This window comes from Lichenostomus cassidix, chromosome 2 (genome assembly GCF_008360975.1).
Source record: "Lichenostomus cassidix isolate B80296 chromosome 2, HeHo_3.0, whole genome shotgun sequence".
In the NCBI taxonomy this organism is placed as follows: Eukaryota; Metazoa; Chordata; class Aves; order Passeriformes; family Meliphagidae; genus Lichenostomus; species Lichenostomus cassidix.
The window spans coordinates 49,352,958-49,497,136 of NC_139482.1; the positions used below are offsets into that span (position 1 = coordinate 49,352,958).

General features: G+C 38.9%; 3 protein-coding genes across 8 annotated transcripts in view; 1 reads left to right on the forward strand and 2 right to left on the reverse strand.

Annotated features, from left to right (window-relative positions):
* Positions 1 to 282: 282 nt before the first annotated feature.
* Positions 283 to 50,114, forward strand: EZH2 (enhancer of zeste 2 polycomb repressive complex 2 subunit). 5 transcript variants are annotated; one of them, XM_085051524.1, is made up of 21 exons: positions 283 to 425; positions 1,922 to 1,987; positions 21,268 to 21,391; positions 21,896 to 21,997; positions 24,956 to 25,072; positions 26,448 to 26,586; positions 28,879 to 29,010; positions 29,571 to 29,673; positions 30,244 to 30,407; positions 36,559 to 36,650; positions 37,606 to 37,846; positions 38,280 to 38,449; positions 38,829 to 38,923; positions 44,606 to 44,646; positions 45,786 to 45,911; positions 46,281 to 46,459; positions 47,337 to 47,432; positions 48,062 to 48,143; positions 48,939 to 49,019; positions 49,132 to 49,216; positions 49,772 to 50,114. In XM_085051524.1, the coding sequence occupies exons 2-21, from the start codon at positions 1,950 to 1,952 to the stop codon at positions 49,830 to 49,832; spliced, it is 2,268 nt and encodes a 755-aa protein (XP_084907650.1). In that variant the 5' UTR covers positions 283 to 425; positions 1,922 to 1,949; the 3' UTR covers positions 49,833 to 50,114. The 5 variants fall into 5 exon arrangements, with proteins under 5 accessions (XP_084907650.1, XP_084907648.1, XP_084907653.1 ...); XM_085051522.1 differs by having other exon boundaries at positions 284 to 425; positions 21,896 to 22,024; XM_085051527.1 differs by having other exon boundaries at positions 284 to 425; positions 26,448 to 26,568.
* A 2,000-nt stretch (positions 50,115 to 52,114) lies between these two features.
* Positions 52,115 to 105,970, reverse strand: CUL1 (cullin 1). 2 transcript variants are annotated; one of them, XM_085051520.1, is made up of 22 exons: positions 105,840 to 105,970; positions 88,926 to 89,218; positions 76,899 to 77,073; positions 76,047 to 76,214; positions 74,876 to 74,926; positions 73,791 to 73,881; positions 72,914 to 73,077; positions 69,495 to 69,657; positions 65,762 to 65,892; positions 62,923 to 63,030; positions 62,717 to 62,823; positions 61,530 to 61,578; positions 60,881 to 61,012; positions 60,227 to 60,344; positions 59,176 to 59,252; positions 58,288 to 58,419; positions 57,380 to 57,472; positions 56,157 to 56,204; positions 55,973 to 56,055; positions 54,417 to 54,522; positions 53,539 to 53,652; positions 52,115 to 52,671 (listed from the first exon to the last, which is right to left on the reverse strand). In XM_085051520.1, the coding sequence occupies exons 2-22, from the start codon at positions 89,063 to 89,065 to the stop codon at positions 52,591 to 52,593; spliced, it is 2,331 nt and encodes a 776-aa protein (XP_084907646.1). In that variant the 5' UTR covers positions 89,066 to 89,218; positions 105,840 to 105,970; the 3' UTR covers positions 52,115 to 52,590. The 2 variants fall into 2 exon arrangements, with proteins under 2 accessions (XP_084907646.1, XP_084907647.1); XM_085051521.1 differs by lacking the exon at positions 105,840 to 105,970 and adding an exon at positions 102,729 to 103,049.
* A 31,888-nt stretch (positions 105,971 to 137,858) lies between these two features.
* The window catches only part of CNTNAP2 (contactin associated protein 2), a 716,903-nt gene continuing 710,582 nt past the window's right edge, over positions 137,859 to 144,179 (reverse strand). The window contains exon 24 of the mRNA XM_085049831.1: positions 137,859 to 144,179. This exon is cut by the window's right edge and continues 4,324 nt beyond it. The gene's annotated coding sequence lies outside the window, so the exon portion shown is untranslated.

Here is a 144,179-nt window from a genome sequence, read left to right on the forward strand (position 1 = left end):
CAGCCCCGGGCCCAGCCCCGCCGTGAGGCGCGGGGGGAGCGGGCGCGCGGGGGGCGGGGGGCGGCGGCAGCGGGGGGAGCGCGAGCCCCCCGTCCCCCCGCGCGGGCAGCGCGAGAACAAAGAGTTCTCCCCACCCCTCCCTGCCCCCCCCGCACGTGGGGAGCGACGCCACGCCCCGTCCCCGCCCCTCACCGCGCCCGATTGGCTCGGCGGGGCCCCGGCCGCGTCCGTCCGTCCAATGGGGGCGGCGCTCGGCGCTCGCCAATGAGCGCGATGGCGATTGGGCCGGCGCGTTTGGCGCTCGGTCCGGGAGGGTGAATCCGGCAGCCGGAGGCGGAGGGAGGCAGAGCGGGAGCGCCGAGCGGAGCTGGCGGCGGCACCGGCGGGAGCGGCGGCGGCGCGGAGCCGGGGCGGCGGGGGGGCGGGTGAGTGAGCGGGCGAGCGAGCGACACCTCGCGGGCTCGAGGCGGCGCCGGCGCCGGGAGCGGCTATTTATACCCGGGTCCTTTGTCATGGGGGAGGGGAGGAGGGGAGGGGGCGGCAGGGAGGAAGGGAGGGAGGGAGGGAGGGGAGGATGGGGGCGGCGGCGGCTCCAGAGGAGCAGCCGCCCCCAGCGTCCCCTTCCCGCGGGGCGCCGGCGGGGAGACACGCGTGCTCCCGGCCGGTGACAGCTGGAGGGGGGAGACATGGAGTCTGGAGTGCCCTTTGTCTAAGTTGGCTCCGTCCAGCCCGGCCGGCGGCTCCGATCCCCGCCCGGCGGGGCGCAGCCCCGGGCTGGGGGCGAGCTCGCCGCCACTCCTCTGAAGGGCGGGGGGCGAGACGGAGAACGGGGGGAGACCCGGCGATTCCCTTCCCCTCCTCTCCGCTCCAGCCGGCGGCACGCGGCGGCTCCGGCGCGGGCAGAGGGGGGTGTGTGTGATCCCGGCGCACGCCGGGCAGGGGAAATCCATGTGCCCGCCGTGGGCAGCGCGACACCGAGCTCGTCCCTCTCCTCCCGGGAGGCTGGGACAGGTCCGCCCGGGCTCCCGGAAGCCGGGACGAGCCGGGCGGGGAGGCTGAGCGCGCCCCGGGCGGGCCGGCGGGGCTGGGCTGGCTGGGGGCTCCCGGCCTGGCTTTGGGGCGCTCCGGGCTCGGGGAGGGAGCTCCGCAGGGCTAGCGGGGAACTCAGTCTGGCGGCCGCTCCGCCGAACTTCCCAGTCACGAAGGACACCGTGCGATCCCGATCTTCCAGAGCGCCGCAAGAAAGTTCATAAATAGCTGAAAATTCTGGGGTTTCGGGTCTAGTGTCACCAAACACGGCACTATGGAGCGCCGTCGAAAACCAGGGTGCCTGGGGAGGTGCGAAGGAGGGCACTGGGCTGAGCTGTACCCTGAACAACAAATGTCTCTTTGGATAAAGAAATCGGTGTGTTGTGGCATCAGGCACATGTATTTAACATTACCAGATCTTCATGGCGATTCAAAAATTGCTATTCATACACAAAAGAAAAGGAGTGTGTGCGTAGATACGCGGCAGGAACGGGGCAACAAACTTGTACATTACTCAATATACTTATTTCTAACTTACAAGCACCACACTGACTTTATCAGAGCAAGAGAAAAGCGTTTTGGATTTTTTAAGCTGGAAGTTGTGATTCTTGGTCTTCCTGATAAGAAGCATTTAAGAGTTTAGAGAACGTAATTTAACTATAGCAGGCTAAGTTTGTCTTTGCTTAAGTCTAGCAACTGTAGCTTCAGCTATTGTGAGTTTGGTTCTTACTAATATATATTTCAGTGAAGAGTTTTTACCAGCGCATTTAGTGCAATCTTCACTTCTCAGTGGGCATTTTTCTCTTAAATAGGTTAATATTTTTTTAGGGGTTGGCACATTCAGATTCTTTATGCAATTTATAAAAATGTAAAGGTCGTTCTTTGTCCCCAGTGTCTATATCAAATTGAGAGTCCGGGGAATGTTTATTTGTGGTAACAATAAAGCATCTTCAGAAGGGTGAGTATTACTTGTACATAGTGTACTGTAGTTTCACTAGTGATTATTAAAATATGAATATTTGAAACCTACAAAGTCTTTCAGAAAAAATACTTCCAGTATTTTAGGAGATGTGACCCAAAAGTTTTATGTGATGTGTTGAATGGTTTGAAGTGCTAGTACTTAATGAAGTACTGGATAAAAACCATTACATTTCTGGTTCTGGAGTCTCCTTTTCAAGAAAAAAAAAGAAGAAAAAGGAAAAATATTTTTTTCCTTCCTCCATCTCCATGAGAAACGAAAGTTACAGTTAAAGCTAAACAACCTGTGGAGAAATCTGTGATACTATAATGTTCCATGAGATGCCAACTGCTATTTTTGTCTGGAACTTTGAAAGGATTCAAGACTTTAATTTAGGAGAAAAATTGGGAAAAACTTTCGTGTGTTTTCATAGATTTTTTTAAAATATGTAATTTCACCTTGAATAGTGGCAAACACTGGAAATCTGCACCTTCAAAAAGTCTCAGAATGCCTCTGCTCAGTTTAAAATGAGCTAAAGCAGTGGTGTGTAAACTTAGGCCACAGACTTGAAATTCAAGCTTAGCTTTTTTCTCCCCCCTGCTGTGTTTTTTTCCTTTCTTGCTAAAATTGCCAGCAAGCTGAAATATGGTGATTTCTTTGAAGATATGCTTTCAAATTGGTTTTTGTTTGTTCCGTAACATTGCAACCTTCATAGGTGAAATGTAAATATTCCTGCACTACTTCTTACCTGCAAAAAAACTTTGGCTTAGGGAGAAGGGAATTTTTGTAGTGCATTATGGAATGCATGAGCTGTATTAGATATAGAGAGTGTGCAAGCCCCTTTCTGTAAAGCAGCTTATGTCAGAATAAGCTACATCTAGAATCCAGTAACGACCAACAATGTTCCCAGGAAAGTTGGTGCACTCTAAAATTCCTCTTGCAGTTAGTGAAAAGAAGTGTTCTGTCACCATTCACGAGACAATTCAGCTTCCTTAACTGTATAGATCAGGGATATATTTTAATAAGTTCACAGCTGTAATTTAAATTAGAAGAACAATTTAGATGACAGTTCTATATTCATGTGATTGAACAGTGAGAGTTATTTTTAAAAATGGCTGCAATACTGACAGAAGGCACATTTAATGTCTGCTTTGTTGTGTTTGAGCTAAAGTACTGTGGAAAACTTTAGTGTTGGCTGCAGTCTGGAAGTTCTGTAATTCTACAGTTAGTACTTACAGATGCATCTTAGCTGACTTGAGAGAAAGTATCTGTGAAGCTTTAGGGGGAATAACATTTTCCCCAGCAGGGATGCTGAAAATCTCAGGAACTGAATCTGGCCTTTGCTAAGCAAGGAAATTTACTGAATCGAGAAAGTAATTTTGGCAGTGTTACTTATCCAAGCAAAATTCACTTTTCCAGATTTTTTGAAGAGCGGAGGAAATGGGCTGCATGCTGTAAATGCAATTCTTAATGATTTGATGGACGCATTTGCGTAACACTTACATTAACAAACAAGACCACTGTTAACTGAAGCTGTAGGACAGTAACAGGAGGTTTATTTTAATGTTAAAGCTGCTTCCAGCCTTCTGTTCATTCCATCAGTAAGGTCCGTGGAGAGTTGTGTGGGGCTTGTTGAAGTGGTGTCTGATTGAAGACAGCATCTGTAAATGTATCTATCTATAAATGTATCTACACATTTAACACCTAAGTGTATGACTTGTACAACTGTTCTGGAGAGGCTTAGTCAGTCTTTAAATGGATGAGTTACTCCTGAGCTGACCACAGTTTAAGGAATAGTTTTAGTTAAAGCAGCTATGTCTGCAAGAACAGTGAGGAAAGCTAAAATGTATAAAAGGTACCCAAACCAGTAAAATCTTGTGTAAAATATGTGCAGAAGAGAATCTTCTTCTCGGGTGCTTCACGGGGGGGATGATGAAAACACTTGTTACAAATTAGTCAAATGCTCAGGTTTGTTTTTTATGTCTGAGTATATGCCCAAGGGTTTTGTTGAGCTAAAGATTAAAAGGAAAGCAATGTACAGAATTATTAAGCAGGTATCCTATCTGTTCTCACAGAGATCAGTTAAAGACTTTGGGATGATGCTGTGTATGTCTGTGTATTGATAGATTGTAAACTAAAAATGAATTTTTTTGAGGGATGGTTCTATTGAGCTCCAAGCAAGAAACAGGGAAGTTTTCTAAAACATGCTGCTTTCTGTAACTGATAATGGTAGGCAGTTTGATTGTCACAGTCTTTTTCTAGTTGTACACCTTGATTTCTACTGAGGCAGGTCAGACTGGTTGGTTGTGAATTAAGAGGTGAAATAACAGTAGCAAACTTGGGTAGAGGCAACTCTGAAGAAGAAGAGAGAAAACTATAATTTGCAGATAAAATTGACAAATTAAGTTTCTCTTAAAAATACTAAAAAAGGAAGGAATTCTTAAATATATAATGAATTATTTAGCCACAGGTTTGTAAATTTATTGTAATCTAAAAATATTGAAAGAGGATATCAATTAATATTGATATTAATTGATTGTCTCTTCTGTGTCCAGAAAAAAATGTAAACAAACAACGCTCACCCCCAGATTAGTGTGGATCACACTCTTATTTAAAAAACCTTTTGGCTACCTGGCGGAAAACTGGATATAGGATTTTTCATATATTGTGCCTTTGCCCTGTTTGTGAAAACTACTGTTGACTTGGAATGGTTTATAATGCATTCTGTGCTTCCTATCTAGTGGTAAAATCGGTAGTACTCTTAAGGTAAGAAGGCCATTTGGACATTTAGATAGATACTGCGCGTGATCTGAATGCTGTGGATAAAAATAACAGTGTAATGATGTGAGTGGATCAGCACAGTGTTGTCATTTGCTTGAAAATGTGATGTAGCACTTCCAAGGCTTCTAATTGGAATATATATGATTTCATTAGCAAATGAGGTAAAACTGGTGTCTTACTGTGTGCAAATAAAGACTTCCTTGATACACAATTACAGAATACTTTGGAATTTGCTATTAGTTTTCTTTTTTGGTATATACATATGGTGCTGGCTTAAATAACGTTGTATGTGTAATTATGCAAGCAAAATAGTACAAATTGCAGTCCACATCCTAGGCTTTCTAAAATATGAACTGAAAATAAATCTTTACAGGAGAGTATGATTTCTTAATACTTTAAAATTGTTTTTTGATCTAGAACCAGGCCTTTTTCCCTTGTCAGTTTTTTGTTGTATCTGGCTTTTTTCCATTCTTCCTTTTACACGGTTAGTTCAGTTTTTCCTGCCATGCATTCTCTTTTCACAGCCTGCATGTTCGGTTTAAATCCCAAAGCCATCAGATGTAATTTAAAGAAACAAAGTATTTGAAAAAAAGGAAACTCAAACCTTACAACTCATATATAATTACAATTTTTTAATGTGCGCTGGTTTCCTTTCCATGTTGCTTAGCGTGTGTGGATCTGGCAAGCTTTATATTTTTGGTGTGTAGTCTGATTTCGTTTTTACTAATAAGATAAATTCTAGAGCTGGAATTCATTTGCTGCTTCTGTCAGAAGTTGTATGAATGTGTGTTTTAAATACTTGATTTACCCGTGGAACGGTCCCATGCCAAATGGATTAAAGTCGTTATTATCATCTCTTTTTTAATGTTACAGTATATAACCAGGACAGTGTAAATTCTGTCCTTTGTGATAACTTCTTCCTGTTGTATGTCCACTAGTTTGTGCCATGTTTCTAGTGAGTATTTATTGCCAATGTGTTTAGTGCAAAGCTAAATCCAGTAATTATTAGAAGAAGCGATCAACATATGTTGTTTTAGTCTTAAAGTAGTTTAACCATTGCTGGTGTTCAGTACATGGTTGCCTTGAAACTGGGAGACATAAGGTCCCAAGACCTTACTTAGGCTGTGGAGGAGAACTGCAAATACTAAGGGAGACATTTTGTTTTTCACTGGAGGGTGGTGGGGTTTTTTAGGTTGGCATGTTGGTTTGGGCTTTTTTTTTTTCCTGGATTTTTGTTTGTTTTTTTTTTTTTTTTTAAGATAACTTGTTTCTCATTAGTTTTCTGCATTAAGTCAAGCTTCTGGAAAAGTAGTGTCTGTGTTTTTTTTTTCCTTTATAAGCAACATCTAGTATAATGTGCAGGTGAATTAATCCCCATATAGGGATTAATACAGAATAGGCATGCCATACATTAAGCCCAGTTATTTTGTGAAATTTAAAATGAGCATTTTTAAATAACACTTATGGTTACTTTCATCATTTGAAGCTCATTTTGGAGTTATTTAGGCAAATGGCAAACACCAGTTCAGCTTCAAATTTGCCAGGTTGTTCTTCGGTAAATTCTGCATATATGGAAGTGTAATGTCTTTTGAAGTTTAGGCTATTTGCCGATGCAGGGAAAGAGCATGGAATAACTGTTGAACCTGAATTGTGCATCAGGGTTTTTCTGTATGGAGTGTGTGTTGCTTTTGCAAGTATGGATTGAACAGAATAACCTGTGACCATTTTAATTTTTAGAGTATAAAAGGTGTGTCCACAAAACAAGTTCAGGTGGAATAATCTCTGCTCTTCAAATTCACATCATACATTATTTTGCCTGTGGAGACATGTCGTAAGTGTTCCCAGTAGCAGATTTATCCAGGATTTATTCTCAGATTTATCCAGGATATCAAAAAAAGATAAATTTTTAAGAGATGGAGGTGTTAGGCAACAGAGGTTAATTGGAATGTGCGTGGGAGTCATCTAACTGCTTTGGGTGTCTGTGAATGAGTGTGAAGAGAGAAATTCCGAAGGTATGCATTTGAGCAACTCAAAGGTGAAGCTCCAGTTTTATGCACAGAACTTTGCTTTCTCCTGACAAATAGCCAGGCTTGGTTTGCTGTGAGGAACGTGGGATGGTTTTAATTGTGACTTGTAAAAAAAGTATGATCAAATTTGGGCTTGAAACTTCTTGTTGCTGTGGTGCTGGTTCGAGTTTTAAAATGTTTTATTTGTTTTTTGAGCCAAATAGTCTTACTCATGCATGCAAATGTTTGAAGTATTTATAGATGCAGATATCCAAGTGAAAAGCAAATCGTTGCATTACCTGCTGCATGGTGTTCAGCTCATGTTGCTCAAAGTGAAGTGAGAAGTCAGTTTTAGTTACTGCCAATTTGGTTTAGTCTTTAATATAAAATACTTGGTTATGATCCCCCTGTTCTCTCTTCCTCCTCTCCCCACCGAGGTGGACGAGTACTTGAACTTCTTATTTTTATTTCCAAACCAGTATTTTTCTAAAAGTATCAAATGTTGAAATGTGCTGGAAGAAAGTGGTAATGTAGGGAATTTAGAATTTTTTTTCTTTGAAATGGGTTACTCTTACTCCTTAAGTGGTATTCAGTAATGATTTCATGTCTGTTTTTGTTTCTCTAAATCCTGAAGTAGAGATCACAGATTTTTTTGAAGGGAAGAATAGCTTTGAAAGTTGCAGACTTTCTTATACAGATAGAACACTCCAGTATGGGTATATCTTTTTTCTTTTAAAGACTGCCTGAAAATAAATTATGCTGTGTTACCTTTTGTATTCTATTGTTGTATTTGTTTGAAGAAATTTACTGAAATCTTGTTTTCTTATAAACAGACATAACATTTTTATTTTTCTCTACTGAGAAGAATGAAACTGAGAAGCATCCATACCACTGTTTCTTGATGAGTAAATGTTCTAAATGAAGAGCTCCTACAAAATGAGATAATGTCAAAATAAATCCAAAGGCAGTATGCTATTAGGAAAAAAGAAGTAATCAAACTGATGCCCTCCTTCTTTGTCTTATAGAATATCTGAAATAAGCTTGATTTCCAAAACAGTTCTGGGATTTTGCTGAGGTACATAATGTTTAATCAACCTATAATTAGTTCCAAAAACTTTTAAAATGATTGGGAGGTTTTGTCATGACCCGGTGAGTTCTTGTGGGTTTAAAAAATTATTATTTAAATTTCTGAAGCAGATTGATTAAAATTATTTTAGATGCTAAGGCACACAAATTTGACTGTATTTTCTGAAATACTTCTGGAAGATCAAGAGTTACTTGTAAAATCCGAGCTGCAAAGTTTTTAACATGCTGGCAGATAGAGTAAGGGATGTTGAATACTGGCAGTTGCTTTGCTTTGTTAGTTTCTAATGCAAATAAAATAGAAGATTCACATTTACAAAGAGCAAGAAGATAAATTAAGATTTCTCATGTTTTTTCAGGAAGCAAAATGGAGTGAAGCACCGTTTCTTTCTATTGAATATCCAAGAGCTGCTTGACTCCTCATTCTTTCGTTTCTTTCTTCCTTGTCCTTGGAAGTTTCTAATATCTGCCTGGTCAGTATATACTAATAACAATAGAAACTCCTGAAAAGGATTTTAATGCAACATAGGGTTAAACTATGTATGTGAATGGACTGTTAGGGGAGAAAGCAAGAAATAAAATGCCATAGGAGGCAAACTAATTCTTCTATTTGAAAAAAAAAATCATCAGATGGGAAGCATGATTGAAAAAAAAGTAAGTCCTGTGAGCTCTCGAGCTGACAGGTTTCCCTCCTGTCTTGTGTGTCAGTAAACTGAACTGCTGACTTACTAAGTGAGGAGAGCATTTAAAAAAAAAAGTGGTATGAACTGGGAACATCCAGAAACTGATCTGCAGATGTAGGCATTTAGTACGGTCACAAGGAGCTGAAAATTGAATGCCTAAGGCCACGGGTCAGTGTCTTTAGGTGGGGCCAGAGTGGCTGGATGCTCATTTTCTTCAGTCAGAAGCAGCAAGTTATTTTCAGCCAGAGAACTTCCTTGCTTCTGTCAATGGCTGCAAAAATGCTCCTGCTGTCAAGAGGGAAATGATAGCACAGGTGCAAGTAAAAGTGCTCCTTTTTGTAGCAATGCCAGCATGAAGTAGGGGTGATGCTTGAAAAGCAAAGCTGGCTGGTCCTCCATGCAGTTTTCATCTGGTATGTTTGGGCAGTGATGAGGAACTGTGTTCGAAGAGATTAATTTAACTGTTAAAAACAGACTGGAAACAGTAATTGAAGAAGGAAAGTATGTGTTGTGATGAAGGCAAGCCAAAGCCAGGAGTTAAGTGTGCGGAGGGGAAACAGGTGCTCCTACCAAATCTGGACTGAAGGTTAGAATTCCCAATACCTAAGATAGGAGCATTCCCTAGCAACATCTAGGTGTACAATGCAGGACTGTAGCTGCTGTAAAATACTACATGTAATTATGTTACATATTGGAGCAGAGAGCAATGAGAGTGAATCTTTGGAATGGTGGTTGGCTGCAAGGGCATTGCTTGGGTAGGGGCTGCTCTCTGTTGGCACAGCAGTGTCTGCAGCCCTAAGTGGTGTTTTTCCCTAGTTGTTTTCTATTTAATGACTTCCCCAGTCTTTAAGTTTGTTATGTTTTACAAAGTATATGTTCATACTGAAGCTTTTTATAATACCACAGCACTTGTAGTCCTTCATGAAACTGTAGCAGAACATATATGTAACTCTGTGAGCTGTAAGCTGTGTCACATTTGGTTTATGTTTGCCATTTGCATCAGAAGTTCCTGCAGATGTTGTGTGCAGAAGGGTGCGTCAGCCTTGTCACAGCAAAACTAAAAATCAGCCATTTAGAGGAAATTCTGACACATTGCTTAGCTCAGATTCAAGGTATTGCCTATATTATAATAATTTAATAACCCCTCTAGTGGTAACTAGTTTTAGTTTGGGGAATAATACTGCAAATAAAAATATAGTCATTACAGTTAATAAGTTAGTTTCATCATAGTAGTACTACTACAAATAAGTAGATTTAAGTATGCCATGAAACTGTACCCTTAGTTAGAGTGGCTAGAGATAGCCACTCATACACAGCTGTAAGAGAAAAGGCTGTGCATAGTCATTTTGTATGTGATAGGTCAAGGTAGCACAGCGTGACCAGGTGTGAATTTGCCACAAAATGGGGATTTTTTTTTTTTTCTTTAAGCCTGTTTTGAAATAAGTTGAAATTCTTACTCAAAAGATAAAGAAAACTCCTCATTAGTCTTGAATATATTGAAGTATGAATTGGGAGCTATTAAGTTAAAGAGCTGCTGGGGTAGTAACAAGGCCCAAAAAAACATTGTGTCTGGGAAGAAATAATTGAGGGTGCACATTTTCAAGTTTTGTGGAAGCAAATCATAGACTAGTTGCTTAGTGTGAACATGTGTACCACTTGCTTAGTGATTTCTTCTAGAATATGTTTAAGTTTAGAAATGGGAAAAAAAAAGATGGAAAAAACCCCAAACAAACCAAAAGACAACCAACCATTTCATGCTCCAAGGTAGAGATCAGGCTTCTGATCTTAAGTATGCCAAGTGCAAGCTGAGGCTGTAGTCTCTTAAATGGCAGAAAGTAAAAGGTCTGAAAAGAGTGACACTTCAAAGGCACAAAGGTTGGGGTAAAAGAGAAGCAGAACCCCATTAGGATAAGAAGGCAACTAATTTGACAAAAAGAGCCCTTATATGTGATCTTTTATTTATTTTAAACATAATGTTACATTTAAGCCCGTTAGTTAGACTACTTTCTTAATTAGCAAAGAGCTTTCCAATCTGTCTTTTTTAATTACAGTTTCTAAGAGATAGAGCTGAAAGTTCCAACTGTACTGTTAACCAGACAAGGCATCTTTCAAATGAACCAACACATGGAATAGTAATGGGAAGGAGTGTGTGAACTAGCTAGTTGATGGAGTTGTTACAGGAGACTAATATTTCTACTGATTGTAACAATCTGTGATTGCACACCAAACTGAAAAGTTTAGTCTGATTAAGCTCTTAAGCATTTTAATTCACAAATTGTTGTTACTTTAATAGTAGTGTTTTTTCATTGTGTCTGTAGCAGATTGAAATATTAAGAGTGTTAGGATGCAGCACTGATTGTTTTTATCTTATGAATATTACCTGAAGTTTAAAAGGCAAACAAACTCCATAAGCATAAGCTTTAAAAATAGTGTGGTCCTTGGCTATGAGATGGTGGGCCTGGCTGAGAGATGCATTGACTTCTAGAATAGTTTTAGATCTAGAAGTCATCTGATCCAGTCTCCCACTTGGGCTAGGCCCACACTGAAATTGTGTTTTCTGGACCACCTTTAAAATATTTTCAAGAATGGAGATTCTAACACCTTGCTTAATATATTCCTATACTGAACTCTGCTTAATATATTCCTATACTGGACCACTCTCACTGGCAAGCATTTTCTTCCTATATTGAACTGGAATCCCTTTCTGAGTCTTGTCTGCTGCCTCTTGTATTTTCCTTCTAGAATAGATTAGCATATCTCAGTAAAAGAGCTAGAACAGTGCTCAGATTCTGTGATTGTCTGGGTTTAGCTCTGATTTTTGTAGGGAAGCAGGCTATTCAGGGAATTAATTACATTGTGCAGTGGTTGAAATTCTTGGAGTGACTCGTCCAATTTTGATAAAGCCCAGAAACAGACAAAAGTATGACATGGTCTTGAGAGTGTGTTCAGGAGCTTGGGGAGCTTACATGTGGTATTCTAAAAGAATATTTTAAGAATAAATAAAACACACCTTGAAGCCTTAGACTTGTGCTAATACTTGCTGAGTGGCTGTAGCTGGATGTGGAATGTGTGAGGCAGAACAGAATTGAAGGAACCTACACTAGCTTTTCATTTGTCTTGCACTGGCTATTAATGTAGACAAGTTTGCTGTAATTGTTTGCTACTGACTACATCTTTTCAGAACAATCTTTAGCTGATTGAGAGATAGCAGGAAACAGCTTCTTGAAAGCTACACCAGCAGAAGTAGTTAACACATTAACTGCATTGATTGTGCGAAGTGTGCTGGAAAGAACAAAAAAACTGCATAGCATGAATAATATGTTTTACATGGTGTGGAAGATGAGTGTTCTAGTCTAAGGCAAGTGGATGATATGTTGTAATGGTTTGCTAGCATTGAAGTGGAGAGGTTTTTCTGCTTTCCTTTTACTCTGGTTTCATGGTTCCTCTTCTTCTTGCCAGTTTGGATATTTATGATGCCAGCATGAACAGCTTTGGTCCAGTTAGAAAACTCTGCTTGAGTGCAGAGAAGGTATGATTTGAAGTAACTCATCAACACAATCAAATTTACCCTATTTTTGCTATGGAAACTCTGAGATGCTAAAGTAGTGTAGACAGACAATGAGGAGAGGAAATGAATGCCATTTTAAGATCCCACTTCCTTTCCCTGTTCTAGCTGAGAAATACACCAGGATGTATTTGTCATCAGCTTCCAAAAGCAAACACGTAAGTCAATGTGCTGTTTAGTTTTGGTCGAAATGTTGTTCTTCAAAGTGAAATTCTGTTAGGTAACTGCTGCTATGCTAGTAACCATTGATTACATCAGGGAGGAGAAAATACACTGGCGTTGGATTTAACAGCAGTTCCAATGGAGGCAGAATCTTCAGGTTGTTGGTACATAAACACCCCCAAAAAATTGTCGTGACAGGGTATTTTAAAAGGGATTCTGCTGATTGAAATGTATTTTAGTATTGCAAATAGTAATTGCAGATAAATAGCTGTCACAATAGTCAGAGCTTGCTTGTTATGAGACTGCTCATAATAAAGGCATGCCTATTTATAGCAGCAGACCTTCTGCTTTGGGAGCTGCTGTATTACCTGGGAAGCCTATAGCCCTCATCAGTCTGTGTTGGTGTTAGGGCCGATGCTAAAATGTCTTGGATGTGGTTGTTACCCACGCTGCAGAACAGGCTTTTAATTCTACTTGTAAGCCAGGGATTTTCTGCTGACTTGAGGAGGAAAAATAGGAAATATTCTGAGTTTTCTTGCACACTCATTGCTCCTCAGTTTGGGGTTGGCATTGGTACTCTGAGGCTGGTGATAGTTCTCCTCCTTACATCAAATTAGATAAAGTTAATAGTTTTTTCTTTGATAATAGCTTATGTAAATTTCCATCTCTTCAGTGATCAAGAACACTCTTGCAGAACATATAATCTTGTCAGAGTTGATCATGAATGTTTTGTTAACCTGCATCTGTCCACAACCACTGATGCCTGTCAGAGTGAGGAAGGACGGAATTGTTTGGGGTTACCTGCTTAGATCAGTTAATGAACTGATCTTCTAGATACTACCAAAGAGAACCCAGTATTGGTTAAGCCTTTGCAGGCAAATACAAGCTGCTGGCTTTTATCTGCTCAGAGAGTGGCACAGCTGGCATGGATGGCTTAGTAAATATTTCTTGTTTCTGGTTTTTAAGAATGATTATCTGTACCAGTAAAACTGAGTGTCAGAGGGATGGGTTTGACAAACACTTGTGTTGAAACCTGAGCTGTTGTCCTCTCCAGTTTTAGTTCTTTGCCTTGTGTTTCTGACCCAATGTTGCCCCTCTGTCCCTTGTGTGGATTCAGGAATTCATGGCTTGAACAAACTTGAACAAATCCGTGGCTGCTGAAGAAACTGGCGTGTGGAACTGATTTTGTTGAAAAAAAATGTATTTAAAAACCAAGTATGTTCATTTTCTGGTCTGTTCAGACAGATTTTTTTTTCCTCCTGACCTAGTTTGATTACAGAATCATAAGCACTTAAACAGTCACGGTAGAGAAGGCTGTGTAGAAGTGGAAATGAGTGACCACTGATACAGTGGACAGATGATATCATTTCCAGGTCAAACTGACAACAAATATCATTTGGGGAAGGCAGTTGAACTGATGGTAGCATTTGATGTAAATTCTTTCTCGAAATCTAGACTGCCTTTAAGGATACAGTACTTCAGCATATGGAATAACAACATCATGCAAATTTTAAAGTATATGTTAGTATTTTTAGGTATTTCTTGTTTAAAAATAGGTTGAACACTACTACAAACTTAACACATTTCTGTGATATAAAATAGTAAAAACACACTACAGTTTACTCCCATCTATTTCGCTGATTATGTCTGTAAAAGATTAAATGTTCTGTAGTGTTTCTGTAGTGAAATATTATTAATAAACTATATTAATATATTCTGTGCTGTATTTCAGAGATAGAGATTTTTGTTAGTTAGTCTAGTTTGGTGTTTCAGAGTACCCAAGCTGACAGTGGCCTTGGGAATATTTTTCTTCCCATGGAAATGAGAATGTGGTATTCTACATAGATAAGTTTGAAGGAAAACCATGTTTTGTTTTGCTTTAGAAAATCCAGAAAGCAGAGCGGCAAGTATAAAACTTCTAGTCATATCTTTTTGTGGTTTGCTGTAATAGCCCAGGTAAAAAGCCCTTTGAGGTTCTGTGTCAGTTCCCCCCCCCCCAAACTACAGATTGCATAACTTAATGTGGAAGGACTTAGCAGCTCTGAAATCACAGCAGTGAACACCTTTTCTTACTTAATCCAAAAAAAGAATATTGGTTTTTGATCAGTTTTTTTATTTTTTCCTATGACTCTCTCTGTGCTGTTAACAAAAGTTTGGTATAAATGTAGAAGACAGATCTGGTAGATTAGAGTATTAAATTATAATTAATTTTCAAGTTAGTTTTTTTTAAGTTTGGCAATATATATGTGTTTTATTGTTTTCTTGAGGTTTTTTTTCAGGTGCTTGATAAGTGTAGTAAGAGTCTGCTGGAAATTGCTTACTCTGGAAAGGTTTAGGATAAGTTCATAGACAGTATTATCTTGTTTTGCATTTAGGGTGCATGAAGTAGAATACTAAAAGGAAATTTCTAAGTTTCTAAGCAGTGAAGTTTAGTTAAACATATCTGAAAAATAGTTAGCTGCAGTTGAACAATCATTCTGTTGTATTGTGCTGTGTAAAATTCTGTAACAAAAAGATTATATGAATTCTTTATGAGGTAGTTTGGTAAAGTTAACAACTTTACATCTGAGCTTAATGCATTGGGTTTTGATACTTGAAACGCCTTCTTTTTGGGGGTGTTTGGTTTTTTTTCTGTTTTCTAGCAAGTATTGAAATGTTTTGCAGACTTGTGGAAAATATTGTTAATCCCTTCTGTTGCTAAAATTCTGCTTTTTTGGGTTGAACATGAAAGTTGTCCTAAATTCTGCTGCCCAAGTAAAAACTTTTTATAGTTTGTGGAAAAACGTTCAAGGGTGTGGTGGGGTGTGGTTGGTTGTCTTTGGTTTGGTTTTTTTTCTCTTTAAGTTTTGTAGATGCTTGAAGGAGTTCTATGCTGACTTCAGATAGAGTTTATTATATAATAATTTGTCCATTAGTAAGATTGCATAAGCTCAGGCTGAAAGACTTGTATGCTGTCTGGATCTGATAACAGCTTACAGCTCAAGAGCATGCCTGCCACTCCAGAGCAAACTGATGTATGAAACCAGTGCCTGTTTGTGGTTTCATTGCCCGCCCCAGTTTTTCTCTAGTGTTGGTCTGATTTTCTATAAAATTCTTCCTGCTTTATAGTTGAGCAGAGGAAGCCACAGCTGTGGATGGGATCATGAAACTCATCTGTGTTACAGAAAACAGTTGAGAAAGTGAGCTTTTATTTGTCTTTGGTTGGTTGAATCCAGTTAATGAGCCGTACCGGGGTGAAAATAAAGAGTTGGCAAGGGTGGGATGATGGTACAGTGTCATGGCTGCTGAGGAAGTTACTTTGGTGTGTACCTTCATGATGTAGTATTGACTAAATTAGTAAGAGTATAGTATTTGAAACGACAGCGCCTGAAGCCAGCTCAGCTGTGGGCTTTGAGCTTTCCAGCCAGTGCCAGTGCATCACTGTAGACAGGGCTGTGGGCATGCTGAAGGTGAGCTGGAAGAGAGATCAAGCAGCACTGTGGTATTGTCCACTGAGCAGGGTTCTGCAGTTAAATACGTTCCTTTAGAGCTCCAGCTTCTGAGAAGCGTTTGGCTTTGTGGGAGGTAGAAGCAGTACTCTCCTACCTGCCCTATGCCCCATCTGAAGTATTTTATTCCTTCATTACTCTCCTGTTACTCTAGACATCAAAAAAAACGTGATTGCTTGTTTCATTACTCTATTTGCATCAGCTTTCAAATGCAGTTTCTCCACAGGGTTTTATATTCTCCTCCAACCTCACTGTCCCTCCACCCCCTACACTGAAACCGGTGGTTAAGAGTGCTCTGAAGTGCAGTATTGTAGTAGCATATATTTAAAGTATGTGAATAACCTTATGAGTGTAGATTAAGTCACAAAAAAAGAACTTGGAAATTATACTATACTGCACAAACTATGTTTTAATTCATAAATATCTCCAAACAGGAATTGCGAGTAGTGGGAAGATAATGTAATATTTCTACAGTTTAAATTATTGTGTAATATTAAGCACAATTACAAACTAATAGTGTTCTTTCAAAAGGGCAAGCCTCCTCATTTGTTCTCCCATGCTTTTCACTTGAGAATTTTCATTAATTTATCTTTTTTCCTGAAATTTGGCGCAGTAGCCAGAGGAGCTTAAATATAGTTTTTGACAGCCGTATGACTGTTTGAATAGGCTGCCTAATTTAGAGAATTGTCTGTGTGCTTGTCTGTCACTGATGGATATTGCCAAAATGATCAAAGAAAAATAGGACGTTGTCTTTAAATAAGGCTATTTCTATGTTCTGTAGGCAAAACAGCAGCAATTTGAGCTGAAATTGTACTACTTTTCTTTGTCTCGTGAATCCTAGATGTATTGTACACAATTTGTCTGCTGAAAGTAACTGTTGCCTGATTTAAGCTTACAGGCATGAATTTTCTTAAAAACTTACTGTGGGGCGTGTTCAGAATCATGAAATGCTCAGCAGGGTTTCTTTAATAAACAAATGTATATGCTTTAGGACACTGCAATTTTTTGTTTTTCATTTCCAGCTACACAAGTATGAGTAGAAACCGAAAAGAATAGCTATGTCTTTGTTTCTATTTTCTTGTAGGTTTTTCATGTAAATTAGTGTTTAGGTGGCTTTAGTATGTCTCCTTCCTAATACCCCTTTGTCATTCCCCTTAAGAGGGGTTAGCTTTGTTATTTTTCTTGTATTTGGTGGGGGTCAGTAATAACATTGGTCCTCTTGTTAGTATAACTATATCCTTCTTTGCTGTGGCATTGGGGTGATTGCCCAGTGTGGGATGAGACTGTCCACAGTGTTCCCTCTTCTGCCAAGAGGGTGCAGGGAGTTATGGCAAGGTTTCCTTCCTTAGTGTGATGCCAGGTGAGATCTGTCCAGGTCAGCTCAGGTTTTGCATGGAAGTCACAGTGCACTTTAGGAGTAGAGCTTTCTCTAGAAACAGTATCCCTGCTTTGGAGCTAGGCTTGCTTTCTTTGTATCTGTGATGGGGAGGCAGCACTCCACCGATAAATAACATAGTTTCTTTTTTTTTTCTTTTCTTTTCTTTTTTTGGGATAAAACTTCTCAGGACTTGGCTCTTGGGCATTTAGATTGTTTCTCTGGACCATTTTAATCAAAAGGATTTAAAAAATGGGAAAGAATAAGATTTCAAAACAATACGAACAACTAGCGGGATTCGGAAGGGGAAATGGGGACAAAGAATAGGGACAAGGCCTGGGGCTCTCGGAATCAGACCATTGCACTAAGACAATCCAGTATCATGTTTCATTTATTACATGGAAACTGTTTCAAACTGTGCTGTCTTAAGACAGGCTTAACTATTCTTAGACAGATGGGATTTAGCTTGTGACGCTTCTTCGGCTGCTGTAGGGAATATTCTGAAACTTTATATGAAAAGTTGACTAGTTCTGACAAATTGATCTTAACATTGACTAGCATCTCTGCTCTGCAGTCCTAGCTGTGACTCCCATACAACACAGTTTAAGGAAGATGTACAGGTTTTTGTCTTGTCTAGCAAAGTGGGGACTGTGTAGTCTGTTACAGTTCAGAGCACTTTCACCATTTCTACCGTTTATGTGCACAAGAAAGTGATTTGGAAGAGGTTTGTCTTACACACAGGTAGTAGGCAAGTGGAGCACTAGTAGGCTTGAGACAGCACGTGCAATCCTGAACTTGCCTCAGAGATTGAGTTTATGATGATGTTTTCCTGAAGTCTTTTAATTCTCCAAATTACTTTTGCCTTCAGGGATGGAGGTAGTGTCCACCACCCTACTTTCATAGTTCTGTCTCATTTTTTGCTCCCCAGCACTGGCTGTCCTTGCCTGTGAAGCTTTTTATCCCAGTTTCTCAGGTTTAGCTTTTAAATTTCTAGTTTCATGGACAGCCTTTGAACTGATATGAGAAATCATTTGTAGCATTTGTCTGTAGTCCTAATGTGAAGATGATGGATCAATTGCACTATGAGAATTAACTCTATGAATATGCTCTTCCTGCCCTGCCCCTTGCCGTGGTTTATTTTTATTCTGTGTCTTCTTCTGAGATTTGGGACACAAAACCAATTGTCTCCTACCACAGTACATATGTTAGCAACACCGTAATTCTACTTTGGTTATATTAGACTGCCCAAAACCGTACAAACGTGGTTCACTTGCCTCGAAAAATTGCTGCTCAGAGACCATCAATACATTAATTTTGACAATCTGAAAATTTTTTACAAACATGCATCCAGAGCACTTTCTTTCCTTAGGTACAATTTTTCTATCTATACATATTTTTCTTTTCCACTCAGTGCTTTTTCTCTTAATATGGAATTGCCATTTAAGAAGTAGTTTCTAAGTTGTTCATACATATTTGCCTTAATGTATGATGTACATCCCACTGACTGTTGCATATTAACATTATGGCTTTGTCTAGGAGAACTTTTTCTTGCTGTAACTAGACATAAGCAACAGTGCATTTTTTTTTTTCATTTTCTATTGTGTTATTTGGTGCCTTGACCATTAAGTTGGCTATGATGTACCCCGGATAGCAGCTTGAAACTAGTGCTAGAGGAGAGTGTTCTTATAAGTTGTGTTTGTTTTTGGATGAATTACCTGAGTGTGTGTAAGTTGTGCTGATTTAAAAGGAAGTACAAATTGTACAAAATATTGCTACCATTTTAGTACAACAGGTAACAATGATATTCATTACTGGAAAATTTTAATAGATTGGATTTTTTTTTTGTTTTTTTGGATGGCGATGTATTTTTCTCAGGTCTTAAATCCTTGTTTATGGGGTCTTCTTGGGGCTGTATTTAAGTTGTATGAAAGAAAGATGGGAATTCTGTTGGGTTTGTCTGTTCGTTTTGTTGTTGTTTTTAATCCAATTATGTGTGATTTCTATATAGATCTGCTTTTGATGAGCAGGGCTTATCTGGCAATTTAATTTCAGTTAAGAAAGCTTTTTTTAAGCTGGAGTCATTTGTTATTATCCAGGAAACTAGAATAAGAAGGGCTGTGGTTGATGGAGTATTAAAGTAAGTAAATGTAATCTGTGTTTCAGTTTTATGGGCTATGTTACTTCAGTATTGTCAGCTGAGCTTTCATGTGAGTTCACTGATACTTTTTCCGTGTCTTTTGGCTGAATCATAACTGCAGCAATTTTGACGTTCTGTATTGCTTACAAATTCAGATTGTCTGTTATTTAATGGTACTTATTCTAGTTAATTTCCAATTAATGGATTTTTTCAATATTTTTACTTTGCTTAGTTTAGCATATAATACAGTATATTTTCTATACTTCATAATGCTTTTATGCTGCTCTTTAATCAATATCATAGTGCACTTTGAATCACTGATTGTCTTGTCTATGTTCTAATATGAATGGCCCAGGATTATTTTTTTTTTATTTTTTTTTAACTTTTGTAACCACTGGTGTTGTGGTGAATGAGATACAGGTGGATTTGACTTGCTGTCTTGTGCATGGAAGCAGAGTAGTTGTGTTTGATACTTTATTCTAGATCTACCTGCCCGTTTTGGTTCTCCGTCCTTCCTCTCTGTCTAGTCAGGTGCATTATGTGATTCTTATTTGTGTGTCATTTTTCCTCAGAGGATATTTCCCATGATTTGGGTTGGCAATTCTGCCATTTGTTTGTAGATTATTTTTCATTCTAAGTCTAAAACCCCAACATTTTTTCTTACAAAATACAATTATTAAATCTTATTAAGTCTTGCATGAAAACATGTTCAGGCTCTTATATACTTACTACCTTTTTGTTCACTGTAAATGAATGCATAGTCTTGAGAATAAACAGGTTCTCTATTGATTTCTCCCTGTCATCATCATCATAAAGTCTGATAGAACTCAAATCTGACCTGTACAGAACTGCTGAAAATAGAGCAGTAAGCTTCCAGTCACTTGGATACAGCTGTGCTTATGACTGTCAGGGGAGCTGTAGTGTGGGGCAGGGAAGGTAGCACTGGGCATTGGATTCGACACCTCTGTTCATGTCGGCCTGCCTTGATAATTAGAAGGGCTGGAATTGTTTCTGCTCAAATTGATTATGCTTGTTTGAGAATGTATTAACCTTAGGGAACTGGATGTTTCAGCCTTTCAGTCCTCAATGGCTATTGTGAATGATATTTTGAGTTATTCAGTGAAATATTGTAGGTTTTACAGTGCAGCTCTTGAGAAGAAGCCAGTCTTTGATGTAGTGGTTTAGTTTCAGGATGCTGTCAAAATAGTCGTTGCCAGCATAGTTGTAGCATACGGTCCTTGATTTTGAAAAATATGGAGCAGATTGGCATATTCTAGCAAGACATTTGGATTATAACTTAAAAATACAACTACACTGCCAGCAGTCCTGTAACATAAAAATGAACCATTTGGCACTAGGAGGGTGATCAGTAAAAGTGGAATCAGTGGGCAGTTTGTGGTCTTATAGAATACTTGAGAAAAGAGCCGAGTCTCTTATTCTGGCTGTTTCAAAACTCATTGTCTGAATTTCTACAGTTTTTTCACACTTGAGTGGCTGGGTGGGAGAACTGGGTACTCCTTGGGGTATTTCTTTGTCAACTCCAGAAGTTTATTGTAGAAGTGTCTTAGTGAAGAGAACCCCTCCTGCAAGGAGGAAAAGGTTTGTCTCTCATGAACATAACTCTCCAGAAGTTAATTTACGAGGCTATTTACAAGGATTCCAGTGTGTATCTTTGCAGTGGGAATCTTGATTTGTTCCTCTTCACTCCTTTAGATCCATCAGATACCTTTTTGTGTAGAGGTATTAGAAGTGCAAATGTGAAGGATGCACTGCTTTGCAATTAAAATTACTGTTTTCTGGTACCTATCACTAAGTATGTTTTCCTTTTTTTTTTTCTGTTGGATTGGGATGGTATTGCAAGTGTGTGATTGAAAGGAATTAAAGGAATTGATAAGAAAGATATTAAAGGACTGTTGCTGTCCTACCTAACTTCACTCTAACTTCTTCTGTAAGCGGTGGTGTCAGATTTGATAATACTAAAGTGACATTGTCTCTTGTAGGATAATCATGGGTCAAACCGGAAAAAAATCTGAGAAAGGACCAATTTGTTGGAGAAAACGTGTAAAATCAGAATATATGAGACTGAGGCAGCTGAAGAGGTTCCGACGTGCTGATGAAGTAAAGGTACTTTATCTTTTGGTTCTATTGCTTATAAAATTCTACAAGTGTTGATTTTCTTCTGAGGTATGTGTCCTGTAGTGAACACTTGCTATAACAATTTTATTGAATATTTTGTCAACCTACTGAAAACTTGTTTTAACTCTGTGGTCTCATAAACAGGTATGATACATTTATATGTGATTGGGTTGAGAATGTTAAGTACCAGAGGAGACTGTGGAGAGCTAATGTGGTAACTTCTTTAGCTGCACACTCTTCCAAATTCCATTTAGAATTTATTTCTATGCTAAATGTGTGAGTCTCTAAATGTGAGAACATGGTATGAATTGAGGAGAGGGATAATGAACTATATTGAACCTCACTGACATTTAAACAAAATTTGTATGTTTGAGTTTTGAGCACTTTTTTTTTTTGTTATGACATGTCTGGTTAAATGTTATAATGCCTGAAGATGGTTACAGATGAATTTAAAGTCTTTCATTTATTTATAATGTTGTGGTTAATTTTTAGAGTATGTTTAATTCTAATCGTCAGAAGATACTGGAACGAACTGAAATCTTAAATCAAGAGTGGAAACAACGTAGGATACAGCCTGTTCACATCATGACTTCTGTGAGCTCATTGCGCGGGACCAGGGAGGTTGGTTAACATGTGTTGTGGTAATTCCACTTACAAGGTTGTTAGCACGTTTTTGTTTGTTACTGAAAAGTTGGCTGTTCTTTATATTTTTTTCAGCATGATGTGACTTGGCAGCTCAATGTGTTTTGTATGAGTGTCTTAAAGAATTTATTTATTATGTACTTTGATCATATGACTTTGCTGTAAAACAATAAATATGTAGCAGACTACCTAGATTTGAATGATACAGAAAAGTGAAACTTCTTTCTGATAATGCTTGGATTATACCTCAGCATCCTTTAATGAAACTGTTCTGTCTCTGTGGTACTGAGAGTTTACTCTTGCTCCTATTGGAGTTTTCCCTCACTTGTACAAAGGAGTGGCTACTTTGGTTCTTCCTGAGTTAAAGCACATGAAAGCTGTGAACATACCCACTTGACAGTCTTCTTTATATTAATTAAAGTCATTTAACAACAGAGGTCCTAACAGGAGTTAGTTAGATTGATGAATCCTTATGTTGCACAAGCAGACTGGATGCTAAATTTATGAAAAACACTTCCATATTTGTGGCATAATTTGAGCACCTAAACTTGTTTCCACTGCATTGGTAAGGTTGGGAGGGACCACTGGATGTCATGTAGTGCAACTTTCCTGTTCAAGCAGGGTCATCCTAGAACATGTTACTCAGGATTGTGTCTTGTGTCATGGTAGCTTCAACAGTGATTTAAGTCCACTCCAGCTTTCTATAGTCATCTCAGGTTAATTTACCTTTCTTAGTTGCTCTTTAGGCACTTCTTCAAACTAAACAAATTTGAAAGTGTTTTATCTGTAATAATCTAAAAAGCTAAGCCTTTTCAGTAGGGTGAGAATGAAAAGGCTTTACTGTGAATAGGTTAAAAAAAGCAAACCAAAGTACTTTATCTTCAAGGAAATTTGCAGAGTTTCTTTTCCTAAAAATTTAGTGGAGAATTGGGGAGTGAGAGTGTGTTGCACAGGTGCATTTGTATGCATGCATGTTCAGATGCAAGGAGGTGAGGACCTTTGGGTGTTCTCTTTTAAACATTCTTGAATATGCAATTACTCATGTGCAGCTCTATAGCTATTGTGTGGGATCAGAACTGATAATAATTGAGACAGGTACACATCCAATTTTCACCTTTTTTTTGTTAGTAGAAGATCGTTCCTCACCATTCCTCTTTCTTTTTTCTTTCTTTCTTTTTAAGTGTGGTGTTCACTATTCTTCATGTTCATTTCCTGCCTGTATTGATAGAGCACTCTAATTACTATATTCAATCCAGTGTCTGTCTTGTGAGTCAGAACTCTAATGCCATAATTCATAGTGAGAGAAGTGAGATGAAAATATGGTGGGGACTTTAAAATCTTTTCTCAATGTGCTGAATTTCTTCAGAGTTGCATAAGACACTGGCTAGAAATGGAAAAGTTGTGCGAGAGCCTTCCTGTGTTTGGTGAAGACTGCAGGACGTTGCTGGTGACATAGGTTTTCTCCAGTGGCGAGTCCAGTCAGCACCAGCCAGAGACCGTAACATGTCCTGTGCTGGCCTCCCAGACATAAACCTGAGTTCCATACCAGGACAACAGAGCAGCAGAACTGAGGCTTAGTACCAAACACTGAGTTGTTTTGACGTAGCCCGTTTGTCAGCCTGAGACTTCTAGTTCCAAAGATAAAAGTAATTAGTCCTTTTACTTTTGTGTTTTTCTTTAAAAATACATGAAAAATATGCTAGATTGCTGCTAGCTAGAAGATTAAACATTAACCTGAAATGGGAATAAAGCAGTAGCATAGGACAGTGTCTAGAATATTAATATACACAGCAGAAATCTAATTTCATTTGCTGCAGATTAAAAAGAAAATAAATAAATCTGGCTTGTGTCATTCTGCTGGGGTACTGTCTCTGTATATTGTTTGTTACATTACTTTGTGTATTTCTTTAGAAATGTGAAGCTCTGTTCATCTTTCCCTTCTGGAAAGGAGAAAGATCTTTTGTCTCCACTTCCTTTTTTCCTTTCAGGTAGCTATGATAGCTGTTCTAAACTTTGTTTTACCTACCTCCAAATCTTCTTTTTTGTACTTCCCGTAGCTTTGTATGTTCCTGTCTGCTTTTGCTTGTAACTTTTTCCCCCAGAGTTCTTCATACTGCTGTCCAAATATTTGAGAAAAGTTGATCTGTCTGTTAACTGTTGATTATTAGATGCAATAATAATCTAATTGTTGTCTGTATTTCTATGGATTGTTTATCCTTTGTAGGCAACATAAATCTCTGAATCTCCAAAACAGAAGTCCTGTTGCTGAAAAATTCATTGACATGTCCAGAGTTGCATATAAAGAGTTAATTTACATTTTTCTTTTGCAAGCAGTGAACATAATAAAAAGCTTGAGGATGGGATAAGCAGACAATAATGAGGAAACAAGGCAGGAGTTAAAAAGACATATGGAGGTTTTATTTATATGAGGTGTCTTGCAGGCATTAAAATTTTATTTATCTTTATAACATAAATAATACATGATTTCTGCAGTGCATTGATCTGAAACCAGGGAATTCTGCTGCCTCTCAGATGGCCTGAGTAAATACACTAACATCAGTGTAGCAGCAGCAACAGGTACTAAATCTGTTTTGAGATACCAAACTTAATTTGTATCATAGGTTGAATAGTCTCAGTGAAATACTATTACAGCCACTTATTATTAAGTGGAAAAAGCCCATCATGATCTATTAGCAAAGCTATTGACATAGAAATAATCCTTGAGGTTCTTTTCTTGCTAAAACTGTTTTTTCTATTATGCCTTAAACTGGTGTATTTTTCAAAGGTTGTTACGGCTTATTTTGAGAAACTCTTTGAATTTTGTACATTGTAGAGTGTTCTGTGGTTTATTTTTGTTTAGTTTTTTTTCTGATGTTGCTATGTAAGTGTAACTTCAACTTCTTATTTCAGTGCTCTGTTACCAGTGACATTGATTTTCCAAAGCAAGTCATCCCACTGAAGACACTCAATGCTGTTGCTTCTGTGCCTATAATGTATTCTTGGTCTCCCCTTCAACAGAATTTTATGGTAAGTTTAAACAAGTGTTGGGAGGAGCAAGGTATGGAGAAAAGGGAGGTGTTAATTTTAGAAGTATGCCAGCAAAAATCTACTGCCAATTACCCTCCCTACTGTAGGTATTAGTAATAGGGCAGTAATAATAAGAAACAAGCTCCTGCAAATAAAATAAAGAAAAAGGTAACTTTGCAAACTGAATCTCTGTCCTCAATGTACATAAGTATCTTTAAAATCTTGCTGTAAAGTTTATTGGATTCAGGTGACCTATTGTTTTTTGTGGCCTTTAACAAATGTAGTTGTATTTGAAAGTATCTAGTTAGTGTAGTGAGAAATGTTTTCTGAGAGATATGAATGCTTTTATGTAAGGCATTCGACGAACATATCTGTAGCAGAATAATAATTCATGTGGAATAAAGGGAATTTCATCCTGAAATAGTCTCCCCACATAATGGTCATTCTCCTATCTGAGTATATCCTTTTTTTCAGATTAGCTTCACTGTACACAGAAGCCACAATGTTAGATTTCTGATTAGGTATTTGACTTGAAAAGCTTAGCTTATTGCAAATCTTTGTCACATCATTTTGTATATTACCACCTTTGCTGACTGGTTATTTTGATAATAATTGTTACAAAGTGATTTAAGCAACCATTTTTTTATCAGTATATGTACAGAGTGCTTCCACACATTTTTCTCCTTGCTTTCAATTCATCATTGTTTGGATATTTTGGACTGCTGCAGAATCATGATCAGCAGGAAAGTTTACATTTATTTTCTTAACAATAGCAGGTTCTTTTGTAGTATTGGAAGATGCAGCTGGGTATCAAGGTCCATAAATTCTACTGATAAAACATGGGAGTATTAATGCATTTAGTGTATATGCAGTCAAAAAAAAAAAAGAGACAGTGGAGTTCAGATTAAATTGTCAGGAATATTTCTCTGTTTGCTGTCTAGACAACTTTAATTTAGAGTATTTTTGTAAAATATTTTCTTATCTCTGGCAAAACAATGAAAGGGTGGTTCCCGTTGTGGTTTCCTACATTACTGTAGGAGAGAACCTAGAGATGGTGAATGAATTTACCAAATGCAAGCTTCCCAAAGCCAGGTAACTTAATGAGTTTTCGTTGTAGAAGCTTTGTAGAAACTCTGCTGACCTTAAGATTAGGAGCTAGCGTTAATATTTTGAGCCAGCCACCAAGAATGCAAACAATTATTAAATGTCACTGAGGGTTTTGTTTTACTTTCTTAGCTAATGGTAAATGTGCTAGAGCAGTGAAGCCAGTTAGTTTACTGTGATAGGTAGACTCTTGTAGATTGTGAAAAACAATGCAGAAACGGTCACTTGACAGCACAATTTAAAATTGTTTGATTATAACTGTTGTTCCTAGGTAGAGGATGAAACAGTTTTGCATAACATTCCGTATATGGGAGATGAAGTGCTTGACCAGGATGGTACCTTTATTGAAGAACTGATCAAGAACTATGATGGGAAAGTGCATGGAGACAGAGGTGAGCCCAAACACTCAGGTATACTAATCACTTCTTCCTATATAAATAATTGTTGTTGTGTTGCTTAAGGCCTGATGCTTTATTGTTGCAGTAGTATTGCTAGAATCTCTACATTTGTGTAAATATTGGGTATAACAGACTTCTTTATTTAAATGTATCATTCTGCATTTTCATAAGGCTGCGAAGTTTTAAAGCAGTAGTATGGAGAAATTAAGCACATTAACTTTTTCCCTATACCCATACAGTGATTCTTGGTACTCAGTTTTGTGCACAGAGCTTTGGAATATGTTACTATTATATGTATTATATGTTATTTGGAATATGTGACATATAATGTCTATACATAATGTCTCTACCTGTCCTGCCTAGCAGAAAGTGGCAGGAGAATTATGCAAAACTCTGATAATGACAATATTTCAAATGTGATTCAAAACCTCTAGTAAGTTTGTGGGGTTTTTTCCTTCCTTTCTTTAAAGAACTTGCTAGCTATTTAAAAACCTCCTCTCTAAGTCAGCTTATAGACCAAAGTTGTATCCTTCTGTTGGTACATTACATGTATTTATTCTTAGATGTAGTTTACCTGTTCTCCTGTGTGGGAGCTGGACTACATGCAGTGTAATCTGTCTCTTGCTTTGCTGAAGTCTCAGTGAAGTGGCAACTTTTCACCTGCTCTGTGCCCCCTCAGAACTACCTTACACAAGCCTCAACTTTACAATTGCAAAGGTTTCTCTTGACTACTGTGATTCCCCCTTCACAGGAATAGTACCCACACACTCCACCCCTTAACTCAAACAGAGAGTAGTTTTCTTAAAATGAATTGTAGTCCTGTTAATGCTGAAGTGACTGAGAAAGAGAAAACACATTTTTGAGTTCATCACGTACCATTTATGAAGGTTAAGCCTGTGATTCAATCATAAATGCTACTCAGTCCTACACTAGACTTGTTAATGCCCTCAGGATAGCTAGTGCCTTTGTATTTCATAAGGAACATGGAATGTTTAATGGTATTTGGCCTTCATATATTTTTACAGTATTTCTGATTGCTGATATCCCTGTCAGAAAACTGGCTGTGTCAAAATGATGACATTATTAGTAAATGTCTCTATTAGTGATTTAATTTATTATTAAAGGAGTTTAGCTTTAAAATTATTCCTGTTTGAGCATCTTGAGACCCAAGTTTATGATGCCAATTAATGTTATTATGGGTTCTTCATAATATATAAAGTATATTAAAAGCAGAAAGACTTTTCTTAGTCTCCCAATAACTAGTATTGTGTGACTGTAATTAAATGTAAATACTGTGGGAATCTGTAATCCAGCGGCATTGCCATGTAAAAGTCAGAATTGTAAACTAGCTCTGTAATTGCACTTTTGGGAGATAATTTGTACTAACCTGTGTGTGTATATTTAAGAGTGTTTAAAACATCCAAGTGGTGTTTTCATTGTCTACATAGTAATAAAACTATTATTTTCCATCAAGTTATTTTGACATTCAAACCCAGTCCACGTTCAATAGGACAGTGATAAGCACTACAGTTCCCACACAGTTCATGTGGTGGTTTTTTGTTTGTTTCTTTGTTTGGGTTTTTTCTGGGGGTTTTTTTGGTTTTTTTTTTTTTTTGTAATAGCCTCTGTCAGCACTAACTATGATTTTTCCTTTGTGCAGAAATGCCTTATTGTTTAATCTGTTCTGCCATCTGAATGTCATAGCAGAATATAATCTAATAAGTAGATATATGCATCATTGTATCTTTCAGTTTTCTCTTGAATTTTTTGTATATAACTGTATTTTTTTTTTATCACCCAGCCAGTGGGGTCTATTGTGGGAAATGGATGCTAAGGAACTACCAACCATAAACCTCTCTGGAGATTCCTTAGTTGTCTAAAGATTACTTTATAGACTGTTAGCATGCATTTCCAGACTGACTTAACCCAACTACACTGGAACTGGGATTCTGGCATAAAATCTCTTCAATAATCTTGCTGGTAGTGTTTTTTATCTTACAAGAAAGAGAGATTTATATACGTGTACTGGTAGGTAGTACATACCAGTATAGATACATGTGGGAGTTGTGGAAAAAAATTATTGAAATTTTTCTTCTTTCCTTCCCAGTTGTCAGTCTAGGAAATTAATGAGCATTTTTAACTTGTCTTGAACAGTGGTTCATACACTGCAATTTAAGAGGAAACAAAATTGCCTTCCATAAATGACAGCATTTGCCCTAATTTAATTAAAGTGTAGGGAGGATTAAAAATATTTCATACATACCTTGTGCTTTTTTGTTCACTCCTAATTTTGCTGAATTTCAGAGTGTGGATTTATCAATGATGAAATATTTGTTGAGCTGGTCAATGCACTTGGTCAATATAGTGATGATGAAGATGATGATGATGGAGATGACAATCCTGATGAGAGAGATGACAAGCAAAAAGATCGGGAAGGTAACAGGATGGGTACATCTATCTGCAGACTTTAAAAATTAAAACCACAGCTTTTCATTTTACTACTCAATAAGTGTTCAAACTCATCTTTCTATGTGATAGTTTTCAGGTCTAAAGCAGCATAATTTTTGTAATTTCCTTTGTCATTTAGTTCAAGATTTGTATTGAGAACACTATGAAAGGCATTTTTGCCAATTTTTGTTTATTGGCATACTGAGGCAGTCAGATGCACCAAAAACCAGTCAGGTATCTGTTTAATAAATATTTTGGTACTCATCAGAAAATGATGTATCATTATTCTAAAGCAGGCAGAGTTCTGAATTTCCATCTCCATCTGCTGGTGAAATAATAATTTCCCCAAATTTTACTATTAGAATTCTGTCAGCCGGAAAGATCACTTAACACAGTTAAAATTGTAAGAAATTTAGAAATAAAAACATTTACTTCTTTTTTAAATTAGAATTTTGGCTAACTCCCCCTTTCTCTATACACCTTCTTGAGGTAGCAGAGGAGCAGAAAGATATTTTTTTTGTTTTCCAAATTTTTCGCTTCCTTGACAGAGAAAGAAACCCACCCACCTCGGAGATTTCCTTCTGACAAGATATTTGAAGCCATTTCCTCAATGTTTCCAGACAAGGGTACAGCAGAAGAATTAAAAGAGAAGTAAGAATGTATTTCTTAGGGCATATTGCTGTGTTGCTTTATGAAATAAAAATTCTTATATAAAATAAATCCATTAAATATTTATTTGATTGAATGTTGATTAGGAATGGTCCCCTTTGCAGCTATTTTTGTGGCATTTGTGTAACTACTGCAAGTGACACTTGAAGACATTTGGCTTTTTCTCCCAAGCCAAACAATACAGAAGTGGTTTTTAGCTTTCCTTTTAAACTACTAAAAAGTGGGTGCTTGTGTGTCTCTACTAAGATTTTTTTTTTAACAGTAGCTTTTATTTTACCACCTCAAAAAATAGATTATCCCCTTTTTGGAGTTAGTGAGTAATATGTATGAGATGATGATGATCTGGAAAATGAATGCATTCTTTCCTAGTCACTTTGTATTGATGAATATGATATCAATAACTTGTCATGTCACTAACAGATTGTCCTTTGTAGCTGGCACATATTTCTTAGGTTTTTTTTTAATTTGTCATTTGAAATGCAGAGTGGTACTGGAATAGAAAATACTTAAAAATTATACTTAATAAATTACTTCTGTTACTTTCTTTTAAAGATACAAAGAACTCACTGAGCAGCAGCTTCCTGGAGCTCTTCCTCCTGAATGCACACCAAACATAGATGGACCAAATGCTAAATCTGTTCAGAGGGAGCAAAGCCTGCACTCTTTTCACACACTCTTCTGTAGACGCTGTTTTAAATACGATTGCTTCTTACATCGTAAGTACAGTTCAAGTATGCTTGCGTATATCTTACTTTCTATTTTGCAAGTCAGGAAACTTAAAAGTACCGTAAGATGCAATGCAGAAGGAAGGAAGGAAGGAAGGAAGGAAAAGAAAAAATAATAGCAGGAATATCTGTAAAGTTTATGAAAACAGCTTATTCATGTTGACCTTATTTTGCAGTGAAAACTCTACCTCAAAAAAACCAAATGCACCTATGTGGGTTGTTTGTTATCCTTTTCGCATTTAGGAGTTCATACAGAATTCCTGATTTGGGCTAATCTGTAATATCACTTCTTTTTATACACTCTGCAAGAAAATGGCATTTTCTACTATTGTTTTTGTGTTACACTTTCTCAGTTTGTGCATGGAGAATGGAATGTACATTTCCATAAAAAATCCTGGTTATTCATCAGACTTGCTTCATTTTCCAGCAGGGAGAATGAACATTCATGAACAGTTCTCTCTTTTATTCTGTCATGTTACTTGTACTTGGTTATTTGAAGAATTGTTTCAGAGAGTTGAGTTTTACAAATTGTGATGTCCTTTCCACTGAATTGCTTTCATGTTGCCCCAATTCTTTTGGGCCAACAAGCTAACAAGAGCTCAGCAGTGATGCTGGCTTTCACTTGCAAAGAGTGAAGAGATTCTGAAGTGCTACTTGAGACAATTCTTACTCTGGACAAAGAATTAAATGTAAAGAGGAAACTAACAGCCACATATGAAGTGGTTTCAACTTGTACCAGTATAGTATGGTGCCCTCTATATCAAATTAATTTTCTCTTTTGACTTAACTGTTCATTTGCATGTTCCACTGTGAGTGCGCGTGCATGTTCATTTGGAGATCCTTGTGCTTTGTCAGCAGCTTCTCATCAGCACACACGCAACCTGCCTGTATTTGTACTCCACACTGAAGGCTTTGCACAGTGCTGCTGCTTTTTCGTATCCCTTGGTTGCCTTTCAGTTTGAGGAGGAATTGGAGTTGTTCTCAGATGGTGGGGAGGGGGGAAGCTTTTCATGCTCCTTGTTCTTGTAATACTTGTGCATTTTGGAGTTAGGACTGTTAGTTTCACTTTCTCCTTATATTTCTGTTAAAAATACAAATCAAAAAATAAAAGGAAGCTGTTACTTCTCCATAACATGTAAGAACAGAAAGTTTCTGGAGGTACAGCTGCTGTCTTGTCCGGCCAGCTTCAACACAACGTGTTCTGTGAAGCTGCAGGTCTTGTAGTGTCTTAGCTGCCTGGAGAACTCATTCTGGGAAGTGCTGTGTGCAGAATTGGTCTGTAGGACAGGGAAGTGAAGCTGTGTGCTGATTCTAGGCAATACATTTGTCTGGCCGGGGTTTTAGGAGTTCTTGACACTCTTAGTAGTCTAGTAGAGAGTTTGGGTGCCATTTTAAAAGGATTTTGATTGTTAAATCAACAAAAAAGCATTGTCTGGACATAGTGAGAACAAACTTATCTTAGTGGCACCTCTGAAGACTTTAGATATTTCTGGTGCAGTGAATTTAGGCATTTTTCTCAATGATTTCACGAACTTTTAGGAGTTTTTCAGTGAAGATGGGGGCTCCTCTAAAACATGTATATATTTCATTATTTCTTTAGTCTATGTAGATTTGTCTTTCATGGTTATGTTTGCAGACTGATAGAAGTAGAACTGAAAGGTTTTGCTGACCCCGTGTTCATACCTGCTACTCTGGGGACCCTGGTATTACCAGACCACAGTTTTGAGGCATCAGTTCTGGGAGACTTTTTTTTTTTTTTTTTTTTTAAATGCTGTGAAGAGTGGCTTCACAGTTTTGTACTTTTTGTCATGTGCCAGGTTCAGGCAGTGAGAATGTCCAGAGCCATTTCACTGACTGGTTGAAGGACCTTTGTTTTCCCATTAGCAGCATCCTTTAAGCCAAAAGCACTGTGCCTCCTTTCCCTGTGTTCATAACCTTGAGATGGAAGACAAAGTGTTTATGCTACAAGACTGCCTAAGTTCCTGTTGCTGGTGGTTTTTGATACATCTTTTAAGCAAGTCAGTGTTCTTTCCAAAGTGGTGTATGTCCGAGGCTTCATTTAAACTGTTCCTCATACTTAAAAGTGCCCAAACTTGAAATCATCCCTTCAGGATTCAGGGCCATAGCAGAAAGAGGGATGAATAGCACTTCCACTGTGGAGGCATTCAAGATGTACCTTTGTGTCAGGTGGAGAGTGAAATAGCCAGTTATGACAATGCTCTTTGTGACAGCTTATGCAGCACATGCATTGTCACTGATAATAATGTAGTTGATACTTGATCACTGCAAAGAGATCTCTTGATGTTCACCCTGTGGCCTCAACACTGGACTCTGAATGTAGTAAACTGATGCTTCAGTTGCCATTCCCTGAAAACATACCCAAATTCCGCCACAACAATGACTGCTCACTGCTTTGAATGCATTGCTTCTTTTTGCTTTTGTCTGTAGTTACACCAAGGAAGGAGGATTGTTTTCTGTCTGCGTGTCTGTCTGTCTGCGTGTCTGTTGAGAGCACGGAATTTTTTTTTGTTGAAAACTGAGACAGTCGGTTGTTTGACCTTTTTACTTTCTGAAATTTTAAGGCTGTTGGTCAAAATTCACCAGGCTCATTGCTTGGAATAAGTAACTCATCAAAAAAAACCCCAAAAAGCCTGAAACAAACCTGCTTTAGTTACTGGAAGGCTGCAGTAGCAATTTTCAGTGTCTCTGCAACAATTTTACAATTTAACTTTTACTATATTTCTATAGTTGCCTCTATTTTCTTTTTCAAGCACTTGTCAAGTGCTGTGGGATGATGTCCTAACTTCTGCAGATGATATTTTTGATGAATTACTTTGGTAATGTGGTGGACTACCACATGGGCTACCATTACTTTGGTAATGTGGTGGGCTACCGTGATCAGATTTGTACTTTGAAAGGTTGTAAGTCTCTGGAGAAGGCAGAGAGAATTAAAATAATACAGGAATTCTGTCAGGTCTGGTTTTGCTTTTTGTATTTCCCCCTCTTAGATTCCATTTTTGTTAAGGTTAGCCTTATTTTATGGAGTTTCCAGTCTTTGTTCTAGAACATTTGAGTTAAATATAGGAAAAGTTATTAGATTTTTAACGTGTCAAGTCCCCTTGACGACCTGGCAATCCCTTTATGTGCAGGTGATGACATAACTGAAAAAACTTGTGTACCGACTTCATTTGCTGACAGCAAGGAATTATGCCTAAATGTCTGGACTAACAAAGAATTTAGAAGAAGGAAAAATATCAGGTAGGGAGAATTTCCCAAATAGCTTGACTGTGAAGCAAATGTACATTTCAGGCTAAACTGTTGCCTGTGTACTTTCACATTATGAAAAATGAGAGTTGAGCCCATTGGGGATGACACAGATAATAAATTCAAAGACAGAAAACATGCTCAGTGAAGCTGTTATAAAATGATTTCTCTTAAGGAAATAGTTAAATACAGACTTTTAGGTGTTTAGGAAATTCTATGAAGTCTTCTGTGATTAAAAAAAAAAAATTACTACTGATATTTAAAAATTCACAGTACCACTATGCAAATAGTTTTATTCTTGTCCTGGGTCCTTTCTTTGTAACAAGCCTCCCAAAAAAATACCTCGCAACGGAGGTGATAGATTTTGACTATAATTTTCTTCACTGTACCATGTTGGGTGTTTTTAAATAGTTGAACACAAGATATGATTCTAATTTTAAGTATCAGATGTAGCCTATTTTTGAGGTCTTATGGGTTTAAAAATATTGAAGGTTGATTTGTTTCACTGTATTACAAACTAAACATTTCTTCATTGTCTAAGGGAAAACAATTTTTTAAAAAAGTACTCATTTTAGGACCTCACAGAAATGAACTTGTGAGAGAAATGATTGCATCTGCAAGTGACATGTAAAAAGAATAGCTTTGATTTCTGCACATTGCAGCAGTCTGGTATAGATCATGGCTTGCAAATGTTTTACTGTTCTTTTGCATTGCTGAAGAGTTATTTTCCTTATGGTGTGAAGAGGAGGTAAAACAGTTAAATGGAATAAAACACTGAATGAAATAGTATACTGTGCAAATTTAAAGATGCAGTGTTGAAAAATATGTGGGGGGTTTTCCCCCCCACTCTTGGGTAGATGGCTCCCATCATCTCATTGTTTCTTAAAAGATGGAACAAGGTAGAATAACTTGGCATTAAATTGCATGGTTTCTTTGTTACTGTAACTAAGTGTAACATATTTTACCTACAGAATATATGAATGCTTGAAAGATGTGTGAAACATGAGAAGTGATGTACCAATAAAAGCTTTTAACTGGCATCTAGGGGGAGAAAGAGCACTAATAGCAACAATATGCATAAATTACATTCCTTTACTTGCTTGTAAATAATTTTTACATATCTGTATGAGCATATATAGAAAATTGAAGCTTTTTGATGTTCCCAGATTTATAAAATATAACATATTTGTCTGGAGAAAATGAGGTAATATTTAATTAGTGATATTTTTATATCGTTTATGCCATTATAAGAAAGCCTTGGAAGAGTACATTGCTTTCCTGGGGGGATTTCTGTGTGCTGGCGTCATTAATAGGGGCGCAACATTATAGAATTTATGATTTGATTTTTCAACCCACCCTCCTTTACAGGAGGGAAACATGAAGTGATGCTTCCAAGATGGAACTGGTCACCCTTCCCACTGGTGCCAAAACAAGAGCTTGCAAACAGCTAGTGCTGAATAGTCTCTTCTTTAATTTTAAATTTCCATCCATTCTCCATTTTGGTTCCTTTCAGTTCTGTATGCCACTGTTAACACATTTGGAGGGAAAAAGTATTTGTTGGTATCTATCTGTCTGTCTCTCTCTAAAAAACAAAATAATTTTTCCTTGAACACAGATGACTTGTGCTTACAGAAAACTAATGACAGTATCTCAAAAAGCTCCTGATATAATTTGGAAGCGTGAATACATGAGTTTTGATGAGAGTGTAGTGGCACCGGGCTTCAGAAAAGCTCTGTAAGGGGTGCAGAGAAGTTCCTGAGAGTTCTAGCAAAACCGTGAAGTCAGTCTCTCTGAAAACACCCTGCTGGGAGACAGGGATTGCCCGGGAGGAGAGCTGGCTCAGGCAAAGAGAATGGGTAGGAAGCTCTGCCCTCCTGTTCTCAAGGTGCTCATGTTGCATGTGCAACGTGCCCAGTTCTGCTCTTCTCTGAGTCACTGTTCTGCAGCTTTTACAGAGCTCTATAGAGGCTGTCAGATACAGGACCAGACACTTCCCTGCAAGCTGCAGGCTTAGCTCGCTCATCCATAGTGACTGTGCAATGCTAACTTATTTTTACCCTGCAGCTGGGATACAGGAACTGAATTCTTGTATCTTGTCAGCTTAGCTGGAGAGCTGATAAACTAATAGAGCAAAAATGCTTCTGTGTCCTTTTTGCTGATGAAAATGTAAACTGGGTCTATTACCTTTCCAAAGCATGCAGGGGATCGGATTTTTTGACAAGATAGAAATTTAACAACTGAATCTTACACATTGAAGAGATGATCATTTATAGGAGAAGCCCTGAATAATTCTGTTTACCATTACAGCGAAGTAAAGTCTGTTCTTTTGTTGGAAAAGACTGCACACCAAATCTTCCTTGATATGTGAAACAAATGTGATGATTGTCTTTGGTGATGTAAATGGGTTTAATGGCTTTAAACTGAAAGAGGATAGGTTGACATTTAATGTAAGGAAAACATTCTTCCCTGTGAGGGAAGTGAGACACTGGAACTGGGTGCCCAGAGAAGCTGTGGCTGCCTCATCCCTGGCAGTGTTCAAGGCCAGGTTAGATGGAGCTTTGAGCAGCCTGATCTAGGGGAAGATGTTCCTGCCCATGGCAAGGGGGGATTGGATCTACACGGTCTTTAAGGTTCCTTCCAACCCAAACCATTCTATGATATGTGAAACTTACCTATGTGCTGTCTCTGTGTATTTAAGTGTTAAGTCGTATGTCACTACATGGGGTTTATTTTGTGGGGTTTTTTTTTTCATTTGTTAATATTTTTATTCTGCTTTTAGTAAAGTCTTGGTAACCTTGTGTTTTGGATATTGTTGGAGGTTAGATATTTAATGTATTTTTATATGAAAACTTAAAAATGTGATGTTTTGATTCAACAGCATTCCATGCAACTCCTAATACTTATAAACGAAAGAATACAGAAACAGCATTAGATAATAAGCCTTGTGGACCTCACTGTTACCAACATTTGGTAAGATAATTTTATGTGTCACAATTCACTGAGTGCTAGCTGCAGTATAGCAGGATACACTTTATCTAAGGACATGCTGGATCTAGGATAGTACATCTGCTTGTGGGCCATTTGCAGTCAAGTGTGTTACCTTCAGTGGGTGTGAAAGAAAAAAAAATTAATTTCCAATTGTCTTAAGTAGAAATAATTGTAGATTTTAGCTTGAGATATTTGTAGGGAAGAAATATTACTAGCCCCTGATAATGGTGTTGCTGCTATTGTGTCCAGTCTAGTCAAGGAACTGCAGACTTTGCTCTCTTGGAAATTATATCACAACTTGAAATTATAACGGTTTTTTGGTTTGCCAAAGGCAGATTCCACATCCAGGACTTGTGCTCTTAAGAAACAACAGGATGGAAATGAATAAAGTGAAATTTTTAGTAGTATAATTTCAAATCTCTCTCATAATACCGTTAATTTTTTTAGTATGAGAAACTATGCAATTTTCCCATCTAAAAAACTTGCTATACAATATCATACCCCTTTCCACTAGAAAACAAATTACCAATGCTTGCATTTTAAAAAATGCAGAACACATATTGTTTAAGTGCCACATGCAAGAAGATTTCTTGTATTTTTGCTGGTATTTTCTGTGGGAAATTCTAATTTTTTTCTGTCATCTGGGAAAGTAGGAATTTACTACTGAATTAATTTTCACTTGGCAGCCAAAGTAAAAGGTGAACCAAAATACTGATATGAGTACCTTGTAACTGTAGATATTTTTCATGGTAGCACCAAGAGTATTTATGTTCCTGGTTGGAGTGCCTTTAGCTGGAATTGCCGTGCACGTGGTTATTTTGTAGAACAAAGGGAAGTTGCTCAGTATGCAAGCAAGAAGGGGTTCTGCCGCAAACCGTGACCCATGTGAAAGTGCTTGTCAATTCTTTTGCCGTCAGCTGTGCTGTTTTGTGTTCAGGAAGGCGCAAAGGAGTTTGCGGCTGCCCTGACGGCCGAGCGCATCAAGACGCCGCCGAAGCGCCCCGGCGGGCGCCGCAGGGGGAGGCTGCCCAACAACACCAGCCGGCCCAGCACGCCCACCATCAACGTGCTGGAGTCCAAGGACACGGACAGCGACCGCGAAGCCGGCACTGAAACCGGCGGGGAGAACAACGACAAAGAGGAAGAAGAAAAGAAAGACGAAACATCCAGTTCCTCTGGTAAGGCTGGTCAGTGCTGCTTCATTCAGTGAGCTGTAGTGCTTGAGAGGGTAAAACAAAACCAAAACAACTGAAAACCCAACCCAACAAAAACAACAAATAAGCAAAACAAGTTGAGCCGTGCAATCCCAGAAAACTTGGGCTAGGAATGTATAGAACTGAGTGAAAAGGCAGAGGAATAATATGAGTTTAGTCAAATTGTAAAAAAATGTTCGTATTGTCTCAATTTATGCTTAGGTCATGTCATTCAAACTGTTGTATAATAGCTACTGTTAGCTTCTGTAAGAAGCATTTGAAAAGTTCTGTTTTTTCTGGCACTTAGGAAACAACAACAAAAAAGCTGTGATATTTTTTAACTGCAGCTAATGATTGGACATTTTTAACAGCAATGTGAATTTTGAGATGTAACCTTACTCTTGATTATTTATTACAGAAGCAAATTCTAGGTGTCAAACACCAATAAAGATGAAGCCAAATATTGAGCCTCCAGAGAATGTGGAATGGAGTGGTGCAGAAGCTTCAATGTTTAGAGTTCTTATTGGCACTTACTATGACAACTTCTGTGCAATTGCCAGACTGATTGGGACCAAAACATGCAGACAGGTAAGAAGGGAAGCTACTTGCTAAGAGTGATAGTGCTTTACTTTTAAAACTAAAGTATACAAATACTAGTATTGATTACTAAAAGGGAAAAGTAATTAATTTTCTTGGTTTTCCCAAGAATGCTATGGTCCAGAATTCATACCACAAATACATAACAGTTAGTTTTAAAACTGTTTTAAAATTAAACATATAGGAGGTTAAAATTAGACTATCAGTTCTTAAATGACAAATATAATCAACTTTTAATGTACTGAAAAGAGACTATAACTGGATATAATCTGTAAGTTGTTGGTTGGAGGAAATCATACTAACTTAGAATATGAGCAACTTTGTACTAGTGAGAGATTTATCGTGGATGTGTTATGGTATCTCTTGTTAGGTGTATGAGTTTAGAGTAAAGGAATCTAGTATTATTGCACCAGTCCCTGCTGAAGATGTTGATACTCCTCCCAGAAAGAAGAAAAGGAAACACAGGTAAATCTGTTACTAAATACCCTTAGCATAACAATAAATTGGAGATACAGGGGATCAGAACAGAAAGTATTTTGGAGGAAAAGTTGTGCAACTTTTCTTTTACTTCCAAAACAAAAAGTTGCATCAATAAAACAAAATGGTGTTTTAGTTTCAGACAAAAGTCTTACTGCCTTGGCAAATACAGCCTTCCTCTTCTCTTTCCCTCTCCTTTCTTTCTAAGCTCTTTACCAGCCAGATTCTTGTAGGTTTATTGCTGCAAGTAGTCAGAACTCTGTTTAGATTAGAAATCACCTATGCTTCTTATTGCAACATTCAAGATAGTGTAGCATAATTTCTTTTGCAGCAATAAACATCGAATTTAGAAGTGTTTCAATGGAATTCAGTAATGATTCTATGATATTTTGTAAATGAAACCTTTTGTTTTAATGATGAAGTGTATTCCAGCAAGATTCAGGTAGCAAACTAGTAGGATTGCCTTTTTCTTCTTTAGGAGAGACTATTCCTTTGTAGCACCTCAGTTTCATTAGCACCTAGAACACCAGCTAAAGAATCAGGTTAACAAGTTATCATTTGAAGTGAAGGTGCAATGAAGAAAGAACAAAATGATGCTTTTCTGGAGCCACAAAGATCATATGAAACAATTTCTGTTGAAATTGCAAGCTTGGTGGCTACTGTCTGTCAGTGAAATGCATTTTTCTTTGAGAATTCTGAGGTTTGGAAAATGCAACTCTGCATTGATTATTTTTATTCCCAGAGACAAGAACATAGGAGATAAAAAGCTGATTGAAAATTAGCAAGAACATTTCTTTAGCAAGCAATAAGTACACTTTTTTCCCATGTAATTTCCTATTTCTCCTTTTAACATGCCTTATTTTCCTCCAAGTTTGTCCTTCCAGTTCTTCTCCCATCAATTCTTCTTGCTTCTGTCTTAGCTTGCCTATTTATTATTTCCAGGCCTAGTGAAATTCCTGAACTGGTTCAAAGATCCTGTTGACGTGGAGTAGAATATTTCTGCTTTGTAGCACAGAGGCAGGCAGCGTGAGCTGGGAAAAGATTCAGTGAGCATCTGGAAGAGATTTTGTTCTCAGCAAAAGCTATTGATTTTAATGCTCTTGGCACGCTTTTCAAGTGTTTGGGCATTTGGTGGGTTTGGCTGTTTAAATTTAGGTTATTAACCATGGTGCAAGTTTGGAATATACAGCTGAGAATTAGCTTACTGTCAGATTCACACAAGTTGCTATAAAAATGGTACCACTACATCTACTTCGAAAGAGAAGCTAAAAGGCTCAAATGTATTTTTGCAGCTGAAATGGATTGCATGATTACCAGGCTGACATTGTTTTGGAGGAGTTTTGAGACTTTTTGTAGTTTAGGGTTTTTTTTCCCAAGTAAATAAAAGCACACAGGGGGTTTCTTAACTTTATTTTGTTTTTATTAGTTGCCAGTATAATAGCTTTCATGGTGGCAATTAAGTTTTGAAATGCCCTTCAATTCTTTAAACTCTCATTGAAGGAAGGAGATAGTTTTATAAATTTCATGTCCCAAAATATGTGGCAATCAAGCTGTCTCTATTCTTCTATGGGCAGTAGCTTTTTGAAAAAGGAAAGCAGTTTAGCCTGCCTACATCCTACTGTAATCTGAGCATTCTGAAGATGTCCCACAACCAGCAATTGGGACAACAGTTTGGAAGCCTTTCTCTGTTTCTTACTTTTCTTTTTGTTGAGTGTACTCACTCTTAGAATAAATCCAGTTCTAGAGCCAGGAAGGCCCTTCCTTTCCTTTTGCCCTTTTCCATTGCAGGGCTCTTACCTGTCTGCAGGTTGTCTCTGTGTGTGTGGCAGACAGGCTTTGAGCTAAAGCAGCATCACCAAAGAGAAAAGCAGCAGCAAAAGGCTGCTTTTGCTGGCTTCTTATAACTGATTTGAGGGTAGATTTTCTTGCAAGACTTTGCCTATTTCCCATGTCGTCTTGGTGCCCATATGGGCATACTGAGTAACTAACTGGCAGGACTGCACCCCTCTTAGATAATGAAACATTTTGTCTCCCTCCTTCCTGAGTTATTTTGTTAAGATAGCTGTAACAAAGCTGATCAGTGGGAAAAAAAGACTTTTAATATAGTTGCTTTTTGGAGAACCACAAAGTGTCAGAGCCTGGCCTATGTACCAGATCAACCTGTTACTTTGAGAAAGTCTTGATGAGAGTTGAGTACTTTGCATAGAAGCCAGTAAAAAATCTGAACAAAGAAAGAATTCTGAAAAGCATGGGTGTGTGCTGGAGGGAGAGTATACTTCAGCACTGTTCTTTCTTCCATGTGTATGTTTTTCTTCCATTGCTGGGAGCTGAGTTATATTTGCTTTACCTAATCAGCACTCCTTCCTCTATTTTGGTACTGAGTTTAAGGCCGTGTAAAGCTGCTTCTTTATTGTTTTGGTTTTCCTCTTCTCTCTCAACCCCTATTCAGAGGCCACTTAGTAAATTTTACTTGAAAATATTTTCTTTTTTTTCTCTACTTTCTCATTTTCCTCCTCCTGTCCCTACCTTCTGCTGGACTGCTGTTCACTGCATATGTTTGAACAGCTTATGTAGTTATGCCAAGAGTTCAGGATGCTTTTTTGTACAGATTTAAAGTTTTACTGTTATCAGGCAAAAGGTGCAGCTGAGGCATTGGCACAGATATTCTTGTGTGCCACCTGGTTGGAGGGCTGAGTCCTGGAGGGGTGGGCAGGCTGTGGATCAGATGATTTGGGAGATGGAAGTCTTTGAGTGATGCCATAAAATCAGACACTGCAAAGACCCAACTACGTATTTGACATAATTGGCATGTATTTTGAATTTTCAGTGCTCTTTCTGATAAAGTGTCCCTGTGCAGGGCAAGAAATGCTGGAGTAGCTTCCTCCAGACAGTGTGTTTTTAGTGCCAGCTTGGCTGATGCTGCTACTGCCCAAAACCACTGGCAAAGTCTAGTAGGTTGTTAGGAGAGAAGAACAATATCTTTGACAACTTCTGTCATGATGCTTCTGGAAACACTTGTTTTCTAAGCTGGCTCTCCTGCAGATGTCAGCAACCAGGTGTACAAATCCACTGGCTTGCTTGGAAACCTGCTACAGAGTTTCCAGTTGGCTTTTTTTAATGAAGCTTCAAGTCGTGAGTGGTTTCTCAACTTTGTCTTTTCCTCGCCTCTGCTTCTGGGTGCATGGGACCAGATCTTGCCTTTTGTTTCTGTTTGAGATGGCAGATTACAGGGCAGATACAAAAATGACTCTGCCTTTGGTACGGTGCTTACTCAGGCTTTAGCTTTGTGCACTAACCAGGGGAACTTGCAGTGCTTTGTAGCAGGTTTTGGAAGTTACAATCCAGTGAACGTACTATTTAATTGTGCCAGTCAAAGCTCCTGTCGAGCTGGTCAGTGTTGGCAGCCTGCTTCCTGTTTCCTTGTGTCATTCCCCACAATTCCTGCTGCCACTGTGTGTCTCCAGCCCCTGTCTCTCCCTCCTGTGACACCAGTCTCTCCAGAAGAGGGACAGAGCAGATGCACGCCTTTCCCATTGTGACTGCCACTTGTAGTTTTCTTTCTGCTTTGAGTTGTTACTATTAATGCTTTGTTGATGTGTACGTTTGTGTACAGTTAAAATACTAGGATAGCCTTTACCTTAGGAGAAAAAGTAAAGCTGCTAATTGCTAATGAAAGGTATTTTAAGAAGTCTGGCCACAGAAAGCTTTTAAGGGTTTGGTGTGTTTGTAGGTCCTTATTATCTTGGGGTGACAGACAAGGTTCTGTGAAAGACTTGTTCAAAAATATGGTGTTGTTAGATTTTCTAAATACCAGGCAGACAAGAAAGAAAGCAGTTTGATGTGCATTAGAGTAATTTAACTCAAAATTGCACTCCTTTCAGGTACATGGGAAGTGTCTTCTTGTAGAGTCAATGTCTCATAATTCATAAATATATGTTGGTAGCTTTTTCTTCTACAGTGAGTCACTCTTAATAGGAATGTCATCTACTTATTACAGTGCTCTGTGATGCTGATAGTCTTTGGGTTCCTTCCATCCCCTCAGCCTTTAGTTACTTCGACAAATCTGCCTTTGTGGGTTTCTAACTTGTATGGCCTCCTTCAGTGCTTGTAAGAAAGTTGGTTGTTGAGTTAAATCTCACAGTAAAGCTGTAAAAGGGCAATTTCATAGAGAACCTTATTTATCTGAAGCTGTTGGAGGGCACAGCAGACCATTAGGTTGAAGTAGAAGCTGTTATGCTTTTATGAAAGAAGTAGCAGCTAAAAAGTCCATTTAAGTAGTTACAGCAGGAAATATTTTTTCAGAGTGCAAACTGCTGAATGTTACATTAAATGAAAGGCAGAATAGCTTTCTAGGTGTTCTGTGCTGGGGATTTTTTGTACTTGTGTTCATGAGTGTTCTGGGCTGCTCAGTAAATCTTCAGAGAAAGTGAGGTTGCTCGATGGAACTGGCAATATATGACTTGGCCAGGGAATGAAGCTTCTCCCATATTGTCTTCTTGTTATATGATATACTAAGGAAGTCCAAGAAGCATAAACGTCAAAAATCCTTAATTTTTTATGTGTGTTCACTGAAATACAAGTGGTAACTAAAATGCACATAATGGAAGAAAAAAATAAAACAATTGATTTCTCCTTTGATTTTAAGGCTACTGAAATTAAAAGTCTGGTTTTCCTTTTGGTACCAAGGTCCAGACAGGTGTTTTTGCTTGATTGTATCTGACATGCTCTTTATGCATTAGCTGACATTCCCTGGGCAATGAGCTTGCAATCTGAACTGGATACAAAATAAAGGGATAAGTGTAATTTACAAGAACTTTCAAGTATAGTGAGTTATGTTATGATAACCAAAAGCATGTTACTCTTAAAAAAACACAACAAACCAACAAACCCAAGCAATAAAACCCAACACACAACAAAACCACCACTTCTGGCAAAGGGTGTGCTTGGCTGAGCTACCTGAGAAAGGGGACACTGAATTCCTGTAAGGACCTAAGAGAAAGGAGTGTGGAGTTAAAAGTAGAAGGGAAAAAGGCTTAGTGCAGCACCACCAGCCAAGACAACTGGGGACAAATGTCCAGCCAGAAGGAACACTGAGGTCCCCTCAAAGTGGCTGTGCCAGGCAGACATTGTCTCCTGTTGTCAAATACCTGGAGCTCCTCAGGTGAAGGGTAGGACCTGGCTGTGATCTCTAGGTGATGACCAGAGTGGTGCTGGGGCCAAGTCCTGTGAAGCAAACAGCTGTCCCACTTTCACCCCCCATTTAGGCATGACCCTCCAGATCTGCAATTTCATATCCTTCTTTCTGCTGCTGCTCCTGCCTGCTAGGAACAGCTCCAGCAGCCTGCGCTTGGCAGGGTTTCCTTCAAGGCCATCTGAATTTAAGTGTCTCTAGCCTGGGCTGGGTGGGGACTGCTCATCTGTACAATCCTGGGACTAGAGAAATGGTGTGGGGAGTGGGAGGAGAAGCCTGCAGAGCTCTGATCTTGTCAAGCCCAAGAGACTGGGACAGGGTGGTTCTGCTGCAGCCACCTCTGACTTGTGTGCAGGTGCTCCTGTCTCCAGAAGCTTTCCCATCTCAAGTCAAGTGTGGGTGCAATATACAGCTGCCTTTCCCAGCCCACTGCAGGAGGAGTTCCTGTCAACCTTCTTGTTTGTTTTGTGTTTTTGCAGGTTGTGGGCTGCTCATTGCAGAAAGATACAGCTGAAAAAGGGTTAGCATCTTTCCATTCAATTTATGTCCTGAAATTTTTAAGATTCTACTATTGCTTTTTCTGACTTTGGTTTTTTTGGGGGGGGCCTGGTTGGTTTGGTTTTTTATGTTAGGCTATTATATATGTTCTGTGGGGAGCTAGAAATTATAGGGGAATGAAAAGTAAAAAAAGTAAACTCTCACTACTGATACTGTAGGGACAAAAGCTACTCTTAGCTCTTCCACTTATGGAAATCTCTGTATAATTCAATAAAAAGGGAAGGAGGCTGAGTTTACAGTCTTTCCAGTATGGCCTCACTGAAGTACAGGTAAAAACTGTGTTAAGGATAGGAACTGCAGTAAAAAGTACATTTTTTTTTTTTTTTTTAAACCAGCTTAATTTAGAAATAATTATCTGAAAATTTGTTGAGTGTGGTTGGAACTTTTAGTAACATAAATAATTAATCAGTTTGTCTCTCTCCTTTTTTGTTGCTGATTGCTAACTTGAGCATTTTTACAAATTTACACATTCATGCAAACCCAACACAAGCTCAGGCGTATTAATAGCAAATAAAATTTATATAGCACTAAATTTTCCTAGCTTCTCTATAGGTAAAGCTCTAGACTTTATTCCCTGGTAGTTCCTTTCTTGCCTAGAAGACTTTCTGCATTGTCTGTACTGGAAAATTGACTTGGGAAAGCACAGTGGTATAATAACCAGGGATTACATTGTCAGCATTACTTGTTTGAGAGTTGACTATTGTTCCACATTAAAAATTGCTTTGGGTGTTTAAGCAAATTTACTTTGCTGAGTAATATCAGTGCTATTCCAAAACATGTTCGCACAGGAAATTATACCATTGTAGTTTCGTTTCTCAGTTTTCCACATAAACAGCTTTCAGCTCTGACTACTCAAAGCAGCTGAGCAATGGAAGAATGAGGTACACTAGGAGGGCAGCTAATGGTGTAAAACACCTCACTATTGTTGCAGTTCTGCTTTGCTGTTTTGTGGGTTTTTAACCCCACTCGTGGGTTTGGGTTTTTAGTTCATGTTTGGGCTTTCTTAGGTAAATAACTAAAAGGGAATTTCTGCCTTAGAGTAAGGGAACTGTATATTGTTTGTGACTTTCAGCTTTACAAAATGTTGCTATTTTTATTCAGATGGGTCATCGAATCATGTTTACAACTATCAGCCATGTGATCACCCACGTCAGCCTTGTGATAGCTCATGCCCATGTGTAATTGCTCAAAACTTCTGTGAGAAGTTTTGTCAGTGCAGCTCAGAATGTAAGTAAAACATTTAAAAGTTATCTATAAACTTCTCTCACTGTCCCACCATCGAACTCTGTCCTACCACTCTGTTCATACTGCAGACAGTGGTACAGGAATTGTGTCAAATAGTGTGAACATGTGCTCAGTTTAATCTGGCCCTTGTATTTAGCCATTGTGTGAAGTCAGAAGCAGTCTTCAGACTTATAATTGAGGAAGAGTAATTAAAATCAGGGAAGGAAGGAATTTACAGTACTTCTGAATGTCCTGTGCAGGTATCAAATGATGTGTTGCCAATATTCTGATATGCTGTAATCTGCACAGTCTTAATTTTATGCTGTATTTTTTCATATTTGCTGTTTTCCTTTTCCACACATTCCTTTGTAGGCCAAAATCGTTTTCCTGGGTGTCGTTGTAAAGCACAATGCAACACCAAGCAGTGCCCCTGTTACCTGGCTGTCCGTGAGTGTGATCCTGACCTCTGCCTGACATGTGGAGCAGCTGACCACTGGGACAGCAAAAATGTTTCTTGCAAGAACTGCAGCATTCAGAGGGGATCCAAAAAAGTATGTCCAGAGTTATACAAGTGCATGCCTATTGCCTGGGTTTTGGGGTGTTCTTATATTACCAAACCAGAGAATGGAATTTCTTTGCGTTCCTGCTGTCAATCAGGAAAAGAAAACAAAAGAACCCAAACCAAACAGCAAGGAAGGGAGCTGTCACTTGTTGGCTTGCTCATGTGCTGCTGTTAAACTCTACCTACATCTTGTTGTGTACCAATTAGTGTTTTCTGTGCAGCACTGCAGCAGAGAATCTCCTTTTCCCCATCCAGGGTTTGCTTCTTAACTGGAAATAGGCTGCTCTTTTAAAGTGATACCTCAGCAGTCTTTCCCCAGATCAGCATAAGGAAGTTTATCCCAGAGTCCAGAAGCTGTTTCTTTCTTCAGTTGTTGATTCTAAGGCATAAACTTGTATACAGTCTTCTGAGGACATCTTGAAAGCCCATTCAGTTCTGGCAGATAAATAAATCAATAAATCAGTAAGCCAAAGTTTATTTCTACTCTGGAACATCTTCTCATAAAATAGTTCAGTTGGTTACTGAGCTGATCAGCAGTGGGCTCCTGTCTGAAGACCTTTTGAGGTTGAAGTCTTTAGTAAATGATCTTTTATGTAACAACCTCATTTCAAGGTTAAACTAAAATTTTTAGTAGTTTTCAAATACTTGAGGTAATTTTTCTTTTACATCCATCTTCTGATCCACAAACTCTAATTTTATTGTGGGTTTGATCATTAGAAGAGACTGGATTTGTCTGCTCTCTTGAAGTCCCATCATATACATTTCACTAAGCAATACAATTAAATGCTACAAAACAAAATGGAAAAAAACTTGAACTCAGATCTAAGCCAGGCATGTCTAAACTTTTCGTTTCTTCTGCTCCACAGCACTTACTATTGGCACCTTCAGATGTGGCAGGCTGGGGAATTTTTATCAAAGATCCTGTACAGAAGAATGAATTTATCTCTGAATACTGTGGTGAGGTAAGAATGGAGAACATTGGCTGTGAGCTTAATTGGTGAAGTTAGGCATTGACAGGGAGCAACCATGGGATACCATTGCCTGTAAGTTGGTATCACGTTCAGACAGAGCCATGTGGCTGACTGAGTGTACAGATAGCGCTGTCATAGGCTCAGACCGCAGTAAGCTACACAGTTGAAATACCAAAAAAATTTTGAAATAGGTTCTTGTAAGAAGGAGAGACTGGAATGTCTTTTTTATCTTAGATGGAATTTCAGTTCAGACATGCTTGGAATTTGGTGGCAAATAATTTAGTATAGTGCTGAAAGTCAGCAGGTGCTTTCACTAAGCTATATTCTGTAGCAATAAAGCCCTGAATCAGGTATGCAGTCCTGATTTTGAGAGGAGAAGCAATTCTTGCATTTCTTCTGCTCTGAAAGAGTTTATTTATGCTAAGAGCAAAACATTGATGTTTGGTGAGTGCAGAATGCCTGCTGAAAACAATACTTTGTTTGGGAATACTTTGAATCCCACGGAATAAAAAACTCCCACCTGTCTTTCAGAATGTTTTGACAGAGGGATTTGACATTAGGCTGCTGTGGTTACAAAACAAAGGAGTTCTTCTCTTTTTCACAAGTACTGTTTCTTTCAGATAATTTCTCAGGATGAGGCAGACAGAAGAGGAAAAGTGTACGACAAATACATGTGCAGCTTTCTGTTTAACTTGAATAATGGTATGTATGCATTACTTGCAACCCTTGGCAGCACAAGTAAAGTATGTGTGCTCAGCATTGTGCTCAGCCTTGCTCTTCTGCAGACAGCAGGTAACGAGATTTTTTTCCACACAACTTTCCCTTTCAGTGTGTGGATTCATCCTGTTGGATAGCTAGTGTTTGAGGTTTTTTTTTTTTTTTTCTCTAAATGCTAGTCAACTAGATGTAGTGATGGAGCCTATTACACAAGCAGCTATACAAGAGGAGTAGAAGTAGAACTTCATGGAGTAAATTATGTGCAGACATTAAGTAGACTAAAGAATTTAAAAGGCTTGCCAGGTATTGTCTGAAATAATTTTACTGACTTAAACCAGCAGTAAGTTATGATGGTAATTGTGTCAGGGGGAAAAAGGCACATACAGGTATGTGGTATGTGGCTAGTGCCACTAGAAGAGAAAAATACAGACTGCACTATGTCAACCATAAAATACTAGAATATAGTTGAAACAAGGAAAAAAACCACTGTTTTATGTCAGTGTTGACTTAGCATATCTATGGAGCTTGTCCTTGTAGAATAAAGGTAGAGAAGCTTCAATGAGAAGGTAAGGTGGTGCCACCATGGCAGGAGGTGAAGGGAAAGCACAGTGTGGAGCAGCAGAGTACAGCTATTGTAGGATGATGCACCAGCTCTTCCATGTGGGAAGCTGTGCAGTTATCTTCTCCAGCTGCTAAGATGCAAGCACACTAGGTATTAAAACTGTGTTTGTAGATGACCTATCCATCATTTGTGGGTTTTGTTTTTTCTGTCCCCCCTAGATTTTGTGGTTGATGCAACACGCAAGGGCAACAAAATTAGATTTGCAAACCATTCAGTAAATCCCAACTGCTATGCAAAAGGTAAGTTTTACATTTGCCTGCTTTTCATCAGTGTATGCAATATTGTGAGATACTTCTTTAGTGTGCATTTTATCAGTATTTGTACTAACATACCTTATTTCTTTTAAAACAGTTATGATGGTTAATGGTGATCACAGAATAGGAATATTCGCTAAAAGAGCCATTCAGACTGGTGAAGAACTGTTCTTTGACTACAGGTGGGTAGATGGATTTCACAGATGGGATTAGCTTTCAGTATCTGCCCAGCTCATAGTTAATTACTGTGCCTGCGTGATCCTTGCAACATCAGATCTTGGCAGCTGAGAAGCAGCACTCCCCACATGGGTTTTGTTAAGCCAGATGCCATAGCAAGACTGATTTGAGCAAAGCAGCTGGTTAAGAGCCTGCAAACCTGGAACAGCAGCTTGTACAGAGCAAAGTGTGGTGACAAATGGGAACAGACTTTGGTAGGGTTCCCTAGGTACCAGTTACGGCGTTGACTCCCCCAGCATTCAGAAATAGGCAAGAAGTATTGCATTGCTACAGAGAAGTGCTTGCTAAGCAAGTGTTACTTTCTTCTACAGTCATCTCACTTGACAAAAACTAAGCCGTCCAGTGGCAATACTGTGTAGGTCAACCCTGAGAAATGCAGTTGCTTTCAGTAGTGAATATGAAGTTCAGGACTGTGGAAAAAGTATAGAATATTAGCGGTAACAATGTTCCTTGATACTGTTCTTTTTCATTTGTGATTTTGGTATTTTTTTTAATTTCAGATATAGCCAAGCTGATGCCCTTAAGTATGTGGGCATTGAAAGAGAAATGGAAATCCCTTGACACCAGCTACCTCTTCTTTTAAACAAACAGCTGCCTTATCTTCAGGAATTTCTAGTACTGTGGGCAATTTTAGAAAAATAAAAATGATGCAATTTGAAATTCTGTATTTGCAAAGTACTGTAACAGTAATTTATAGTAACAAATTTTAAAAAAACCCAACTTTTTATTGCCTTCTCACCAGCTGCAAAGTGTTTTGTACCTATGAACTTTTGCAATAATGTGGTGTGGTACATTTTTCAACCTTGAATAAAGGATACTTGAACTTCTTCATTTTTACTGGAACTGAGTTGGAATTTTGTGTCAGCCCGTTGAGGAAGCAATGTGAATTTAACTTGTAACTTCTGAGCGAAGGCAACTCCATCCTTGCCTCCTTCTGTTACTGGTACTTTGGGTCACATTTACAATCAGTGTGAAGATGCAAACAGCACAGGAGATGTCAGTCAGGTGCTTGTGGTGCTAAGTGAGAGAGGTGTGGTCTTGCAGTTTCTCTGCACCCTTGACATGCAGCTGCATCCTTGTTCTCTGGAGTAATGGCTGCAGCCCAGAAACTCCTACAATTGCCAGAATAGCTGTAATTTCTGTGAGAAACTTTCAAGATAAAGCTGTGGTACAAGATGCCCTCACTGTGGCTTCTCTGAAGGACCAAACTGAATGAATACAACAGTAATTACACATACATTAAAAAATTAAGAGATGCAGAAAATAATTATTTAGATTGCAGCTAGATGTCTGTCTGGGTCTTGTACAGGGCTACCACATTTATTTCTTACTGGCCCATGGCTTGTGAACTCTGCAGCCTCCTGTGAGGTAGAATATGATGCTCTGGTCAAACCAGCTGGTGTGGGAGGGCAGGCTCAGGGTAGCATTATTGCCAAACTGATTCCAAGAAATCCTGGCCATGGTGACCATGTACCTTCTGCACTGAGGGGGCTCCAAACCTGGGGCTGAGTTCAGCTCTTCCTGCTTCCACCCTCCCTGTGCAGCAGGCAGCTGCCACATGCCCTCCTGCTTGGTGGTGGCCCAAGCAAGAACTAAGAGTTCATGAGGAAAACAACAGCCCAAGAGTAAAAACCTGATTTTCTCCCAGCGTGGGTAGAGCACAGCTCGTGGTCTGAAGCTGGACACAAAGCACTGCTTTAACTAGCTCAGAGCAAAGTCTGGGCTTTAAAAGGCAGCTCAGAGCAGATGATTTCTGGCTTTCCAACTAAGAAGGGAATTCAGGCTCCTTTTCTGTCATCATACCACATCTTGCTACAAAAATCTGTTAGCCCTGAACTTTCTGCAAGAAGGGTTTACAAAAACAAAACAGCATCTTAAAAAACCATAAAATAAAGAGGCATCACAAGCTCCACTCTTCTAAATTTCCAAAAACAATTTTAGAACTGAGCAGCAAGATGCTTCTATTGCCCATAATGGCAGTCTTTAGCTCTTTCAGAACAGAAATAGCAAGCATACAAAATCTCAAGTGCAGATTACACTTACCCCTCCCTCTTTCCAAATCAGTTTGGATGACATCTAGTACTCCTCCATAATTTATTTTTTTAAATCCAGAGTTAAACTATAACCATTAGTTTCCCTCAAGAGAAAAACATTAGCAACACAACACTTGGCTCCCTTCTTGTGAGAAGAAACACTGAACAAATCATGGATTCTAGAGGGTAAAAATGGCTACAGAAGTTAAGTTCTTTTCACCAGTTACCAAAAGTGAGACCTGAGACAGCATTTTGCTTGTATCATGTGGAAAGCCAATACTCATTTCATAAAATGCTGTGAGAAGAATGGAAGGAGGCCTGGTCAATCAAGGTACGTGTAGCAACATTCAAAAGTGTAATTCCCATCACAGGTTGCATTTAATGGGAATTAATCTTCAGGAACACACTCAATTTTCTGTTCTAATCAAAGAAATGGGCAGCCTAAACCTCCTTTATTCCAGGCAGCATTTATGCAAGTGTGATGCATTTTATAGCATAATGAGCAATATTAAAACCAGCTCCCATTTCAGATGACCACGCACTGCCACATATATTCTGAGTATTTTCTGTTCTGCATATCTTGTGAAATCATCACAAATTTATTTTCAAAGTGCAGACATTTCCTCTTCAAAAAGAAATAACATGCACAGATAATGATAGATGACAATTTCTTCAGAGAACAAAATGTTCTTAAAGCACCAGAAAATGGGGAGGAAAAGCAAAACGAATTTCTAATAGCTTTCATAACCATTATACCTTTTATTTACATTTAGAAAGATAAGTCATGAAACTTAAAACAATAAAACCAAATGCAACTTGTACAGAAATCTTTTAATTTTTTTTTTATTTATCACACATTAAAAAATGAAACACACTATACAAATGGTTTTTCATAGCAGATTACACATGGGTCCATTCAGACTCGCTCTCCAAGTGCTGCCAACATGTATAAGTACTGCCTGGGATGGCAGCTGTTTATCATATAGCCAATGTATTGATTTAAATGCAGTAGCATGCAACCCTTAAATGAGAAGGGTCTGATTCCTTTCTGTTCTTAAATTAGGTTAAATGGCATTGGTGTCCATATTTACATACTTGAAATGTATCAATCCTGAGCAGTTCTGATGTAAATCTGAGACTGGCTGATGGAGTCCTGGTCTCAGTCATTAAAAAGGGAGGTCCAAATGGCAGCAGGGTGGCTGCTATGAAGTTCTGTCGATTTCATTCTTTCCATCACATACCTACTTGCCGAGTGTCACACAGTCAAGTAATTGCTAATAAAAATGTTAAGCCAAGTAACTGTAGGTGTCCTTCTCACCATCTACACGTTCCAAGTACTCCTTCTCAATGAGGATGTCGATGCATTTCTGTGGGAGGAACAGAGGTCAGTGGTGGGACCTGAGCTGAAAAGCCCTCTGGGGTTCCTGCAAACTTTGATTTTGACCCCCAGGGGAGTTCCCTACCAAGCACAGGACAGGAGTAGGCAAAGGCCACAAACCACAGCAGTTCACTCTCCTCTTTCTGACCACATCCAAGCAGAGGACTTTTAATCCACTGAACTGAATTACACTTACTGGATGCCATTCCAGGGGTGTGACTGGGAGATCATCAGTATGCTGAGCAACTTCACAGTAAGACAGCAAATAAAGAATTACACCAAGATGCAGTGAGCTTATGTAAGGTCACTAAAGACAGCAGCTGCAGTGTCACTGCCCAGCTCTGGTGCCAGTTTATGCAACTGCTCACTGCCTGTTCTTTGCCCCACCTGCCCCTTGGTTGTGGATGTAAAACCTGCTGGTGAGCTCACTTAAACAAACTGGTGAAGAAATTAATATACATAAATTAATAATCATTATAATCAATATAATTTTGAGTAAATAATTAAATCCAATGCCTCCTCCCCAGTGTTTTTATTGTAAAAGAAAGCAGGAAACTGTTTTATTAAGCCAGCCCCAAGGCTGACTGTACTCCCATAACTGGGAGGACACCAATGTGAAAAGATGCAATCCTGCTGCTATTTTACCACCACAGCCAACAATGCAAAACATGGGCATTACTCTAAGAGAAATGCAGTATTTCTGGCTAAAATATTTCCTACTTGCAACTCAAAAAATCTGTCTTTGCCCATCCCATCTCCTTAGCTTTCCTTTTTAATTCAGAAGCATGTGTTTTGTCTGTATATATATCCTCCTCACCTCCTGGAATCCAGGTTCAGAGACGTGGTTCTCACATACCTTAATTACAGGAACTCGTGGCTTGAACCTTGAGGACAGCTGTGTTAGCACTTCTCCAAGCAACTGCTGGTGTTTTAGAACCTTCCTCATTTTCATGATTCTCACAATAGCAGCCTGCACAGCAAAGTTGGGAAGGTGTGTTTAGGAGCAAACTACTTGTCCCTCTGGATAAAGCCATTTAACTTCCCTAGATCACATCTGCTTGTGCCGAAGCACCACCACAACAAACTCGAGCAGCAGATGGAGAGAAGCTTGCCCACAAGTGTCAGCTACTCACACAGACTTCAAGAACTCAGATTCTACACAGCACACAGTCATCAGAAGTGAATGACACATGAATTTTTAGAACTGTGCTTAGAGTCAGTCAGTCATAACAGTAGCACCAATGGGTACCAAGAGCCACACAAAACTGCTTGTGTAACAAAAACCCTTCTTTATATATTTAACCTTACTGTGACACTCTCTTAGGGTACATCTATTTCCTTCCAGTGCCTCTTAAGTGGATTCCAAACAAACTGATATAAAACCACTGTTAATTTCATACTACCTGGGTATTACTATTTTTCTTATTATTCAAATTTCATCCGGGACAAGGTCTGGTGAATGTGTGCATCCCTGGAACCCAAACACTCATCAGCACCACATTAGAAAAGATGTGAAGAACACATCCTATCTGTAGAAATGCCTTCCTCCAGTTTCTACTACAGACTCCAATCACCCTTAAGAACATTTTAAACACATTTTTCAACTCTAACACAGTGCACTTCAATGGCATGTTATCTCGTAACAGAAACTAAGAAAATCCTACACTAAGCTTCATTAAATGATTACAAAGTTGTGATTCTGAGTTCATGGCAGCATTCTGCAATAAAACTCACCTGAATCAGTAGTTTCCTATCTTCCTCTATATTTTTGTGTGTAGTTTCTTGCTCCTGCTTCTGTTCAGTCTTCATTGGCACATTGATGTTTACCCTTAATTTTTTGCTGTAAAGAAAAGCATAAGTTAATAACAATTAGCCTGTTTGAAAACCAAAGGAAGACAGAAAAACTCCAAAACCCAACTCCAAAATAAAAGCTGCATCACCATAATTACTTTACAACAAAAGAGGACTTTGGCCCTTCTAAAAACTTTATAGATACTCTTATTCAAGATCAAAAAAAAAAGCCCACAATCAACCAAAGGAACAAAACACCTTCCTGGTGGGTGTCTGTGTATTTCACAACTTACTGAATCCATCCTAGCGATCTGTGCGGTCTAACTAGCCCTGTGCAGTTACACTGCATTCAAAACATTTCTGTGTTTAGTAAGAAGCTTTGAGTCAGTGAAGAGGACAAAGGAAGTCAATGGAAACAGAATCCCCTTTCTGATTTACAGACTGGTTTCTGACCATAACGTGGAGAGATCCATTCATTCTGCAGAACTCAGTTCTGCCTTTCTTTCGCTCCCTGGCACTGATGGCTGTGCTGAGGTGAGCCCACTACCACATGTGGCCATCTCAAGACAAGGTCCTGTGTCACAAGTGGGGAGCAAACCTCAGCATCAGAGCACCAGGGAGCACAGGGCTCTGCTCAGCCTGTTGGCTGCACCGGGGAGAGGATCTGTTATTTATTTAGCACAGTGTTCTCCATCATAAATTGGGAACCAGCAGCTAAACAATGCAGTAACAGTGAGCTGTTTCCATCACTGCATTAATGTAACTGACCATGAATTCTCAAACCTTTAATTATCAGTAAAGGGGAATAGAAAGCAGATAAAAGAGTGAGGTACACGGAAAGGTTTTATAATGTTTCTTTCACTTGAGATCTTATCTTCAGGAAGTACTGGACTCCTCGCTGAATTTATGTGTGTTTATATCTATGCTCTGGTAAGCATGATAAAAAGTACTACACTGCTGTAAACAGCCTAAAATACACAACTGTTTAAGTAATAAAACCTACTGAAAATCATGTTTATTAAGTCTTTAAATCACTGTATACTCTGTGGTTATAAAATGAGTCTGATCTTCTCATGTTAGCAGTAGTGGATGAACATTTATGCCTCTGACCTTTGCTGGTCACTGGACACTACTATAACCTTACAAAATATCACGGATTTTGACAAGTGCATGTGAATCATGTACCTTGGTGAAACAGCAGCACTCGAATCAATTATTAAAGAATTAGACGACAATCAAGGAACAAAAAGGACATGAAAATGTCAGGCCTTGACAGACCTTATGATAAAGTAAGAATCAAAGAGCTGAAATCATACTCATCCCCCTGCAGTCACCAGCCCTCTCCCTTAATGCCGTACACATTGGGTCTACATTTGAATTGGCAGTCGAACCCTGAAGCTTTCATCCCAAGTATATTAGGTTTCACCCAAATTTTGAAAGCAGAGGAGGATGCTACCCATTATATGTAAGTGATGTGTGCTGCTCAAGCTTTTCCTTACTTTTTGTAACCGAGATACAGTTTTATTAAAGTGTCTGGTTTTAACTCCACTTCATCAACATTTGCATTTTCATCTTCCAAAACCTTCAAGAAATAAACAAATAAGCAAATAAATAAATAAATAAATAGTCTTTAACATATTTCACTGTATGTTAAGCAGATCATAAGAAATCAAGAGTACTTACAAGCAATTTTGATTTCAACAGTATCTGTAGAACTTGTGCCAAGATATCCTACAAAATTATAGAAAATATTATCAGTGCAGGGAGACCTTTGCCTAAATTAAAAACTTGAACAAGAATGCACATATTTAGACAAAGAACTAATGAGTGCAGAACACTGCAAAATGACAGGGAAAAAAAAAAGCAGTAAAAACAGTTCACAGAAATGAAACCATGTCCTTTTTGGGTGTTATGGCATATCCGCTGTGTGGTCGGTCCAAGAACATAAAATTCTTAAAAAGACTAATTCCAAACAAGAGATCTTTCCAGCTGCTGCTTTAGGAACTATTTTTCAAGCATATTTATATGCCTAAGAAATAATTTTTCCCAAACCATGCAAATACATATACACCATGGCAAGTTTAAACTTCAGAAAGCAAGCACTGTCTGCTTTCCGATTAATATCTTTTTCTTTTAACAGGGATCTTTTATGTTTGCTGTTGCTGGTTGGTGACCCAGAAGGCTACTGGCAATATTCTGTGCAGGCCTGCAAAGCTGCTCTTTCACCACAGTCTAATAAATGGCAACCCCCTAAGACTTCTGGGTTTGCTGTAAACTATCAGCAACAGTAACTTTTTAGATATGCATTTCTAGAAGTAAAGATTCTACTGAATAGGAAATACCTAACTTTCCACAAGTTGGAGCAGACTTGATTCAAACCTACTACTAAAGGCCAAATAAATGCCAAATAAACTGTGGGCCATAAAGTCTGCTTGGAAAGAAAAAGAGGAAACCTTTTCCACAGCAGAGAGCTAGCCAGTGAACTGCAGATTTACTATGTTCATGTAAAAAAAAGCCTTGAGATGTGAAAGAATGACAGATGCATGGACGAATCATTTAGGGAAAATGCTGTTTTTGCTAGAATGTTGTCTTTTAACATTAAAATGTATGCGCTGGAACACCAAAAACTTCCAACCAGAGCTCAGCAGGAAGCTAGACAATTCACTCCAATCATGAACAGGAATGCATATGCACTAATATTCATCAGAAGGCCAGGCAGCTATGATTACATGAAAGTAAACCAGTGAAGTGAATTGACCAAGAACAGAGCACATCTGTCTCCTTCGGGACAGAAACTGATTCTGACTCCAAGCATGTGTAATCCAAATTTCTTGTGATAGCAGGAAGAGCCCTGAAGACCAAAACACTTGCTCACAAGAGTGTGGTAAAATGTGCAAAGTCACTACCATTTTTATTTGAGTACTGTCTGTCAGCTGCTGCACGGTGTAGGCATCTTCTGTGTTGTACTGCAGTAAAATCGCCATCTGGAATGTGGATGCCTGACAGATCCAAAAACAGAGAACAGAGGGGAGAAATCAGAAAATGAGAACAAACACTTTCTGAATTTCAACAGCCTGAAATTCACCAGTTAAACACAAACACTGGAATATTTGGACAACAGAGAGTACCCAACTGGTGCTAATAAAAAAATAAAAAAATCTAATGTTGCTTATACAATCAGAACTCCCCCTTCTAGCATTATCTAAACATAAACCCCATTATTAGGATCATCTAGCTTGCTGCAGACACTTCATCAAATCTTCTGCTATGGTATCAGAGCATTATCCTTCTACTTGCTAATACAGTTTTAAATTGTTTTTTAAACAATGACCCTTACCCATCTAATCTTTATTAAACCCAACACAGACTACTGGATTCGTCCTCACAACCCTCCCAACTCCAGCAGAAAAATGAAACCAAATTCATAAACAAAGCAGCTACCAGGGGCTTAGCCATGTCTATCACCACAGGGTTAACATATATTGATGACAAGGTCAAAGTCTGACATTATCTTGTTTCTTCTCACTGTTGTCAACTCCCCATCCCATCTACTTTTTGAGAGAAAGCACACAGGAAAGTATAAGCAACATGAAATCCTAGACAAAGAGGTTGTATTTTTCTCACAAAATGCAGTTCAACACCTGTTTAAACCACAGATAATGTGTTTCATTTCCTAAGTCAATTTTGTTTTAAACAGATCTTTAGTATCAGTATAGTAAATAAAATAAACATACAGTAAAGGTTCTACCAGCTGCATCCAATCCTTTGAATACAACCATCACCAAGTGTTTCTATTGGCATGACTTGTCCATACCTGTAATGTGTATCTGTTTTTGAAACAGTTGGTAACCAATTCCCCTTTGGACAGCTGATACAACCATGTTAATTTTCTTCCACTGTGACGACTGGCATAAAATGCAGTAAATCTCTGATAGCTCCGTTCTAACTGTATAAAAACATCCATAATAAATGAATAAAATTATTTACCTTCAGTTACCATTACTAGAACATACTATGGAAGCAAAAGAGAGAGGATCATCAAATCGAAACACCCTAAACCCCTACGTTGTCTGAATAACACAAACAAAACCCCAAACTATTCAAATTCAGCAGACTGGATGAAAATTTCCCTCTGTTACAGGTTTCCCCTCTAAAGAACCATTAACAGTACAAACATAAAAAAGCATTTAAAATCCGTCTATCTTTTTAGGATACATTAAGCATGGCTAGGAAACTGATTTATTTCAACCACCTTCCTTGTCCAGGTAACAACACTAAACTTATTTCTCATGTTAAGTATTCACGTCTTGCGTCTTCTGGCTCAGCAGAAAACTAATGATTATAATATCCAAAGCTTTTACTGGGCAAAGCTGAAGAAATGGTATGAAAAATTTTCTTAAAATAAGTATACCCAGAAAAGCACACTAACAAAGATTTGCTTTAGATGCCGTTGAATACTTTGAAGAAAGATACATTAACCAAGGACTTTTCATGGGAAAGATATGAAAACACAGATGCCACACAGTTCCCTCCTACTACCTTACTCAATTATCTTGTTCCAAATATCCTCAGGCCAAATAGGCAAAAATCAGAGGCACTTGTAGTCCTCTCTGATACACAACAGAAGAAGACACCAGCCTTTTAAAACAAATTTCTCTCATGACCATTCCATGTTCAGATGAACCAAATGCAAGTGCCTCACCTCAGACGGCAGGGCAAATGTGCAGGACTGCTGGAACGGCCACGATCCAGAACTCAGCACTTGGATGCTGAAATCCACTGAAAGAGAGGTGAAGAGGATGAGCTGTATTATCCCCCTTTTTCCCTAACACTCTCTTCAAACAGTCCCAGTTCTAACACAGAAATCGTTCTCGCCTTGTGGTCAAACTAACATGGTAAAAAATCATTAAGCAGTATTTTTTTTTGTAACACCATAAATCAAAGCTATTTATGAAAGATGTCATTGCAGTTGGAGAGCTTTAGATTTACTGTTACAGGCACTCAATTTTCTCTCATTTGGAGAAATTATTACCCTATTCCTATTCCCACAATGGATTTCTTTTTTAACACACACGTGTTTGAAAATTCTAAGTGTTCATCATCACTCTACAGTACACAACTGCAAGAACAGACCTTTCACATCTATACTTACAAGGCATTTTGGTCAAGTCAAGTACAAACAATATAAAAATTAAACAAAATTGAAGCCTGTCTATACACAACTCTAATTGTAATCCAAGAAATAATTACCAGCTCTTGACAGAATTTGGTTTAATGCGCTTCAAATAAAAAGAAAAGCATAAAAAAGCGATAGAGGCATCTAACGACCTGGAACACAACATACTTGTATCCTCAATATTTTCACATAAGTGTGAACTTAAGCCAAATTGTGTTCAAAATCAAAACTGTTTAAAGAAAAACATCTCTCTAATCAAGAATTAAAAAAAAAAAAAAGGAAAAAAAGAAAAAAAAAGAAAAGACAGGATTCAACTTCACTTAGTTATATTCTGAATCTGCAAAATGAACTGCAAAATCGGGAGAAAGCTACTCACAAAAGATATGAAGTGCTATTAGAAGACAAAGAACAGACCTAGAAGACTAATTTAAAAATCCCAGCTATCTTGCTCAGAAGAACACTAAGTCTAACTTGTGGCAGTATGAGTAAGTCAATTATTTGCCTCACACGTTTAGTTCTGTAGAAATAAGAGGAAGCTAAACCATGCAACAGTAACTTAGGTAAAGGTATTACTTACAATCTAATGGTTCTGAATTGGTCAGGTGCTTTTTAAATTGCTCATTCAAATCCTTGCTTACACCAATATCTTGGAACATCCGCTGCAGCTTGGAGGTATACTCAAAACCACAAGCTTGCTGTATTTTAAAAGCACAGACACATCAGCAAGACACATTTTTGACATTGGAGAATGAGAAGAACAAAGTGTTGGAACTTATTTTCTTAACAGAAGATGTACAAATTTCCATATTTCCGTCACTAAAAGTGCTGATCCCCCAGGAATATGAGCTTTAACTGTCATTGAAAACTGAAGAAAATATTTTTAAAAATTAGGCAAAACACAATGAAACAGACTACTCAAAAGGTACTAGATTGTATATTGCTTAATTCTGCATAAATATGGGTTAATGAAATTAAGCAATTTTTCAGTAATCATTCTCTTGAATAATTAAATCCACGTAATTCATTTGGTTAAGAATAATTAAGCTTAGCTCCATCACATAGACATGTACTAGAAGTTCCTAAGATGAAAAAAAAATACAGAAAAAAAGACCTAGGTTGTGTATTTTTCTGTGTATAAAATAAACAGATGAGAGGTCATACATCAATACTTTCCAAAACAGTCTGAAGACCTGCAAGGCAGTAGGTCATGGGGGAGCTGTGGAATACTCACTTTTAATTTGGAGATCATGCTTGCCTCAGCATCATCACTGGCACTGTTCTGATGCACAAGTCTCTTTGCCAGCATTTTAGCATAGAATTTTTGAAACACATCTTTATCCTCAATGTACTTAAAGACAACCATCTGGAAAAGCCAAGATAATTTTTAAGGAAAAAAACATTTAAACATTTGTCTTGAAAAAACTGTAGCAGAAGTTAATTCATTTGTACTTGAATTTTTAAGACTGGGGGGTTTATTTGGCTCTTTTGGGGGAGGGTGGAGGGACTGGTGGTGGTGTGTGTTTCCTTTAAATATGGATACTATTTTAAACAGATGAATTGTATATTCCCCATGTACAGCATTTTATGTATATGTGGATAGATAATGGTACAAAAAGATGTTGTAGAAATTACATATATTTTGTATGTATATACAGGTTAAATAAAAACATAGCTTCAATATAGCCACTTCCTGTAAAGCAGTTTCTAATAAAGTAATTTTTAAAAAGCCACACAGATTATTACTGAAAAGCTGAAATATTAAGCAATTAAATAAAATAATCAAAAATAATATTTTTCTCTTATCTGCCTTGTGTGACAATCAAATATTACTAACTTGCCAAAGCCTACACAGAAGAGAACTGTATTTATAGACATCTTACCACTTGATTGAGTGTATCTTCCAATTCTGCTTCTTCTGGATTCTTTGAGCTGCAATTAAAGAAGTACATTTTTAATGAGTCCCAAACCGGCAGAATTAAACCAACATATGGATGTACACAGAAACTTCAGAAATAAAGGAATGCAGATTTAAGTAGTTCTGAGATCAAAAGCTCTTTAAAGAGGAAACAATGTAATGAAGTGAACACTTCACTGCTCCACCTGTCAGCAATTCTGAAGTTCCCAAATGTCATAGGTTGAAGCCCTGGACCATGACTTGCTTGGACTTCTTGGTAGCCTGATCCTTCTCAGGATTTATGGACTGAAACATGGACCCCTCTCTCGCTGCTGCTAAATGCTATCTTTATGTCTTATCTTAGTACAGTGAGAAGAAACCACCTCCCAGAGCTGGGACTTGACTGAGCGAAAGCTCAGGTAGCACCACGTTGTCTTTCTCCATCTCATGCTCGTCCACCAGGCAAACCCCAAACCTACCCTGCAGACAGACAGTATTTGTAAAGGAGAAAATAACCCCTTGGCTGAAGGAAAGAAGGGATGGCAAAGGGAAAAGTGAGCAAGTTCTCCCATTTTGGGTTTGTTTGGTGGTGGCATTTTTTCCTTCCCCAAAACAATCAGAAATGTTGCCAGGGATAAAATAGACACCAATCCAGTATGAATTGAGCTGATACCAACTCAGTGTATGAGCTGCTGAATCATTTAAAGCCAAATACCTCAAATTAAAATATGAACCACGAAAGGTTAGAAAGTAATTCTTGTCCTTCTCAATTTCTGCCCAGATGGAAGAAGGTATAGAAAAAACAACAGGACGAAAGCAACAGTTTCAATGGAAAAAGGCAATGTGCATCTCTTTACAACATACAACCCAAATTAAAATTTTCAGTGTAAAAAACCCCCACCTAAAATCCCTCCCTCCATTTTACTGAAAAACCAAAACTTTAGATTCCCATAAGGCAAGAAAGGTTTTGTTTATTTACTCCAGTCTTCATTAAGAAGAAAAGTAAACAACATAATCTTTAGGAATGGTCCTACTGACATTTTTGTACCCAGAATCTGCTACAATAATTTCTTGCAAAGTGAAGTTCTGTTTCTGTAGACAGTATAAAACATCATAGGCTAAAACATTTTACAACAAAAGCCAACATGAAATAATTTCTCTTTGAGGACATACCTTTTCTTTAATAAAGAGTCACAGTATCGTGCCAGTAGCTCTGGGGATTTACTGGATGATTGAGCCATTTTCGTCACTGCATTATTATTTATAAATCGACCGCAAGCCTATAAATCACAAAAGACAGTGAAATTTTGGGACACAATTTTTTTTATTTTGCATGGAAACAAAAAAATATTCCAGCATCTGCCAGTACATGCACTTACTTTGTCTAGTGCAGCCACAAAGCCAGCATCGTTGTTGAACGCAGACATGACTAAAGCATTGTATTTCTTGTGGACATCCAACACTGTCTGTACATACATTTTTGGATCCTGAAAAAAAAAAAATAAGGACTTTGCAAACTGTCGATGTTTTGTTTTCTACTTTCTCCAAAATGGAGCTATTCAGTGGCCCAAGAAAATTTGTGTGGGGAAAGTCTACAAAGTATTAGAAATGTTTAAAAGGTAAACTACTACCCAGACTGGTTCAGGTCTCATGTCCAGGACTGACTGATGTTAGCACAAGCTTTCATTTACAGCAACCAGAGTGCAGAGTGTACACATCATACAGTACAAAATACAACAAAATATTTACTCAACCACTGCAAACATTTTCAAAGACTTAAGCTTATTTCAAATCACACCTGAGGGAGCTGGACAATCACAAAATGGCAGTTACTATAGAGGAAAATCTTTTTAGTAAGAATGTAACTGGTGTATATCCAATAGGCACAACTTAGTACAGAGGCCTCATTCATTGGCAGTTCTTAAAAATTACCAGCTTAACACCCAGTGGCAGCCAAATGCCAATAAACAAAGTTTATTGCACTTAGACTGAGTTCTATGTGTAGTTAGTGATCTTTGCATGTCAGTAAAAATGGAGTGGAGTCAGAGTGAGGACAATGATGGGCAAGCAATTCATCACCCACACAGCACAGCTACTTATACAACAGACTAAAAAGGCTAGAAGTCTTCAATTTGGAGATCACAAGGTCTTGTAGGCAAAAAATGGCCAATGGGCTGTGGAATATAGGTCGGGTTTTATCACAATCCTGGAAAACAATTCCTGTTGCCACTAAAAACAGACCTAGACTATGTGGACCACCAATCTAATGCCATGTCTGAGATAAAAAACTGAGATTACTGAGAACTTTGGAGATAAGAAATGCAAGTGGATATAATAGGCATTCAAAAAGTATCTGCTGATTATAAGGACTAAAAATCCAAACCAAACCAAAGGCACATAAAGCAGCAAATCTTCTGACTGAAGAGCAGTCTTGTCAGTACACTTAACAGAGACTAGAGCACAACTCATTCTGCAGTAAAAATCTAAAGTAGGTGAGATGAGTCAGGCTGGTATGACTATTTCTCTGCACTGACTGCAAAGAAAGTGAGAGGCATTTGCTCAGCTGATTATCTGTTTAGACACAGTACAGGTAAATGAAGCGGGGAAGAATCAGTCCCACCTAAGTGTGATAAAAGGCTACCAAGGCAATGATGAACAGCAATACAATGGTGTGAAGGATACTGCAAGAAGAGTCAGGATGGCTCCCAAGAGAAATGGCCAGAGGTATTGCTATGAAGAACAAACGTGTGGTATAAGAAAAGGAATAAAAAAGATGAGGAAACATGAAAGTGTCAGAGGCATGAAGAGTTTTGTAAATGGCTGGAGTCAAAAGAACTAATACATACAAATCTTGGGCCTCCCTTCTCTGAAAGATGAAATAATTCCTGGAGAAATAGCTTTCATTTTTTCTCCAGTAAATTCTTCAAGGCCTAAACAGAAAAAAACCTCGAGAGTGATGACCACCAGGGTGATGTGTCAAGAATGGAGCAGATCTAATGTCAAAATTTAAGGTGACATCTACAGCTGAAGGAATCAGCTGAAGATTCCTAAACTCGCTTCATGATTACTTCATTATTCATTAAAGATCAACACTGATAAAAAGCTACACACTTAAAATTGCGGAAGTGAACAACTGACACTACATCCTTCAATACAGATTACTGCTTTAGCGTGAAGCAATTTCAAGAATTTCTCAGGACAGCAAGAGGTTAAAATGAACTTTATCAAAACTCAAAAGTTAATCACAGAATCATAGAGTATCCTGAATTGGAAGGGACCCACAAGGATCATCGAAGTCCAACTCCTGACCCTGCACAGCAGCATCCTAAGAATCACACTGATGATGTTATCATCAGTGACAATGCCTGAGAGCATTGTCCAAGTACTTCTTGAATTCACTTTAAACAAAATTTACCAGAATCTATATTCTACCCTGATTTTGCTTTGTGCAATGTCTCATTCTTTTCTTCTCCAGAAAACATCATATTGTCTAAAGAGAAGAAGGTCAGCAAAGGTTTAAACAACTTTATGTTGTCAAGATGTAACTCTAATCAATACAAAACTAAGTTTGAAATTACAATTATGGGATAAAAATAAAAAAAGTAGCCTTTCCAAAGATGTGACCTCGTACTTATATTGTGACATTTCCAACCATTTCAGTTCCTTCTTCTTCCATTTCTCATGCTTTTCCAAACAGAATAAAGACATTATAAAATAACTCAAACCAACGGAAGTTTTCTCTAGACAGTCCCATCCAAGTCAGAATTCCTTAACATGATGAAATAAAACACAGTTGACTAGAGATAATGCTTCTTGAAACAGTGGACTTTCAGATGCATTTGTATTGTTAGTGTTGGGTGTTGTATTTGCACAGACAGCTTTCCAAGCAGCATGACATCCTGACAGAGAGTAAAAACTCAGAAGGAAACTCACCTTCTCCCCCACAAAAAAAACAAACCCCCCATCCCAACTCCCCCTGACCCCAAATCAAACAAAAAACCCACACCTAAATCCCCCCAAAATTCCAAGAGTACTAACAAAGGGATCTCAGTTTTGTTTTAAGCCTACCGTCAACATTTGAGAATTGCCTAATCCTTACAGGTTAAATTAGTAAGAGGGAAAACAAGCAAACTGGAAGCTTCATCAGGAAGCATTCACTGTTCTCTAAAGTAAACCTGGCAGCAACCACACACAGACTTGTTTTGACGGGATACTTGCATTTAGTGCAGCCTCTCCGCATTTCTCAATTGCAGCTAGACCCTGATTATGGATGTGGGTTTCCAAAAGTTTTTTCAGCTCTCCAAGGCCATCCTGGATTCGAGATACAAGGTTATACATGCGACCCAAGTCTGTAAAAGACAAAACAAAAAGAAAAAAAAAAGAAAAGCTAACATCTCCCATTTGTAATGGCTATGACTCCAATTTCTCATATACAAGTTGTCAATAGGAGCTAAACATCCACTGTCAACAAAAACACACATGCAATTGCTCCCGTAAAAAGCCCAAGAAAACTAGAGCAAACAATTATATAGTACAGCAAACCTTTGCACTCACCTAGAAAGATAACATAGCTGAAGAGAAAACATTCTGTTATATTAAGGTCTAATTTTTAGTTTCACAATGCAACAAATCTCAAGAACAAAAAAAACACCATTCAAACAGCAGAAAATTTACTTCTGATTTTTAGTTTTCATAGGTTTAAAGCAATGATTTAAAAACAGTGTTAAACCTCTCTTATTTAAATAATATTATGAAGTACTGCTATGAATTAGAGACTTATTAATGTTACTGCTGGCTGTGGTACAAGTACTACATTTTCTAGCAGACCACTGTCCTTCAAATCTTATTCTGAACAGGACAGTTCTCAAGAGATCTAACACTACTTGTAGCCCTTTGTATATAAACACTACTACTTTGGGCAGCACCAGTGGTTAAGAGCTGGAAATTTAAGGCAAAATGTTATGTATTGATATGACCTTAGCAGATAAATTGAAACATTATAAATGAAATTTCCTTCAATAAAACACTGTCAGTAAAAGACATCTCTTTAAAAATAAAAAGTAGAAGTAACTGATTACCAGTAGAAATAATAGTATCTGAAAGAAAAAAAAGGTTCTGAAAAGCATTACAATAGAACTAATAAGGGTAAAAATAAACTGGATGTCATTTCATGTATGTTAACGCTTCATATTAAAATGTCATCAGCTTTCAGCCAAGACTTTCCAAATCAATTAGCAATTTGGAAAGTGTAACACTGAAGAGGGTTTTGGTTTTTATTATTTAGTTTCAACAGGATAGATACTTTGTATTTTCTGAGTGCAGACCTTAAAAAAAAAAAAGCAAACTTTGAATTGGCCATAAACCAGGTACACAAACCTACAAGTCACCTCTTGCAATCTTGCCCTCACTGAACAGGCACTCCAGTGAAACAGTAAACAATCAAATTATTTACTGTAAACTAAAGAGGATATTTCACCTTGTGGAACCCATCTTAAGGCTGACAGTTGCATCTAGCTCTTCTGAAGTGTAAGGACTTCCCTGAGCAGCTTGTAAGCAATTTATTACCCCCACAGAATTATCAGATTAAACAAAACAGAGCAATCAATGAGCTGGTGCTCCACCTAACTCTGAAATACAACACACAGAATTTGATGCCTTTTAATAGTGAAGGGATGACATTTCAATTCAGTTAGGTTTCTGTATAACACTTTCCTTTCCTTAAAAATTTGTCAAGCTTAAAGTTGCGGATTTGAAAACAAAACATGCTTTTTCTCTCTATGAAAACCACTGCAACCCGATGTTAACTTTTGTAAGAACATAAGAATACCCTACAGAATTTTAGACAAAATGTAGGAAAATAATGCCATGCATAGATACAATAAGCTGCTGCTAAATCTACCCACAAAAAGGGTTCACAGGATGGTCTACCAGGATTTCTGTGTTAGGTGAAATAAGGAAGAGATGCTACAAAGCCGCAAGGAAGATTTGCATGGTAATTCTGCCTACATCATTACAGCTTCTCCCAATAAACCTAATTGTTTCCTATAGGTATCATACTGATATGAGTAGGTAACATGATTAATGTGTCCCACAACCTTTATAACCAGTTTATACATTAGTTGCACAATGTGATTAAAAAGTTACAGAACACCAACAGGAGTAAGCCTTTAATATGACAAGCCCTATGTAATATAGTTTGCATGGGAGGACCTCAAAACCAGTGTACTTTCAAGAGCAAAGCAATAAATATTTTAATCAAGAGCAACCTTTTATTGTAAGTTTAGGATAGTCTACCAAACGCTATGTTAGTATATGACAAATTTGAGAATGCACTGATTACAGTGATTAAAAAGTGAATTATCAGACTAATCTTGAAACTTCATGCATCTTAAAAAGGGCCAGGGAACTGCTACAATTTGCATAAGTGAAGCCCGATAACAGAAGAGAAAATATTTTGAAAAAGAAGGAAAAAAAAAAAAATATCAAGCATTTTAAAAAAAGTCTAGCCAATCTTAGAAATAACCTACAAGAAAGTAAACCCAAAGACTCATAACTACACAGGACCCAAGATCCAAGATACTTCTTTTCTTTTTCACCCTGACAAACTTATGGAATTGCATCACTATGGTAAGTGATTGCACTAAGGGCTCACATAACCCATGAGCTTGATTAAGTAGGAGGAAAAAAGAAAACTCTGCAAAGACATCCTGACTTCAGAAAAAACTTTCTTGTTTGTTCTATTGCTATTTCAATTGACAGAAGTCATTTATAAAGTCATTTCACAAATCAACACCCATCAAAATCTCTTCCAATTACAGAGTAAATATTGACAAACATTAACAACATCTGATTCAAATACTGGTACAGATTATTTACATTTGAATCAGCTAACTTCTGACCTACTAATCATGCTGAATTGCCCTTTTTAATTTTGAAGCATCTCTTAGTTATCAACATATTATAGTAATAATTCATAGTTGCTATTTAAAGACTGATATACAATGAGACAGCCATAGTTACAATTTAAAACTCTCAAACGAACAGTATCATCATTAGCAGCTTAACCACAGTATCTTTTACATTCTGCCACTTTCTTAGGAGCAGTATTTCAGCTATACAGCCTTACTCTGACTTGAAATACAGATCTAATTAACTCCCCAACTCAGAAATCAGAATCATCATTCATCCTTATCTGCATGACCCACAGGAATTAGTTCTGGCTGTTATTTTGTGCTCTATATTAACTCCTGAAGAAACTCATACAAACCAACACAACTGACAATTCTTTAAAGATACCTAAACGCTTATTTCAGAGTAAGTGCTGAAGAAGTCTTTATTCTACGTATTCTCTATAACAATATAAACTTCATCCATTAGCAACTCTTAGGAATCATTTTCACAGCTAAAATTAAACTCATTAATTAATGATTTCTACCCTTTCTTTGTGGTCTATATGCAATATTATGTATTTTATATAGTCTATTTTAAAAGCTACTTATTTGCTTCTATTCCTCTTTTAACATTTCCTATCCATACTTCTAAACACTTTGGATTTTAAAATTCTCAGTGGTGACTCAGCAAGATCCATGGAATAAACAGAAACATCTGGAAAGAGTACTGGTCTGTTTTTTGCCTCCCATCTCTCTCACACAAACTTCAGCTTTTGCTGGAAGGATGGCTCAAGTGCTTTTGAAACTCTTCCAGCCACATTAAGAGAAATCAAACTAGTGCTGTCCAGCCTCAATATCTGGGATTGGGATAGGATCCTTGAGGTGTATCAGCAGCCATTCCAATTTCATCAAAACCTGTTTGTCCATCAGTTTAGTGACTATCTTTTCTCTTAATCTATTTCCTGAATGAATGACATTTAAGCAGCACTAGATTTTACATTACTCACAAATCATCAGGGAGGAGAGCTGTAAGCCTAAAGCCAGTGTTTGAACCTCCTTACCTTCATTTTTGTCAGCATCCAACAAATTCTGAAATTCTGTATGAAATATCTCCAGGTGTTTTTCGATAAGTACTTGCTCACACTTTCGTGCTAACTCATCTTGTGTGCTCTCATGGAGATACACCTGAACTCTACGCTGCTCCTCAAGAAGACGAGCTTCGGCCTACAGAACACAGAGATAAACATGAAATCTTCATGCAAGGCAGAATCCAGCAGCAGAAAACAGATGACTGTTCAGTAAATTAATCTAGAAAACAACAACAAGCAAACCTCTCTCTAGTTTGGTGTTATGGACCCCTACTTAAGCAGTTATTTTTCTGGGAATCATAATACACATTTGGAATTGATGCTTATGTTGACAAAAATATTATATACTGTTTAAATGGTGGGGGAGAATCACAGCAAGACTGTTTTCCTGTTGCTTCTGAATAAGAAGTTTACAGATGGAAATCTGCTGTCAGAAGAAGAGAAAGCCACTGACATGAGATGTTGGCAGTTTTAGAATCAGCAAGCTCTCCAGCTACAGAAGCAGTTTTGCTTAAGACAAACATTAATGTATTTCATGGTTCCACAAAACTAAAAGGCAGGAAACTACAATTTAACACTATACCCATGACAAATTTATTTGAATATTCTCATCTACATTCTTACACGGAAAAGCTTCCCAATAAATGACAATCATTTAAATTATACTAGCATTTGATTTGATATGCGAAATGCTACATATGCATATCTTCCTGGTAAACTAAAATTCTAAATGTCACTCAAGGAATAAAACTTATGCCAAAATGTAAAACTGAAATTGTTTACATAACAACTACCTCTATTTTGTTTGCAAAAGTGTTAAGGATTCCAGTTACAAACCATTTGTAACTGCAGCACATTATTAGGGATAAAGTATGTATGTTCTCTTGTCAGCCCAAATTATTTAAATTAACAACGTCACCAAGAAAATGAAATTAGGTGAATTCATTTCCCAAGTATGCCAGAATATCAGATAAGCATAAAAGATCATATTCCAGACAATAAAAAAGGAACAGTTACAGTGCAAGTGCACTCCATCATACACAGAAGGCTTTAAATCATTTCAGCCACTGTTAGCTTCACTCATACTGTAATGATTTTGCACTTAGCTCTTGTGAAATGTGAAATTGTCTCCTAGAGCTACACCAGTACTGATCAAAATACAGGAAATTAAATCAGCAGTTTGAGAAGGGATATAATCTTCAGCTCCAGAGTATTTGCCAGTTTCTTACCAGTAAGGAATAACAACCAAGTTCCTTACTGACAGCAAATAGCAGCAAATCTTTCTTACAAACTTTGAGAACTGGAATCAGACTAGCAGGACTACTTATCCTTTATTTAACCAATTCTGTATTTCTGAAGTTTAGGAAATTCTGCCACTTCTAATGCTGCTTCTTAAAAAATCCTTAGACCTTCATTTTTAATGTTAACAGTCAATTCTCACTTTGAGCACTTTTATGAAAAGAAATATTTACTCTGACTTCATGTTTTCCTTATACTCTAACTATTTTGGTGTTCTTTTAACTCTGTTTTCCTTTTAAAGTCACATTTCAGAAACAAGGGAAAAATAATTAGTTAACATAACAGTATCTTCACTTGTTTCAACTATAGAGATCAAAAGTTCAAGACTATATTTCAAGGGACAGTCTTAAGCAATACTGACCTTTTCCCCTATAGCACATCAGGCTATGCCAGCTTTACTCATGAGTTCTGGCCTGAGAAGATAAATTCACAATGCTTCTAAACTCAGCAGGTCTGCCTATATAACTACATACACAGATCCTGGTCCTAGTTAAGATTTCATTGAGTATTCTACAAGACACAACCCCAGTCCTACTATAACATGGTAACACTGATACCATGCTGGTGTGCGTCAGGGTAGTCCAAGGTTTCTTTCTATTCTGCGATGCTGTTTATCGCCAGACAGTGCTCAAAGTACAGTGCTTCAGTGAGAATGTCAAGTGTACTGACAGCAGAGTACTCCGTTCACAGTTCATGCTTCCAACAGATTACTTGTAAGATCTTAAAACCACTAATGTGTAAGGAGATGCCAAGAGTGCCCAAATGGCTTGTATACATCTCTAAAATATTAATTTGAGCACAGACATAAGGCTACACACTTTCTTGCTGAACACTTTTCCTGCTGTCTCTTAAGATTTTATGTGCTTTCAGCTTCAAGCAATGCAAGTTGCTCTTTTGTGGATTTCTGAAGCCTTGATGATTGTTTGGGGTACTAACAAGTTATTTCTACTTGCCAGTAATCTCTAGTTCTTGAAATAGCAATGACCTTCAGACAGCTTTTTACTGTCCTGTACCAAGGAAGTCTGGATGAGCCAGTCATTCAGGTTCTGAATGACTGAAATTTCCTTACTCTCTCTTCATACATATATTAGGATGAAAGTTAAAATAAAAACTTGAAAGGGAAGTAGCAAAAAATAATTAATTCAACCACAGAAACATAAACATGGGTTGGTCTGGTAATTATTGGGCAACTACTAAAGGCACAATTCCTCTTACTGTGTTATTTCTAGGACTTCCCCTCCTACCTTTTTTCCTTTTTGGGTAATTCATTGGCTTTAGTGCCAAGAGTTAAGAAAGGATATGTTCTGTGGTAAAAAGCATTACACAAAGAATACTGCAGGGAGGGATGTGTATCTGCATATTACATACCCAAAAAGCTCTCATTTTTTAACTAGGCTGAGGGGAATAAATAAGCATCGACTCAGAAAGTGAAGATATATGCTGAGAAAAAATTGATAAAGCAGCACTTGTCCAAGATGGAAGATGACCTATCTATTACCAGGTTAGTAAGACTGACCCAATAACCAGGCTAGAAATAGTCAATGTTTATCCTGCTTGCTCTTAGATGCCCTGTCTGGGATCCCCAAAACCAGAGACAAGTTAAGAATTTAAATCTGGCCTCTGTTAATCAGAAGTACTGTGTAGGGGTTCATGACACTAAAATATTCTGAGAGAATTAAAGCCAATTAATGAAGCATTTCCTTAGCCAGCTTGCTCAGGAAGATATTCCAATAAATGTGTCAACACACTGTTCCTTGTACAGGAATGGTAAACTTGTGGGATTATACCAGAATTACTATTTTGGTGACTTGAAGTCTAATAAAATCTGAATTGATTTTAACTTAATCTTCTGTTTTCCCTATTCAGAAAGTTTCAGACTTTCAGTGTACTCACTGAAATGCAGTGAGACGACAAACTTCAGACCAGATAAACACAGAAGCAAATCACTACAGGGAAAAACAGCTAGCTGTTTCAGTAAAATAACCATAATTTTAAGAAACTGATAATAAAAGCCTAGAATTTATATTCCTTTAACTCTAAAAGATATCTGTATCCAGAAAAACAAAAATCACAAAGCAGATTAAGAAACTTACCTTCTTCATGTACTCTGTGACCGGGTTCTGTTGCAAGAATTCAGTACTTTCTCGTGTATAAAATCTCTCTGTGTCAGCAAGAAACTGAGATTCAAAGGATTCTTTATAGACAGTAAGCGTAGGTCCTTTTGCAAATGCATCATCTTCATTCAGCCCCAGCTCCACTACAGGAAAAAACACAACCAAACAGAAAAGACCAAAAAATAACAAAATTGGTTTTTACAAAGCGGTTTCCTGCAAATAAACAAGTACACTCCTTCTAACTTAGATGAAAGCAATCAGTTGGGACTATATCAGCACCACTTTTAAAAATGTACATTGATTTTGCATTAAAAAATTATCAGTACAAGACATTATTAATGTAACCTACACTTTTAGATACATTTTCTAAATGTATTTTAGGATTTGGAAAACTTCACTATCTCAAAAGCTAGTTCAAATTCTCCTTTCATTTTTCACTCTTAGGAGTTCCAGATTATATGCTTTCGTTTTTATTAATTAAACTGGTCAGTAATTTGGAAGGCAATGGTCTCAATATCATGCAAAAAGTAAAACACAACCCCACTCTGCTTAGTAAACTACCGACTTTCCCCACTTCCAGATTTAGCTCCTTAATAACTGATTTGTAAATGATAAACACTCTTGTCTATCAGTTACACTCTCAAGTTTTACAAATATGGTATAATCAACTGTTATTGTATCAAGTGTCAGTACCAATGTGAAGTTAAACAACACATAACTACATTTACGTTACTGTAGGAAAAAAGGTCTTTTCTGGACATCCAAGGAGGTGGGATGTTACTTCTGGGTTCTGATTGGGTGGACAAATTTATTTATTTTTAAAAAAATAATAGAATCTTAAAGAAGTCACATTTACCATAGGATTGTACAACTCCACTGATCAGTCTTGTATTGATAGTTTCACCATTTCTTTCCTTTTCAATCAATTTCAACACTGCATTTGTTACCTTAGAAAATAGGAATTAGAAGTTAAGTCAAGCACAGAGAAAGCAGCTGGTAGATCAAGCACCATATTTAATCAAGAGTGTGTTTCTATATTCAAGAAAAGTCAGGCCCCTTGACAACAATATTTTAGGAGATCTGAACACAAAGTTCATACAAAGCATGATACACCTTCAAGTTAAACAACACAATTATAGTCCAATTAGTGGTGAGGTGTATATGGGTATTTAAGCACTTAATATTTCTTTTTCTTTGATTTCAAAAAATCAAGCCTTCTAAGCAAAACTACTCTTTGGTTTATACCTGAAATACACATAAACTTCGTAGTAGGAGCTGAACTAACCACCTGTTCTTTGGACAACTAATCTGCTGCAACTACTTCATCACGAAGTACTGGTAAGAAGTGAAATCAACATACACATGTACCTAAAAATGGTGATGGAATACCTTGTTTTATATTGTGCTGATTCGCTTATTTTAAACATTTGGCTGACCTGAATCTCCCAGACATCAGTGTAAATCTAACAATTCACAGTAACATTAGGAGAGACCAAAATCCCAGCCTGTCACTATCTTCTCTCATTCAATCTCGACTCCCTAACCTTAAGACATGACTGTCATCAGCCTGTACTCCTGCCTAGCTTAGAAACTGCTGAAGTTGTTGCTTCATTTGAGTCCCCTTAGCTTTCTTTTAATTAAAAAAAAAAAAAAAAAAAAAAAAAAAATCAAGGATCCTCTCAGCACAGAGATAACAGAACAGTCTTGGTATCAAGGTTCAATCACACATGCGCAGGCCTATTCCTTCAAATATTTATCTTTTTTTTAACATCACAAAGCAGAAGTAGAAGGCTCCCTTTTATATTCTGAGTCTGTTCCACGCCTCACCCCCGCTTCCCCCTCCAATACTCCTTGAAGCAGTAATTTCATATATTGTTAGTACAATATATGAAATTAACCCTATAAAATAACACTAGAGTTTTAATATATTTATTTACATACCTGCTTATTTAATGGCCTGAATAAGCAGTCTCTCCAGGTCACCAAGGCAAGCTAAAAGCAAAAGAAGGGAGAAGAAAGACTGAATAAAGAAAATATTTACATACACACATATACATGTAGGGTAACTCTCTTTAAGGAAAGCTGTTGTAGTGTGCTAACTAGTCAGAACTTTTAAAATTGTATTTTGGCACACACATTTCTTAAGCAAAGAGATTGTTTCACACTAAAATTACAAATTGCTTTACTACTAACTTTACTAAGTTGCTCCTTTTTCTAATGGGGATCCACTGACAACTCCATAAACTAACAAAACCCAGAACTGTATTTAACGAGATACTTAAATATTGTTACTTTATAACACCAAGTTATAAAGTTGTTGTAACTACAGAAGTTACTTTGAGAACATACAGCTTTTTTGGTTGGCAGTTTCCCGGCAGACACAGTCCTTTAGCATTAGCCTAGTAAAGTTAAGAGGAAGGGAACTAAGGATACCAACTGTTTTTCTACTGTAAGTAAAGTTATTTTAGTAAAGCAGGAAAATAGCACAGCACTTTCTTAATGTTTCACCAGCAAGGATAGCAATTATCCTTTATTTTAAAAAAACTCTTTTAGTTATCTGAGACACAGAACTTCTGTTAAGTTCTTCTCTTATTTATACTACTTCACATTTAAAAAAATAAAATCAAGATGACATATCAGTCTTTCAGAACTATACCAAAATAACTTACACTACAAACCAAATGTTGTCTGAATCTTAGCAGCTTGGATGCTAAAAAAATTTGTAGAGATGTATTGAAGTCACCAGAAAAAAAATACTATTTACTTCTTCATTGGGTGTTTGAAATACTTGGCCGAATTCTAAGTGGGATGACAAGGCCACACTGAGGCACACAGGCAACAGTGCAAATATTCGGAAACAGACAACCCTCAACAGTCTACTACTGGAAGTCCCAATATGTACAAGGTAGACTGAACATCTCACAGGCAGAAACTCTTGCAATTTTTAGAAATGTTCTGGTGTACAAGTAGGGAAAGAGGGCAGAATACCACTTTGCCCACTTCTTCAAAACTTCTATGAACTTCCTACAAGATTCAAGGAGCAATCTGCAGGATCATAATGCAAACATGGCAGATGGAATGAACAAATTACTCACTTCAAAAAGCTACTTACTGAATAAATCTCATATATTCCTTTACGACCTTCATCACACTCACGACGAACCCAGTGTCGATTGAGGTAGGCACATATCCCATTCAATACTTTGCTTGAAAACCTATAATCTTCCCACTGTTGAGTGTAGAATTTCAGCACACTCTCATCCATCAAATCTTCACCATCCTGAAATTACAAGTTTGCCAGTACTGTTGCGCAGTTTTTAAGGTACAACCAAGGTGTTTAAGGGTACACAAGCTGACTGTGCAATAAATCTACACTATGCAATGTATTTACAGGAAACATAGTGTTAAAGCATTTAGTTCCACATTAATAAAACAAAAAGCCAGTATGAGATTTTGAAATTAAAAGGCCGGGAAAAATGCACAGTACAGATAAAGCTCCAGAAGACTTCCTGTCCGTCTTGATGCAAGACAAAATCCAGCTCTATTAGTAGTTTATTTATTAAACTAAAATAAAGGCTACCATCAGGCATTTTCAACATGATAGGCATCCATTTTTTCCAGCATCCCTAATCTACCTGTTAATTGCTTGGAAGGTCTAGCTATTCTTGCTCAAGTACAGGACACCTTAAGATGACACATAACATTACTTCTATAAAACACAGGAATGCTGTTTTGGCTTGAAGAGGAAAAGCAGCTCACAGGCATAAACTTAGGGACTGATCTATGTCCAAGGTAAAGCCAACAAAACGTTCTAATGGCTAATGGAGACACAAACACATTTCAGGATCATTCAATTTGCTTCCAGTGGCTGCATACACCTCTAGTAGATCTGTTGATACAGCTTTTCTCACCCCAGTTTATGTTACTTACTACAAGTGCATATCGATCTCATACCCCATCTTACCTTAAGGAGATTTGTCAAGTAGTTCTTCAGAAATTCTTTTAGCCGTTTGTACAACTCCAAGCCAACAAACTGAGCACCTCCAGGTGTCTGGCCCTTTTTCGATTTAGAAGGAGGTACTCCAGCTCCCCGTGCTTGATTAGACTGATGTACACTGGTACAGTAGTTATAAACATGACTGACAGGAAAGTTAAGGAATACATTTGTACCAGCATAAGACATTAAAAATACCATTAAAAACAATGTTAATATCAATAAGCTATTATTTATCCAACTGTGAGTGACTTAAACATAATTCATTACAAGATGCACTAGCCCACATCAAATCAAACCAAAGCTAAGAAAGTCATGTAATTTTCAGCAGTATTATCTGCAGCAGAATTGTGTCAGACTACTGAGGGCACTGCAAGTACTGACCCCAACACTAAATTTATTTAGTACTTACTTAACAAGACCACCAAGAAAATGAAGCAGTGGAATTTGCTGATAAGATTATTTCCAAGGTTTAAATGGAATTTATTTGATCTGTTATATTGGCCTTTTACAAATACATAGCTTTCATTGAAACGGAAAGAAATTTCAACACTAGCCTCAAGCAACATTCAGTAGTTGAAAACACAAGAGAGTATTTTTGCATTCCTTCAAACACTATCCTCTGTAAAAGATTTGGCCACTTTAAACTGGCACGTGGGACAAACCTGGAAAGCAGTAATGGTGAGACACACACACATTTAAATGCACAGCATAAGATAAGATTCACTAAAACCCAGTTTTAGGCTACAAGTTAATCCCAAAATTTCAGTGTAAAATCATCACAGAGTCATAGAATTGATTAGATTAGAAAACTTCTAATAGGAGTCCAACCATAAATATGGCACCACCAAGTCCACCACTAAACCATCTCCCTAATCACCATGTCTAAGGGTCTTTCAAATACCTCCAGAGACATTGATTCCACCACCTACCTGGGCATATTATTCCAAAGCAGGACAATGCTTACAGTGAAGAAATTTTTCCTAATATCCAATCTAAATCTCTTCTGATGCAACTTAGGGCCATTTCCTCTTGTCCTGTTGCTTATTACATGGGAAAAGGGGCCAACCACCACCCGGCTACAGCCTCCTCTCAGGTAGTTGTAGAGAGCAATACAATCTCCCCTGAGCCTCTTTTTCTCCAGGCTAAACACCCCCAGCTCCCTCAGCCTCTCCTCATCAGACTTGTGCTCCAGACCCTTCATCAGCTCCTTTGCCCTTCTCTGGGCACACTCCAGCACCTCCATGCCCTTCCTGTTTTCATGAGCCCAGTACCGGACACAGGATTGAAGGTGGGACCTCATCAGTGCTGAGTATAGCAGGACCATCACTTCCCTGGTCCTGCTGGCCACACTATTGCTGATCCAAGCCAGGATGCCAGTGGCCTTCTTGGCCACCTGAGCACACACTGGCTCATGTTCAGACAGCTGTCAACCAGCACCCCCTTGTCCTTTTCCATGGGGCAGCTTTCCAGTCACTCTTCCCCCAACCTGCAGAACTGCCTGGGGTTGTTGTAGTTGAAGTGCAGCACCCAGCACTTCACCTTGTTGAACTTCATACCACAGGTCTCAGCTCACTGATCCTGCCTCTTCAGATCCCTCTGCACAGCCTTCCCACACTCCACCAGATCAGCAGTCTCACCCAACTTGGTGCCCTCTGTAAACTCACCGAGGGTGATCTTGATCCCCTTGTCTCAGTCACTGCTGAAGAGATTAAACAGAAGTGGCTCCAGCACTGAGCCCTGGGAAGAAGGCTTGTGACTGGCTGCCTGTTTGCTGCATGCATTGACACAGATGCACTTTGGTTGGGCTATTGATCCCACTACTTCTTTTGGGGGGCTAGAAGCCCTAATTTCTGTGTGACCAGGCAATTCTGTGGTTTCTAACACATCAGCGACCCTTTTGTCTTTGCTGCTGCATGGATCTCCATCCCCTACCTCCACTAAGATGTCAGACTGAAGGACCTCACTAACACACCATCACCCAACCATTGGCATGCTGCCCCCTGGTTTTATCATTTTCCCTTTCCAAATTCAGTTCAAAGATCCCTCTAGAAGACCTGGTAACTCTGGTATCTGCAAAGATAGTTTTCCCTTTTTGACACAGGTGTACTGGCTATCACCAGCAGACCTAGTGTCATATAAACCAACCCCTGATCAAAAAAAAAGAAAAATTCTGCCATTGACACCAGGCTCAGAGTCAAGTATTGATCTGCTGGCTCTTCCTGTATCTTCTGTAATCATTCCTCACAACTGGAAAGAGAAAGGAAAAAACTACTTGTGCTTCTGATCTCTTAACCAGTAATCCCAAATCCCTGAAGTGTCTCTTGATTACCTTTAGACTTCCTGTTGCAACTTCACTGCTGTCTACCTGAAAAATCTGAGAAGTGGTCCAGGATAGGAACTTTGCTCTTTACATCTTTAAGCCAGGTATCAGAGAGGTAGCAGACGACCCTAGCAAGTAGCAGCAACATTTCTTCTTCTTATACTAATACAGCCTGGAAGACTTGCCGTAACTGTTAATGTAACATTTCAAAAACACATTCAGTTTTCTGATCTAAAAAATTCATATATTCAGAATTCTTCCAAAGTAGTAAGTGGAAGCGACATTGACCCAAACACTTAAAACAAGAAGGCCTCCTTAAAGAAGCTGCATTCCACAAGCAAGAAAAATAAACTAAGTGGGTACCACCCAAATTGAACTCGATGAGGACTCAGATCTGACAACAAAAATCACCCTAATGACTCACAGAGACAACAATCAGCCAACAGGAATGAAACTACTGAGCACTCACTCTTCTACGGACAGTCCAAGGACAGGCTTTTGAGTCACATCCCTTGTTAGAAAACACTGTATTAACCAATCTAGAAGGTTTAGTTTGCTTCTTTGTTTTAACACAAGTGGACCCAGCTTTAACCACTAGACAGGTTTCCTCCACAGCACAGCGTGTATTAGGAGTATGTTGCAGACACTTGATTTTTATCTTTCCCTTCACAAAGTCCAGCACAATAAAATGGGAAGGCATCAGCATAAATAAACACCAAGGGAATTATAAACCACAAATATATGATGCATTACAGTCATTATAAACAGACTTGCTTCTAAACAGTAAAGCTCAAGAAGAAAAATGTCTCAAAATATCCAGTTAACTTCCTTGTAAATAATTTTATAAAAAGCTTCATAGACAAATCACACCCTTAAACTAGGTTTAATGATCAGAGTATCCTGCATGCCACCTGGAGCAAGGCTCAGGGTCTTCACGTCAAATGGAAAGGAAATCCTACTCACAGTCTGTATTTACATACTTGTTCAGAAAGTCATTGCATTTTGTGCAAAGAAGTAATGCCCTTTGCCTAAGATTAACAAGTTTTGAAAATACACAGCATATATTTATTTCTCATCTGTTACCTCATCCAGGCATCAAATAACTAAATTTCCCACAATGTTAACCAATAACATAAAACCTTCATTTGTACTGAATTGAAGAAATTGAACTTTTAATCAGGCTCTTATCTCTATCAGCCACAGATTTCCGAGACATTAATGATTTCTGCCAGCTCCCAGTCATTTGCTTGTTCAAATTCCCTGGCACTGTTGCTACTTTTACTATCTACACTTGTATTTCAAAATTCCCTGTTCAAGTAAGAAATGCCACACATCACAACTACTTTCCTCTAGATTATGCAACTTTCCTTCCACAAACAAGAAGAGCAGGGTATACTTCACAGTTTAATTTTAAAACAGTTAATATATACATTTCTCTAAATTGTGTATGGAAAACCTGTCCATAACGATATCCAATAGGGGATTTAGGGCCGATTCATAAATACTCAGTTGACACTCTTGCCTCTTCTTCCCCCTAACTCTCCTATTCCAAAGGTCTTTGAGCAAGCCTGAAAATATGAAGACTGTCCGGATGACAGGTAATTCTTGTAGTTTTGAGAGACATAAGCCTTTTTCTAACCCCATACATTTTACTATTAAACCCAGGATCCCTTGTAAAGTAAACACAGAGACTGAGACCTTTTGCCCATGCCTGACAGTAATCACTGTAGAGCTGCAGTCAAAATAATTCCAGTAACGCCCATCTTTACCTTTTATTCTGACTCGCGATTTGCCAGCCAAAGAGTCCAAGACAACACTTTGAAGTGCTCTGGTTGCATTGTTCCATACAAGTCAAACTGCAATTAGTCTGCCCATGCAGAAGGCAGTTTGCAAGTGTAAGTAACTCTTTGACATATTCTACATAAAAGCATGCTCTCTCACACTTTGTTTACAATCTGTGTCCCCATCTGCTAGAGCCAGCCACTGACAGAAAGACTGACATATTCAAAACAAAATCAGACTTGCACTCCTTACAATGAAGTATATGACAGTCCATCTGAGAATCACAGAGGAATGCTATGAAAAGAATTCTTAGCTGCAGAAGGCAAAATAATCCCACAATGCTTTGTACGCTGGAAGCTACATGCATATTCAAACAGCCACCAGGAAACATTTTTGGGGGTGTTTGCACAATTCTGCATAGCAATTTGCGTACCATAACAAGCACAGAACTTAATTCATCAATAGAAAAGTTTGAACCACAGTGAAGCTGTGCTAGTCCCCAAGCTTCTGTCCGCTGAACTTCAGATCTGGCCCAGCAGACAAACCATTTACAGGAGGAACAGATCAAGATTAATCTCCTCTAACCTCTACACCTTTCTTACCAGTGAAGGAGAAATTAAATTTACTTGTCTAAATTAAAAATTGAGGTAGAAAACTGCAAGAAAGTTCATCAAGTAATTCACCATTGTCCTGTTCAAGATGAAAAATCGTTTTCAGAACTTTATTCTCCTCCAAAAGTCTTCGAAACAAAAAATAGCCAAAGATAAATTGATTTTACCACCTCTGTCATCAGCATAATTTACGCTACTTTTTACAACCTTGGCTGTTTCTAAAGGTGGGCAAAGGAAAAAAAAAAAATCCTGTGCTGCCACAACCTAATGAATTTAAGGCCTTGTATAAGATCACTTCCACTGAAGAAAATGGTACTAACACACAACCCATCTGGAGAGCTTACTTGCCACCTGGTTTCCAGTAGCATGGGAGCTCATGCAGGCAGTCAGTCATGTGGATTGGGGAAGTTACTGGCACTACAACCAATTGTTGTCCCTGTCCCCAGACCTTTGGTGAGCAGATCTGAACTTCTGTGTTCACACAGGGGAAGTGAAACAGGCTCTTTCAGCAGCACTGCATATATTTTCTGCGCAAATGTGCCAACAAAACACAAGCTTGAACATGCCATGATCAACTCTAATCTACTCTCCACCCTCAAAAAGTACCAAAGTACTCCATACAGGTGTTTTTTTCCTCTAGGAGCAACTGTAAACCTAACTTATACAAGAAATATTATCTATTTTGTAACTCAACACACAACAAGAAAGCACTCAGACTTTACACTAGTGAGTACAAATTACTCAGTTTAGCAAAGCCTTAAAGTAAACAGTTCTGCTGAGGTAATAACTGATGCATCTTTTACCAGCACAGCTGAGTCCCCACAGTTTTTCCATTTTGCTATGAAAAATTAACATAACTGGAAGAAGTCTGCATGAGGAACAGATATATAAAATTAAAGGAACTGAAAGGGAAGCAGAATTAACACAACACAGCAAAAAACTATAGTGCAGAGATGCCTGCAACAACAACATAAGCTGAACAAGTCTCCAACCACAATTTCTCTCTCATTACTTCTAGTCTCTTTATTATAAAGATCAGTTTAGGCATAAATTTGCGATTTCACAGACCACAGGCAGTGATTAACTCTATGCTCAGTGCTTGACAACTGGCCTACAGGACTAGGTTGAGATTACTTCCACTTTATTCAAAAATCTGTATTTTCCTAGATTACACCAAAGGCATGCAAGAACATTATAGAAAGAGTTACTGAAAATACTGGTAGGAAAACTGCTAGGGAAGATTATAGAATTACGTATTATTGTAGAACCACTTCTAATACAAACAATACAGCTTATTATATTTACTAAAGAACAGCTTTACATATTTTATTCAAAATTAAAGCCATTCAACTCCTGTTGAAATCCAGAAGACTAGGCTGGATTACCCCAGGCATAAGAGAAGCTGCTAAGAGAAGTGGACATGCCTACATTACTTTAATGTTTCATGAGTCAAACGGATGGAGGAATTTTGCATGAGTTTTTCAAATTATAAGGCTGTCCAAAAAAAAAAATCACTTTTCACAAACTTTGTGAGGAGCAGCAGTAAAACAAAAATCCCAGAAATCCTCATTCTTTTCCGGGAGGTATCAGCAAGAGATTTTATGTATGTTCAGTTCATCATCCAATAAGGAAGGGTTACCCCCATAAAGCAGTTCAGAGAAAACAAACAAAATTAAGAACATGTACTCAACCTCCCATATCCACCACTTGTGTTAAAAAACAATTAAGTCTTAATTGATTCATTTAAGTCTTTAGATTTGATACAACTGCACTATTAAATCATCCCATTTTAGACAAACCATTTTAGTCAAAGAAGGACTGAGGCAGGGACTGAGGAGCTATTACAGCATCAGCCATGCAGCTGCTATGAAAATCCAAGCATAACTCAGCTCAAACACATTTCTAGAAGTCTGAGATCAGAGACACTTTCAGCAAAAGCCATCTGAAGACTAACAGATAACTTGTTTCCCTCTTCATGGCATGAACCCAAGAGCATCACAGAGATACACTGAGTTACAAGGAAAACATAAAATTTCAAAGCAAAATGCATAAACAAAGTATATAGCCTTTATGCCAGGGAGTAAGAACCTCCGTAACTGAGGTTGCTTTTAAATTTAGCTTTCTTTGCATCGAAAGAGGTTGCTTTTGAACAGAATATTACTGGTTGCTATTAAAAGCAAGCAGAACAGCAAGCAATTGCTGTGGAAGAGTGCATAAAGAAAGGAAATGTTGCACAAATATGAACATATCCTGCCCTTCTTTCAAACTGAAGATGCAATCTTTGTAAATACCCACAAATGCATACAATTATATGTACCGTTCCACACCAGAAAAAGTGTACTATGTACCCTTCAAACATGTCAACAAATACTTTTTCTTCTACCTTCATGTTTCACACGAGCACTAACTGGAACATGAGAAGGGCTATGAAATAGGATATTGAATATAAGCAGGACTAATACAGAAAGAAAGGGCTGCCTTGATGTATTCAAAGTGACCTTAAGCAATTTGACATTGAAGTGAAAGGATGGCTTAGAGTGACAGAATCTTAAAAGAAAGTGGAACAGTTTCTGAGATGTAAATAAAAAGTACATGCCCTAACAGCTCAGTATCTTTTCTGTACAGAAAGAGCACAATAATCTGTTCCAAAAGAAAAAACAAGAACATACCATGCTGCCTGGCAACAACAGATTCATGTGATTAGAAAATACAACATTTTCACAGTTTTAATATGCATCTGCTGATCTAAAATCCTTCTAAAATCCATGAATTCAAGTGAAAGCCACAAGGAAAAAGATTGCAATAGAAGCAACGACAAAAGACCTTGGCAAATGGATGCCAGGAAGAGGGCTTCATGATTTTGCATGGTTAACATGTACTACTGGTGCTGAATCTACTCATAGGAAAAAAAAGTTAAATATATTTATACTTTCTATTTTATGAACAGACAGATTATCCTGAGTCATCTGGTATTTTTAAAGTGCAAGCATACTATACTTAGTTATTTAACGTTCAACACAGTACTCTACTGTATCAATTGCTAATATCTGAGAAAAAAGCCCCATTTTATAAAATTATTAAAGTAACCTTTTGTGACGTACAATTACTTACATTTGATCCAAATGATAATCAGTAGCTACCTCTTTCTTAAGTAGACAAAACTGAATTACAATATGCAAGGATTTTTTATAAAATAATGAAATGTGACAAAACAGCCTAACCTTTACGTAGTCTTTACAATCTTCAAGCAATTATTTTGAAAACATTTACTAATGATGGCTAATAATGGAATAATACAAGAAACACATTTGAAATATCCAATCTACTGGTTTAAGACTTGAGCAAATTTTAGGTCATAATAAATTCAGTCATTTTCTTCAAATTTCCACATAAGACCTATATGATAATGATGCCAATCAACTACTCAAATGTACTCTGGGAACCTGTTGAAATCAACAGTATAATTTTTATGCATGTAACATTTGAAAGACTTTGAAAGCCAATCTGAACACTGCAATCTGGACACAGCAATTTATATCTTAGTTAAGCAACCACACCACACCTTCCACAGTATTATAAACTCTTCTTATCAATGAACACATTTTAAGATATCCTCATGTAGATATAAATCTTATTTGTTATAAATTAATAGCATTTGGAATCTTTAAACAGTCCTATTTTTCTCAAATTTTCTTTAAATATTAAACTTGGACAAAAAGATTTATCTGTTCTGTGCAGGCATAAATTAACCACATTGTTTAAAAGAATCCCTAAAAATGCTTCTCAAATTACGTTCTGTTAATCAGGGCAGTGAAAGCATGAGTTTATGTTAAAATTTTGGCATTTCAAATAAAAAGTACATACATACAAAACAGAAGCACACCACTAATCTTTCCATTCACCAATGTTATCTGAAAATTTTAAATTGATGTGTGCTTCAACAAAAAACTCACGTATTTTAGAAAGTTACTCAGCTTCTTGTCTAAGTCATTGTGAAAACTTACGCTATTTTGATACAATGCAGGAAGGTTTTCTGACATTTTAGTACTTGGTGTGAGAATCTTCTAAAGATACATAAAAGAGGAAAAGTAACAAACAAGAATATATTAAAGGCACTCAGAAATAAAAACTCAGAGGTTCTATTACAGGTCAAATTTCTATCAGACATTCAACTTCAGCAACTTGTTTCACTGAGTCAAGATCAATGTTGAACCTAGTGCTGCAAGAAATCACTAATTTTAAGTCTTAGGAAAAGTTCTGACCCTAAACAAATTTATTTCACTATTTCATTCTCCCCATCACCAAGTTTAAATACAAATGTAAGTAAATCTCAATTCATTGTCTCATACCATGAGGCCTGAGGAAAATAAATTGCAGGCTCACCATACAATTAGCTTGAAAAATGGACATCACCTTCTGCCAAAAGAGAAGAAAATAGCACAAGATGTATGAATATTTTATTACTGCCAAATGGAGTTAAAAAGAGGTGGCTATAAAGACAAGTGGCTTGCAGCAATATGAGTAAGTTGAATAATTCTAGCAAACCAAGTTTAGGTCGGTTTAAATAAAATAGGCTTTTAACTAACAATTCAAAACAGAAACTCAGAACTTGCTACAAACAAGTGCAGTTCTCTCCTGGACAGACTAACTGGAAGTTTCCTCCAAACAGTCTAAATACCACCAGGAGATGTTCTGTATACATACACCACTAACACTGACTTACAAGCGATCCCTGAGGCTCACAGCTCCCAAACTAATCATCGCTAAATGGAATATAGGCTAAACAGGCCCTTCCCTCACAATATTAGTAGTGCTGCTGGGTCTACTGTTCCTAGAAATCTATTTAATTTTATTAACTATTTCTCTTTTCAGCATAAAGTCAATGCTTGGCATATAATTCTGAGATAGCTTGTAATACCGGTTGTCAGATGATGTTAATTACTGTTGTAGGAAGTACCAGGCTCTTCAGTACTAGAAATTACATAATATCTGGGTAAGGAACAGAAAAATATCCATATTTCATTTTCAAGAATTCACATGTGGGGAAAAAAATGACTGAAAAATCAATAGCAGATACAGGACTGAAAGTTTGCTTTTATGCATAGTTCGCGTCTTACAAATTAGAGGGGTGAAATGAAATCCACTTCTGGAACAATATCCTGACAAGAAAAAGAAGGGGGTTGGCGGTGGACAGCAAAAAAGAGGACAAAAGAGGATGAGGAAATACTAAACTGTCCATTGGGCAAGAAATTCATGTAAGTATGGCTGATCTTCAGACCAATTACAGTTGCATCTGAAACTCAGCTGCAGCTGTTCTGCTTTCCAAACTAAGCTGGTTGATAAGCAAAGCTTCCTGAAATAAAAGTCCACCAAACTACTAGACTTGCTGTACACAAAGACTGAGCAAATACGTTAGTTACTGCTCTGAAAGGGGTGTAATCTTTTAAGCACAACTTTTGAAAGTGTGTACTTGGTATAGCATGCAAAAGGCATTTTTGTCTTCATAGTAGATTCAGAACTCAGCCTAACCAGTATCAAATATTCTGACTTATCAAACTTACTACATTAATCCAAGTCAACAACCAAAATTACCCCCTAAATTAACGTAGGAAATTAACAAAAACAGTCCTTAGTTTTGAACCAACAACTCCCTGAAGCAACACAAAGAGGAAATGAGTAACAGACAGCATAGCCCTTTTATAACTTAATTCTGAGCACCTTTGAAAACATCAGGAGAGGCAAACACTCAGTGTTTTACCATTACCATTATAATCATACTTAGTCTTCAGCTGTCCTGCTTAACAGACCTCACAAACAAGAATATATGAAAGGCACTCAGAAATAAAAACTCTCAGAGGTTCTACTACAGGTCAAATTTCTATCAGACATTCAACTTCAGCAACTTGTTTCACTGAGTCAAGATCAATGTTGAACCTAGTGCTGCAAGAAATCACTAATTTTAAGTCTTAGGAAAAGTTCTGACCCTAAACAAATGTTATGTCACTATTAAAGTATCCTAGAAACACTCAGCAGGCAGCTCAGAGTTTTTCCCACCACGCCCTAGAGCACGGATTCTGCAGGCAGAGATAGAAAAAGATTACACATTGATGCTTAGATTACATGTACAGAAAAACTTTTCTACCTCCTGAGAAAGTCCACAGAACTACAGAATTGACTGGTTTACAGCTTTCAAGCTCCTCTTTATTTATAAAAGCTGTCCTTCCAAAAAAATTAATACAGACTAAAATTTTATATGCTGCAATTCCAAATCAGTGCCAACAACAGTGCAGACATTAGTTCACGTATCAGAACAATAACTCCATTACAAAAAAAACACTAAATATTGATAGAGAAAAATAGCAGAATTACTTCAAGATAGGAAACATATTCAGTCATCATTTCTTCTATCATATGTACAGTGAAGTGTGTAGCTTCTTAAGCAGTGCTGACTCTATTGAGCAATACAAGGTAACAAGAGTCAATGCAGAAGAGATGAAAAACAAAGATCATCAAATCTATTTACATGCCACCTTAAAGGTGAAATACAAAAGAATTTCTTGCTTTCTAAATCAAGTCCTAAAGTCAAAGCTATAATAAAACAAGAGACATGTCTCCTTCAAATTAATTTTAAAAAATCTTCAAGTGCTACCTGGCAGAAACGAGTTTCCTACAATCTTCCAAACAGTACCTCAGCACACTTGAACAAGGAGGTTAACCCCCTTTCAGCATCTTATAACAACACCCAGAACGGGGAGATGCTGGAAAATAGCTCCCCAGTTCAAGCTAGGAATTTAAGCAAAATCCCCTGGAAGGATTCTCTCTCCAGCTGGATTATACAGTCAAGAGTAAAGCATTGCTTAGAAAATGACAATTGAAAAATTTTCCAGGTAACTAGACATGATTATCAGTAAGACCTGCATAATGCCAGAGACAAACACTAAAAAGAAAGAGAGTTTCTGTTTTCTTTGCATGCACTGTGGACTCAAAATTTGACCTATTAATAAAACCACTTTAAGCACGTGCTCTATTAAAGATAATAGTAATCAAACCTGAAACACAGAGGTAGCCTTAATAATTATGGAAGTCAGTTTTCTAGACAACAGAATGTTTCTGCTATTTGCCAATAAGATTAAACAGAAAAGGCCAATCTTCAAAATAAAGCATATATTCTTAAAAATCATTAAGTGAAATAGTTATGAAGTAATTTTGAGTCTAAAAAGTAAAAAGCTCTCTCTAATCTACTAGCAGTGAAAGTACTAACTGCCATAGGCATTAGGATACGTGTAAAGTTCCATGTATCTGGATTTTGCCATACTTTGTCTGGTGTAAACCTGTTGAATTCCAGCTCTTAGGTCATCCCATATCTGGTCAAGACCAATCTGTTTAAGTCCATGCGGGTTCTGACTCCTATTCGATGACATTTTGTATTTCCTGTAAAGTCTTCCAGAGCAGCAGCCTGAGATCTGGTTATTCCTCCATTAGAATCAGAAGTCAAGTAACATTCTAAACTCAGTTGCAGCAACTCAGCAAGATATTCTTTACACGCAAAAAGTGATGTTTCCCAGGAAAATAACCTGCAAGAGGAAAAGATAATACAAATGTTATATGACAGTCCAAATTAATCCACACTACAGATACAAAATTAATTATTTCATTGAAATATTGTCATTTAAACAGATGAGAAATCCATCATGAGATCTGAAATAGCAAAATGAAGGAACATCATTTTGCAATTCAACAATCCATTACAAAATGAGACAATTAGTACTCAGAGCTATCCAAAGGCTGTAGGTACTTAGATCAGTGCAGCTGACAACAAAACCCTAATGCTAACAACAAAACGTAACAGTAAAAAGCTTTCCAAGCAGCAGACACTATTTACCAAGAAGTGTTTCCTTCCCATTCAACAGTAAAACTCCAGTACTTCTAAACAACCCTGGGTTCTCTGGTAGCTCACTGTTTAACAAACATCCTGAGGGATATCAAAGATTACCCAGAAGACACTACAAATAACTTTTTCTCCAGTTATCAATAACTCTTCCAGATCTGAGATTTTATTACAGGTAACCTGAAAGTCCAAGGCATTTTGGAAGCAGAGAATTTTTCTATCTGGCAAGCATATGCTTACAATAATTTATTTGCTAAGCAGAAGAGCACCACTTCCTTCAATGTCTTTTTAACAGCAAGAGAATATGCAGTCAATAATGGTGGGAAGTACTACTAATAGGAGTACACAGAATAAATATTGCATAAATTGTGACTGATACAATTGGAAAGTAAGAAAATGCACTACTCCCACAAGTTTTAAGTGCACAAAGTTTGGGACACAGTGAAAAGATGGCTGCCAATTCATCAGCCTCATGATATGATGGTGTAGGAACACAGTCACCTGGAAAGCCCACTGAAAACATCAAGCAGAGAAGATCCATTTTTGCACAAGTCCATAAAAATATGTTAGTAATTTTAACATGTCTTATCCTCCACAGAAACAAAATTAAGAAGATATCAAAAAATGACAAGGTAAAAAATTAGCCCACAAGTAAGAGAGTTGTAGTAAGTCAGGACCAGCTTAATCTTACTGCAGACTTTCCATTCATATACAGAGCTTATAAGAAATATGGAGAAAGACTTCTTACTAGCAACTGTAGTGACAGGAGAAGGGTCAATGGTTTTAAATTAAAAGAGGGTAGATTTAGAGTGGATATAAAGAAGAAATTCTTTACTGTGAGGGTGGTGGTGAGACACTGGAACAGGTTGCCCAGAGGAGTTGCGGATGCCTCACACTGGCAGTGTTTAAGGCCATGTTGAAAGGAGCTTTGAGCAACCTGATCTAGTGGCAGGAAGCCCAAGATAAGAAGACTGGACTAGATGATTCCTTCCATCCCAAACCATTCTGCACCCTAGAGCTCATTGACTGGTATATTCAAGCCACAGTGAAACATTATGGTTTTCCAGTCTTCTATAGACAATACAGCTTTATGAGAAACCAGTCATACAAGGCTCATATGAACCCTACGATAACTTCAAGAATAGTATAGGCTGATACCAGATAAATCCTATTATTTGTTCTTGATCTCTGAGCAACAGAAAATAAAATATATTCCTTCAGGACCTACAGTTAAGTCATAAGTGCTTTGTCACAGACACTTCTAGGCTAGTTCCACGTTCCACTCCATGCTTCAGAGTTTTGAAGATTAAGTATTCTGTTAAATCCTCCCTGGCCCTCATGCAATTACCTGAAATTCTCCTCTGCCTTCTCTCTTGAACCTTAAAAAGACCAGCTGAGATAGAGACTTTTTTCATTCTTTTTATCCAATGACTGTCTTACTACAGTAACACAGGAATTACCACTCCTCACAGTCCTTTGCTTTCCCATCACTCACACACATTTACATCTCAAGCTCTGAGTAAAAATGCAAAGAAGTATTTTCATTATGTCAGTCTCAGCAACAAGCACTGTCTCATTATAATCTGATGTACAACTGCTTATGCAGCTTATTTTCTTTTTACAGGGGTAACAGTTACTCAGAGGACTAGGTGGAAAAACAAGAATTCAATCAATACACATCTTACTAAACACACACCTAAAATCCAACCCTGCCTTTTTTGTTTCTCGAATTAAAGCAAGCTAGTTATTAAAGACACATGACAATCATGCATCATAATGCTGAAGTGCAATCTAGACCACACCTTGCTTGTATTTAACTTCTTTAATTTCTGGAAATTGAACTTGCTGCAGTACTACTGATGATGCACATTAAGGACTGAGCAACAAAAGCCAGGAAGAACAAAGGTTCATGAGTGGACATTCACCTCCACTGTGTGAAATACTCTGTGTATGCTACACACCCACAGTCTTGGACTATGATCCTAAGTCAGCATTGCAATAAAAGCAACAAAATTAATTCAATGTCTACAATCCAGGAGAGCAGAAACTCTTTGATTTCTTAAATCTGGTACTGTATAAACTCCACATAGAACAAGAGAAAACATGGTTCTTAATCTGCAACTCCATGACAATTGCAGTATGCCAGAGAATTAAGTGACTGTCACTCTCTTATTCATCTGCCACAAGCAAGTAGCCGGGGGCTAGAGTGCACTTGTGTAAAAAACATTTTGGTGTACCTAATACAAAACATTTCACTGCTGTATAAGAGTTTCTAAAAAACGACCAAGCCCTTGCTAGCCAGCAGAAAGCATAACCGGCAGATGTTTTGCTTCCCCTTTTGTGATGATGGAAATATTTAACTCTCTTATCTAATTAAACATTTCCTAGTTTTTATGTACCCTGATGCATCTATAAATACTACCTTTCTCTGGAATCTTTGCAACTCAAGGTGTTCCTCATTTACACTGTATTAATTTCCCTCCCTTCCCCTAGAGTAAACCTCTGTATTTAAGTCAGGATGTAGCTATTAAAAACAATGCTATGAAAAAGAACTTAATTTTGGTTTTTATTTTCTCACTATATTTTTATATAGTGCATTCCACTAAATAAAAATATTCTTTGTAAGTCATAATTCCAGTGCATTTGACACTACCTCACTATCCTTTGGCTGGCTTCTTACTTGAATTTTGCAATTAAACACATGAATACAGAATGACAGCACAATCTCACTAACTTCCTAGACTCACATAATTTACTTCTTCCAGTTAATTACTAGTTAAAATAATCAGAAAATAGATCAACAGATGAATAATTCTATAAACCACTAATCATTTTTTTTCAGATTTATTCATGTGCAAAAAAAAAAAAAAAGAAAAAAAGAAAAGTAATTATTAATGTATTACCTTAACAGGAGTGAAGTTTCAATATGTAAGAATACTTTAACACAATTACAAAATTACAATTACAAAAGCACATTTATGAAAGCAATTATTTGTACTTAGTGGTTAAACTAATTGATGGTATTAAACATATAGAAAAAGCAGGAGTAACATAAGGCTATGTTACTCAGCACAGTTATTATACACAAACTCCCAGTGAAAATATGAAATTCTATTTCATGTGAAAAGTGCTACTATTCTGATTCACACACAAAAAATCTTTTCCTAGGCAAACAGTTCTCAAAGATCAAATCGAGTCCACAGTAGTTACATAGTTACACTGCATCTCTTCACCCAACATCCCAATTGCTAAAAAGAGGGAGGAGTTCCTACGCCAGATTTCCCAGTGCCCAGGCTGTGCACAATTGCCTGAATTAAAACCTCACCATTAAGTCGTGACCTTTAAATCAGTGAGATCTCTTCCTTGCAAAGTGCTCTTGGCAGGACTACGCACAAGCTGGTCTTGAACCGACCATCACCGAGCTTTCTCGCCCAAACAGATCAGACTTGCTGCTGACCTGCTTCAAGGATAAGACCAGCTGCCAGAGTTGCAACATCCACTCTGTAGCTTTGGACCAGAGAACTCAGACCTCATTATGCTTTCAGGACCAGCTGTATTTGCATGAAAAGTATTACCCCTGCAGTTTCCAGACAATATATCTAGAGTTTGATGCAGCAGTATGATAGTGTTCAATGCTATCCAATCTTTCAACCCTGCACTCAAGTACTGCAATTAAAACAGTCCAAACAAAAGGAGGTAACACTTCACTCAAAACTTTAAAACAGCCTTGAACGACTTAAAGAAATGCTATTCCCTCTTTTTCATTACCTGGGGACACACACCATGATAAACCTCATATGCAAAGAGACACACTGCATCAGAAAACAGTGGGTTTGTTTTTATTAATAATCTAACAATAAAGAGTATTTTTTTTTTTATGTTTAGAAAACAAACTATATGCCAGAAGAGGCCTTCAGGAAAATGTGAAAGTTAACCCTGCTTTTATCTAACAAACATAATAAACCCCACCAGATTTTCAGCATCTCAAGCCATCTGCTGGAGTGAGTACCTAATTTTTACATCCTAACACAACACAACTTTCAGTTTTACAGCTCCAAAGCCTATGCATCACCTGTTGTTCTCACACAACCCCTTATTTATAAATTACTTATTTCAAGATAGTTTACTTCGGTAATTACAAATAGAATTTGAACTTGTCAGCTTCTTGCACAGTAAGAACTTACAGGTTCAGAGCAAGGTCTCCCAGCTGATGCAAGAGCCCAGATAGCATTATTTTAAAGACGCAATAAAGAGGCACAATCTCTAGACTTAGCAATTTCCAAGCATTTTATCTCTCATCTAATTTCAAACACGAGGTGAACATCTTTGTCATGTCTCATAGCATGTGTTTAAGTGACCAGATTTAATCATACAAAACCCAAACATATTCAGGAACAGAAGCAATGAATGTCACTAAAAATAAGTTCAAAAACCTTCAGCATTATGAAGTTTCCAAAATTTACAAGCCTGTATATTAAAGGTCAGAATTTCACCTCTGTACACTGGCTCAAATCCATTTTCTAAAACCAAATGCAAGTTCTCCAGTAACAAAAGTACAGTACTAGTTCATTTGGACAGTGGCTGCAGGTCAGTATCTTTTATAAAAACTGATGCAGTGACCATGCTCACTTTAATGGCCACTAAAAGCAAAATATCAGGCCTCTGTGCTGCAATAATAAAGCATAACAGAATTTTAATCTTTGGCTTTAAAAGTCAAGAAAGAGGACTAAATTTAGTGGAGTCACTCCCTTAAAAATGCAGGATGAAATTCCTCTTGACAAACTCTTTTCTCCCCATTTTTTCAGCCCAACTCCTCTAATTTACAGCAACAGGAGAGCAGAATAAAGCATTTCAGCAAATCTGATCCAGAAATTCAACAGATGCTCTTGTGTTCACCAAACAGCAACACTCAATAAGGTACCTGACCAGTTTTACTTCCTCGAAGTCCCTGCACTGAGCCAAGGCAACTACTGCTACCCAAGAATTCAATACTAATCGAACACTGTGTGATACAATCACACAAGTATTTTCAAAAAACTGAAACAGAAGCACTCTAAACACCACCTTTGGTCTAGCATAAGCTGTGTGCTTGTTCTTATATTATTTTAAAAACTACTTAACACAGTGCCTGCTAGTTTATATTTCTAGCTCACAGAAATTTCAAAATGGCTATAGTTGAAGCGACCCTTAGGTTATTACCACATCAAAATATTTGGCAAATTTTTGCCTTGAAATACCCATCCAAAGGTACACCTATTTTTTCAGCATTAGGCTAGATACAAAGCATACCAAAAAATAAACCAAACCCCTCTTGCAACCAAAGTAGTCAACTCACATATCCTCACCAAACATGGACAGTTTCAGAGACACTGCCAATGATTCATCCTACAAACCAGGCTTAAGGTTCTTCTTGAAGTCATGCAAACACCTTTTGAAAAAGGCATGCAAATGCTAAGTACAGAGCTAAGAACAATATAGCTCCCTCCACTGCTAGTTAGCCTGTAAGATACAATCTACATGATTTATTAGATATAAGTGCTGGAAGACTTACATAAGTATATACTTGTATACTTATGTAGGTATATACTTACATAAGTATTTAAGTATAAGGCAGAGAGAGATTTAAAGACTGTTTTCACCTTTTAATTCTTTGCTTTTACAATTTATAAGCTATTTCTTTGAAATTTTTTTCCGGTTAAAAAATGCTTCTTGACTCCTAAAGGATGCAACCTCCATTCCAGAACATATTTGTCTGATGGAGTAGAAAGAGACAAGAGAAATAATTCGATTTGCTCCCTATAATCACTTGCAATCACAATTAATGATTTTGAAGACACCTTTCATATCCACGTATCTGCAAATTAATTTGGTGTTTACTTGACTTCAGCTGAAGTTAGCATTATGAGCTCTAAACTGTAACACTACCTAGTTGAGCCATAGTCCTGCATGCAACATTATATAGCACTCACATTTCTGTCCAGAATTATTTTAGGTCACTAAATATAAAGGCTATAAGCTAGGTAGACAGTTTATGCATTTCACATGACACAATCCTTAAAGCAAGACTAGGAACAAGCATAATGTCCTTAGCACTTCACATGCTACAAATGTGTAATTAATCAACATCTGGAGAATCTGCCCATAGCAGACATTTTCACTGTGCCCCAGGAAAATGACACAGCTATTGCAAAAAGTGGTTATTCCAGAAATCAGTACCAGAAGAGAAGTACCTGAATTTTTTCTACCTTTTCAATAAAGATACTTTAGAGACAAATTACAAAAATTACAATGTTCAGTTCCTCTGCATTATTACAAAATAGTAAGTTACAAGCAGTGTGGAAAGCTTTAGCTCATCTTATTTTCAAGAGAGTTAAATTCAGTTCATTAAGAGAAAAGGCAGAGATGTATGCAGACATGTATGTATGCATTCCTCCCTTCCAAAATTTGCCTTTGGGTTGTAAAAAATTCTGTGCAGCATTAAAAAAAAAGTGCAGAAGCAAGTATGTGTAATTTGGCAGTAATTTAAGACTAAGTTGTGTAAATTTGATTTAAATTTTGGGCAGTTAATATTGTACCTCCCTAATGATGACTTCATTTCTTCATTTAGGGCTTCAATTTTCCCCCCACACCCTCTCCTCCATGTTTTACAGCTCTGATCAATGACATCTAAAGCACTGTAATGAATACACTCCTACTTTACTTCATGTGCCAACCATACGGTTGCCAGCTGAAAAAATAAAACAAAAGTCTGGACATGTTCTTCACAGCTAGAAAGACACTAAAATTCACTTTTATGTTCAAATTTAAGCACAATATATGGAAGTAACTTGGAACTGCAGTTTTCACACTTATTTTCTTAAATTATGCATGACTGTGTTCACTAAAAGCCTTTTTAACTGACAGGTTTATCTGCATGCCAGAGTACAAAAATCTTTCCAAATTATCAATAATTATTCCTGAGAAGAGCACCAAGAAACTTTGAGTGTGCCACTTTTCCCCTTCTCTTTCCTTATTCTTTTACCGGCTCTTTAACATTCTTCCTTTTTTCTTCCTTTCAGCTTTACCCATGTCTTCCTTGACCAAAGAACTCCAGCAGCTTTTGACAGGTATCTCCCTACAATAATGCCACAGCTAATACAAAATCCAACCCACACCAAACATACACATGCTACCTCATAAACAAAGGCTAGACCTAGATTCAACAAGGTTTGCTGTTGTATTCCACACAAGCAAACTCTCCCTTCTGCAATTCCCAACCAAGTAAACTTTGGTCAATATTTAGAATCCCGCCAACAATAAAGGTTTCATAGTAGTCTTACTGCATCAACATCAGGTTTGGTAACAGTGTAAGGGACTATATCCTGAAGTACTATATACATAAAAATTTTCAAGTTTTACTTGGCCATCTTCAGAGAGAGTTCACTTTGCTGTTGATGAAGTAAACTTTATGTACGAAGTTTGTAGATTACTCCTAAACTGAAAAGTCCTTTCTAACCCAAAATCTTGTACATTCCTGTGTCACAAACAGGATGCAGACACTACACTATTTTTTAACTGAGCCTGCAGTAATGTGCTTCACAACTTCTTAGAACACTGATTATGCTCAGCTTTTACACCTTGGAAAAAGGAAGGCTGCAGATCAGGAAAAAAAAGAACCAAGTCAAGATATGAGTGCACTGAAGAGAAGGAAGACAGTTTTACAGAAGCGTAGTGGGCCTGTGTGACTAGGTTTTGGTAGTGGCAGGGGGGGCTACAGGGGTGGCTTCTGTGAGCAGCTGGCAGTAGCTTCCCCCAAGTCCAACAGAGACAATGCCAGCCGGCTCCAGGACAGATCTGCCCCTGGCCAAGGCAACCAGAGATGGCAGTAACAGCTCTGTGAGTATATATTTAAGAAGGAAAATAAGTCATTGAACAAATGTAATTGCACTCAGAGAAGAGAGGAATGAGAACACAGGAGAAGAACAACTGCAGACACCAAGCTCAGTGGAGGAGGAGTCACCAGAGTGGAGATTCCCCTGCAGCATGAATGAAGACTATGGTGAAGCAGCTGTGCCCCTACAGCCCATGGAGGACCACAGGGATGCAGAGATCCATCTGCAGCCCATGGAAGTCCACAGGGGTGCAAAGTTCCACCTGCAGCCCATGGAAAAGACCCATGTCAGGAGAGCAGGTGGATGCCTGAAAGGAGTCTGTAACCCCATGGGAATCCCACATGGGAGCAGGCTCCTGGCAGGGACCTGCAGACCTGTGGAGAGAGGAGCCCAGGCTGGAGCAGGTTTCCTGGCCACACTTGTGACCCTGTGGAGGACCCACGCTGGAGCAGGCTGTGCCTGAAAGACTGCACCCTGTGGAAAGAGACCCACACTGAAGCAGTCCATGAAGAGCTGTGGCCTGTGGGAAGGATTAATGCTAGATAAGTTTATGGAGAACTGTCTCCCGTGGGAGGATCCCACACCAGAGCAGGGGAAGGACTCTTCTCCCTGAGCAGTGGCAGAAATAGCCTGTGGTGAACTCACTGTACCTCAGTCCCTGTCTCCATGTGCCACTGGTGGGAAGGAGGTAGAGACAGAGAAGGAGAGAGAGGTGGGGGGAAGGTGTTTCTAAAATTTGTTTTACTTTTCATTAACCTGCTCAGATTTTGATTACTGATTAATTCAATTAGTTTGCCCAAGTCCACTCTGTTTTGCCCATGATGGTAATCAATGAGAGATCTGTCCCTGTCCTTTTGTCTCAAACTCATGAGCCTTTCATTGTATTTTTCCTCCCCTGCCTACTTGAGGGGAGTGATGGGCTGGCTTTGGTGGGTACCTGGCATCCAGCCAGGGTCAAACCACCAGAATAAGACAAAGAGCCTTGAGTATTCCTGTTTTCTCCCTGGCTTAAATCATACATATGATACAACCTGCATAAAAAACCCAACCAAAAATAAAAACAAAGAAAGCAAGAGACTAAACAAAGCCAAATGAAACCCAAATAAACATAAACCACGAAGGACAATGCACATGAAGGTGCACTTCTTAGATCAGTGAGGAAGATGCAGAAAAGGAATAAGAGGGAGGACAAGCCATGAAAATTGCTAAATACCTAACATGCCAAGCAGAAAACAGAGCAATATACCTTGTTTTCTTAGGGAAAAAGAGAGGGGGGAAGAGAGGGGGGGAAGAGAGGGGGGGAAGAGAGGGGGGGAAGAGAGGGGGGGGAAGAGAGGGGGGGGAAGAGAGGCAACAGCAGCAGGGAGTCAAATCCAGACAAATTTAGAAAGAACAGACACAGAAGACTAGAAACTCTGAAATACCTTGGGCCAGTTTAGAGACCTTAATGATCCTGCAAAGACAATTCTTACACATAACTTCTTTCCCAAAAAATCGTAGCAGACATTAAAACTTCAACTAAATTCAACTTAATAAGCTAAAACATCACAATCCTACTGATCCCCACCAAGAAAACATTGGTATTGTCTTACAGTTTGCTTCAGAAACACGACGGCCTCCACTAGAACACAGAGCAACCCTCTGAACCCTAACACAAATCCCCCAACATTATAAGAGCAATCAATGCATCACAACATGCACTTTCATACTGCCCTGTTAAAGACACCAACAGGGATTGTCCCCTGCAATAATATTTCCATACAGAGCTTTCCCATGCTCTTGGAATGCAGCAGTTCTTACCAGTAACTTTAAAACAACCATTAACATGCTGTTCACAAGTGAAAAACAATTCTGGCTGGAATCTCTTCCAAACAGCTTGCTAATTTTACAACTTCTTCCCTCTTGTTGCTTGTGCAAGAGCTCAACTGATCAAGGCAATGCAGTTCACCACTTCAATTTATAAATAAAGATGACAGTCACACCAATTCATCTTGCAAACAGTCTGATATTTTCAGACATTCAAATGTACCACAAGAACATAGTTTAATACTGAAGAGCTTCCTCCTGTATTTACCTTCACACTAATGTTTCATTCTGAAGTGACAAATAATGGACAAATCAAGGACTGTTGCAGTTACTTACATTCATTTCCTATGTGTGATAAAATCATGACTTGTGAAAGCTGCTCCCTTTTTTATTTTCTTATTTTTCTTTTAAATCATGTCTACATTAAGTGCACAGATATACTAGAGCTAGTGATGTTGATTCCTGCTGCAAACACTATTAGTGAAGAACGGTACAGCCCTCATATATTTCATTCCAGACGCCTAAATACAGCCAGCCCCAAAAAGAATTAAAACTTTCTCATTAAGGTCTAGAAAAGGATTCGTATGTAATTTTTCTGCTTCAACTACAAAATCTGAATTCTAACAGCCTTAACTTACAGCAAAGAATTTATACCTCACAAAAAGTTAGTTCTGCTTAAATTCAGTATTATTTTCAGCAAATTCTTAATCAGTTTTGACCTCCAATGACTGCAACAGGCATCCTCGGTACAGAAGTAAAACAATGTAGCTTAAGTTTGTTAAAGTTAAAATTGCCACGCATCCCTAACACCCACGTTTAAATCCTCCTTCTTGTTGATTAAACTTGCACCATTAAGTTTTAAAGCTAAGCCTGCATTAGAACCTAACAAAATTAATTTAATTACTTAAGGATATAAATTTTGATTTTATACAACTATTAGTGATGGCATCCTAAAAAAGACACACTTTCAAAAATAACGAAATTTTTTATTTTTCTTTAAATACACAACAAAAAAAGGAGTGTAAGAGAGCAGTCTGTTTTCTTAAGAAAATGCATATATTCTAAAAAAATATTTTCAATTGTACAGTAAAAAGTTTATCCTTTGGCTACCCAGAAGTAAGCAGAGCATTTGCCATGAAATTACTACAATGAAAAGCAAGATGAAAAGACTAACAGCTAACAAAACAAGAACTATTTCCTATAACCCTCTTTTTCCCCCTAATTCAGTCCTCCAAGCTTGAGATAAAACTTCCAAGTGATGGCCTCCACTGTCTGCAAGAGTAGAGGAGCTTACAAATTTACATATGAAATTAAGTTTAAATTACAGAGCAAACCCGGGTGAACTAAGGTAACACCAGCAGCCTTAGTTCTGAACTCTAACCCACACTAAGATATTGTCCAACCTGAAACACAGAGCAACAAAACGCCAAGTTACGTCCAATGCATATTAAAAATACAAACAAGAAGTTTCTGAGTTCAGTTATGGCTGAAATTGCATTACTAATAACCAAAATTCTTGTAGGTTCCTCCTTTAAGTTAAAAAACTTAACTTTTGTCTACTTTGTACATTAATGAATGAAATACATCTGGGTCCCAGTAGCAAAACCACAAGTCTCCAGTAAAATGGGAGAAGAGTATGCATGTCTTCAAAAGATAAGTACATTACCAGAGCAGAGTGAGAAGCTCCCTGCACTGCAAAAACTTTCCATCACCATGATCCTCACCATCTACATGTAAATCTACTTCTTCTTCACAATAACACCAAGCTTGAGACATACAGCAACATAAACTAGAGAAAATATAATGAAATCCAAAGACAAGGAGAATTTTATACCACCTTTAGGTACTTCTAATTTAAGGAGAAACAGAAGTCAATGGAATCAAACTGATATTCAAATCTAGTACATAACTACAAAGATGTCAGAAAAAATGACCCTTTATTCTTAGTCCTGCTGTCAAGCAATGCCTAGACCGAGCTAAAAGCAAGAACCTTTTGACTTCAAAACCAGAACAATCCAAAGGGGAAGAAAAGGATACAATATAAATCCTTTTCCTGAGTTTTTGGAAGAACATTGCATCAAAGTTACACTGTTTATTCAAAAACCATAAAATGGTTTGGGTTGAAAGAGACTTTAAACATCACCTATTTCCCTCCCCTCTGCCACAGACAAACATCTTGTACTAGACTAGATTGCTCAAAGCACCATCCAACCTGGCCTTGAACACTGCCAGAAATGGGGCATCCACAACATCTCTGGTTAACCTGTTCCAATGCCTCACCACCCACCACAATACAGAATTCCTTCCTTTTAACCAATCAAAATCCACCTTCTTTCCATGTAAAACTTATGTCCTTTGTCCTGTTACTACAGGCCTTGGTGAAAAGTCTCTCTCCATCTTCCTCATAAACCCCCTTTATAAACTGAATGAAAAGCCTCAATAAGGTGTCCCTGGAACCTTCTCTTCTCCGGGCTGATCACTTCTGTGGCCCTCCTCTGGATCTCCTCCAACAGGTCCATGCCTTTCTTGTGCTGGGTACCACAGAGCTGGACACTGTGCTCCAGGTAGGCTCACTCAAGAGCAGAACAGAGGGTGAAAATCACCTGTTTCTTTTTACAAGCTTAGATACAACTGGCAAAGAAAGTGCAGTTTAGGACAGAAAGTGTAAGAAATCCCAATTCTGGCAAAAATTTACATAAGAATCTATACTCATTTCCTGAAGTGCAAAATGGAATTACTAATTTCCTATTTTCACAGTAGTCTCCATTCCTTTTTATAAGGTTCATAGATAAAGAAGGATTTGAAAAACACCACATTAAATAAAGTGGAATGTAATCAATGTTTGGTTTAGTTAAAAAAAAAGTTATTTGATTTTGACTTGTATAATTTTTAAGAAGAAGGTAAGGCAGCAACAGGAAGAGGTTCACTCTTGTGACATCAGAGGTTCTGTGAGTAAAAAGAAAACTGACAGAAAGCTACCCACTGGAACACACATTATTTCCTAAACCAGCACTCTTTCCAGAAGCTGGGATAATGCAAGGAGTGTTTACATCTGACAACATTCTATCTGTGTGGTTACATTAAAGGCTACAAGTTACAGCACTACAGCGGGACACATCAGCTCAGAACAATTTTATTACCAAGTCATTTAGTCATGTCTGTAACAGGTCTGGACTGTAGCACTGTAGAAACATGAACAGTCAATCTGTTCTTGTTCTAGCAGTTCTTCTAGTGAAAAACCTGCAACTCTTATAATAAAATAGCAAGTTACTCATGTAGACAAGCTCAACAGATCTCTATAATTTTCCAATCATTACATTTTCTTACTGAAAATTCTCCTTTATCAAGCAAGGGATACTCAATGGTCTCCATAACAAAGCAAAAAATAATAGTTTAAGTTTGCATTCTGTATAGATGAAATCTGGTACCTCTAAATGTTGGTTCCAACAACCACTTCTTTACATGGAGATAGGCTTGAAAAATACAGTAACTAAAAATTTTCTATTAGTGTGCTCTTACCTAAAAAACATGCCAGCACCCAAGTATGTTTAAAGCGAGATCACGCATTCCTAAAGCACATGCAGAACTTCCAAGGCCAAGTTTTCCACACTCTTCTTTCTTCCAGGTCTGTGCAGCAGGTAGACTGTATCCACCTGCAGGCTGCTATGATTGCCTGTGCACATCCTCCTGATATCCTGTCCACGTGGGACACCTGCCCTGTTTTCCTTCTGATAGACTGAGATAAACCCTGCTCGACAGCATGGGAAGCATTACAGCAAAGTTGGTAACACACTGACAACCTTTGACTTGGAAATCCCTCACTTCATGTTCGTAAAACAAATTTTTGATGTTGAGAGTGGTGTAAATGCAAGTGGAACATCTTTAAAGCTCTTTAACTCACTAGGATTTTGTGGAGTTTTTCAATAATTAAAAAAAAAAACAAACCCAACCTTCAGTGGCAAGAGAGAAGATTCCAGGTATTCCCAATTCATGCAACCACTGACACCTGGGATATGACTCATTAGGTTGGGCTCTACTGAAATAATCGTGACTACACAAAACTACACACTACCTAAGAAACGCAACAGATGAAAAGCAGTACCCAGAGATCTTAACATGTAAGTTGAAGGATAACATTTTTTAAGCTGAATATCTGGGATAACTTTCTCAAAGGACTCAGTATTGTTTTTGTAACAATACAGCTGAAATCCAAGAGCTTGCACCAAGACTAAGTCAGATCCAAAACCAGGCAGCCCCAAAGCAGTATCCAAATGAGGGTGTGCATCCATTTAGCTTAAATGAATTTAAGCTATTTAAATCAAAGCAATGCTGTTTTCTCATGCTGACAGTCCAAGCAATAGGTCCAAGTTATAAGGCCAGTTCAAAGCAGCATACAGAGGATAAGGTGGAAGAAGAATCATTTTGCTAAAACAGCACCACTATTTTGTCACCCAAGGAGCAGGATATATAAGACTAATTTAGGTGCCTAAACCAAGACACTATTTTCTACATGATCCCTGGATAGGCAGTGAAAAGTTTCCTCCAGAGACGTTGGTAACACAAGGCACTGAATTCAGATTCTAGAGTTGGGTGTACAAATTGCTCCCGAGATCAAATGTGCTCACCATGCCTCCATGGGACAAGTACGTCCAGTGTTTCAACTGCACCTCAAATATGTGGTCATGACATGACTGTGAAATGTAACCCATCTCAAGAACCAAAGCAAGACACAAAATAAGAAGTTGGACAACAAATACTGGAAACAAGAAGTTACAAAGCAGAGGGAAAAGACTTCTTTCTGGTCAAGTCACCATCAGAGACACAAACTGCCGATGCCACAAGGACATCTAACCATCAACACACAACATTACAGCAGTTCACTGTGAGTAGAAACTACATACTGCAGTACCTGTACAGTATCTTACTACTTCCCCAAAGAGAAGGCATCCCAAATACATGCCATATCAACTAAATACCAATTCACAGTATGGTATTACAAACATTATTTGGCCTAATTCAAATTATGCAGCCACTAGGTATTACTGGCCCCTGTGAACCATTCCTCCCAGTCCTGCCAAAAGGATTTCCAATACAGCGTTTTTTGTCCCGGGGTATGTGTGCGTATTCGGGCTGAGGTACATGATTATATATGAACCCCTATACCAAGGGAAAGGTTGCTGAGGAAGTCAGTAAAAAAACAGAACAACATAAGGTAGAACAAGTAAGTCATCTCTGCCTTTCAGTGTTTAACCAGAACATAAGTATACAGATAACCTAGGGTAAAATTCCTTTCTCCTCAAAGGCATAGCTAGAGGATTTAAATACAAAGTGGGGAAGATAGCATATAAATCTACAAAGGAAAGGAGTATGTAGAAAGGAAAGAGTATTAGGTGAGATCACAAGGAAGGTTTTAATGACAGGAAGGTACAATCAGAAGGGGAAAAAAACGTGATGAAGGGAATGGTTACTGGGAAGAAGAAAACTGGAAGGGGAAAGATAACAGAGGGATAATGACTGTGCTAGAATATAACTTCAAGGGGAAACAAGACATATGGAGAAAGGATTCCAATCAGGACACAGTTAGCTTTCAGTGACAAAGTTACTGGGAAACAAATGAAACAACAAAAAATGCAGGACTAGTCATCTCAACAGAAACAATAAATACACAAACAGACAAACAAAAGGTTACAGGGGGCACCTTCTCTGGTAAGGCCACAACAGTAGGTGGCAACAAGGGGAAGCCTAGTGCACAGTCCTTGAGAGCGAGAGAAACCTAGAGAAGGTGACAAAGATGAACTGTGGCAAATATCCCCCAGCACCCACTACGGTACTGAAGACACTGGGGAATTTCTCTAGGTGCAACCAAATAGCCCCTAGACACACCTGAGTATCCCTACGGATATGTGGATGGCTGGGATACGACAGGGTGAAAGGAAGAGGCACATAAAAGGACAGGGAGGACAGAGAGCAGGTGAACACCCTAAAACAGTGCCTGGTTAGGTTACGGACAAAAGCTCATAAGGAAAAAAGAGAGCAAAGGCGTGGGACGAGCAGGGCCTGGGATGGCTGTGGTGGGCAGTCCCGGGGCCGGGAGAGCACAGTGAGGGCCGCGGGGCTGCGGGAGGACGGGCCCGAGGTCTGAGAGCCGCCGCGGCGGGACGGAAAGACTGGGGCAGCCGCCGAGGCGCCCTGGCCATGCGGGGGCCGCGGTCGGTCACGGGGGAGGGCCGGGGAAGGACGGAGGGAGGGAGGGAGCGGGCAGCCCCCCGGCGGCCGGGCAAATCCTGCGGGGCCGGGGCAGCCAGCGGGGAGCTCCCGCACCCCGAGGGGGACGACGCGTTCCGAGTGCGCAGTTCGCGGCCTCCCCGCTCCGGCCCGGCCCGCGGCTCCAGGGCCGGATCCACGAGAGGGCCGGGCAGCCACCACCGCCGCCCCCGCGCTCCGGGGCCGGGAGCGCGCCCGCGAGAAGAAAGGCAGGCGGGCGGGCAGGCGGGAGGGCCAGGCCCGGCCGCCCCTTCCCCCGCTCCCCGCGGCGTGACTCAGTGCCGGGCCCCGCGCCGCCGCATTCGCCTCCTGCCGGGCCGGGCCGGGCCTCGCTGCGACACAACGCCGCGGCCTCCCCGCACTCACCAGCATCGCGCGTCCCGCAGAGTCAGGGCCGCGTCCGCCCGCCCCTTCCGCCTCCGCCGGGCCCGGATCCGCCGCCGCCACCTCCCCCCGGCGCGGCCCGGGGATCGCGGAGGCGCCGCCCCTCGCACCCGCCCCGCCCCGGCTCACGGCGGGCGGGGAACCCGGGCTTGCGGCTGCCCGAGCCGGTAGGGACCGATGGGGCTGAGGCTTGGCCTCTTGGCAGAGCCTGCCCGCCCGTATGAGCTCCTCGCCGGGGGAGGCCGGGCGACCGCCATCTCCTTGGCCGCCAGGCCCTGTCGTGCCCGAGGGGTCGTTGCTCCGACCCCTCCCCAAATTAGTCCAGTGCTAGAAGAGCTGAAGGATGAGCTGAAAGACTTGGGAGAGATGGTTGGTGGAAAACTCAACATGAGCCGGCAGTGTGCGTTCGCAGGCCAGAAAGCCAACCGAACCTGGGCTGCATAAAAAGCAGCGTCTGGGCCAGCAGGGCGAGGGAGGTAATTCTGCCCCTCTCCTCTTCTCTGGTGAGACCTCACCTGGAGTGCTGTGTACGGTTCTGGTGTCCCCAGCATAAGAAGAACATGGAGCAAGTCGAGAGGAGGCCACGAAGTTGATAAGAGTACTGGAGCACCTCCTTTATGAAGACAGGCTGAGAAAGCTGTGGCTGTTCTGCCTGGAGAAGGTTGAGTGGAGACCTCAGCAACCTTCCAGTATCTGAAGGATCCTACAGGGAAGCTGGAGAGGGGCTCTTTGTCAGGAACTGTAGTGATAGGACAAGGAGTAATGGGTACAAATTCTACTAAGAGAGTTTTAAGTTAGATATTTGGAAGAAGTTCTTTACTGTGAGGGTGGTGAGATGCTGGAACAAGGGAATAAGTTGTCTAGGGAGGTTGTGGATGCACCAACCCTGGCAGTGTTCAAGGCCAGGCTGGATAAGGCCTTGAGCAACCTGGTCTAGGGTGAGGTATCCCTACATATGGCAGGGGGATGGGACTAGGTGATCTTTCAGGCCCACTCCAAACCCTTCACATTCTATAATTCCATGTGTTTCAGAATGACATCATTAGGCATGATAAGACTTTTCTCCATCCATAGCCAAGCAATTGCTTTTTTATTTATGAGAAACACTGGTTTCCAAAGTGTCCTGGATATAGTGAACAGCACTGAGTCTGGGAGCCTGAGTGGATGGTACGGCTGTGTGTTAACAGTGTGTCCTTGTCGAGCAAGTGTTAAACCAAACTGTGAAGCTCCTCTGAGTTTTTCACATCAGGAACCATTGCCTTGAAAACTTTGATTAAAGTGCAGCTTTTGTAAGACAATAGAAATCTTGCTGTAATTGTGCGTTTCAGAGTAGTAACAAAAAAAAAAATCTTGGAAACAACACTGCAGAGAGAAGAACAGGGTAGAAATTGAAAGGAAATTTTATTATTCGGTTATGAGCTACTTGGAAGATGTGTGAAAGTATTTAGTCTGATTTATTGAGGGATAAGAAGTTACATGAACCTGTTTGCAAGCAAATTTAAGCAAAACTGCCTAGTACAGATAACTTGAATGTATGATAAAACATAAACCTCCTAGCATAATTGCATTGCTTATACATGGATTGAAAGTGGGGCAGTTAGTTTTGCTTTCTAAGAATAAGAAATTGATGATACAAAATCATACCAAAATTTAGTACAGGTTTCAGATAAGTAGTATTTTGGAGTCAGTTCTGTCTTACTTATTCTAGAAGATTGTGGAATTACGTTGTTGGAGCAGTGTGAAGGGAAAGAACATGGTTTATAGAAGATGTCATGAAGAGTTCTTATCCTTTATGTTAGTATCAAGAGTTAAACTCATGAAGTTCAGTAGCCTCATGGTAAAGAGAAACAGGGAAGCAATAGGAACAAACAGAAGATTTCTTTGCAAAATGCTTCCCTTGCATTCTGGTTCTACCAGCTGTTCACCTTTTCTGAAAATTGGCCTTCTCAAAGCTAATGGTCCTTAGTCATGTAAATGCTGGAAAAATTATTTCCCTGTATAATAATGCCTTACTATGGCACAGCCTACTGAAGTGGACACAAGCAAAGTCAGCGATACAGCTCATCCAATGAAAGAGGGCTGACTAAGGAGCACTGTCTGAGGAACTGGCTTAATGTGTAGCAGGGACACTGTCTCAGTCGGCTGGGTGGCATCATGATGCTTATATTAATTTTGCCTATGTAGATAAACTTTGCAAATACCATTCCTGGGCATGACTAAATTTTTGGTTTGCTGACATATATGAGTTGTACTAGAGGAGAGTTTGTGTTATTCAGCATCAGCATGTAGTAGTTTTTTTTTTTAGCTTTTGTAATTAATTAATTAACTGCAGTACAAGCTTGACATCTGACAGTTTGGAGTATTGAAATTTGTTTCTTTTTTCCCCCTAGGATTGCATTATGATTTGTGTTCACTTTATAGAGGCAAGGCACAGTGCTCTGATTTTATTCATGATAGTGGTGGCTGAGTTGACACTCTGAAAAGGTAGGCTATAAGAAAACCCTCACTAGCTATTAAGACATGGTGCATAACATGGCTCCTTTATAAATCCATTGAAAGAATTCCAGTAGCAGGGTAAGTGGTCATAGAGAGAAAAGGGAATTGAATGCAGGGAATTGAATGCCAAAATAAGTATTACCCAATTACTCATTGCAGGATGGCTAATGCATTTTAGATTGTCCAGTGGAATTTATGTACTTTGTGTGAAAGGAGAGAAGCTTCCCCTAGAGACTGAGACAGCCAGAATTTTAAGACAGACTTCATGAGAGAAATCCATTCTTTTTTTTTTACTAAAATGAGTTTGCAGTACTGCTGAGAGGGACCTGTTTTCAAAATAACTTGCAGGTCTCACACTTGTTGCATCAGCAGTGAATCAGCACACATCAAGCAAGAAAATTATGATGACAATGTTTGCTGTCAGTTTAAGTAGGTAGCTCCCTCGGCAAAGAAGAGAAGCCTGAGTCATTCAAAGACACAGAGTTGCAGTGGGTGCTAGTTTGTTACTACTGTCGGGTGTGTGGGCCGATGTGGAGGGATACTTTCCCTGCTAGTTACATCTGCAATGATCGACTGAAAACAGTAATTATATCATCCCCTCCATACAGCCAGGAGGACAGACTAGGTATAGGCAGGGTAGATGACATCCAGATTTGGTAAACGTTGCATGGCTGTATTGAACATCTCTTGCTTTTTCTGGCAGATCTATTTTCCTTAGTGTTTTGGTCAAGAATGTTTGGCTAACTCTTAAGTGCAGGTTCCCCATTTCAATGCTTTATTTCTGATTTTGAGCTGAGCACAGTTTACTCCCTAGCTCTGAGAGCCTCTGGTTTTGAGCTGGTGAGAGGCTGCAGGCATATTTTTCCCATTACTGTTCATTCTTGGGGGAGCTGCAAGCTAAATACAGGAAATAAAAACTAACGTGTTTGGGAAAGGGATAAATGGTTGTGTTGAGTATATGAACATAATAACAATTCCTACAGCTTTTTTGTTGACTAGAAAATTTGAGTTTCAGGATTTTCTGTGATTGCTTGGAAATCAGTCTTGGGCTCAGTCTGTCATGCACATTTGTATAAAGTTACTGAGAAGAGACATCACCTGTGCTTCCAAATTCAAAGGTGCCCAAAAGAATCTGTGAAAGACATGTGATATTCTACTGCTCTGCTGCTTCTTGTGCTGTGAACCTTTGCAGGAAGGTGAAAAACATTTTGCAGAGATCAAATTGTTCTTCACAAAAGCCAGTCTCTGCATGTGTCAGACAGGCAGTGCCAGGCTCCTATATTTAATAAAAAGGCAGCCTAGGAATGCTGCACAAACACAATAACCTTTGGTTAATCTGCTCCTTTTAGAAACACAGGCCAATGTTGATATTGACAAGCACTCTCTCTGGCTGTATCACCAGCAGGTGTGATACAATGTGTATACAGACTTGTACAGAAGGCACAGGACAGCAACTCTGGTTTTTCTCTTCTCTTTGTTATCTTTGGTTATCTTGGTTTTTTGGTTTTTTGGATTTTTTCAATTTTAAGTATCAGCTAATCTGCTGCTAATGTAACAGAATTCTAAGTTTTGTTCATCTTTAGTAAAACTAGTTTTTCTTTTTGTATGTTTGTTTATTTTCTGTAGTCGTTTGCTATTTTGTGATGATGAACAGGCAGCCGTTCACAGACACGACATGTGTAACAAAGGAAATTGATGTTCTGTATGAACATTGTTCATACAGGAGCACTGCTCTTCAGGATTAGCTTGTTTCTCGCAATATTTTTACCTGAGGGGAGGAGAACAAGGAAGAGCAGTGTCCCAGGAGCAAGCCACAGCTCAGCTTTTCAGACTCAGCAGATTCAAAACAAGCGTTTATCCTTATTGCATGCCTCTTCCGGCTGAAACTTCAGACTTTCCAAGACTTGTTTTCCTTAGTTTGAGCCCAGTGAGATGCTTCACAGGACTCATTCTCTTGTAGGCTGATCAGATTGTCTCTGATCATCGTTGGGTTTAGCCACTGTACACAGAATTCCTACAAGCAGAAAGGTCTAATAAGGAGCATGGCAGGAGATTTATCATAGTGTAGTTAAATACGGGCAAGCTTCTGATTTTTCCTTCAGTGCCATGATACTTCAGAGTTTATGTGCTTAAAGCTTATGGTTTAGGTCTTGTAGAGGTTTTTAGTGGAAGAAAATAGGTGGAAGAAATATTTATATCCTAACTTTTTACTAGCTTGGCAGGTAAACCCAGTGAATTGTAATACACTAAATATATGTGTACAAATTACAAGAGAGGAAATATAAGTCAGATATTAGGAAGAAATTCTTTACTGTGAGGGAGGTGAGGCACTGGAACAGTTTGCCCAGGGAGGCTGTGGGTGTCTTAGCCCTGGCACTGTTCATGGGCAGATTGGATAAGGCCTGGGGCAATCTAGTGTAGTGGGAGGTGTCCATGTCCATGGCAATGGGGTTGGGAGTAAATGATCTTTAAGGTGCCTTCAACCCCTTAACATTCTGATTCTAAAGCAAACACAAAGAGAATGATTTGTACTAAGGTAATGTGTTACCTGCGCATGTCAGTGCATGGCATCAAATGTAAGATGGATGTTGGCAGGAATGGTAAGAAGACAGGTGGTTTGTATGGTCAGGAAGTCAGATGATACCTGAAAAGCTGTCTGAAATGCAGCCTATGTCACAGAAATCTCTGCAAGTCCCCGTTTTTGATATCTGTGGTGTGAGTCCATGGGTACCTATGACAGTGAAAAGATCTCTAGCTCCTCCCAGAGATCTACAGGCTGTGAAGATTGCTTTTTCCATGAAGAGACCCTTGATGTGGGACTGACAGTGAGGTCCATGAGCAGACACATCAGCCAATGCCAGAAGACACTGGTGCTTTGCTTGGCACAGGAAAACTCAGCAGTGCTGCTCTTTACTGAGTGTGCAATGTGTTTCTCTAATGCAGAAATATCAGTCCTTTGCCTCTTGTCCCCTATGATCTGACTCTTCTCCCAGCTAGGGGGGGTCACTATTTCTTGAGCCTTTTCTTCTAGGGTTGACCCTTCCCTTTCAGTACCAATTCAAGACATCTCATGAATTGGAAACAAGCTGCTCCTTCATGGTTTCTGTTTCCTGCCTTTGCTTTATGAGCAGCTCTTGCAAGAACACTGCTGCCGCAGCTTCCTTCAGCTTGTCTCCCTTTGCCTGGGTGCAACTCTGCTGTCTCCCACTGGTGTCCTCAGCACAGGCCCTCCATTGCACTTACCGGTGCTGCTGGGATGTGAGGTTTGTTTGCACTAACCCAGGAGCTCGTTGGAGGCATAGATACAGGCATAGGTACAGATATGTGTGTGCTTGTGTGCCTGCATCGTTTCTTCCTGGCTGTTTCTAAGAGATCATTATCTCTTAGATATTAGCTTGTTTTGTACCAGGAGTGGGCAGAGGCAGTAGCATTTTCTTTTGCTGTTTTCAATGTGAATAATGGTGTTTTACCTAAAAGAACAGTTTGTTCAGACAGACACAAATATTTCCTCATTTCAGATAGGAACCCAGCAGGGGCTGTCTTCAGTAGCCCACACTGTCATCTCCAATGACACACTGGGTAGCTGTCCCTTTTTCCACAAAGTCTGCTCAAGAAAGAAGCCTTATGGGAGAGAGACCAATAGTTCTTCTGCATTCCAAGCGTGCAAACAAACTTGCTGGGGTGATACACTCTCAAAATCTCAATCTCTGCTCTGTGTACAGGACCCTTTCCTTCGGTGATATTTAGCTGAGGTGTTTTAATCACTATACAACTGAGTTGGTTATTTGTTTTTCCTGAGTGTTGCAGGGAAAACCTGTTCAGTTCACACAGCTTAGGGCAAATTGGGATCCGAGTGCTTTACTGATCTGGCAACAACATAAAATTAAGCAGCAATCAGTGAAGTGTTGCACTTGAGATCAGCAGTAGCAATTCAACAGGTAAACTCCAAAGCTAGACATATACTAATGTTAATGAGCACCAGAAGGTTTCTAATCCCCCTCTGTAATGAGTACAGAAGAGATTTCTGAAATGCTACAAGCCTTTCCATAGGAAAAACATGCATTGTGTAAAGCCCTGGTGAGAACTCATTTATACTCATGGTATAAATTCCTTTCTTTACATAGTCTGGAAGTCCAGATGAATTTACAGGGATGCCCTGCAGCTGTACCCAATGTGTGACCTCCAAAGGCAGGGACAACCTCCTGGACACAGGGACTTGGTCTCTAGACCTTAAAGGTCTAGTAAAGCCAAAAGCTTGAATTAATTTGCTATATTGAGGTAGTATAGTCACTAAATGTCCAAAAATAGTTTGTGTGATTCCTGTCTAGATCAGATAGATTTTAGTGATTTGCATAATGAGAGCTGTCAGAATGCCTTAATCTTCCTATCCTAGAAGTCTGAGAAAAACCTAATGAATCTTTATAACTTGGAGACCAATTCTGTTGGCAAATATCAGCTAACTTCACACCATTGCAAGAAAAAAGCGGTAGACTTAAACTCAGTGGAGCAAATAACCAGTTTTACCCTAATTCTCTTGTGTTTTTTCATAGCGAAGTACAAAATCCAGATAGTAACAGTAGATGTACATGTTTTTATTAAAAAGGAAGGTAATTTACAAGTCAATTTTGAAGGAATTAAAATTGCTATTCTAAAATAAACCAAGTACATTGTGTTGTTTGTGACTGATGCTCTTAGTTGTTTGTCATTATGTTTGCTTTTTTGTTCAAACATTTACAGTGGGTTTTCTCCATATCATTGCAAAATTAGGCCACTTTGCTGGATGATAAATAGTCTTATCTCTTTGCTAAACAAAAGACTACATAAAATGAATAATAGTAGTATTAGTATGTGAAAAACCTAGTGCTCCAAAAAGCCATTTTAAGTACACTTGAGCAATAATTACAGGCAACAATGCCTCCACTCCTTGAAATTTATCATAGAAATTTTGATAGCACTAAACTTGATTAAAATCTGGGACAGTTTGGAATGCCATCTACTTAAAGACATTTCCAAAACACATCTGCCCCATTAGAAATAAACACACAAAAATAGCCCCAAAAGCTGACAATGGGCTCATTTTCCTCTGTTTCTCTATTTTGGTTTCTGGAAACAAGATATCCCCACATAATAATACCATTACCATTATGAATGCACCTATCCATATGAACCACATGGATTTCAATTATACAATATAACAAGACAACAAAATTGTTTTGTCAAGAGCTACCTGTAGTGTTTGGGCCCAGATGCCATATCCAGGGTAAGTGTTATGCCACTGCACACAGCCCTTGACACCATGCAGATCAGTTTGTAACTCTGTTAGCTTTATTTTGTCTGCTGAAGACACAAAATAGCATAAATGTGGACCTTTTAACACAAGCTTGGCTATATGCTTGGGAAGGATTACTTATCTTTAAAATCATGGCAATTTTGTTACATCACAATATGAGACTGATGGTCAAAAGGTACACTACCCCCACCTCTGCACCAGTTAAGGCTATCAGTCAAGATCAGGCTATGTCAGTAAGAGAAATAATGTTAGATAATACAAGTGATTCCCAAGGCAACTAATCCCTAGGGGACAACATACGAAAACATTTGGAAATAATTCTGATGACATCAAGGTCGGTAAATCACACAGGTGCTTTGTACACCCTCACAGCACACACTGGGAATGGTCAATCCACAGCCTAAGAAGTTGTAGGCTGAATGCAGACCAGCTGCTGGACTGCAGACATCTTATTTTTTATCTGTTCTTGCCAGTAAATATGATGCTGATTGTTCCTTTTGTTTCCATGCTGTGTAAAATGAATTGATGAAGCTGGGATTAATATTTACCAAGATGCTCTAAACAACACATGCTGGATTTACTGCTCAGGGTTTTGTGGTGGTTTTTTTTTCTTTGCCGTGTTCAAGAAATGTGTCAAATGGATTGTCTAAAGTGGAATATTTACCTTGCTTTGGAACACACAAGTTAATAAAATGTTAAGTGTGACTTAGTTTTCCACATGAATGGTTTTGATTTTGCCTAATATTCAACATCAAGCTCCTTGGTCAATGTCTGATGGTAACTGATGCATCACAGCAGCCAAGCTGCACCACAAAAGAGATTCTGTGTGTTCAAGTGGGGGAGCTGGTGTAAGCATGCTTGAGATGCTAAATATTACTCCTCTTTGACACAAACATGAAAAGCTTCCCATTTAATTTGAAACATCCTGTATACCATTACTTAATATTGGAAATACAACTGAGATTTATTTCAGTAGTGGAAGACTACACTCTATTCCAGAAATTTCTAGAAAAGCTGTTGCCATACAAATGAAGAAAATACACACAGATTTTTAAGTGTGCATCTTATTTTACTGATCTACAGTTAGTTATTGCTCTGGTTTTCTAAATATTCAGAAACTAGCTCTTAGGGGAGCTATTAATTAATATTTGTTAAACTGATCTCTAGTAAGCCAGTAATTTTCATTTGCTTGTTAAGTGATTCAATCACCATCATTAAAGACTCCATTTGTTCACAACTGTGATCTATTCTCAGTTTACTTCTGATTAAAACACCAGTAAAAGTATCCTAACTTCTAACAAAGTGATTCATATATCAGTTTTTAATTTTTTTTTCAAAGCAATACAGATCTCCTTGTAAAGATCACGTAAAACTGCGTTTCCTATTTTGTAATGACCTCTCAATTTTTATGGATTTAAGTAGCTCTGTGAAACTAACTATTGTTACTGTAACTGCTTTATATTAGTGTGCTTCCTTCATGTTAAGACTTTGAGAATTTACTTAAAGGCAGGAGATATAGATCCCTACAGATTTTCCCCCTGAATTTTGGGCAGCCATTTTTATAGAGTATTATAAATCCTGAGTGCTGCACATTGCTGAGGCTGGTCAGAAGGCTTGTGTGATCTTCTTCAAGGACATGTGGTGGCCCTTGTTTTTGTTTGCTGTCCTTGGCATTTCTACACTCCAAAATTCCAGGCATCAACTAGTCTCATTAAATTCTTGGTACATAAAAGCTGTAAATGCAGCAATAGGAGGAGACGATGAGTAGGCGCTGAGCACAAAGCGTAGTCCCTGTGTGCCATTAGGCAGTGAGTGATCTGCATGTGTGTGGGGGCATGTGGTGAAGAAAGGGGGCTCCTGCCCTCTCTGTTACTCCCATGTGCAGGTTATTATTTTCATTGCAGAGGTCATATGGACCAGTGTTGCTCTATTGGTGCCCAAAATGGATGGTGTCTGTGCTTCCAAAGATAGTGGGTTGGTTAAGGGGGAGGAAGAGGAAAGGGATCTTTCAATAATGGTATCTTAAAAAGCATAATTTCTATTTCAGTATAGTTGGAGGGTTTTGAAATGTCCCACTTTTAAGCTGGAAGTATATAGTATAGCAAAGAACAACACTTCAGAGCTGGGTTGGGTATATTGCCTTGTATCTGTGCAGCCAAATTGTGTGCAGATTGACTTTTAGAAGTGGTGAGGAAATCTTAAGTTTCTATGCCTGCTGTAGGTATTCAACACTGAAGGCACTTTATTCAAGTGCCTAACAATTATGGCTCCAAGTTTGAAAATATGATGCTTTATTAAAAAGCACAGAAACTTAGAAAGATTATTCTTCCATGACTTTATGAGCGTAGTCTTTGGTTACAATGTGCTCAGTACAGCTGTTGTGTCTTCTCTCTTCAGCTCTGAGTATCACTCATGGAAAGTGCAAAATTCTATGAAGTGAGTTTTTACAGCAGCTCACAATGGATTGAAAAGACTCGATTTCTGTTAGGGATGTGTGTCAGAGAAAAATTGGTCTATGAAGGAGTCAAATGCATACTGCTAGTTGCAGGTGCAGTCTGAATTTCTGTGGTGTAAGTATAAAACAGCAGAAGTATTTACAGAAATATTTAATATCACAGGCCTTTCAATATCTAATACAGCATCAGGATCTGGTCTCTATGTTTAAATGTTGATAAAAAGCAAATATTTATGAACTTAAGCATGACAGGCTGTGCTGAGATTACTAGATGCAGGAATGTATTTCAGGGAGGACTCAGCTAATTTGTGAATTAGGGTTATTCTCCATTCTACAGCTGTCAATGAACAGATCAAGTTTTCTAACCTCCATTCTAGGCAGCAGTTGCTGAGAGTTTAGGGAAACAAGCGCCAGTGAAAGCTGAATGTAGGTGGAGTATATGTGAGACAAGGTACCTTACCTTCATGCTGCTAAAATAATGCAGATTCCACCAACCCTGCCTAGCAATGAATGTGCCCTAGACCTGCTGTTCTCCTACCCTGTTCTAGCACTGTGAAATGACCTCAAAGCCAGTAATGGGAAGAACAGGACAGATACTGTTGGCTGTGAAGCCACTCCCAATTTTTCATTTTCATGGGTGATTTTAAGACTTCTTCACTTGGTTATGAACCCTGTCTCTTGTGCTGGGTCTAGCACAGTCAGACAAGAAAACAATGACATCTGGACAACTGTTAAAATATGCCCAGGGAAGAAATTTGCTTGAAACAGAAGAAGATGAAAAATTGTAATCTTATCTCAGAAAAATACTAAGCTTCTGCATTAATATTACAATAAATATTAACATTAAAAGTATATAGTAATATTATTACATAAATATGTCAAGTTTCTGCATTTTTAAAGATATGTTTAAAATTTGCTCAATTATTGTTGCACAGTAATCACAGATTCTGCTGCTGTTGTTTTACAATATTGCAACCTTCGTAGGTACTGAGTAGTAAGGATTTTAGCTATGAAAAGCTGAGGAATCCCAAAGCCATTACAGGTAAACCGTGTAGTGATCATGACTTTTAAAATAAAGGCTGATGTCTTTCTTTGTAACTTTCTCAGTCCTTGCACTTCTATAATTAAAAAAGCAATGAAACTCACCATAAACATTTTCTTGTTCCCTTCTCTGCATTTTTTTATGTCTTTCATTAATAATCTTTCTATTTCATGTCCTCAATTCTTTTTTTACCATTTTAAAGCCTTAAATGTTTTAATAGGCTATATGATATTTTCTGGAAAAAACAAAGCAAAACAAACCAGCAAAACTAGTTCTGGACATTTCTCCTTAATTTTCTGGGTACTTTTAATTTCTGAATTTCTCTGGTATTCTGTTTCTCTTATGAAATTTGAAATTCGTCTTTTGCACTTTTGCTCATTGATATTTGTCTTTGCCATTTATTGGTATCTTTCTTTTTACTGCCTCTTTAGTCTTCCAAACTTACTTAACTCTGTCTTCTGTCTGGTTTACCTTTGAGAGTCATGAATGATAACAGAACATGACAGAAAATGTTCAGGTTGACTTCAAAGACTGAAAGACAATCCTTGGAACACGAAAAAGAGAAGATATCATTGCTGTGAAGGATAGGCTCAGGGCACAGTTTCAATTGATCAAAAAGTCCTTGATCTTGGAAAACCTCAAACAGAAGATGAGCAATACACAAATTTAACGGATGTGCTTTTTAATGCCTTTGGTGAATCAGGTTAATACCCCTAGCTCCATTTTACAATTAAACACAGACAAGAAAAATCCTATTCCTGGTCTTAAACTTGATATTCCTCTAGGCCTTATATGCTTATATAAGATTTCTCAAGGGCAAATTTCATCAAAACAGAGAACAAAGTTTACAAAGATTAATTTCTAGTTGTGCTAAGACATATCTCAATTTGGTAATCTAAAAGAAAAATGGCAGCCTGATTATCAGAATTACTGAGTACCCACAGTTTCTGCGTAGCTTTTATACAGCAACTAAACTCAATGGCTCTGGCAAAGACACCAGCTTTGAAAAGGTAGCTAAAGTTAGACCATCAGTTTTGGAATGTTTATCTGCAAGGGCTTGCTAGAAGTAGCACAGAAAACCTGGGAGAACCATCGTTCAAATCTAGGACTTCCAGCTGTCAATTCTGTTCATTAACCATGGGTCGTCCTTGGGTTTTTTAATTACACATAGTGCAGTAGTACTATGAATAGTCTTACAAAATACAAACATGCAAATAATTTTGTACGTGGCATGCCCAAATCTTCATAGGGTGTCTCTGTTGTAAGCTCTGTTTCAGCTTGCATTCCTGCAGAGGTATCATTTCAGAAGCTAAAGTAACATACCTGGCAGAGGCCTATAAGGATGTGGCTGGGTCTGTTTTCAGTTTAGTTCTGAAAGCTGGATCAAGTCTATGCATATACAATAACCTCTTTTGGCAGTGCCTATACCTGCCATCAATAACTCCTTCAAATTCTTTCCTAGATCTGAAAAACACAGCGAAAAGACCATGTCTATTTATGAAAGGCAGAAGTGAGGTCCAGAAATGTGGGATGGCTGGCTTGTGCTGTAGCCAAAAGCAGATACTGAACCTTCTTGCTCTCTTGCTGCTGGGCAGGTCTTTGGCCATGGTGCCTGACCTCAGCAGGATGGCTGCCTGGATAGGGGTGAGTGGCAGCAGCAGGAAAGAGACCAGTATGGAAACAGGAAAGCTCAGTCAGGGCTCACCTGCCTTTGATGCTGCAGCCTTGGGAGAAGAGTTGTTACCTTTCCAGGGCTCAGCAGGGAGCTGTGTGAAGCCTACCTAAGGAGGAGGAGGAGGGTGAGAGGAAGTTGAGCTCACCTTCAAGGTTGTATCCTTGCTGTTCAACAAAGCCATGTTCATTAAGCCATAGGAGTGGTGGAGTGGAAAGGAGAAGCAGGCACAACCTGAGCTGATAAAGCTGTTCAGGGGGATTGAGATTGCAGGAGGTGAGAGTGAAAAAGTTACTAATTTGTCAAAATAGCATCCTCTTAATTTTAACTGGCTTTCTAATCAGATTCACTGTAGAACAGGAAGAACAAATTAACTGCTTGGGATTATCCTAAATCAATTCAAGTAATGCATACAAAAGGTGTTTAAAGAAACTGAATTATTCACCTGAAAGATTTGTACCTGGTTTTAACTTTTACAGTGATTTCTGCATTTGCTGTGATTTAGAAATGGAAAATTGTTAGCATAAGCTATATATGGTCCACCAGCTATGACGATAAACCTGATGCCTGTTCTGGGGTGCTTGTTTTTATTGGCAGGAGTATTTTGTAATGACCCAAATATCCTAAGCAGGGCAGATGCTGAGGATGCTATTCCACCTAGATAACACGGGACAGACTATGATTCTGTTCTGATTGCCACTCTAAGCCTTGGCTTGTGCCATGTCTGAGACATTGTGGGTTTGGTTTTGCTCCCTCCCTTTGGAATGTTGCAAATAGAAATAAAATTATTCTTATAAATACAAATAAAAGCTAACACAGAAATGCCAGGATCCTAAAGATGTTATATATATGTATTTACATACACACATTTCATCTTTCGTTAACATTTTTGTCCCCACAAAGACTTATGCTACAGCTTACCAGAAAGGCCACAGATGCCTTCTTCAAGAACGAGATTGATCTGTTCTTGGCTGTTTCACATAGAGGTTAACATTTCAATAAGCTTATGTTTTAAAAGGTTTGGAGACAAACTTTTCTCTTTGCCCTTGCACTTTCCTCCCCTGCCCAGCTGCTGCTTTTGCTTTCACATCAGGCGTGGTGCTATGTCCCCAGTTGGAGATGGGAAGTAAAATGACCAGTTTAATGAGGTGAAACAACCCACGGAGTAGACTGCCTCCAAACCTCTGTGCCCCACAGCAGTACTTGAGACACTGACAGTGTCTTGGTCGAGCTATGTGTCAGTTTTTCAGCTGCTTGGTGTTTCTAGGTCAAGTCTGGCTAAGCAGAAGAGATTGCACTGTCATCCATTGTGAGTGGTGATTATTAAGGGCAGCAACCTGGCCCGCACATCTGTTTTAACAGATCTGGAAATCTCCTCAAGTGAAAGAGCTCAGGGAGAGGGAATGTATTCCAGATTTTTTTGAAAAATGGTTCCCATTCTTGAGATTTTGCTAGATCTAACACTAACCTTTCAAATTCCCCAATTCTAATGGTGTGTATTGTAACTAGCTATGATCCCAATTCTAAATAAGAAAAAAAAGGCAAAACACACTCATAAAGCAGAGAACAAATTAATGCCTAAACAATTTAAATAAATGACATGTTAAAATAAGAAATTTCAGGTATCATTCTCATGGAAAAATTTTTAAAAGATTCAGTGAAACTGAAATGTTTTCTCACCAAGTAGTAATTCAGTTCAGTTCTCAGTATGGAAAATCTTTTGAACATAAGCATGTCTCTTCACACTTCTAAGAAAAAATTAATAAAACTTAGAAAAAAAAAAACCTCCACCCTACACAACTCCCAAGCTCTCAAATTAAAAAAAGATTTTTTTATCTTTACTGCACAAAGACTTTGAAATACATTTGCCTGGCAAATAACAGAGTTTATTCATCCAGTCTGTTGCACAAGTCGGGTAAGTCCAGTCCTTTATATGATGAATGCACCAGAAGGTACTAATAGAAATGAACTTGTCCCAGTTAGAGTACGGTGAAAGCTCTTGCTGGTCACACTTTGTAGCACAGAGCCTTCAACTCCTTAAGTTTGTTTCAAGGTGCTCTAGAAATTTCTATGTTCATATTTTAGTTGCATTTGGGAAAAGAAACCAAACTGTTAACTTTAATTTTTTCAGTTAATTTGTTCCAGCATCACTGCTCCTTAAGCTTACACAACATGACTACCCATACAATTATTAATTTAAAAAAACTGCAAGAAACTTTATATATTGTTTTTACTGTTTGCAAATACTTTGTTACATAAAATTTGAGTTATTTAGAAAAAAAGATAATCTGTCATCCTCAGTATCATTATTTTCATTCAAAGATTATTAGCTGTTTACTTCCACACCTTAAACCATGTGGACATCCTCTGTGATGCACAACTGGGTACTGGAAATCTTTGTTTGTCTCACTTCCAGACACTGACATGGGAAGGGAAGCAACTGGAAATGTTCTTGTGAAAATGATAGATTAAAAGTCTTCCTGTTAGCATGGGGATAGGAGAGAATCAAAGTCACTACACTTGAAATGCTGTCAGAAAGTGTAATTGCTTAAAAACCCATCAGCCAGTGCTCCATTATAGTAGGACAATCTGCAGAGGAATAATTTTAAGTCTCCATACTTAGTTGTTATTTAATTTATTTTAATAATTTAACAAACACTAGGAAATGGAAGGAATGAGCTCAGGTGTGTGTACAGCCATCCCCTGGACTAAGAAGATACTGGCTGCTCCTGTGGCCAGGACCAGCTCCATGGATATGCTTTCACTGTCTCCTTATGACTTCCAACCAGAGACTTGTCCCCTACAACTGTAAGGCAGCTATAAAAGGTTTTATTTGCCTCATAAATTCATATTTCTTCCTATTTGGGGAAACCTTTGATTTTTTTTGTGAGCCAACATGTGGGCTTTTTTTTCCCCATTTATCCAGAAGGCTGAATTCTCAGCAAGAGGTATAGTTAAAACTGAAAAAACCTGCAATTTTCATAGCACTCCCAGCACAAGAATTGCTTCTTACGATGCTGTGTAAAATAAAAACAAATTACAAGCAGTGTTTAAAAATAAGTGCAAAAGTTATGTATAGGACAATTATTTTCAGTTCTGGATGGAGGAAAAAATAATGATATTTTTCATACAGAGGCATGTGTGTGAATATATGTATATATCAGTTAATAATTTTTTCAAAGTATTTTTCAGTCTGCCATGAAAGAATAGAAGATGAATAGAAAGAGTATCAGCAGGAAGAGGCAAACATGGACTGACTTCCAGCTGTTTCTTGTAATAGCAATCTGTTGGTCAGATGCAAATAATATATCTGTATTTTGCATATGCACTTCCACAGAGGCAAGTAGGATACTTTTTGGTTTCATTCCCTCAGAGTATAATCTTCATTCTGATCTACTCAGTGTACCTAAATACACCTTAGGTAAACACAGATCTTGATTACTTTTTGTTAAATTTATTTATGTATTTATTTGTGTTTATTTATTTATTTATTTGTTTTAGGGGGATATTCTGGAAGTATGCTATTAATTTTCTTCTGAGATAGAAAGAATAATGAAGTCTTTCATCTCCTTGGTTAAACTCTTCAATCTAGCAACAGGTAGCAAGAACTTCTGCTCACCCTGTAAGTACTCTGCACAGTAAGTATTTGCCTTTAGAATGAAGCAGCATCAGTGCCAGGTGTTTTCAGGTCACCGAGTGCTGCAGGGGACAAGAAGAAAATGTGGGGGACAAGAAGAAAATCCAACCCACGGGCCATTCTGCAGCCCTCTTCCACCTTTCCTGTCTTTGTTGACATGAGCATACACCTATAAACCATATACCCTGTTTGAAAAATCCATGATGATCTTTTTTTGGTTGCTGTTGTTTGGAAGAAATAAACAGTTGACCTAAACCCACAGGAAGCTTCTCTCTGAGGAACCCAGGGCTGGGTGAGAAATCACAGGAATTTTCCTGATGTCTCTTGTTTTGTTGGCAGCTCATTATCACTTCATCCTGCCACACTATGTCTAACTGTGGTTTACAGATACATACAGAGGAGCTATCCCTAAAACTACCTTAGCACAGGACCACACTAACTACATGGCTGGCTGTATGATTGGGAAACAGATTGGATCAGCAGCAGCTTAAACGCTGGCTGGTTTAAATGAAGCAACAGGACTGATGCAAAGTATTTGCTTAAGATATTCCCAGCAGTTTTAAAAACAAAACTTGTCTGTGCTAAGAAAACCAAAATCTAGGAGTAATATTTTTAAAGTGGGCAAGGCTTGCCTGCGTTGTATATTTTCTCAGCGCAAAAGCTGTTTTTGAGTGTCTGTAATGGGAATATTGCAGGCTCCAGTGTACTGTCCTGTAAAGTGTTTTTTTCATCACTGATGAATATGGTATATTACTTTTGTTTATGAGATCATCTATTTATGAGTAATTGGCTGAAATGATCCATTCTATGTCCAGTTTCTGTGTACACGTATTTTAACATGTGCTAGTCCACAAATCTTCATGCACATCTATACACACACATATATACCTTCTATGCATAGATGAGGACACACAGAAGCTCAAATTATATACACATACATAGAAACACAGATGGTTGGGGCTGGGAGGAATCTTAAAAGTCATCAAGCTTCAACCCCCCTGCCATGAGCAGGGACACCTTCCACCAGACCAGGTTGCTCAAAGCCCCATCCAATCTGCACCTCTGATGGGTTTTCGGCTCAAATATGTTGCTGAGCAACTTTGTGATGTTACAGTATAAGTGGCCATACAATTTAACAACAGAAGCCAAGCTGGTGAGAGAACGTCATGGGTCACAGCTTGGGCATTGATGGAGATTAGGCATGCTGTAGATTAGCTCAAAGTCGTCCAAGTGCCAGGAGTGCCTGCTGTGTAAACAACAACCCATCTGCAAAAATATGGCACTACTGCTTGTTTGCTTTCAGGAGCTCTTTATCAACAATCCTGGTCTAATGTACTTATCAAGAACTACCACACATTAAAAAAATAGCCATCAGACCATGGCTGAACTACCATGGTATTTGCCCAGAGGGTTCTTTCATGCATCATATATGAAGTTTAAATAGAAGTTGCAGAGAGGATGCACATTGTTCATAATCTTTTCTGAAATTCTTTCAAACTGTTGAACAGTAACAACAGCCTGATTACTTCTACACCAGCCCATCTTTTTAACCCCAAAGGCACAATTTACATGAGAGTTATCTTTACAGAATAGACTAGGGAAGAAGCACTCCAAGAGAGTTTATATAATTAGAACAAAATATGCTTGCGGTTCCTGAAATGTGGAAGGCAAGTTATTGTGTGCTTTAGATCTTGTTTTCAAGATCTTCCCCATCATTTGCAACCATTCCCACAGGAAAGCATTGAGGGGATGAACTCTGAGCAAAAGTTGACTTTCTGTCATGACAATGCATGTGGTTCCTGTACCTTCCCTAAAGCTGATTCATCCGGAACAGAAAAGCACTTGAATTCTCAGAACGACTGGCTCATTAAAAGACAAGATGTTTGGCAGGAAACATGGTGAGAAAAACTGATTCTATAAATCTCTGGACATTTCTAATATAAACCACTGTCAAAGAAATATTAAAAGACAGTAGGTATATCTATAAATAATGTAACATAATGTAACACATCATAGTATAGTAGAGTCCAGAGTATGTATTATATTCATACTCTATAGTATGTAATACAATATGTGGTATATATGGTATATAATATGCTATGTATCATACATATAATCTATCACATGCTATATATATACATATATACAGTGTGTATATATAATATATATATATATAAACATTTTTTAATGACAAAATCAGTCTTGATTTCCCCAGTGGACCTTTCACTCCTGCCCACATCCCTCTTTTCCTAACAATGCTTCTAAGTTTTCATAATAACTGCCCAGAGCTTTTGGAGCTATAAGCAGAAATTTAGCTTTTCATTTGTGATGAATAGCAGGAAAATTTCTAATACTTTCAGTAATATTAAAAAAATACTTCTAACTGCACTTTTGTGCTAATCTTACATGTCTGCATTAGCAGTATATATGGAAAAAAAACCCATCCCAGAGACACTTTAAAATATTCAGGGACTATCAGCTGCATGTATGAAAGCTAAATCAGGTATTTTTTCTTCATCTTATTAGCTCTTCCTCTACAGTTTATTACTTGCTTTTAATATTTTTAATATTTTTAATGCTTTTTCTTTTTATTTTTTTTTAATCCCCTACTAGCCCTTAACCTCCATCCAGTAAATTCTCTTTATTCTTCCAGGGCAGAAGAAGAGTCCTTTGAATGTAAGACATGCATGGCACCTTTAAAAGTCAAGCTGCAGGAGAAATAATTGAATTTAGCAAAAGCTACAGTTTCTAAATTATTGTGTAGTAAATCACAAAAATACCCATGATAAATGCTCAATAATTCATTCTTTGACTCCATCCATGTGGCACAGCAAGGAGATGCCATCAGGAGATGGCAACAATATCTCGTGATCTTTGCAGAAAGACTGTCTAGACTTGCATAGTTGGAAATAATTTACAGACTTTGGAAAACTGGTATTGCAGAATAACTATGTTATAGCTTAAAAAAAATCCAAACAAAAATGCATCTGTGCAGATGCAGGCTTTGAGTTTACTCTCGTATCCCTCTCACTTCTCTGTATGTTTCCCTGAGTCCCAGGTCAGCTAACCAGTGGTGATGCTACCTGTAATGCAACTTGTAAGTTTGAGATGACTGTAAAGCTTTGATTCACTCTAAAATTATTAAATTATCATAGTTATTAGATTATTACAATGCTTTTGTGGAGGCTGGTGTATATTTACCTTTTGCCATGTGTAAGAATGTGTTTTTATTAACTCTCAGTCCTCTATACTTAGCCAAGGACGCTGAACTCTGACTGCATTCTTATCATGCTTTTTGTTGTAAATAGCCATGCTCCAGACCAAAATAAGCCTTCAGCTACGCCCAAACACCTTTGCTCTCTGTGTTGGCTTTGCACACACCCTGGCTGAACCTGCACTTGGGCAATTACTTGCAATTTTCCTGAGGAGCTGCAGGAGAAAGTTAATGCCCGGCTTAACTTTGCCATGAAAAGCAGTAGGTATGATTTAATTCACTCTAGAAGCAGAACAGTTATTGAATTTTTTTGTCCTGTCATTTTACATGGTGGAACACAGCATAAATCCACACTTTCAGACACATTTTGGCATTGTCTTAATCAGTTCTTACTGCTCTGCTTATGTAAATCAGTCATCACAACCAGTTCAACCAGTCCCTTGAGAAATCCCATTACATACAGAAGCAAGAGTCTGTTGGTGCATTTACACATCACTTAGATAAATAATGCTCTGGTCAGTCTCACAACTCACCTGCCATGCCTCTCACCTACTACAGCTGTTTCACTCTGCCACCGTGCCCAGGGCTGAATCTTGAAAACAAGATTCATTTGAAGAAGAACTGAGACTGCACCTTGGTTGTACTGTGCAAGACAAGAACATAAAATATAACTGTCATTTCCATTGCCATCAGAGCAATTGCTTCCTTGATGGTTAATTTTACCCAGGTTTCTCTGATTGCTGGAGAGAAAGGATGATAAGTATATTTTGTGTTTGGTGACCTGCTTGGTGAGGAGGATTTGAAACTCAAACTTCCCTGGAGATGAGAGCAGGGTGGAGTGGGGGCTGAGGCAGCGCTCTAAATACTTGATATCATTCCTTCATGCAAGGGAAGGTAACGGCTGGGGAGAATAAGCTGAATTTGATATTTTGTTGAAACTTCCTAATATAGCACTGTGTTTTAGAAGGTGTAGGGATTAATACAAAGGAAAAAAAAGGGAAAGCCAAGGAAATGATCTTGGGCACATACTGGACCTGACTGTGGCTGATGCTTTGAACAACTTACCAGCACACACACCAATCATTTGTACAAGCCCACTCAAGACTCCAAATATTTGATGTCATGCTGTGGACATTACCCAGGCTGGGGACAGCTGTGTCAGGACAGCCCAGGAGTTCAGGGCAGGTAACTTCATAACTCCCTGCAAAACATCATGTGGATGTGCCCTATGACTTGACTGCTGCCGGTAACCAGTTTATCTACATTAATAGCTGGTCCAGGTATGTCTGCACATACTGCCCTGAAGGTAAATAGGAGAATAAGAGGGATAAGGGTAGGAAGAGGAGAGCTGGAAGTAGCAGAAAATCAAATCAGGATTTTTAAATGGATTTATTGTTTCAGAGACCTTTGTCAATGATATGAGAGAATATTTCCCACTGTGGTGTTGCCATTTGATCCTGCCCACTTGATGTGTGGTTTCCCATAGGCCCCCAAAAGACTTGAGTCTTCGTACTCCACTTGCACTAATTTATATCAACTGCCTTGGATATTTTTGCTTTTCATTTACTCTATTTCTGATTTAATTTTCTAGAGCAACAGAACTCATGTTAAAGTTTAACAAAACATTACTCCTTGGTGTCTCAGAAAAAATCTAAGTGGGAGTCGGCAGGAAAGCTTTATATAAAAGCAACTCAGATTGTGTTATGTTCCTGTTCATTATTTTCAGTGGGCCAGAGCCTTTCTAAAGACACCTCATCTGTGTATTCATCTCCACGGCCCATTAATGCAAGTCAAGAAAGAGTCAGAGATACCATTGATTTGCTTGGATTATTGGTCTGAGGAACTCAGACACAACAGACCCTACAACAAGGAGACAGAAAGGGTGGTTTTCTAAGCCAAAACAAGCAAGTAAAGCTTTCATCCCCTCAGGATACCTGAAATCAATCAAAAGATGCATATTGTGACAAGCATCTGCAGCTCAACCAATGTGTGTGCAGGAAAGAGGTGGAGGGTTCATCAGTAACTTGCAGATGGTTCAGAGAATGGTTTGCTTCCTTGCAAGGTCCCTTTTCTGCTTCCCTACCATTGCAGACTTCCATCTGCAACTCAGACACCAAATACTCTTGGGTCAGGAAAATAAAATGGTGGCAATTTTATCCATAGATGCTTGTGGCCTCTGGCCCACTCTGTGCTTCTTCAAATGATGTATACAAAATACCAAATTATCCCCTCAGAAGATATTACCTGAGTGAGACAGGATTTCTCTCCCCATCCAGGCTAGTTTTCCTTCTGTAGAAGCCAGCTCCCACCAGTGGTAGGACTTCAGAGTCATGCCTGTAAAGAATTCTCTGCTTAAGCTGCCACTTCTTTCCCATCACTGTGTGCCAATGTACTGTAATCAAGAAAGCAGTGCTTGGTGCTGCAGGGGTTAATAGCTGGACGGAATCATCATGGGGAATTCTGGGGGAACTGCTTCCACCTTTTCAAATTGTGGCTGTTGTGGGGGCAAGCAGAAGAAAACAAAACCCAACCAACCAGCCAATGTGAGCTTCCACATACTTTTGTGTGCGCAAACACCAGGTTTTTATAAACTGCCAACTTCTGAAAACTTCCTGCGGCTTTAAGACAAACTGAATTGTCTGCCTTCATGGCTTTAATGAGGAAGGGAAAAAAAGATCTTCTCCCTGCTAGAAAAGTCTTAAATTCCCCTGGATTTCAGAGCAGAATACAATTTGCTGTGTGTTATCATGCTGTGTCAATTATTTTGATGAAAAGTTTTCTTTCCCCACGAGAGGTACTGTGATCTGCTGCTTGGATGACCTGGGATTTGTCTCAGCAGCCCTGCAGGTATTGTGGGAGGAGGTCAGCTCCCCCTTGGTGGGGACAAGCTGTGTTGGTGCTTCCATGTGCTTCTGTCAAAAAAGCAGCTTATGGCTCAACAGAAAGGCCCTGTGGGCCTGTGGGCAAGTGTCTGTCCCCTTGCCCAACACCAACAACCAGCCTGGCACACCAGGCACATGCAGTAGCAAGGGTCTGCAAACATGTCTGGAAGCTCAGATGGAGAGATTCAGCTCAGAAAGTGGGTCCTTCATTTTCTTTTCCCATAAATAAGGCTTCTGTACATATGACCGCAGCATCAGAAGAATGGTTCTCTGGCTGCTGCTCCTGTTTTGTCAAGCTTTTTGCTGCTGTTCACTTTTCACAGCCTGTAACTGCATAGAAACATCTGACTATGAAAGCTGTGACTAGCATCTTATTTTTTGGGTACACAGTGCCATCTAGCCCCTGTCCAAATAAGCTAGAGAGAGATTTTCAGAGTTCCTGAAATGCTGTTCATTTTACAGGGAAAGCTGCAGGAGCAGCTTCTGTTCAGACCAACATTCAAGCCCTGCTGCACTTCTTTCCTGTCCTTAAACACCTACATCCCATCATCTGCTGGCTTGACTTCTACTTCTTGCAGGTGGTTACCTGAAGAAGGCAAGAGATCTTTTATCTCTGTAGCTGGCATGTCACTTCGGTTAGTGGCAACCATTTGACCAAAATCAACCAGCTTGGATGTCCCTTCCTACCCGACCGTACATTCATCTCTTATAATCTTCGTTCCACAACTGTTACTGACTTACTCCAAAGGATAAGCTGGCATGCTCTGGTGGCTGGCCAGACAGCAGTTGTAATAAGCAAACAGCTTGAAGCCCATTACATGTCTCAAAAAATACAGAGCATGTTTTCTCAGCATACAGCAGGTAATCATCACAGTGACAGCCTGTGGCCTTGTCATAGCACTGAGCTGAATATATGCGCTCCACTGATGAGCCATTTTCTGTGATCCATCTAGGTCTCCAACCAGACACTCCTTGCATGGGAGAACAGCTTTGAAGAACATTGTTGCACAAGAGGCTCTTGGTCACATGTGATGTCTTGTTTATTCCTCAAGTCAATAAACTTTGATCTGGATGCTCACCAGGTTTTCTAGGGGTTGATACGATTAAGGGTATCAGAGATGCTGATGTGTTTCCTAAATGGAGCAGACCTATTGCAAATGCAACATATCTGGACCTGGATTCCCGTTATCCTCCAGGAATGAATATGCTACCCATATTACAGCATCATGCTCTCTGAGCTGACAAGATGAGATGAAGTGGTTCTTTATGTTCTGCAATATCATGGAAAGAAAGATCTGCATCTGAATATCAGTGTTTCAAAATTTGTATTTTAGAAACTTATTTTAGGAATCATATTTTAGTAAGTTAATAAAGCTGGACCCATCATGATTCAATAACAGCATGTGATGTGTCCAATATGACTGGCATTCAGTTTTGTTTTCAAGAGCTCATGTAAGAGGAACCATATGAAATCTATTTTGAACAGAGGACACAGAATGGGCTGATTTAATACACAACGATCCAAGCTTTCCAGTTAGGGGGATAAAGGACATTTAAAGATCCTACTTTGGTGTGTTTTTTTGGTGTATTTTCCTCAGGCAGCATACAAAGATTTCCTTCTCTTTGCTGGAGGTGTTTGGCAGTGACTTCTTCCGTGTATGTGGATGTAGAGTATTTAACACACATAGCTCATGATCTTGTACCATCACAGTTGCAACAAGAAGTGTGTAACAACTACTGGAAGTACCCCAGGGCCAGCTAAAAAGTCACGCAGTGCCCATCTTGAGCTAGTCTGTAAAAAAACAGTCCACAGAAAGCTACTTAGCAGTGCTTTAACATATGAACAGATATTACACAAGATATATTTATACATGCTTCAATTTGTTATTTGCAGACAGGCAGCACCAGCTTTAGTGCAACACCCTGGAAAGCCCAGTAGGTCTTTTTTACCAACCAAGGAGAGAAGAGAAGAGAAGAGAAGAGAAGAGAAGAGAAGAGAAGAGAAGAGAAGAGGTGAAATGATGCTGTGACATGCTTCAGAACTGTGAGTGACTAGGGAAGAGTAATGGGGGCACAGAGGCAATTTATGGTCTTTATGCTTGACCGCAGCCTGCTATTTGAGCAGCGTACCAAACAGCAATCCTGAAGCCTTCCCTTTCATGTCCATGCTTTCAGACAGTCAGGCTCTTGAATGGTGTAAGTAAAGAGTCACACAAGGTGCATCAGTGCCAGTTTAAGCTTGCCTTGAGATGATATAGCTGAAAAGTAACCCAAGAACAAAAGAAAAAAATTGTTTTCTGTGTTGTTGACAGGAGAACTGTCAACTGTGGCACTGCTGGGAGTGATGACCTCTGTAGCTGGTCTCCCAGCTTTGGGTTAGTCCCAACAAGGATCTAAAATGGTCTGAAATGCCTGTAGTCAGCTCATATCGTAAAGCCATCTTTGTGCAGGAAGCCACATCAAGCGTCCAAATTTGCTGCGCATACACATGCAACTTGTTCTTGCGAGCAGTAGATGGCACTCTTTGGATTAAATAGCTCCAAGTAATTCTTCTATTAATAAAAACAGACCCGTGTGCATACCTGCACATGTACACACACACACACACGTACACACAAATACTTGGTTCTCAGAAAAATATATGAAATAAAAATCTCTTTATCAGAAGGTTTACTTCAGACAGCATTAAAAACGAAACAAAACAAAGTGAGAACAAAGCCTAATCTAGAGTTTCAGGATTTTGCCATTGCACTGTGTAATTTCCAATGTTCCCATCTCTGTGTAAACAGACGCCTGCTCTTTTCATCTTGCCCTACAGTAACAACTGTCAAGGCTGCTAAATTACTTACACAAATGAACATCCAGTGCCAACACAAGAACTAGCCTTTCTTACAGCTTCTCCCCAACGTTTCCAGTATAACAATGGGATGGGAATAAAAAATTTCTCCTATCCTTTTTAAAAATGTGCGAAAGCACAAACTCACACAAGGGCTGTGTACATGAAGCCTGTCCTGCTTGGTCTCTGTTTTCCCATCTCCCAGTTTATCATCCTTCTCTGGTCTCTCCAGTGAGCTCCATGGAAGCCCTGCTGGGGGGCTTTGTGTTGACAAGATCTAGGGAAAGTCCAAACTTAAGCCCTTGCTCTCTGTGCTCACACAGGAGCACTGTGCTTGTTAAAATTCACACTGCAGGAAAGTAAACTGTGTGCTGCTTTTGCCTGGCTCTATTTGGTTTGCTGCATTGTTGGTTCTTTTTTGTTTGTTTGTTTGTTTGTTTGTTTTTTAAATGTTATTTTCATTCCTGAGATTCTCTTTCAAGGGGCTTTTCTGAATTCACAGCAAGCTCCACCTGTGGAGCCCTGTGACTCTGCTGAGGTCATTGACATGTTGGGATATGCAACTGATGCACTGTAATTCCTGCTAGTAAATCCAGAGAGCAGATGGCCAGCCCAGTTAATTTCCTTCTGTAGCTGAAGCTGTGGATTTCTCCAGGAATTGCTGCACAAAAATACAGCAATGAATGTTAGTGTGACAGGGTTAAGGAAGACCCTAATCTGACATTTCATCAAATCCTTTATGCACATCAGCTTGTGTTGGTGATAGCAGGGCACCAGTCACACTGTGCCTGTGCCGGGGAGGCAAAGATTGTCACAGCAGTTCATAGAATAACTAACTTGGCATCTTGTGTTACTCACACCTACACTCACATCTTGGCATCTTTTTTCACTACACCGGTTCACAAATACTCTGAATCAGGTGCTCTGTTGTGCAGCAAGAAATACTTGAAAGAAATACAGCAAGGAATATTTGAAAGAAAATGATTGATGGTGTTTCTTTAGAAGCACAGTCTTCTTTGAGGCTCTGCTGGCAGTTTGAATGCACAGGTTTCAATTCTGTGAAGAGAGGTAAAGCAATTGAAAAGAGAAGCTAGACAGTATAGTTTATACACCAGGTTTTCCCTCTTTTCTCCTTACCAACTCTTGTAGGAGGTGGGAAGAAAGAAGACTTTGCCCCAGACTGTAGCCAGTCACTCAGTGCATAAAAGATAATACACAGATGCCATTACCATATTAACTGCTGATGGTTATTTTTTTACTGGAAATTTTTAAAATATTTTCAGTTGAGACTATTTTTTTAAACAGCTTGAATTATTTTTATCCCCCAATCCTTCAGCTTCCAGTAATAAAATGCAATTCCTGACAGAAGTCCAAAATTGCTGTTCCATCTTAAATCACAAGAGCATCCTCTACAGCAAATGGAAATATTAATGGAAGAAGTGAGATGTAGAAAATAAGCTGATAATTTTTATTGAGACTGAGTCCCTAGTGACAATATCTATAATTAGCACTAGAAATCCTACCTACTAGATTCTACCTACCTAGAAATCCTTCTAGAAATTTGGAGGGTATGAAGTGTCCATTGGCACCCAAAGGCTCCTAAACTGACTCGAGATTTTGGCATTTTTATCTTCCCTGCCATTTAAAAAACTTTCCTTATTGTATGATATTGTATTATATGCCAGATATGTTGTATCATGCTGAGTAGTCCTCCTGGAACAGTATAATACCTTATGCTGCCATCCACAGTGACATCTTCACCCAGAAAAATGATGGTCATTGTGTTCTCCCACCCTCACTGCCCTTAAAAATTAAATGATGCTCGCAACTTCATTGTTACTTGGGCTCACTGCACCTTACATCCTCTCTCTGACCATGAGCTGCTGGGTGCACTGCCTGTGATGACTGCTACACTTCCATCCTCTGGGCTGCCTTCCCGTCTTTCCCATCTCTACCTGCCAGCTGTCATTAATCACACTTGTGACAGGCCACAATGACACTTTTCACCATTCTATTGGCTCAAGTTCCTGCCTGTGTCTCCTTGGTGCACCCAGAACTGAATTGCCTCAAAAGCAGTCCAGGTCTGTAGAAAAGAACAAAGATGTAATGGTCCTTCACAGACTCCTCCCTCCTCCAACCTTTTTCCCTTGGGTAATTCAGTCCCTGCTGTGACACTGTGAGTTGTGATTGCATGCTTCATCCCAAAATCAATTGTACAAGTAGCAGAAGGAGAAAAAAGGGGGGAAAAAGTCAATGCAATTTATTGCAACTTATTGCAATACATCTGAGTAATTCTTCTTTCTGTCAGCATGAAAGCGGCCTTATGAACTTCACAAATGAGAGACAACTGGGAAGGTGGAAGAGGGGAGTCTAGAAATTTGCTCTGGACTAAGGCAAAACACCTTGCTCGATCTGAAAGCCCTAACACCAAAGAACCCCTTGCCCTTCTGCATGTTGCAGTAGCCTGGACTGGTGCCTTGCTAACCATCCTTAAACCAGCTCTGGCCTTGGCTGCTCTGGAAGCAGATGCAATTGCACCCCCAGCTCACAGAGGTGTGTTTGCAGCTGCTGTAGTTCATCCACAGCCAAAACCTCCATCCTGTTCTCAAAGATATACCTGCTGTGTGGGAAAGCCATCCTAGCCAGCTGGCAGCCTCACTGGGGCTGAGCTAGAACTGGCATCAACCTAGCAAAGGAAAATATCTGCAGGCTCATTTTTGCATGCCAACAATACCACTGTCCACCTGCAAAGCCTTTTTCTGGGTGGCAGGAAGAGTCAGCAAGGTTTTGGCTTATTTGTTTCCAATCTATTGTCTACCTGCAGGGACAGCCCCATTTTAAGTTGTCGTGATGAGAGCTGAGGTCGTGCCTGATGGCAGCTCCCCACAGCCAGGTTCCTACAATGTGACACAGAGGTTCACCTTTGTCATAGCTTCCTGCCCACATAGGACTATCACAGAACAGCTCCATACTTCCCAGTGCTTGGTGTGAAGACTGGTGGCTGAACAGGGTAGGTGACTGACCACAGCAGTGTGAGAACTAGCAGGAGGTTTCTTACAGCTAGTCTTGATGGACCTCTAGAAGAATCGGTTACAAGCCAGGAGTGTGTCTTAATCTCAGAAATGCTTGCCCAGGGACTGCCATTACCCTCTCTTTCAAAAAAACCCAAAAAACCCAAAAAAACCCCCAACCCCCAAACCAAGCTAACAAAAAACCCCCACCCACTCACCCTAAATAAATAAACTCTACAGATTGAAACCTTGCCATTTAAACCTTCTTTCATCACAGAAGAAAATATTCCCCCCCAAATCCCTTCCTCACAAAAGTAGCACTTTCACTTCACTTCTTATCCAGCAAATGTGCAGGCATCTGGAAGTGGACAAAAGCCAGTAATGGTGACCTGCCTATGACATACCATCATGAAACAAATGAAGGATTTGGAGATCAACAGGCTTACCCAGCACAATGCTGCAAAGGATGTCCTGTGTCATTGACTTCTGAGACTTCGTGTTTGATAGGATTTAAAATGCTTCTTTGCTGTAGCCCCTATAAATCAAATCAAGTAGCTAAACCCCTTGGTTCTACCCTTCCCTTCACTGTATCCTGCTAAGATACTTAGTAGTTTGAACTTGCAGTATCTATGCAGTTCTTTGACTCATCTTAGTGATCAAACCATCACGAGGATGTGGGAACCCTTTTTTCCAGCCAGTGAAAATTCCCTTCCTAACACTCCTGAAAAAACCAAGCTGACCTCCCTAAATGAGCAGGCACCACACCGCAATGACGCATTTTCCGTATCAATGAACTTCACACCTGTTGAAAGAGAAAGGAGTAACTGAAACTCTTCAGGACATTCAGGGTTTTCAGCTGTGTCCTCTAAAGACAGAAGATGAGGTGTGTTATTCACAGTTAGGGTACAACCACTGTTTAATTTGCTGTGTGCTTGAGGATACTAATGAAACAGAGATTTACAAAACACTGTGAAAAGCATGAGGGAGTAGCACAACAGCAAGTGGGAGAAATGAAGCTCTAAGAGCTGCTATCTTTTGCTCTCCTCCTGGAGCTTTTGAGTTCACAAACCCTCACAGGGCACTGCCATACTTGAGGGATTCAGACAAGACAGCTCATCAAGATGAGGTAAATCCCTCCTCTGAGAAGAAACTTCTGCAGGAATACTTCGTGAAAGATCACAGAGGAAATCCACGGTAAATGGGAATGGAGAGGTGTGGAGAGGTCAAACACTTCTGGCTTTTCCTGGTTTACATGGGATCAGGAAAGCCATAAGCCAGCACCTTGAGGTAGCATTGCCTACAGTCTTTCCTTGATGTGAATATACCAAAGGTGCTTTTCCACCATATAGTTAGGTCTCATCTAAAACCAGACTAGCACAGTGGAAATTCTGAAAACAAAGAAAAGCAAAACTAAATAACCTATCAGCTTTGATGGGTGCTTCAGAGGAGAAACAAAGCAGATCTTTCCCTTGTCTTCATTGTCTTCCGACGCCAGCCCCTTTTTTTCATCCTTGCTCCCAGTTAGATGACTTTCCAGGCTCTCCTGGGTTGCAGCAAACTTAACAAAGCCTCTTTCAGGGCCCCAGGAAAAATCTTTGTTTTTGGCATCTCTGAAGCTTGTTGTCTCACTCTTCCTCCAGGAAGCCTTCTGGTCCTGATCTGTGCTGCCTTTCCCTGCTTTGTGCTCCCTGGATAGATCACCCTGCAGAGATCCCCCTGCCTCTCTCCTGCAAAAGCTGGTGCTGCTCAGGCTGGAGCTGGCAGGGTCAGGCAGCCTGCAGCCATGCTGCTGGCTCCTGTCTTTAAACAAGGGAAAACCAGCAGCCAGCTACAAAGCAGAGTGTCTGCCTGCCTCTCATACAAGCAACATGACTCTCCATGAACACTGATAGATGAGCAAGTCATCAGATAAAAAATAATTCTCTAGTGCAAGCACGACGTGGGATTGAGCTACAAATCTTGTTAGGTGGTGATGGGAAGTATCAGTCAGAAGTCAAATCACACAGGGTTGAAGATTTATCTGGGTATCAAGGCTGTGCAGTCTCTCCTCAGTGTAGCATTATAAAATGCAGTGATCTTTATGGGCACGTGCAGAGATGTAATTGGAACTGTGCAGAACACAAATTAGATTTGAGAGATTTCTTTTGCATCTCTGCTCTAGGTCATGGTGAGGTTGTTTCACTAGCAAGCAGACATAAAGAAAAACCTCCCCTTCTTGCTCGGTTGCTGGTGGGTTTTTTAAATTAAATAGCCCAGCAATTCATAATTTTGAAAGGCATAGAGCTGGGAGGAGATCCAACTGCACAAGCACATGGCAAGTAGCTTTGAAAGAGATGACTAAATATATAAAAACACTTCTGGCCCCAAAAGTTGTTTAACTGCCCACAGTTAGAGGCAGAGGCCTTTCTGAGGAAGTAGCACAAGTACACTGTGCCATGGACTTACCTTGTCATTTCTGGCCCTAGACATCTGCTTTTGGGCATGACAAAAGCAGGCCATGACATGAGGTGCACCTTTGATCTGACCTGTCATAGGTTACATCACTCAAAGTCTGAAGGCAGCTCTGGAGATTCCACTAGCAAACCAGCGGCTGTCAGAGATGAGAATCTCTCTCCCCTCAAATCCCCAGTCAGATCTTTTTCTCTTCCTGAATTTCAGGGAAGGGCTCACTCAGTGGCCTGAGGAAGGAAGAATCACTGCAATAAGGAGCCAGCTGAGGATAACCCAAAACCTCGCACAAAGAGGCAGCAGACCATTGCTTTGAGAATAAAATAGTGTGGTTTTCTGTTCTGTGGGAAGCACTGGCATGTCTTCAGTACCCACAGCTGGGCTGCACACAGAGGAGAAGTAGGAGTACCAGCCCACTGTGTGCCAGAAAGCTGCTGCTGGTCTGCACAGGGCCAAGGCAGGAGGATGGGTGCAGGAAGAGCAGCCTCTGGGACATCTGTTCCCCTAAAGAGTAGCTCCATGGGCAATACTAGTCATTGTTCAAGTGCACAAAGATATGTCTTGAGCAGGGATGGATATGCACTACCTGAATGGGACAGAGGGGTACAGTGTGTGTGGGGAAAGAGCCATGTGTCTGCAGCCTGTGTCACACCAGCTCTTGATCTGAAGGGGCCTAAAGCTTCCTTAGATCTTTGTCCCATTAAATAAACAATATTTGCATGTGCATTGGTCTGAATTCTTTCTACTGAAGTCGCGAAATCTCCTTTAAAAAATCTCCAGCCAGTCAGTAGCGCTACCAACCACTTTTGTTTCCAAAAGATAGTGGGTCCAAATGATTCAGAAGATATTCACCTGTTCCCTCCATGGGGTCACTGTACACAGAAATCTGAAGAGCCCTCTGCACTTTATCTCAGTCTTTTATGCAGTCTGTAAAGGTGGTTTTTCTTTTTTTGTGTTAAATGAAGATGTCAAAATTCAAAAGGAACCACACATGCACACACACAAAAAAACCAGTCCACATCTGGCAAGGCTCTTTTAATGTTGTATTTTACCAAACCACAGTACATACTTCAAATAAGGCCTAACAGATTATACTCTTTATAAATTTACAAACAGTTTATTCTCCTTAAAGAGATCATATTACTTTTATCAGTCTTGTGTATTTCAATGAATTATATGTTTATTCAAGCATAACATAGCAAATGTAGCCATAAATCTTGTAGACTAAGTGTCTATAACAGAGGAATCTCAGATACACTATACTTTCAGATTAGGATGTTTTTAATATACACATTTTTGTTTAATTAGGGTAACCGTTATCTCCTGGTTATGCTTCCCATGGGAAAATTGTGCTCAAGAAAGAAACCTGTGGACTAGAGTAACTGCAAACAGACGAGGTCTTGGTTCACCTGACAGGAAATTGGGCCAGCTTTGTAGGCACATAACCCTTGCATTCACTTTCCACCTGCTTTGGAGGGAAGGGGTGAGAGGCTGCTTTTGCTTTCCTAATAGCAAATGGTCCTGGTCTTTTCCTGGGTACAGACTGCTCCACAGCAGCAGGAATTAGATCAGTAAGAAAGGACATGTGCACTTCCATCTCTAACCAATAGCCCAGGTTATTGAGAGCTGGCTGGTAGAGATGTATTATTTGGATGTGGCATACAAAGAGTACTTTAAAAAAGAAAAAAAAGAGAGAGTAAAAGAAGAGAGGAAGTGAAATGACCTACCTCCATAGCAATTTTCACAGTCTTTTGCTACTGCTACATATATGAATCTAATTCTGAACCATCATTCGTGTCCTGGTCTCTGCTGATCCCTATTTCTGCTCACAAGGCTATACCATAGACCAGCTGTTGCTAGGTTGCTATCTTGTCAAGCAAAGCTAGCAAGATAGGAGCACCTCACTGTGCTGTGAAACCCCCAATAGACTGCTAATGAAACTGTGTTTTGAGGACTTCACACTGATCAACATCATGGGCTGTGCAAGGCAGGTGTTTCTGAAGTGTGTTATATGGCACCAATGGCTTCAAACCACCTCTCAAAGACTGAGAAATAAGTTCCTGCTTGAGCCCAATATGTCCCTAACAGAGAACCAGTGAGGAAAGAAAAAAAAACAACACTGAGATAAAACCCAAATCCAAACCATGCAAATTATAGTTGAATAATAAAAATCAAAATCCAAGCCTACACCTCAAGTGTCCCTTTCAACAGAGACAGCTGATTGCTTTCTAAACTGCAGAACCAGCCATTTCTGTAGCTCCTAAATAACAAGTTTGGCAATAGTTACCATGCACAAAGTAAAGGCCACTTATAAAACATCTCCATAAAAATATCTATTTATCTCTATATCTCTATTTATATATGTCAGTAAGAAGCATCAGACTGAGCACAGCCCAAGCACTCCACAATGGGGGGGGGGGGGAATCTACTTAATCTCCATGAAATTAAGCACTCTTAGTTAGGATTGGCATCCACACATAGGATTGAGTCAGTACAGGGAATTTCCATCAGGCTCTTAATTAGCACTAGTCAAACGGGGTAGCAGAGTTGTTGGGGATCTGAAGCCTTTCAGCAATGTTGTGCCAAAGCATTCTGTTGTGTCAGAGCTACTCCCTGGACTCAGGCTGGTCAATGTGAGTCAGGTCATTAGGACTGAAGATAATTTATGTGACACCTGCCCAGCCAGCCCATTGATGGGTCTTGATCCACTGAAGAGCAGAGGTAAAGTTCCCATTTCTTGTGAATGACTGAGACTGACCATGCAAAGCAGATCTGTGGAAAGACAGCTCTCTGTGCTTCAGAGTTAATAGGAATCAAGTGATGCCTCAGCCTTCTTTATTCAAGTGATTGTGATCCCTTCTCTTAAGCAGTTGGAGCTTCAAAAGATCAGATACAATGCAGGAATTACAATAGAGCAACTGTAATGTCTCAGGTATTCCAAATACAGAAGCATTTTTTCCCCTCCAAGATGCTGATTCAATGAAAATAAAATTATTTAATAACCAATGTTGATAATTTTCTCAGATGTGCTCATAACTGAAACCTGTAGGATTGCTGATTTTTTGGCCCTGTTGAGCTGGACCTTTAACTCTGCAAGAGACTAAAACCACTAGAGGCTTTTATAATATCAATTTTTTGTGTCCTACTTTGGGGCTTACAAGTGGCCTTCTAGAGCTGCTGCAAAAGCACAAGGGAAGGGGGTGGCTGGGAGCTCAATCTGACATCTTGTGGCCCTAAGGAAAAGAGATGCTGGCTTTTGCTAGGCATTAATTTTATTATTGATATCTCTTGGGAAAATTTGAACCAAGCAATAGAAAGTAACCACGCTTAATGGAATGAATTGCAGCTGCCTCATTTTCAGACTCTCTTTGCCTGACGATGCTGTGATTTTGGAACAAATACAATCAAGTTATAAAATAATGCCGCAGATGGCAGGAAACAAACTTTGTACTTTCAGTCACTTAGTATGAACAAATAAAAGCCTACTGCAAATACAAAAGATGACAGGAATGTTGTGGCATATAACCCTCCCACTACCATGGTTACATTTTAGGAAGGGGAAAGGCTTCACCTAGGTCAAAGTAGCAAGCACTGCTGGGAAGGGGTTTAAAGATGACAATGAAAGGCAGTAAATTTGTCAGTTAGTAACAATTCTAAAGTAGAGAAAGAAATGTGAAAAACCCCAGAACTGTCAGCAATTTTCTTTCCTTGGAGTAACAGGTAGGTTTGGAAAAAAGGAAACGTTAGATGTCTACAAAGATCTTACTCCTTACTCTTACCAGCAACTGCATAATGAAAGGGACTTGACGCTGTGTTTCAGAGTGTGCAGCAAAGGCAATTTCTCTTTGTTACCTTGCCCGGTTGTAGTGGTTTATGCTTCAGGGATAAAGGTCTCATTAGTGCAAGTCACACATGAAAACTGTGCAGACAGACCTTGATTTTATAACAGAAATAAATTACAACTGGCTGGTGATACTGTGTCCAGTGCTTTATGATGGCAAACGAATGATTTACTTTTAAACATTTACCCAAAGGAGTTTTTCAAGACAAAGCAGTGCAGGGCTATTTGTTCAGCTTGTGAATGATTGATTGACTGTGCCAAGGTCAGAATCCTTCAGTGACACACACACTGTAAGCACGAGAATGTGCAGTTTAGAGAATAAACATTAGCATACAGGGGATGGCTACCTTGTCTTTATTCAGCCAAGCTCGTGTATCTCACATACCTCCACATGGGTTTAGAAAAGTAATACACAGACTTGGCTAGTTCTCCATTGCTAACCAAAGCCATGGCAAAATGAAGGAGAGCTGTTAGGCTGGAAATGTTCCACATGAAGCCTGCTTCCACCTGATGTGAGTCATCTAAATTTACAGTTTTCTGGCTGATTCAAGAGTTTGTTGCCTTGCTCCAGTGCCTCTGCCTGTCTTAAACAAGAGCCTGTTGATAGCCTACCACCCTGGAAATGGAATCAGTGGGAAAAAAACCAGTATGACTGGACAGGATGCTGGATTACCTCATCTAGGTTCCCTTTTCCACAAAAGGTTGGATCAGAAGGTCTTCCGTGGTCCCTTTCAATCTGTGATGTTCTGTAAGATGGGGAAAAGGTGACAAAAGACAGGGACAAGCAGCAAGGACAGGGACATAAGAATTGTCTTCTAAGCAGGTAGAAGAGTTTGGGATGTGATTCTGTGCTCTTACCAGCAGCCTAGAGCAGCTTGATTAAGTTTCACATCTTCAGCTGTATTCTTGCAACAGCCTGTTTTAAAGCATGTGAAAGAGAGGAGTTCAAATATTTTGGCCAAAAAGACAATGACCACACAGCAATATACAACTGGCATGGTACCTACCCCAAACTCCTAACTGGAAGGCAAAAAGCTCTTTCTGGTACAGTTTATTGTTCTGCATGCTAAACATTTCCTCAAATGGTTTCTGCTCTAGTGTCATTCCAGTTATTTATGTTTCTCACCTGTGAGAAAATGTCAACTACCCACCTTTTCAATAAATTAGAATTTCTTAGAGCATCTCTGTGCTAGAAGTCAGAATGCCAGTATGTTTAATATTATCATTATAAATACATCAACACTATAATAATTAATATGGTGATAGTACATCTCTGACCCTTGGAGACAGCAGAATTAATGCTATTGAATTTGAGGAAATAACAGTTTGCTCTTCTTAATATCCTATTAGATACCAGGGAAGTTTAGTAGTTTAATTAATCTACGGTAAAACTAAAGGTACATACTTTTATGTTTGTTGTTTAATCGAGGTGCTTTTCCATTAAGGAAACAACAGCAGTGGGAGCACATTATTGGAAGCTGCTGAATCAGGGAAGAAACAGGATGCACTAAATTTGTTACTTGCTTATCTGTGTATTTCCAGAGTATATCTTACCCCCTTTTCACTGAAGTGGTTCTGGTTGTGCTTAAACAATTGCTCAACTTTTCTCATTTGGTATTTTGAAAATAGAAGACTAGTAAAGAGAAATGCTTCTCTGTGAAAGAACCTGTTAATACGAAGCATTTTTTTTATCATTAAGTGACTTTTTACAGAAGACTTTTTGTGTAAAAAAGCCACAAATTTGCCCCTTTTCTTCCTGATTCTTAAGCTGTTGGCATAATCAGCATTTTGAGCATAGTGCCTCAGGAAGAAATCTGTTCATATGTGAAAATCAGAGTTAAAAGAACTGTGATACAGATTGTTAAATAAATGCTTTTCCATTACCAGGTCCAAGTCTTGTCTCATTTGAGGTACCATATGTGCCCGCTACTGTAGGGCACAGTCTGAGTTTATCCTCAAAATCGCACTTAATTTCAAGTGCGATTGATTTTGCAAGCACTGCAGTGATTTTGCAAGCACTGCAGACTCATGGATTTGGAGCAAGTTTGGTATTTTATCCACTCACATTATGACAGCAATTGCCCGCGTGGTGCAGACATTGCATCCCAAGTAGCCTTGTGTTTTGGAGGTGAACGTGCACACCCACACCCCTCTGGCTGCAGTGAGACACCTGTGGCAACAGATGGAAGCAAAGACTCCTCATGTCACAGCATTCAAGTATCAGAGGGGCTTGACACTCGAACCTTCACTCCCATCGCTTTGTTCTAGAGCTTTTCTATATAAATGAAAAATATTCCTGTACAAAGCGTGGCTCTCCTTCTACGGGGTTGCAACAGTCAGTACAAAAGAATAGTCAAAATATGGTCACACAGGACTTTGCCAGCATTATATTCCACAAAGGAAATTAAGGTCTTGGACAGATCCAGAGATTTGGTGGGTGGTTAAGGCAATTCACACTGTAGACAGAGCAAGAGTTCCTCTGACTCAGGTGGTTGTTGCACTGATGCTTCTTTTCCTAGATTTCACATTCTCCCATTCAAGTGCATTTAACATAGTTCTTTTATAAAATGCTTCATGCCATAAAAATGTTTTAAAGCCTGATAAGGTAGTTTATTAAAAGGAACAGACACAAGTCTGTTGAGCTGGGCATACATTTCTCTTGATGGTTTCAATAAAAGGCTCTCATTCGTAAAGGAAAGGACGGGGTTATGATACGAAGGGAAGGCAAACAACCCACACTCAGTCATTTGTAGTATGTAACCCTTGTGAAGCTGGAAATGCCACAGAATCTGCAATAACAAACGTGAGCAGAACTGACAGAAGACTGCTCGCTGCTATATGCAAAGTGATGAGAAAGGGAAAAAACAGAAAGGCAGTAGTTTAATTTCTATCCAAACCCTGCTTTCAGACCCTCTGCCCACTTCAACAAGTACAGATGCACACTATGTAACAGGTAACCATGATGCAGGAGGAAAATCCTTGCACTTCAATAAATCTTCCCTGGTTTTATCACCCTCTCTTCTTATGTATAACTACATTCTCATGTACTGGGGGTCTTTTCTTAACAGGCCTTTCCAACTTCTCTCCCTTCCAAAATGATTTCCTATTACTAGAGAAGTTAAAAATACAGACAACGATCAGAATATAGAAAGCATGAGGAAACACCTCATATTATGGTGATTAAAACTATTTTAAATGTCTTCTTTTTTTTTCCCTCCTCTTTATTTACCAATCTGGTTTCTAATAGAACTTTAGTTAAAAGGAAAGACATTCACAGAAGATATTTATGCACACAAACACATTGCCTTTCACTCATTCTAATTTGCATGCTGTTGCTGTTAGAAGGCAAGATTTTTGTTTAATTTCTCTAGGATGGATAATGACATCTGATTAACAGAATTTAGGCTCTGCTTTTCAGAAATGACACCCTTGCAGGATCATCATGCTTGATGGAATGTAAAATCATTCATGGGAGAAACCATATTAAAAGCTATTGCT

What these genes read in the sequence shown, in the direction of transcription:
- EZH2 (XM_085051522.1), top strand. Translation starts at nt 1,950, where the DNA reads ATGTTTATTTGTGGTAACAATAAAGCATCTTCAGAAGG. An exon ending in GCAGAAGAATTAAAAGAGAA is followed by an intron (nt 29,674 to 30,243) that starts GTAAGAATGTAT and finishes TTTCTTTTAAAG; the next exon opens with ATACAAAGAACTCACTGAGC. An exon ending in TCTCTGAATACTGTGGTGAG is followed by an intron (nt 47,433 to 48,061) that starts GTAAGAATGGAG and finishes TGTTTCTTTCAG; the next exon opens with ATAATTTCTCAGGATGAGGC.
- CUL1 (XM_085051520.1), bottom strand. Translation starts at nt 89,065, where the DNA reads ATGTCATCGAATAGGAGTCAGAACCCGCATGGACTTAAACAGATTGGT. An exon ending in GCGGAGAGGCTGCACTAAAT is followed by an intron (nt 63,031 to 65,761) that starts GCAAGTATCCCG and finishes TTTTTTTTTCAG; the next exon opens with GATCCAAAAATGTATGTACA. An exon ending in CAATTCAGAACCATTAGATT is followed by an intron (nt 59,253 to 60,226) that starts GTAAGTAATACC and finishes CCTCTCTTTCAG; the next exon opens with TGGATTTCAGCATCCAAGTG.